We start from the raw sequence: 117,184 nt of genomic DNA on the forward strand, positions 1-117,184 counted from the left end.
GACTGTTCCCTTACCATCCTAGGTAAAAAAAAGATATGACTTACCTCAACCCCATCCCTAAACTTAACCGTCACTGGGGTTAATGGCATTTATGACTGGAGATTTAAGATGTCTAACAACATTTGCATATCTATGGATTTATTTTACGGGTTGAGTAGAGAGGCTGCACAGTTTGACAAGTTTGTACCAGCATTTCTAAAAAAGGAACTTCCGAATGCCTTTCTGTCCCCAGCACATTTCAAACCAAACTGACGCCTGTGGTAAAGCACTGCATTAAATGTCCAGTAACGTTAACGCCATTGTAACGACAGGAATTAGTTAATTACCCCATTACTGAAAAAATAGTGTTACCTAACGCCGTTCTTTTAAACGGCGTTCTTCCAAACACTGCTCGTAGTGACTATGAAAGGGAACGCTAATGACATTCTATTAACATGAAGGAAACTTGTGTTCTTGTAATGTTGCAAAGTAATGTTCCAATAATGTTGAGTTTAATGTAAAAATTAAGCAGAAAGAATATTTCAGGAACATCTTACTAACCTTAAAAAGACATTCACTAACATTAAGAAAACTGGATATTTTTAACATTCCCAAAACATATCTAGAAAACATTTTCGAACAATTTGTTGGCTGGGTATCTGTGATGAGGTTCAGGGTTTGGACGGAAGGAGACAGGGTCGGCGTGACTGGGACTTGTACGTTTATTGTAAAAACAGAAAACAATCAAAACCACGCTACAGCATAAAACTATGTCACATTAACACTAAACACTCTTTCCAAGTTGTTGATCACTCCACTGGCTGACGGCGTACAAGTCCTTGGTCCGTCTCTCTCTCGTCTCTCACTCCACAGCGGCTTATATTCTGTCTCTCCACACCAATTAGTGAAACAAGACACAGGTGCTCGCCTCCTTTCTCTCTCTCTCTCTCTCTCTCTCCCGCGGAAACATGCCCTCCTCGCCACAGTATACATCTATTGAGTTTTTTGTTTTTCATATTGCAAGTGACTCTTGGTGGTTGTTTCAAGTTATAATCAATTACTATTATTCTACAACTACGAACTTCTACAATGCAACTTAACATTTTTAAAATTCTGAGCTTAATTTCAAGTTTTCATTTCATTAAGTTTTCTTTCTACCGCTGTGTTTTTTAGGTGCTAAAGGTCAATCAAATGATCAGAATTGTCTGAGGATTGCTCTGATCGGGAAGACAGGAAATGGGAAGAGTGCAACAGGAAACACCATTCTGGGAAGAGATGAGTTTGTGAGTGAATTAAGTCTAGATTCAGTCACAACAGTTTGTGAAAAGAGAGTTGGTGAAGTTGATGGTCGATCAGTAACTGTTGTTGATACTCCAGGTCTCTTTGACACGACACTGACAAATGATCAAGCAGTAAAAGAAATAATGAAATGTATTTCCATGTTGTCACCTGGCCCTCATGTGTTTGTCATTGTGTTGAGTTTGGGAAGATTTACAAGAGAGGAGATGGACACAGTAGATCTGATAAAGAAGATCTTTAGTCCAACAGCTGCTCATTTCAGCATTGTTCTGTTCACTGGAGGAGATAAACTGAAAAATAAGTCAATAGAAGAATACGTCAGTGAAAGCAACTGTGCAGAACTGAAGAAACTGATCAGAGATTGTGGAAACAGATTCCTGGTTTTCAATAACAGTGAAAAACAAGGCAAAAAGAGTCAAGTGATTCGACTGTTAAACATGATAGAAGAGGTGAAAAACAGTAATGAGGGTCGATACTTCAGTAACAGCATGTTTGAGGAGGCAGAGATGTCCATTAAAAAGAAAATGGAGGAAATACTGGAAGAGAGAGAGAGAGAGATTCAGGCTCAGAGAGAAGAATTAAAAGCCAAATATGAGATGGAAATTAAGAGACTCGAGGAAGAGAAGCAAAAAGCTGATGAGGAGAAAATTAAAATGCAGAACCAAATGATAAAAGAGAGAAGAGAGAGAGAACTTGAGAGGGAGCAACTAGACAGAGAGAGAGAACAAATGAAAAAGATGTTAGATCTTCAAAGAGAGAAAACAGAACATGGCATGAAATCTAATGATACAGAAGAAATGAAGTTGATGCATGATGCCAGAACTAAAGCAGAGGAAATGTATCAGGAGCACATTTGGGCTCTCAAGGTTAAGCTGGAGGAAGAACGTGATGGATATGATTTACTGCAAGAACAGTATGTAATCCTTCAAGATGAATTAGAGCAGATAAGAGCGAAAAATCAGAGAGGAAATTGGTGTAACATCCTGTGATTATTTCAAGAGTCCCAAATAATTACTAATGGTTGAGATTACTCGTGAACACAAACCAGTGGCGGTTCTACATTGGATTACACCCTGGGCGAGACCCCCTTTGAGCGCAAAGATTACAGTAATCTACTTTAAAAAAATTCATCTATGCCCACCCCACCACTTATTTTCTTCCAGTTGCGCTCCATTTTATTCACCTTAAAATCTTCTTTGTTATGTTCTAATTTTTCTTTACCAAAAATAAGAAACAAAGCAAGAAATAAAGGTACTGTAAAGCCTTACATCTATCCTTTGGTTGATTGACTTACAGTGCATATTAATATGGTGTTTGCTTAAGATGCTGATATTCTCTGGTTGTATTTGTTTTTTTTTGTTCTCATGTTTGTCTCTGAGTTTAATGTGCCTTTACTGTTTTTTGTCACAATTGTCTTTAATTATATTTTTGTCAGAATGTTGAAAAAATATTGTGCAAAATTCTTCAGTAATTGAGTCTTCAAACCTCCTGCTGCTCTGAGCAGCAAATGACACATGCAAGGAGACCAATGTCTTTTGACACAACAGACAGCAATATTTTTATGTGATGTCATCAGATAAATCAAATAAAGTCAATACATCATCAATCCTTCTCCTAAAACATGTTTTTGTCTTCCTCTGATTTACTATTACTAATGGTAAGCCCAGGATATGCTCTTGTAGACAGTGGCTCGCGACCGCAAGCGTGATGCACTGCCAGTTATGAAACGCTTTATTCTGCATTTCTTTGTGAAGTTAAACGTGAGAGATCAGAACACCTGGAGCTTTTATTCCTCTCCGGATACAAAAAAACAAACATGAACAAAATTACCCAAAAATAAGAATGTTGACAATTAATTATGTTCAATCAACTTTGTTGGACAAAACTTTGATTTTGAAACTTTGAACAACTCACAAGATGGCCGAATTCATCCCTCTGCACAAAACCAGGTTGAACAAGCCCTTCACATCACTTCCTTTTTAGCTGAAACAAAGAGAATATATACATGTCGAGACAGTGTGTTAAAAATGATCCGTGACCAAAATATTTCAGAGGAAGGACTTTAAAGGGCACCTATTATGCCCCTTTTTACAATATGTAAAATTGGTCTCAGGTGTCCCCAGAATGTATTTGTGAAGTTTCAGCTCAAAATACCCCACAGTTATGACCATTTGAAATTGTCATTTTGGGGCCTGTTTTAAAAAGAGCTGTTTTAACCACTTAACTGTCACCGTCCCACAGGTGGGACGTTTGCCACTATATTTTTAAAACAATAATATCTTAGTAAATACCTTAAATAATATTGACAAACTATATATCATTTGAAAGCTTACAATCTCTAGTTTCCATATTTGGTGACTGATTTTCAAAATATATTACAGAGGAGCCATAATTTATCAATATAAAACAAGAATATTTTCATACTCATAAGGCGTGTTCAGACCTTTATTTAAAAATAGCAGTAAACATGAAAAATCATGAAAAAATGGTAGATACCTCAGTTTGTTTTCATGCCAAAAGTTCAAAAGATAGAATCCATTCAATTATTTTGGAAAAAAAGGTCTGAAAAGTTTGAAATATCAAGAAAAAAATAATAAATTCACCATTTGTGACGTGGCAGCTATAGCTATGACTTACATGCGTGTTCTTTGTATGTGTTTCTTAGAGGTTCAATTCATATCAAAATCTGCCAAACTTCCCATACTACTTCTGAATAGGATCTCTACTTCAGAAATTGTATGAAAATTGTGAAAATAATGGTTCATATCACTCAAAACAGGAATGGAAATGCAGACGCCCTTATATGGGCAGTAATGGAGTCTGATTGTGCCCTAGTGAAAAAGTTTGGTACTGCGTTCAAACAAAATCTTATTGAAAGCTCATTTTTTGAGATATCAACCTAAAATTTGAAACACAACTTGTTCAGATTTTTGGCTTTGATCTTTCTGCCGTTTTAGAGTAGCCCAGGTTTTGAAAATATATATTTTATGTAAAATATGAATAATTAATATTTTTACATTGTACATTTCCATAAACTTAAACTTCTATAACTTTTTTTCTGTTTCACTTTCTTAATTTATTTCACTTCTACAAAAATCTGCCAAATGTCTTCTTTAAAACAAGACCAATCATATGTCTATATTCCAAAGCATTCTTGAATTACAACCATTTAAGTTCGAAATGAGCATTTTCATGTCTATTCAAAAAAGGGGGGGTGACAGTTAACAGGTTAAAGGGGACATATCATGCAAAATCCACTTTTTTAGCCCTTAAATGCATTTTGTTGTATATTTGGAGTGTTTATAAGTACAGAAAAGATGAAATTATTCTCTTCAGGTGCTTCGTTTATATCTTTATATTCTGTTTTGGTCATATTTTTCAACCTGTTCAGATTTTTCTGTTGTCTATGACGTTTTTTGAACAAGTGCGTCGCCGTATTTGCAGCGGAACTGCCAAATAAAGACATCGACTACCGGCCCAACACTTCGAGCAATCCGCCATTATTATTTCTCGCTCCGATTTTGTAGTCCGAGCTCAATGATGCAGAAGTTACGAGAGGGCAAGTCAAAATGTTCGGGTTTTGGATGTACGTTAGTGACCTGAAGCACTTCAAGGGTTCCCACTTCAACAACCTCCGCCAGTAACGTTATACAGAAGGGTTTGCCGATTGACTTCGTCTGAATGAGGGTAAATTCCTTCTATCTTTGGAGACGACGAACAGAGCATTTCGATAAGCTGTAAATATCGTTAATAAAAATAAAGTACTTTACTTTCTTAAAACACATGGTGGTCATGGTTTAGCAGTAGAGCCAGACCGATATATCGGCAGACCGATATTATCGGCCGATATTAGGCATTTTCCAAACTATCGGTATCGGCAGTTATAATGGCAGATAAATGAATATTTCAAAAATAAAATAAAAACAGCGAAACACGCTTGAACCATGTCATGAGTGTTGGAGTTGTATAGTTTGTCCACCAGAGGGCACTCTACACCGTCCCTGTTGGCAACACTCGTTGAGTTGGTCACGATACATACATTGCTTAAATAACAATTAAAAGATCATCCCTATCAGTTCTCTTAACTCAAATAAGCATGACAAAATTTGTGACTATCATGTCCAGTTTAAATAAATAAATAAATAAAATATCGGCCGATATATCGGAATATCGGATTTTAAAACTCAAAAATATTTGTATCGGTATCGGCCTTCAAAATCCTTTATCGGTCGGGCTCTATTTAGCAGTACCTTTGTCTTTCTTTGTTTTGGTTTTAAAGTAACGTTACACGTCTGCAGTATTATTGTTCTTGAGTTTCATCAATGCTCATTTAGCTGCTGTGTTTTCTGATGCTTTTCTAAACGCATCATATTATCAATACAGATTGTTTGTGGTAAGATTAGACCGTAGTCATTTATCTTGTCAGTGTGCTTGTTTTAACAAGAGAAATAGTCGACTTTCACTAATAACACAAAACAGTTAACTTACATACCAATACATCCATATGAAGAAGAGGTTGTTCTGCAGGTTCGTCGTCGTCTTTTTCAACTCGCTCGCTCTGGCTCGAATATGTAAGGCTTGATGGACAAGTCTTCTGTTGTTGGCATTTTATTAACGTGTGAATAAAAATGTTCTTTGAAGGTATCGTATATAATCGTATATCTCTAATCAAACTACAATAATGGCCGAACGGGGGGAGTTGAACCGACCGTGAACTCATGGACCTGGAGAGCGGGCGGGGTGTGACGCATCTCCTTTTTATTTAAAGGGGCCGCTTTGAAACGGGTCGCTCACAGACGCACATCAGAAAAGGGGCCTGTGGAGCTATAATAATGAGGAATTCAGACCCAAGCATTGCAGTTATGTTTTATATAGACCACAACGGTATGATTTATATGTAAAAATGAATGATTTAAAAGCATGATATGTACCCTTTAATAATAAGAAGAATAATAATTTATTGTCATTGCAGTCATACAACAAAATTACATTAGGGCATGAGTCGACAGTGCAAATTCATGAGGTATAAGAGATCAATAAGAGCATATTAGGCGTACGAGGCGGAGAATCACTAGTAACCAGAAAAAGAGAGTACTTGTATGTGCTGCAGCGATGCAAAGTGCGGTCACAATTATTACAATGTTGGGTCAACAATAGCACAGAAATGGGGCAAATTGACATAAGGAAAGGGCATATGATGCAAAGGTTGTCACGATTAATACCGTTCCAAATTATCCTAGATCCTACTTAGATCCTCGAGATAATCCTGCGGTAACTAAAGAGCCTATCCTTTAGTCGTGCCTTTAAGAGTTAGGTGATCAGTCTCTACAAATTCGTATTCTATTATACAGATAATAAATTATAAATATAATAGATTTCCCCTTCGTAGTATAAGTCTACCTTTTTAGGTACTCTTGGACCGTGTCTGCTATACAACAATAACTCTGCTGTAAGCTGCCTCTTTGGCTAGGCTATTTAATCAATCAAGTCTCACAGTGAACATTATCACATCAAAAAGAGTTCTCACCCTCCTGTAGATTCTTCTAGTTGGGATCCTTCTGATCCAAGAAGAAGAAAGCAAAAGTACTCAAGAATCCAAGGTCCAGTCGAGATTGATAATAATAAATGTTAACAGAATTTATTAAAAGAATCAAAATAAAAAGATCACTAGTTACAGATTCAAGGTTAAGTACTAATTCTAACAGAGTAATATTAGCTAAGCATACGGCTTCTTGCATTCGATAACTGCTGGTGTATCGAACTGGAGGTAGCAAGGAAGAGCAACGTGTCTCATCCAGGTTTCTCTTTTATAGTATAAATCAAGCTGTCATCAGCGTGGTTGATAAGATACACTCCACCAGGCGCGTGACTGTCAGCTCCTCATCACGGGTTTGGCTTGCTGATCCCAGCAAACTCAGAAGATCCTTTATATTTATGAACAAACATCATATTCAATACTTCATCACATGATAAAGGGGAACACCCAGATAGACAACATTCTATTCATTCAACATAATTTTTTAGATAAGTGAGCAACAGGTTATTCATTAAGCATAGCATGCTAGATAGTTGTACCATTCACAAGTAGAGCTAGCTCATTAAACACAGACTTCTTATTGTGACCTTTTCTGCGCTTACGATGAGTTGAAGAGGTAACTGAGGCGAAGGTAATACCATCCTCAGGTGGGCACTTGGTGCCAGGGTTCGGTACACCCCCTGTTGGTATTTCCTGAGGCTCTTCAGTGTTTCTAAGAGTACCAGTCTTAACTTGAGGTCTCTTAGGTTTAGGTTTAGGTTTACCTGGAAGATCTCTTGTGGAGAATCTATCCAGCCCAACTAAAGGGGCAATGCAATATATGCTGGGTGTAATGCAATCAATTTCAATCTCACACAGGCGATGGCCAATTCTGTTCGGTTTACAGGTCATAATTCTCAGTGATCCAATTAGATCATGGCTCATTCCTGATAAGGAACACCATCGCCTTAAACTTCGGGTCACCTCTTTTCTGTACCATCCATCTGGTAATGGGTGCCACTCATCCGACAGACCTTCGCCAGTTTGTTCAGGTTTAGCTGGTTTACCGCGAAGACAAGCCCTTTCTCGGCCACATCCAGGGTCAAAGGTACCATCGTCCAAACCCCAGGAGCCTCAGAGACAAGGACCATCTGTCGGGAACATAAACACACCTAATTGCTAGTTTCGGATTTACTTTTTGGTTCGTTATCGGCTTTAGGCGATAGAATGCGGTTGCGTATCAACAATATTCAAGCCAGCCTGCATAGATTGAACCTCACGATCTCCAGCATACAGCATCACTCCTATAGCCAAATCATAATGCTTTCTTGAGCATTTCACAAATCACTATTTCAAATATCTTCCTTCGTTGAGATACAGTTACTCCTCCAAACTCAATCATTTCTTCATACAGTAATTCTATCATAACTATAGTCTAACTGCAATCTTTAAAAACTCATCATACATTGAGTAACTAGGTAGTTAGTTTGAACAACAACAAAAAAAACTTTTGTTTCTTAATCAATTAGGTCATTGGTTGAGAAAAACAAAACATTTATAGTTATTCCACACCTATAACATAATTTCTTTTTTTTTCAAAACATCTTTTGATCCATTACATGCATAAAAGATAGATTCAATCATCGTCATATTTTATAGTCATCATTATCATAAATGCAATTGCTGTTACAGTTATTTCATAGATAACCATTTTATTCCTTCCATTTCTACTCTCCTGGTGGCAATCATCGTGAGATAGAAAATCACCAAAAGGGTAGAAAATAATCCTATGTATTTAACATAGTGGACCTCAAGATAATACTGTAACATATTTCATGCCATAAGTATTATATTGAGGAGTTCCAGTCCTATTAGGCCTCTAGTTCCAAAAGTGGATTCTATCCTAGGGCCTCTTACAACCTGTCCAATAAAAATCTCTACCGGACTGAGCCTTCTCCATAAATTTAGTGAGGCTACATGCAATTGGAATTTGCCATAATCTAACCCTATTATCAAAAATGATCAGAAGTACATTATAGGTTATAATTTGAAATTTATTTACCGGTAAGTTGGCACAGGTTGGTCCAGTCAGATTGGAATTGTTTCCCCAATTTGGTTTGATCCGTGATGCCATCGCTCAGATTTCCAAAGAAAAGTTCTCTGATTAGTGAGTCAAGTCAGTCTGCTGGATCCCCAGAAGAATGAGTTGACTTTTCAACTTTTTATGGTCCTTAGGTCAGATATAGGCCATGCCCTCTCTATTTCATTATCATTCTCTGACTCTGAGTGGTCAGCTGACAAAGAGATTTTCCTATATTTGGCCTTATTAGCTATCTGCCTAAGTTGTCCACACTGCACTCCTACACTTATTAGTTTGAACACAATGCCTACTATCACTATTATTGCAATTGTTCCTGCAACGCAGTAGAGGACAATTTTGATTATTTCCCAGGTGTCTGTTATTATATTCCATACATTGTGGACTACGTTTTTAATTTTCTCACCTATATCTTCAAATGCTGTTTTGATTACCTTTCCAATCACTTTAATTAGAGTTAAGTCTGAAGGACTTCTGGTTTTTGACCAGAAATCTATTCTATGTATCCAATGACTTCCCAAACTCTCTCCTTCCAAATAATCATCGACCGGATGTAATAAATCTGTAAAATCACTTAAATAATTAATATAAGGGATTATAGCACATATTTTTCTTATTTGAGTCTCTCCTACTAGCTGTTTCAAGATTACAGGAATAATCTTTTGGTTTTCCTCTGACCATAGGGTGCCTTCCATAGCTTCATAATTGCATGACATGTGATTCCTATCAATGGTCCCATTCACGGTCATAGCTGCATAGGACTGAATTATGGGTGCACTGAAAGTAGCATGCTGCCAGTTGTTAAACAAGTCTCCTGTGCATAGATACCTTGTCTCTATGCTATCACTCCAAAACTCAACTTTTTTGTTGTCTTCCCTTTCACCCACCATCAATGCTTCTGTTCCTAAATCAAATTCTTTGACACACTTCATGTTGTATGCTATTCTTTCTCCCTTTAAGGATTTCACTATTTCTATGTTACCCCGTCTAGTACATGGTCCTCCATACCAGTCAGTAACATTCCATCTTTTCTCAAAGTTGCCTTTGGTAGGTCTAATATATATTTTACTCCGACTTCCCCATGAGTAACTATTTGGATCAGATACTTTTAAATAGTAACCACTTTCCCATTGACCTATCTTTTGTGATTTATAGGAGTTTATAATTTTATGGGAACCCAAATATTTCATATGTACTGGCCATATGAGGTTACCCTCTTTTCTTCCAGTATAAGGATCTCTTATACCCTGATGTCTTCCATGGTATCTTACATAGCCATTTGGTCTTTTAGCAACAGTATAATGCTGCAGAGCTTCACCTCCTTGAAGCATATATAACAACAATGCACTCCTGTATTGTTGATCCACCACCTCAGTGGTTAGATATTCTGCTATTCCGGACATATTCAAAAGCTCCTCGTGGATACCTGAATTTGGAAAATATTCTAGTGTATACGGATGTCTATAATTGCCATTCGCCCTTCTCTTTCCCTCTAATGTGGCTTTTATAGTCCACGTAGTTCTATCTGTTTCACCACCTGTTCCTTTAGTGAAATTATAATTACTCTTTATCCAGTTGTGCCACATAATAATAGTATCCCTTTCATATTTTTCCATAAGGGTTTGATCCCAAGGGCTATTAGCCTTTATAATACAATACCAGACTCTCTTATCTTTGTTTAATTTGTGAGCACACTGTTTTCTATGATCGATCGTTGATATGTCTTTGTTCCTAGGCCAAACCATTTTTCCTATCCATTGACAACCTGGAACTTTATCACACATAGGGGTGGCCATAGGTTTATAGTAGCAGTTTATCCAATTTGTGCTTTCTGCAGGAATTATAGGTTTCTTCACATGGATTGAATGAATTATAATTTTATCTTTGAATTCACTCATTCGTAGCCAACGGTCTACTGGTTTTATCTTTGTACTTTTCGCTGCGGCTATCAGTGGACTTGGTTTTGGCAATTCTATTTCCTCTATTACCTCTAATTTACCTTGTTTTTCTTCATTTAAAACTTTTAGTCTCTTTGTTGTTGTTTAATTTGTCTCACAATCCCATTCTAATGTTGAAGTTATTTTTCCATACGAAGATGTCCACCAGACTAAATCAAAGTTTTTTACACTAATGTTTCTAGCCTCATTGATTCTTATCTCCTGTCCTTTTAATAGCACATGCGTTTGGTTCAATACTTCTAGTTTATTCCACTTCCTTGTGATCCTTCCTTTATCAATTCTAGGGCAATAATCCCTGGCTGAATCTAAGAAACTACCTTCACTTGTGCAATTCCAATATTCTGGGTCTATGTCTGTTATCCAATTTCTTAACGCTTTAGCATTATTTTCGGAATTGTATAATACCCCTGCCAGAATCAGAGGTGAACCTTTAACCATTATCGTCTGATTATAGCAGTGCAACTTAGTTATTTTTTCCAACTTTTTGCAGTATAGATCTCTTCAGTTTCTTTTGTTCCGAACCCAGACAATATGACTATGAGAAGGATGAAAGCCATACTTATCCCAGCTATGACTTCCTGGCAGTTTCTCCTCCTCTTTTGGTGCAGTCTCCTGTATATGGTTTTTAGCCTCCGACCTCTCCCCCCTGTAGTCATGTTTGCTGTGGATGAGAGAACAAAGGTTTGCCTGTTCTAGCCCTAGAAATAGTTTTTGAGCAGCCAGTCCCGAACTCGTTCTTTTATAGGTTTTGCTATTGATTTCCAATCAATGTCAATGCCTTGTATGGCAAATCCTATGCCCAGGAAACCCCTGGTAGAGATGAACCACCAGGTTAGTAAGTACAGACGCTTTGTTTTCGTCATATTTGATTTTATACGAGGCTTCTCCTATCATAATAATTTGACTTTTTGACAATCTAGTTATGTCAGTTTCCCTAACTCCTAGTTCCCATGTTCTGGTTTCATGGTTATGTTGTTTAATTAGGAATTTCATTTTCTTGATCTCAGTAATTATCAGTTGTTCGGCTGTGCTGCTTTCATACTGTCCCTCTCTCTTTATAAAGATTATCTGCTTCGGATCGCTAAGATTATGCGAGACAATTCTTTCCCACGCATCTAAGCAAGTGATTTGTTCCAGAACCTGGCCTAATACGGATCCTTTCTCCAGTTGGTCCATACACGAGGGATAACCCAGTCCTGACAATTCACAATATCGATATAGCCACGCCTGTTCTTCTTGTTCCATTAATTGGATCGGGTTGCTAACCCACGAAGTCATGATTCTCCCCTGAGAAACACATCCCATGGCTAATGTCGATTTTCAGGTTAACCAGACTTGCTTTTTGCTAACTGTCTGGACCCATTTTTGCTCTTCTAGCTTATTACATCTGTTACACAGTTCCAGTTTAGAGTTTCTAAACACACAGGAACATTCCGATCCTAGTAAAATTAGTTTCTCTTTACATAATTTACAGGTTCGGCAGACACAACCGGTTTCCCCCTAGTTCAACAGAGTGATCCAGACTAACTGACCCAGACTGACTGATCCAGACTGACTGATCCAGACTAAGTGATCCAGACTAAGTGATCCAGACTAACTGACTGACCAACTCTATTGCACGCCCAATTCGTACTAATTTGTACAAGTGATAAAAGGTGGCTAATTCGTATGACCTCACTCAGACGAATTCGTACGATTTGTCTAAACCCACGTGACGGGTAGGTTTAGGGGCGGGGTCAGGTCATTCGTACGAATTAGCCACCTCATAAAATTATTTTTATTTACTTATCTAGCCGCTGTCGTATCCCCTTAACATGGCATCCCCTTTCCCCTCTTTCTTTTTCTATGTTTAGCCGCCTACAGCTTTTTTGCTTTCCCCATCTTTTTCGCTCGGCGCTCACGGCTCACTCATATCAAACCTAACCTTTATTTGGGTTAAGGGAATTATAGCATTGATGTAAAATGCTACATTTAAATCACTTGGCTGGGATATGTTGAAATTGGACTGGGAATAATTCCCTAAATCTTTTTAAAAGGGGGGGTTGACTGCGATTTCACTTTTTTTATTTTAAATAGTGTGTAATGTTGCTGTTGGTGCATGAACAGTATCTGCAAAGTTGCAGCGCTGAAAGTTCAGTGTCAGCAGAGATATCGTCTTTTAAAAATCAGGAAGTATATTGCCTACAAAAACGACTGGATTGGGACTACAGCTGGGTTATGGTACGTCACTAACCCACACATTTGCATCAACCCTCCCTCAGAATATGCAGGAAAAGGCATGCGCATATTTCTGAGGCTCGTCGACTCGTTGAGTGTGTTGTTCATGCAGCTGTCAGTCTTCTGTGTTCAATCTTCCCACGGACGCTGTACTTCCTCAACAATGGATACAATTTATCAGTGGTGTAGTGCAGGGTATACGCAGGTATACGGCGTATACCCACTTCCTTTTCAGTCGGCATTGCGTATACCCACTTCTAAATCCCCTCTGATGCGCATCATTTAGTTGCTAATCCAATTTTGTGAATAAAAAAAAAAACACCCAGTTAGAGTCGTACCCGTATAATATTAACTCTAATTTGTTGCTGCAATGATTCTCCCATCGCGACGATAACTGACCTTCTCATCTGATCTGCTTCAGCACTCACCTGCTCGTCAATATCAAAATGTTCGTGAGACCAATCAAAGAATGCAGTATTTTTGTTCATAGAAGCGCGAGCCGAGCGCGAATCCCAACGCGACGCTTCACTTCAGTTAACGATCATACAGTGCGAGATAAGAAGTAGCTCAAATTTACGGCTGTTTTTCAATAGACGTTTTAAATGACCGACAGAAATAATCAGTTTGATTAAAGGCAGTGGAAATTATAAGCTCAATTTAACAACACAAGCACCTTATTAAATATATTGCCATTATTATTGTATAAATATATTTGTATAACGTTTTTTCGAATGTGTTTGAGTTTTCACTGCTTGTATAACTCCGCTTGTCTGTGTTTGTGCCACTTAAGCCAGAGGGTGGCGACAAGTGACTGTCTTTTTGAGTGAGCAATGGGCTCTATGCACGGCGTTATTTCCGGTGAAGGATTAGGGATGCTCGATAACTTCCGCCGATCGTAGAGTCCAATGCAATACCGAGAATTTATATTGAATTTTATACTCCATGGTTATACTAATGAAACGTTAGTCACAAAAACAGATAAAACAGACACCCCTCGTTGTGTTTATGCTTCTTTTTAAAATTATATTAAATAAACATAACTATATATAAAATTACATCTAAACGTATGTACGTTTCGTTTCAAAGACGGGAGGACAGTAAATATTGAAGACTCTGCCATAATCCCGTTTTCTCCGGTTTTCCTCCGCTTTAATCTCCACAACCGGAAATGGATGAGCATCCTTACGTCAAATGCGGAACTTATGCGTGCATATAGCCCATTGAACCATTAATTAAATTAACAGATTAGTCCAAAAAACATTGATTAATTTAGGAAAGAAAAGTCGCTGAAACTGGAACTGATTCTCATGTTTAAGAATCTGATCAAATAGGCTACTTCATGCTTTTACAGCTATTGTAGTCAATTTTGTTGGCCATCAAAACACCTTAAAATGCTCATTTCGAGATCAGGAAAATCAAAATTTTCTCGGGGGGGCATGCCCCAGAACCCCCCTAACAATAGAATTTATGGGACCTGGCAGGCACCTGGGGATTTAGAAAACCATACGTGCGGGCCTGATACTACTGATTCTATGTGTTCTATTGTATTCATTATACTCTATTCTATAGTCTTGCATATTGAATACTAATGCAAGACTAGTAGTCTTACATGTCAGTGTTTATAAGACAGGGCGTTCATACTTTGCTGGGACGCTTAAAAAAATATTGGGGCCATAAATTAACAGTATACCCACTTCTCCAGGCACCACTACATCACTGCAATTTATGTTTGATTATGTTCCTGAAAGTGACGATCGTAATCTAGCTCTCTGTGTTTTAGTTTTTTCAAATGCCAGCGCTGGCTTTATAGCCACTACTAGTTATGCTATTTTGTGTCTACGACAAATGCGTACAAACATTATGGACCTGAATTTTCTATAAGCACTAATGTTTTAAAAGTATTTTTCATGTATATATGCTTTATGACGTTATTTTCGATTTGATCAAGAACGTAAACATGCCAACGCTGTTTGAGTATGACATTAGTAGCCAGTCAGTTGCTATTGTTGCCAGTCAGATGCTATTGTGTTAAACAAACGTGTATAAAGTTAAAAAATGTAGCAAATTATCATTCAGAAACGTTTATTAAGAGCCGTGTGTGGTGAAGTTCTGTTTGACTCGCTTCATCGCGGCTTTCTCTGTCTGATTCTGCCTCAAACTGATACATACAGTCGGCAACGCGTCATAGTTGGGGGGCGTGGTCGGCGTGGGGGAAAGCAGCGCGACCATCCTATGTATGTGAATGACAAAAATGTCATATTGCGAGTCATTTATGCCTGCCGACCGGCAACAGTACATTGAAAAATTAACTGTAATAGGTTATGATTGCCCTTATTTAATTAAAAACTGGGTCAATGACCCAACCAAATGGCCGGAGGTGTCGTTTCCAGACTATTGTAAGTTATCTGGTTGAATCTCCAGGTAAGACATCGCGGAAGCAACAGGGGCAACACAAGCCTATATTACTCAAACAACTTGCGTATAAGTTACTATAAGTCCATAAAACCATGTCATTTACCAATTGTACGTATGCTTCACTCCAAACTATTAATCCTTTTGTAAAACGGTGATCAGTTAGTAGATACGAAGTTGCAGAGGGACTTTGCTGACAGTTATCCGAATTCTCACAGACCGCAGTCTGATAACCTTCAGCTGATAACGCTAATAACATCCCTTATGAAAAACAACTTAAGGAATCTTGTAGTATTTTAGGACAAAATATTATAGTAACGTTAATCCTATAGGAATACTGTAGTATTTTGGGACATAGCCTAGAAGTATATAGAGGTATTAAAGAACATCACAGAAGTATTATACACTACTATAGAATACTAATAGCCATAGGATTACTACGATTTTCTTTTTCGTAAGGGATAAACGTCAGACAAATCTGGCCCACTGCCTAATACGAGTTAAACATCTACTACTATATCACACAGGGACCTTTACTCACACAGTAATCTAATAAGATATGATTAATTTTGCCATTTTGTCCTCCTATCCGGTTCTGTATGTATGTAAGAAAGGCTGTAGAACTTCAATTTATAATTTGTTAGTTTATTGGTGGTACAGAAAACTACACCGCAACTCTTCGGCATGATTGTCGCATGTATTTCAATGAGCGCCAAGGCAATGTTTTCCCCCACGGGCTAAATTCACACCACGTGACGGGGCGTTCCCGGGGGCGTTCCCAGACCAACCGACTGTATCTATACTGCAGTTCGACGCATATTTACCATAGACTGTAAAAAAATATGGACGTAGTGTCCGTGACGTCACCCATAGGTTTCTGAAGAGCGTTTTTGAGGCCTAAAGTGGGCGGGGCCGACCGTCGCCATCTTGGCAGTGCGTCACCTCTCGTCACTACCGGATAAATTAAAATGGGCAAAGATTTTAATGCTACTGCTCTACTCCCTCGCGCTGAATTGACAGCTGATTGAAAAAGTAAAGCCAATGGTTAAAGTTCATGTTTTGCCCTTCGAAATATTATAATAGTTAAGACGTAACTAAAAGTGAGACTATTTACTTTCCTTTTTTATCAACTTTTAATCTCACAAGGGGCATGTATACAAGTACATAACACAGATCACACACATTTCTCACAACATACAGTCAACTATCGCATCGTGATGCATTATTATTCTGCTAGTTAAAAATCTATTAATTACTTAAATATTGCTCTAAGCTTGTGCATGTGACAGTGATCATTCAAGGCAAGCACACATGTCAGTCGGCATCTCACGTTAAGTTCGTAAAGAGCTTTAATTCAGTCCATTTTACAATCTGATTTTGGCCGCCTCTCAGTTTCTCAGATGGGTCAAACCAAAGATATTACCTCAGAACTTCAAGTAAATGAACTAGAAATCCGCGCTCATTCAAGGGTGTGCATCTATTGCATGGACAGAGAGAAAGCACTGAAATCATCAGACATCCATTAGTGCACGCGAGGGAAACAGCTGGAAACACGGCGCTGGTCGATCTCTCCATACTCAACACGACGGAATCCAACGGCGTGCACGGGCGAAGGTATAATACATGTATTAAACTGTATGAAATAATCCCGGAAAAGCACAAACACAGCTGAGGGTGACGCTAACAGACAGCAGACAAACGACTAGCAGTGAAAGCGGCAGCAAGAATCCACATGTCACTCAAGTGTCCACGCCCTTAATTATGCAGAACTTTAAGGCTTAAATATAATTTAAACAGATGAGTTGTAAAAAAATTCACCCCCCTCACAGTTGTCATGAAGGGAAAAATGAGCTCTATAGACCAAAGCCACTTTTTGCTCCAGGCTGTAAACATGTTTTTTTCTGCTGTAAAGTTGGGCATTTTAACATGGGGGAGATACAGATTTGACTCGCTTCTGCAGCCTGCCTCAAGCGGCAACTCGATAAATTGCAGTTTAATTCACTTCCGTGTTGGCTTCAAGAGAGAGACGGGGAGGTTGCCGCTTGATATTTACATCTGGACCGGAGCTCGTGACATGCCTGTTTCGCCCATAAAGGTAATGGGCGTTAACCTTCCGGACAACGTGAGCGACAGTTTAGCCAATCACAACACACCGGCCCAAACGAACCAATCTGAGCCCACTACGTGTTTCTGTGGGAGTGGTTTCATAGACTCAGCAAGTCAACCGCTCGTTTAGGGGACAGAGGAGAGCGCGGCTGACAATAAACGTGAAGTTTATGAAAAATAAGACTTTTAAAAAAAGAAAAACCACGAATACATGTTATATTGCACCCCATAAATACAATCATGCAAAGAAAAAAAGCAGTCAACCCTAGCCTGACTACGTCAGACTTCCTACTTCCGCTAATTTCATTTCGCTCCTGTAGTCAGTCTGAGATAGCGGCCTATCTTTCAGTTTTCCACCGGCCTGAAAACAGCCGGCCAATCAGCGAACAGAGGGCAGGCTGAGAGCCGTACGTAGACGCTAAGCGCTGAGATTACATTGAAGGTTAGAGAAATCGAAAACCGAAACAACCGCAGAAATGGGGAAACAAGACACGGGATGCAATTCGCTCTGTTATGGAGGACATTCCGGGGTTTTTCAAACTGAAGTTGTTTACAGCCATGTTCACTCCGGTATTTCGCTCGTATCATCAGTGTTTACAGCTAGGACCGGCGCGTGCACTTCTGCCGCTCTAGGCAAAAAACTATTTTGCTGCCCCTCTATTTGCAACGTATACCAGCAAAAACCAGCATGCTTGGCCATTATGTAGCTTGCACAACGCACATACCTGTACACTTTTCATTCTCTCATCAACACAGATGCAGCCGTTTTTATTTTTGCAAATCATTATAACAAGGAAAAATATTAACACTTCAAGCTTAGGCATTTAGGCTAACGTTACCCAATTTTTTCAGGCTAATTGTAGTAATGACGGATCAGACCTGTTTGGCCATAACTATATGCATAACTATAAGGACATAACTTACCCCCATTCAACGTCAGTTCTCCGTCTTTTACGGCCATGACAAGAAAGTCGGTCTCCTCGGCTGTGAACGGTCCTGGTGCGCTCTTATTATCATAATAATAATCCACCATATTTCGTTTCGACATCCTGCTGCATTAGTCCCAGATATGTGATTCATGAACGATCTGTTCATTGCGTATGTCACGTGACAAATGAACGTAAGACTCGGAAGGTAAAGTGATTATTTATGTTTCCTGTAAATCATTTTTTACTGCAGATTTCTTAATTCAGAATATGATCAACATTGCGTAGGTGGATGTGATCGAGGAATTTGGCTGTTAAAATTATAACATTAAGCCACTTAAACAAAATGACTCGAATGACTCAGAAAATCAGTAAAATGAACTTCCCATTCATGACTCGCGAGAGCAGCGGCTCGGTCTCGCCCGATCGCGGCGCTGCGGGGCGGCGGAAGCTAAATCAATCATGACTCGTGAGAGCGGGGCATGCAGATGTTGCGGGGTGGCCGCAACTCAGTAATTCATATAAATAACCTAGTGTGTGAATTGTTTTTTCCCGGTTGGCACACATTTTGCAGCCCTTACAAAAGCGCCGCTCTCTGTTTGTTTACAGTGAAAGTTCGATCATAGATTTGAGTTCGATGCATAATATCTCGATGCGGCCGTGCCGGCGCATTACATACGTCATAAATAAACTTATCTGATTGGCTTACGGGTAACCAATGATTTTAAACTTCAGAGAAGCGCCCCCTTGCGAGAGAGAAAACACTTCTCTATTATGCCATTCCAGACTCTGCCGATGAAGCAAAGTGAAGTAGCAGAGTCTGGTATTACAAGGCTAAGTCAACCCCCCCTTTAACATTACTTTTTTCTCTGGTTACTTTAACTATGTCTCTGATGCATATTTGTTATAGTAGGAATCCAAGAGAAACTTAGATCAGAAGGTCTGATCACTTATTAGTGGTAATGGTCATCAAGTAGTTGAATGGTTTATTGATACCACCTGAAGTGTATATTGCACGATATTGTTATGCGCATCTAATCAGTAAAGCCGGTTCCTTGATTAGTAGTAAATCACCTTCACCTGCTTTCAGATGGAAGGTATGAGTGTTCAATTAACACTCAAGAGTGTTAAAATTAAGTGATTAATTTATTGATGATTGAGCATTATTGAAGACACCTGATGATCACAGGCAAAATCACTGAAGGAGAAAATCACAAATTGTAAGCCACCGTTATGGAGATCAGTGTCTGCTTTAAGTCAAGTCAAGTCACATTTATTTATATAGCGCTTTTTACAATACACATTGTATCAAAGCAGCTTCACAGTGATAACATGAAAGTAGCACAACACAGATCAACAACATTGCTAAACACTAAATAATCCCAACTATGCAAGCTCAAAGCAAGCCAAAAGCAAGGCGACAGTGGCAAGGAACCAAAACTCCATCAGATTGGATGGAGAAAAAACCTTGGGAGAACCCAGGCTCAGTCGGGGGCCAGTTCTCCTCTGGCTTACATTCATATTGTTTATATATAAATATTAAATATAAATATTGTTTATGAATCAAACGGCGCCATAACATATCGCAGGCGTTGAGTCGTCTCATCACAGGCGTTGGGGCATCCGAAATCCCCGTGAGAGGCTGGACACAAAACTGGACCTGACGAACGCCATTTTTCTCAGGACAAGCGTCCCGAGATAACAGCAGAAAGGCAGATGGGAAATAATTAGCATAGCTGATGTTCATAATGATTTCCGTTATAACTCACAAACTCTCCGCTTTAGTTGGGCTCTTGACCCTTATACTTTCACTTTAACTTTTCTTTGTCTGCTGTTATTGATTTATAGCAGGCAAATGAACAAAGAAAAGTATGATCTAATAGTGTTGGTTATGTTTTGACATAATCATGCTGTGATCTGAAAAATGAAACTTATTCAGATGATTTGGTTTAACTTGTTAGTAACTGTTTAGTGATTTTACTGCATATCCGTATTTTTCTTATAATCTAAAATAATTAATAAATATTATTCAGATCAAATCACTATCATCTTTATTTAGAAACAAACATCAATAATCAGCCTGTCTATCTCAATCGTGGTGACAATAATAATCCTTGTTGCCACCAATCACAACTCATTAATGGCTCCCATCATGCATTGCGGTATGAATAAATTATGATCTGAATTGTCTATGTAATTTACTTTTCCTACTTGAATATTCAGCTTGTCACCGTTGTTGAGAAGCATTGACTGAATCTTGAGGTTTGTGTGTGCCTTAAAGAAAGATATTTTTTTAAACAACTTTTGAGAAATCCATTATATTTTATTTAACATTCTGGACATTTATGCAGAATCTCAGTTATACACAAACCAATAGAATAAATCACAAAACATAAATTTCAAATGACGAATGTCATAATATGACCAACATCATTATTTAATTTTTTCTTTGTTCATCTGGCAGGAATAACTCAGATGCAACAGGCAATTAAAATATAAAATTAATAATATAAGGGTCAAGAGCCCAACTAAAGCAAACACTGATCTCCATAACGGTGGCTTACAATTTGTGATTTTCTCCTTGTGATTCTGCTTTAGGTGTCTTCAATAATGCTCAATCATCACTCATTTAATCACTTAATTATCTCATTAACTTAAACACTCTTGAGGCACCATGCGATTCATATGTTGATTATTGATGTCATGTCAAACATTTTCTTTATAACAGATAGTTTTCTTAAATTTCAGATTTGAAATATATTGTTTCAATATGTCAAGGTTCATAGGGAAAAGTACAACTGACTCATAGATTTTATCTAATACTTAAGCACGCCTATTTATAAGGTAATTTCAGCAGATACACTCAAATATTTCTGTCATATCAGTGAACCAGGTCACCATATGATGACTAAATATCACCAATAAATGACCAACATCAGCTGATATTTACTCCTGCTTTCAATGCTATAACGAATGTATGTTGATTACACAGTTAAAGCAGCCAGAGAAAAATTAATAGTACATAATAAAGGTCAAGAACCCAACTAAAGCAAACACTGATCTCAATGGTGATATCAAATTTCTGTAAAAGTTTTTTGCACTTTATTTAAATTAACATATTTTGCTTTAATTTAATGGTTTTTGTTTGGCACCGTGCTGCCAGTCATTTGACCCTTTTTTACGATTTCTTTACAATGACGGTATTTGATCGTAATAATGCAGGAAATACCTTTAAATAACAGTGTTTTTTTAGTTTATTTAAATGTGAATATTTTACTTTAATTTTATGGTTTTTGTTTGGCAGTCATTTGACCATTTTTTAATGATTTTTTTTTACAATGATGGTATTTGATCATAAAATACTTACTCAGGAAATACTCAGAAAATACTCAGGAAATACTTTTAAAAAACAGTGTTTTTCAGTTTATTTAATTTATGACGTTTTACTTTAATGTTACAGTAAAATACTGTGTGAAAAATACAATCAATTTCTGTAAAAAATGTGAATGACTGGAATTTGTCTTTAATGTAACAATACCTAAAATATCAGCTGCATTTTTATTTTGCAGAGATTATTTGTAATTTTACAGTGTTTTGAGTACAATTTAAAATGAAAGAAAATGATCATCAAAAAAATCAGTTATTTTCTGTGAATTTAGGATTTTTTTTACAGTGTATACTCAACAAATGCTAATAAAGGAGCATTAAAGGGATAGTTCACTTTGAAATTAATTTTTGATATGTTTTAGCTTACCTCAAGGGCATCCAAGATGTAGGTGTCTTTGTTTCCACAGTATTTTTTTATATTTTTAGGTCAAACTCTTCTTGTCTGTCAGTCTATGGTCTATGGTCACCACCTCAAAAAGCATGCACAGAGAAGTCCAAATTAAACATGATTTAATGACTCATAAATGTAAGTACACATTGATGGTCTAAGACACGAAACGAGCGGTTTGTGTGAGAAAACGAACAGAATTTATATTGTTTTACCTCTTGTAACCACAGCCACGTCAAACTGATCTGACGGCACGGGCGCTTCAGTCTGCACATGCGCCGGAAGTGATCTCTCGCGCGTGTACGTCACTCATTATTTACACAGAGATTTCAGAAGTGTTACCCTTCACTGCAGTGGTGTAGTCTACTTTTTTGTAGTGAGTATACTGTGATATACCAGCATGACAGGTTGCATGAAGCAGGGGCGTCATAGGATTTTGATCATTACTTAGGATTTGTTCTAAAAAAAAGGTAACACTTTAGTTTAGGATCTAATGCTCACTATTAACCAGTTTCATTACATGCAAAGGCAGGATTTTATAATCACTGTTGTCCCAAATGTGAGGTAGGTTAGTCATGGGGATTCAGGGTTTCCCTGAGAAAATTTTTATTTCTCTGATCTACATATGTGCATTTTAGGATGTTTTGAAGGCCAAAAAAATAAAAATAAATAATAATAATAGATAACAGCTTTAAAACCATGTCAGTGGGCAGCTGGGCAGCTGATTATTTCTCTCTCCTCATCAGCATCACCCTCTTTTTCTCTTTGTTTTTATCTTGCCCTGTCTCTTCCCCTCCTAAAGATGAGCTTTGACTGATATAGGCTTTTCATTTTTATCAGTCAGTGAAGACAGTAAACATGGGGTCAACTGATAGGTGGATTTTCCCTATGAATAATTTTTCTCGGACACGTTTATTCACTGAAAGCTACTAAAGCTAGGTAATTAAGTTTATTAAATGCATTCAAAACATATAGGCTACACATTGATCTTACAGGGCCATAGACAGGGCTTTATAATCAAAGAGGTCCTAAATTTGAGGTTGGGGCTTCAATTTTTTTTAAATTTCTCTGATGTGCATTTCAAGACGTTTGAAGACCAAAAAAAGAATAAGAAATAGCTTTAAAACCATGTCAGTGGGCAGTAGATTCTCTTCCCCGATGAGCTTTTTTAATGTAACTTACTAAAGGCTACAATTTTTATTATATTCTCAATATGTACACATTCGTTATTACTCTTGTGGCTAAAATGATGAAAAGGTCTTTGTTAATGTTTCTTGTCCCCTCGCAATGACAGTAAACTATTAAATTGCATGAGTCACGTTACAGGCCTATTTATTTCAGTTCAAAATGGCGAAATTAGACAAAACTATATTAGTTTGCCTGGTTATTTTTTTGTCATTCGTTTAACATTTATGACCTAAAAAATGTAAAATATGAAGTTTAGCCACTTACATCTTATCTTGCACTTGCCCGTAAACTGAAGCGTCGAGTTGCTCTGCTGAAATTCGCGCTCAGCGTCTGTGAATTTAAAGCCCGCCTACTTTGATTTGATTTGTCATGTCAAATATTCTGACATTGACGAGCAGTGACAGACCAATGAGGCTCAGATGAACACGAACACGAACACACACACACACACACACACACACACCCTGTCCTCTGTTTTTGACGTGCTCTCTGCTCGCGCGCTGAATCTGATAACAGAACTTACTTAGGGAACACGGAATTCTGTCGCCAACGTTTAGGGGTGCTGATGTCGTAGGAAATGTATTTCACAAAACGATGTTGTTACGAATCCTCACGCTTTTTAAAGTGGGCATACGGAGATCTTTGACATTTCCTAGTGGGTATACGCAAATCCTTGACATTTTCTAGTGGGTATACGGCGTATACCTGCGTATCACGTAGACTACACCACTGCTTCACTGTGAAGATCTAAACCTATTTAGATATATCAAAATCGTCTTCCATTGCGATATCCCGTATATCTAAATATGTTTAGATCTTCACAGTGAAGGGTAACACTTCCGAAATCTGTGTGTGTCTTAGGCCATCAATGTGTACTTACATTTACGAGTCATTAAATCATGTTTTATTTGGACTTCTCTGTGCTGCTCTTTGAGGAAGACCCCATAAACCTCCATTATATGACTGACAGACAACAACGGTTTGTTACGATCTCTTCTGAGTCGCAACAAAGTAAGGGAGTCACCACACGCAAGTTGTCATAATTCATGAGTTTATTTATCCATGAAAGACAAAAAACATTAATGATCAGTGTAAATGATAATCAGGGTGTCAGCAGATACGTAGGTGTACTTATGAACAACAGCAGTCCAGCCCATCTCAGTCCATGAAACGTTCAGCAACAACAGATATCCCACATGAAGTGGCGCAAGCGACGGTGGTGATCTCCCATACTCCAAAACCTCTCAACGAGTCCTCCTCATCCTCGTGACAGGAACCCCAAAGTACCCTCAAGCGAACAAATGAACACAAGTTCAATCGACTCTCTCTCGCTCTCATCTCAGTCCCAGTCTTTTATTGAGCAGCATGATGACCTTCAGGTGTATGACCACGCCCTTCAGTCAAATCACCTGTAACTCAGAAATGACGAGTTACTCACTGAAACCGTCACAGGTTTGACTGAAAAATGTCACAGTTGAAAATACTGTGGAAACAAAGACACCTAATCTTGGATGCCCTTGAGGTAAGATAAAACATATCAAAAATGTATTTCAAAGTGAACTATCCCTTTAAGGTTTGACTATTTCACAGATGGTTTCAATATATCAACAAGAAAAAAATCAATGGTAAAGAATAAAAGTTTTGAGTTCAGAGGTGTCAGTACTCTAGATTTCAAGTTCTCTGACCATTATTGAACCTCTCACTGTATTCCACACATCTTCTGCTTTGCTAGTTTCCATGAAACTTTGAGTAGAAGTCTTGTTCTCTCTTTCTCTGCAGGAGTCAATGAATATGTTAATGCGTTAATAACAGCTATTATCATGGATTCAGTAAAAGACTGCTTAGCTTCCTCTCGCGACTCCTCAGCTAAATGCCTTAATATTTCCAGCCATTCTGTTTGAGTAAACTCTACATGCTCCTGTTTGTACAGATTCACTTTCTCATCTAACTTCTCCTTCTGAATCTCCTGGATGTGTTTCTCTGTTTCCTTAAACATGTCATTGGTGAAGTGTGTTCCTCCATTCTCTTCCACCATCTTCTCTACTTTACTCATCAGATCTCTAAACTGAGGGAAACTGGAGGACTCATTATCTATACAGAAGAATCTATTTCCACAACTCTCTACAAGTTCTTTAAGACCTGGATTACCATTCTGCAGATACTGCTCAATGGTTTTCTTTTCCTTCTTTAACTGATCTTTGTGAGTAAAGAGGATTAAAGTGTATTTTCCCATCTCTTCTCCAAACACTACTTTAAGGTACTTTATTGTTTTTTTCTTCCTCAGTGAATCGACCTACTTTAATCACGATAATAAAAACGTGTGGTCCAGGAGATGCGTAAGTTATGCATTTCACTATTTCAGTAATAACCTCCTTGTCCCCGAGTTCAGTATCATAAAGTCCAGGAGTGTCGATCACTGAGATCTCTTTACCCATCCTCACTGTAGTTTCTGCCTGACACTGTTTCGTCTGAGAGTCCGAGCTGACAGAGGATTCAAGCACTTTTCTGCCGATGATGGTGTTTCCAGTGGCACTTTTCCCACATCCAGTTTTTCCCAGCAGAACCAGTCTGATCTTGTCTTTCCTCTCTGGGATCTGATGCTCATCTTCAGCTGTTGAACTTTCTCCTGAAACTACAACACAACAATCACATCAATGTGCAAAACCTTCTCTAACAGATCTTCACTTCTAAGATCAGTGATTTTTAAAATTTGCAGAGATTCTCCTGTGCCCTCAGGAGGAGGTGGCGTGTCAGTCCTTTCAGTGGTAGAACCAACCGGACCAGCTGGAGCTCCAGCTGGAATTCCCTGAAGGCTAGCAACACTGTCATTATTTCTGGGCAGTTGACGTGACAGCTTGACATTAGCTCTGTCCAAGACTACCATCTGTCACGACTACCTTCCCTCTGGAAACAGAGCCCAGTTCCACTCTCATCAGATACAGATGAGGCAATTTCCAGGGGACCAAAAAGGAATGTGGCCCACGCTCGAGGTGGGACACGGGCCTTCAACTAATATTGTAGTGGCCGAATCTAACAGGCCCAAGGGAACTATTGAGGAGGCTGCTGCCATGGGAGCGTTCTGGCAAATTCAGGTATTAATCAAATACTACCCCCAGGAACGTGATGTGTTGGCTGGGGTAGAGTGAGCTCTTGGTCAAGTTGATCCTGAACCCCAGACTTTCTAGATGGCTGAAAAGCAGAGATCTGTGTGCACACGAATCATCGAGGTAATTCAGGGCATAAACTCCCTTTCATCTCAGGAGGAAGAGAGCCACATCCTCGTATTTTGGAAAAGTGCATGGAGCTAGGGACAGTCCGAATTGTAGGCCTGTATATTGGTAAACCACCCCTTCAACCGTGAATCACAAGAGCAGCCTGTGATGGGGAACTATCTGGATTTGAAAGTATGTATCCTACAGATGCATCTGAATGGCTGTCTCGGAGCGTGGTAGCGTAATTCAAGGATGGGTTCAAGCCGCCATCCCTCTTTGGAACGAGGAAGTAGTGTCTGTAAAGCCTGACTCGCTGTGGGCTCTGGGGACCTTTTCTACCATGCCCTTTGCTAGCAGAACCTGTAATTTGGCTCAGAGGACATGAGCATTGGTGTCTGAGACCGAATGTGAGTCCCACCCCTGAAGTGGGGGGTCTGCAAGGGGAAACCCTTTTTATTGAATACAAAACCCAATTAACACGCCATTAATGGCTTCCCAAGTCTGGCTCCGGGCAGCGAGGGGTATGAGAGCCTTAGATGGAAGCTTAGTTGCAATACCTCTGACACTTGCAGCAGGATTTGTGAAGGTGTTTTATTTTAATCGATTTAACAGCAGAAGGATGTCTGGGTGTGCATCCCACTGATGTGGGGTGGACCCAGTACTGACAAGCAACTGGAACTGAAGATGGGGTTTGGAGGTAACCACGTTGTTGCCTTGAGGGTGGTTTGGCCTTGGTGGGACTTAGCCCCCTTCTCCCTGTAACCAAAGCATTAGTGATTGCTTGGGCTGCTCAAAATGGAAAGCTCTTACACATGCAGAAGCAATGCTTCACCTTGGGTTTCGTCTTGGTCTGGGGATGAGCAGGAGCATGTTTGTGCTTGATGTGCTGCTGAATCGACAACAGCCAGAAGCAGTCGAACTCACCGCATAGCTTGCAACGCCTTCCAAGCCGTGCAAAGCCATGCCGAAGCAAATAGGCCCAATAGAGACATGGAGTTAATGAGGACTGTCTTGTAAGTGACATGTTAAGCACCACTAAACTGGCCATTATACGGCTGATAACCTGGGCCGTTGTCTTAGTAGCACAGAGAGTGAGGTCGATTGCACTGTGCAGCTCTTTGAAAGCAGCAGGGTCTATTGAGCCATAACTTGTTTATTATCTGAAAGATGTGTGGTCTGTGCTACAAAACTTTCAAACCTCTCCAGCACCAGTGCTATACCATAAAAAATATTGTTGTGATTTAAATGGTAGAAGAAGGTAAAAATGCTACAGTGAAAAACTGTTAATTGGTTAACAGAAAGTTTCCTTACTATGTAAGGTTAGATCTACAGTAACTGTGATAGATCGAATCGTACATGACATTGAACAAGTCAAGAACAATTCATTGTATTCTTTTTTTTTTTTTTTTTTTTTTACAGTGTATATGCAAACATTTTACGTACAGCCTGTGGTCCAACTTATAATGAATTATTGAAATAATTTACATCACCAGAACAACTTACAATTGATTTCAGTCTCCTTGCTGTTGCTCCTCTTCATCTGTTGCATGATACATTTCCCACCGTTTTCTTCCATCATTCCTTCAATCTTCTGCAGTAGTTCTTGTCTCTGATCACCTGATTTACTCTTGTTATTGAAACAGTGAAAGTGTCCTCCACCTTCAGTCAGCAGTCGCTGGAGATCCTCATGATCTTGTAGATATTCATCAATGGTCTGATCCAGATCCTCCAGCTCATCTCCGTGTGTGAACAGAATCATGATGTACTTCTGAACTTCAGGACCTAATAAACCTTTAATATAATCCAGGATCTCCTCCTCGTTTTCCACAGGTTCCTCCAGAGGAACGGTGAGCAGAACTGCACTGAGACCTGATGAACATCGAGAGATCAGCTGATCCTTCATCTCCTCCAGCTTCTCTTTATTCAGATCTGGATCCAGTAGATCTGGACAATCAATCACACACACCTGCTTCTCTCCGGTCTGAGTTACTTCTTCATAAACTTCAGCTTCTTGGTTCTTAACTTTAAACTTTCTTTCTCCCAGTATAGTGTTTCCAGAAGAGCTTTTCCCAGAACCCTTCCTGCCCATCAGAAGAACCCGGATCACTGATTCATTTGGACCAGGAGACATCTCTGAAAGAGACAGAAAATATGGAGTCTGACTGTAAATATAACGTCAAGTGCATTGTCAGTGTATGTTTTTATGGCCCAAAATGACAGAAATTGGTGTGGATTTTGTAAAAAACTATTGAGCCCTTTTTGCAGTGAAAACCCACCAATAATCATGATTTACCTATGTAATTAGTGTGTCATAGAGTCAGTCACATCAGGCTTGTGCGACTTAAACCAGCGCTGCACAGACCGATCGGTTTATGAAATGAAAGTAATGCAAGTGCAATTACAAACAATAAGGAGTGTCTGCTCTCTATTCGCTCTCGCGGTACTTTGTTGTCATTCACTGATAAGTCTGTGCAGCGCTGGTTCAAGTTACAAGCCTAACCTTAGAATCCGACATCTCCCACTCGTTCCTGGTCACCAGAATTCTGATCAGCAACACCTGCACCAGTTCATCAAGGACTCACCATATAAACAGTCACTTCTCAGTTCAGTTTTGCCTGGTCTTATTGTTCCTATATAAACTATTACTGACTACCTACCTATCTTTGACTTACCTGTTACGATCCCATCTTTAATCCTCTTCTTTCTCCAGTCATCCTGTTCACATCTGCCACATGGACGTGGCCAGGGTGGAGCAGGACGTGGCGGAGCAGGCTGAGGGCATGGTCAGGGCGGAGCCGGTAGCACAGGGGCCCAGGGTGGATAATTTTTCTCAGGTGGCCATGGCGGAGTCCTATATTCCCCCCTCCCCCCCCCCCCGCCCGAAAATAGCACTGGTCCCACAATGGAACTTTGAGGGACCCCACAGGTAATAGAATTTTGATGACACAAAGCTTTTTAATAGAAAAGGTTATATTTTGAAGATAGACGTATCAAATCATATAATACGAGTTAATAGTAATCGTGTCAAATACTACACTGTAAAAAAAAATCCTAATTTCACAGAAAATAACTGATTTTTTGATGATCATTTTCTTTCATTTTTAAATTGTACTCAAAACACTGTAAAATTACAATTATTATCTGTAAAATAAAAATGCAGGTATTTTAGGTATTGTGACATTAATGACAAATTGCAGTCATTCTTTTTTTTTTTACAGAAATTGATTGTAGTCAAAACAGTTAAATGATTACATGACTGGCAGCGTTTTTTAAAGTAAAACGTCATAAATTAAATAAACTGAAAAACACTGTTCGCTTACGAGAGGTTCTCTCGTATTGCGTAAGCTAGCTTACGCTACGGGAAAGATTAATCTTTTCTGAGATATTGAAGCCAAAAAATTATCCTAATTTTTTGTATCCATTGTCAACGCAGTTCAGCAGCTGCAGACCATGAGCGGGCTAGCTGGCGAGCTCATTGGTTGCTCTGTGGGAACTGCTGCAGCCTATGAGCAAACTCACCTGAACTCGCGACCAATGAGAGGCAGACACGCTCTCATTGCATCATAGCCCGCCAGAAAGGCCGTGGCCCGCGTGTATGAAAGGGCGAATCAGAGGCTGTTATAACTGATTTTCATCTATTCAGCGAAGCTCTACGCATCTGCTGATCTCCGAGCGGAAGCCGCCGAGAAGGCATCTCTTAGCGAGCGTGGACAGAGTCTGAGGAAGCCGGCCGTCTTTGCCACCTTCAGCCATTCTGCGAGCAAACGCCATCCGGCGACGTATCCTTTACATTTGTATTTTGCTTGTAAAACTTCACAAAAGAGCAGCGAGCGGCTCATGCCGTGCCCCTCTCAGCACCGGAGACCGCCTTCTTCTGTGCTCTCTGCCTGGGACTGGAACACGCAGAGCTCTCTCTCGCCGACGGCAGATGTTACCGCTACAAAAAGGTTTCCGTTGTTGACCCTGCGTGCTCGACTCGAAGCGTTAAAGCCGCCGCCCCTCTCACCGCTCACGAGCTGCATTGCTGTCGCGCTGTATGGGGGACGAGCCGCTTACAGCTGTACCAACCGCGGCTAGCTTACTTTATGTTACAAGAAAGTTACCCCTCCCCCCGTGCATACGCTTCACCGGCAAATGGGTTTATAGTGTGTTAGTTCCGCAGAGCCTGGACCTGTTCGCTACTATCACGCCCTCTTATCTGCTCGCGCTATTAAGCTTGTGTCTTTACCCTGTGGCTCAGTGGTGGAACACAAAGCTTTTCGCGCCAGAGACACGTGTTGGATTCCAGCTCTCACAGATTTCTGTCATTCTTACATGACAGAAAGCGGCCGCACTCTCCCGCGTGAGTGTGTTTTTAGCCCGCCGAGGCCGGTCAAGCACCCATCTCTCTAACGTTTCTCATTCCTCGTTCGAGCGGCCGAAAATGTCTATATTGCAGCAACGAGCCTGTCATAACATGAACGCCTGCAAATAACGCAGACACACAAAGCTTGACGCTAATCTGTTCAAGTGTAGTAGGTGCCCACACCCCTGTGCTCACCCATACTAAAACACAGCATTCCCCTGTCTAACAGAGCCCACTCTCTTGCTGGCTATGCCGCTAGGGTGTTATCTGTAACAGATGTGCCCACGTCTGTGCTCACATCTTCTATCTGCCTGCTCTATTACATGGCCAGGGGGGTGGCGTTGGGTGCTCGAGCACCTGCCCTTTTGCCCCTTGGTGCCCAAAGTGCCCTTTTGTCAAGACAAAATTTCCTCTCCTTTTTTTTGTATTTAAAGGTACTTTTGAGGATGCCTGCCCAATCTAACTAGTAGTAAATAGGGATGGGTACCGAAACCCGGTATTAAACGGGCCCCGGCACTGAATTTTGAAAGACCGCTGTATCGATAAGCTCGGACGTTATCGGTTCTGCTGTCGGTACTGGAGAAATTAAGTAAATACACGCAAGTTGGGCTACTATTTATTATTCCGATAAAGACGTTATCTTGAACATGTTTATATCGCCAGCCATTTCTATATATAAACTATATTTTAATTAAACCATTTGTCTGTGATGCAAATTTGCAATTCGCAGTTCAGAAGAGAGAGAGAAGAGAGAGAGAGCGATCTCTCACGCAAAGCCACAGCACGCGCAACACGACAGCCCTGCTTAATGAGTGACAATGAGGACAGAACTAAACATTCAACGTGGTTACACTTTAGATCTGGGATATTATTCTAATATATTTTGTATTTCGGCTTCCAAAGATTATAAAAAGAAGATATTTGAGATAAAACCGTTAAAAAACGAGACGATCTGTCCAGCTTAACTTCCTTTACTTCACAGCACTGCGGAGCGCTGTCAGTTTTCCTAAACCCAAACGTAACCGTCAGAATCAGCACGATCGGCGTTTGTTGCAAAATGCTGTCTTCTACTGTTGCAAGATCAAGAAAATGGCTATTAAAAACACAAAAACCTGCGCAAGAGACGCTGTTCACAAGGCGGTGCGCGCTCCGAAACGGACTGCAACGAGACGAGAAAAGTAGCCTACACTTTGGGCTTTGTGCGTCCTTAACTATCAAATATACATAAAAAATGTCAAAATGACCAGCTCTGAGATTCACTTAAACACAGTTTATTCACTTAAACACAATTATGTCTTTAATGGACGTAAATAATAGGGAGAAAATGATGGTGCATCAGTTATCTGCACTCGGTCTTAAAGTCCCTATGAAATCAAAATTGACCATACTTACTTTGTTTGCCTAAATTGATTGTTTTGTGGTGAACAATTCATAGATGCAAGTCAATCCACACAAAAAAAATTTTTGGCTCCGTAATCTTTAATCAAAGTTTGAAAATGCCCCTCCCCTCTGCATTGGAGGACCTTGCCCGATGACGTAGGCTTTACGGTTTGGGTGTCTCCTTAACACCCATAACCACGCCCCTCCAACTGACAGCTGCTGTGTGATTGCGAGCGCCGAGCGAGCATTGATTGACAGCGTGTGTAAACTTGCGTCATCCTCTATTTCAGAATGAAACACCCATTTTTCTAGACCCAATCAAGTGCTAGTTAGAAAAAAAAGCCACGCCCAGTATTTTGCCTCATTTAGTATTCCGTTTCTCTCCGAAATACGTCACAACACTCGTTTGCAACTTCCGGTTCACTGGGACTTTAAAGGGGCAGCAGTCTTAATAGCCTAAACCTGCTGACGATTCAGCCATTAATGCAAATCAAACAACAAAAGGCAGAGAAAATCACTCACAGCTTTTGAATGAGTAACTTTAGATTTAATAAGCATTATTCTATCTATGATAAACTATACAGTGCTATTTTATATTTGATTACTAGGTTTCTTTTCAGACAGAAACAATTACCTGACAAAATATGTTAGTACACCTTCCTGAAATTAAAGCACTTTGTATATAATTTGTATCTTTGATTAATTGTATTCTTGTGTTTGTACTTGTTTTTTTCTTATGTGTCCTTTTTGTACAAAGGACAACATCTGTGAACATCTGTATTGTGAAAAGCGCTATATAAATAAATGTGACTATAAACAAAAAAAGCCTGCACACTGCTGCATAACAAAAATATTTTTTTCTTCGTTTTGCTTTTTCTATTTTACATTTCAAAATATAAAGTTTAATTATGTTCTTAATTCTTAAAATAAATAAATAATAAAAAACACCAAAAAGAACCAATAAGAATACCGTTAAAGTACCGGATCGATAAGCAGTATCGGTAAGAGTAGTAATACCGATAAAACCTTAACGATACCTACCCATCCCTAGTAGTAAAATGAATGAATAATAATTTTGCCGTAAATAAAATGACCCACATGATGACCTTTCACCTGACGAACTCATCCGGGACGATTCCTCACGCTGCACGCGCATTTTTTAATTTCGCGCGGCTACGCGCAATCGCGCATTCCCAAAGGATATCTTCAACTCTTGCGGCTGCTGGTAAGTGGTGTTTTATTCTCAGCGAAGTGATTTTGATGTTTGTTTACTTATTATTATTATTTTACTAGAACTACGTGAAGAGAGCATGCAGAGAGATGTTGTTTGTATTGCTGTGTGTAGGCTGTAGAAGTAACGTTAGCTTGCTGTTTGAGGGAGAAAAGTTTCACGGGCGTGGAGGGGTGTTATTTGACTAAAAACTATTATTTTTACTTTAAACTATTATTATTATTATTATTATTATTACAGTATATTTAAAAAATGTGGAGTGCCATAAAAATTATTACCACAACTCTGATAAGTGTATACGCTTATCACATAGGCTTACCAGTATCTTATGTTTTGTGAGCAGAAGCCTCTGTGAACATCTCCCCTAGTAACGTTACCATTATATACTGTTATTGTATTATTATACTATAGCAGCCTGGGCAGAATCTGTAGCTTTAGCAGGTCAGTGGACTAGTGACCCAGTGCAAAACACTGTCAGCAATCTTTACATCTTGTCATGGTCACATACAAATGGTTTAATCAGCTATATCTCTGTTTATTTTAATGTCTACAGTCTCAGATCAACTCAAGCAGTATCAGCAGCAGCAGTAACAACAACATAATTATTTCAGCATAGGCATCAACAGCAAAGGCAGCAAACTCACTTAAGGACTTTAGTAAGAATTTACCAGAACAGGTATCACATTAATGTTAAAAATCTTGAAAAGTATTAATTGCTGTTTCTGTTTGCCTTGTTTTTATTTTCATTCAAATGTAACTCTTGTATTTTTGTAAATCAGTTTTTGCCATGAAAATAGCCACAGATGCTGATATGCCATTAAATTAAACTATACTGTACTGTACGAAACATGGGCCAGGTTGATTTTGTCCTACACAGTTCACTATAACAGCTGTTCTTTATTATTATGTATAACAGAGAAGAAAAAGCCATCAGGCTGGGACAACTTAAGATGCTTCAGTTTCTAATCCCAGAGTTATATATAGAGCACATCAATTATTATTTAAAATTGTAAACTTTAAATTTGTCTTTTCTGTTCTGTTTCTTTTTCAAAACTACATCAATGCGTTTGCTGCTGTATCGATGCAGAATCATCTGTATTGATATATTACTGTATTGATATTTTGAGCACAGCCCTATTTAACGCCTTGTTGTGCCCCATTTTATACTTTGAGCACCTGCCCCTCCAGAGGTCTCTGCACGGCTCTGGTCAGGCGATTTCCTTTCTTGGAATAGAGCTAGACTCAGTGGCAATGACAGCTCGTTTTTCAGTACAGCGCGCGCCGTGTTCAGCGACTAGCTGCTTCTTTTCAGATGAAAGCCCTCGAGCCTCTGAAAACCTTTCAGAGAGTGCTATGTTACTTGGCCTCAGCCTCCGCAGTTCTCCAGCTTGGTCTACTGCGCATGCGCCCGCTTCAACTCTGGCTAAACACCCGTGCGACTCGACGGGCTTGGGCCACAGGCCACCAGTTGATCAATGTACCAGTTGATCAATGTACCATGGTTTCAGCGAGGCGTGACTATGGGGGCAGCTTCTCGCCAAAAAGTTGTTCCGACAGACACGTTCAACACGGGTTGGGGCGCGGTCTGCGAGGGCTCGCCGGCTTTTTTGGCCTCTGGTCCTTCACATAATTGTCTGGAGATGATAGCGGTCAATAACGCACTCGTGGTCAATAACGCGCACGTCCTGGTTCGCTCAGACAACAGATCTGTGGTATCCTACATAAACCGTCAAGGCGGAGTCAGATCCAAGAACCTCTTCCATCTGACAAAACGCATACTAACTTGGTCCAATGCCTTCTGCGCTCGCAAAGAGCGACGCATGTGCCCGGAGCACGCCAGAGCACCTTCTACTAGAAAGATCTATGTGTCAGAATGGTCTGTGTTTTCAAAATGGTGCACCAACAAAAAGCTGGACCCACAGACATGCGAGGTGTCGTCACTGCTCGTTTTTCTTCAGGAGCTGCTGGATAAGGGCTGGACCCCATCCTCGCTCAAGGTGGCGGCTGTCGCGGCGTTCGCTGAACCCCGACACGGCCAGTCACTGGGTAAAGACGAGCTGCTCATCCGCTTCCTCAGGGGAGCTAGGAGGAACCCCCCGCGCCCCCCGTCGGTTCCTATCTGGGATCTTTCTATAGTTCTCGAAGCTATGAATGCCCCTCCTTTCGAACTGCTTCATTCTGTGGTTTTTGAAATACCTTTCACTTAAGACCATTTTTCTGATTGCACTGTCGTCAGTTAAACGTGTGGGAGACCTTCACGCGCTCTCTGTCTTGAGTTTGGACCTAATGACTCTAAAATCGTTCTAAAACCTAGATATGGCTATGTCCCCAAAGTGATTGGTACCCCGTTCAGGGCTCAGGTTATCTCTCTATCGGCTCTGCCCGCATCTGATAGCGAATGTGATGCCAATCTCCTTTGCCCAGTTCGAGCACTGAGATTGTATACCACACGCGCTGCCTCGTTCAGACGCTCTGAGCAGCTTTTCGTTTCGTTTGGTGGGCGCACTAGGGTCTAGCCGCCTCGATACAGACACTGTCAAAAGACCTGCTATGCCCTCTGGGCTTCAGGGCTCATTCCACTAGAGGCATGGCCTCTTCGTGGGCATGGTCCAGCGCGATTTCCATTCACGACATATGTGTGGCAGCGGGATGGGCCTCCCCCTCCACCTTTGTCAGATTTTACAATCTGGAAGTGCCCGCCTTGCAGGCTAAACTACTAGCAGTCTAGTATACTTCAGCTCTCCTGGTTGAGCTGCACTGATGGGACACACCCACACAGACCGGCAATGCCACTCTGTCTTATCATCCCACTATGTGCTTGCGTACTACACAATCGGTCAATCAGTAATTCGTTTCTAATTATTGTAAAGATTCCGTTTGGGTCTGATCAGGGGGGAATTTGCATATCATAATTAATAATTGATAATTAATAATTATTCATACAGATTTGGATCAGACCGGTCTTACATATTAATTTATTAATTTTACCCATATGCATACATGTGCATCCCCGCAATCAACCACAAATTAATTGTTATTGATTGCAAGGACCACGTCTTACAAGACAGGCAAAATCAATTAGCTCAATTAAGTTATATAGCTTGTGAAAACAAATTCTGTGGCCACTAGAATCTGCCTTCCCTGCTCTATAACCAAATACCCTCTTAGGTATTTATAGTTCTGTAAAGCGTGTAGCTTTAAATTGACATTTCATTGACCCGTATTATGAGCAAGACAATCAGTCAAGGTAAGCATATTTTGTATTTAATAAAGTTACTACTTAAGCATTTACTACGTTACAAACAATGATACATGTATTTACAAACATTAAACACAAACTAAGACGACGCAGAGCGTTTAGACAATGGATACGCGTAAGTTGAGTGAGTTGGAGAGAGAGAGAGAGAGAGAGAGAGTGAGATAGAGTGAGTTGTAGAGCAAGTGAGAGAGAGCGGGTTACGTTCGCCACAACAGTCAGTTAGAGTTAACCTTTCTGAACACCACGAAAACACTTTCTTAATGCTTCTTAGAAGCTCTAAAAGAAGGTATACTTGCAGGGCACATTTGGTCTGTGTGAGTCGCGGGCTCGTTGCTCGGCCCGTTCGGGCCATGTGTCGGCTGGAGGCGCGCCTGTCCTGCGCGCGTGCGTCACGTGAAGCGCGGCCGCGGCGTGTTTGCGCGGCCCGTCCCGGCTCGTTCATGGCTGCTTTGTTCCGTGGGGAGTCACGTGGCGTTCGTCGGCATTTAGCGCGAGTGTTTGAAAGGCTTAAAGTCTTTGAGGTGACGTTACCCGAGGAAATAGTTCGGCAAAGTCCACTTCCTTTCCTGTGAGACGAACTTGGTAGTCCATTTGAGGAAAAGACGAGACTTTAAGACGAACAAAAGAAAAGATCCATGGTCGGATCAGATCTCCGTGAGGAGATCTCGAGAGCATTACATGTTTCTCTGAGGGGGTCAGAGGAAGAAGGGTGAGGCGGAGCCTGCGCACTCCTTTTATCCCCTTGGCGGAATCCATCCCTTTCCTGTTGGCTTGAGCCAATCGGGGAGATGGTCGTAGCCCGCGGGAACTTAGTTTATTGTCCTTTGTTCCTCAGCGCGCGCTTCTCGTGGAAGGGGGTGTGTTCAATGAGGGTTCTATAATAACAATTTGATCTTCATTGGCAGTAAAACGAATTAAAAATACACTTTACTTTACATCTCTATGCATATTCGAGTGTTTCATTCAATAAGCATTCTAGAGATATCAAGGAACATTATGTTATATCAAAGGAATATACACTTATGTTTAAAATGCATGACGAAGGTATTTTTAATTCCTATTTACGCTGTGACCCAACAACTGTGACATGGGGAAGACACATATACATAAAAAACCATTGAAAACATTTTGTTGAATGTCTTTAAACACCAAAAGTCCTTCTCTTTGTCCAGAGACATTCCACACATTCCGATGTGTGGGGGAAGGGCTTGTGTGTGCGTGTGTGTGTTTCAGAAAACCCCTGGGGGTGGGGGGGGGCTCGTGTGTGCGCCTAGCCAAAAGTCCTTACATCATGAAATGAAAATACCGTTTTTTGTTTCAAATAGAAAAAACAAATAACTGTTTTTGGTGTCAGAATCAAAAAACGAAAAACCAATTAAAAACTGCCCGTTTTTCGTTTTTTGGCAATCATTTTATCGTTATTCCTTTTTGAACAAAGAATGAGGAAGTGAGTCTTTGAACTTCTGTCAATTCGTTTTTCGTTTATAAACCAAAGTCACGTGGTCCATTCCTTTTTTGGAAGCGAATGTAACCGGAAACACTTTCAAAATAAAAGTAACTACAGTTAGCGAGATGATTGTAGACTAAAACTGAACTAATACAACTTTTTTTAGTACGACTGAAGTAGCACTGGGTGTGAATAGCACTTTAGTTAACTGAAATAAAAATTAATGATGAAATGCTGCATGTTGCTTTATTTAACTGACAGTAACTGTGTAGTTGCTGATGCAGTGATGTGTGAAGAGTTCAGATGCAAAAGCCTCTAAGTGCCATTTGAAATTTTCTTCTAGAATGATAATTTTTTTTATCAAACTTGTATATTTAAGCCCAGTAATTTCACTTAAATTGCAATGAAGATTACTATTAAGTGTAATTTAAGTGAAATTACTGAACTTAAATATACAAGCTTGATAAAAATGATCATTTTAGAAGAAAATTTCAAATGGCTTGTTTCTTATGTTTCTTAATAAGAGATTCTGGAAATATGTGAAATAACTGTATTTCTGTTAACCTTAATGAAGATTTCTATTTTTGCGCTTATTTAAATTAGGCCATTTTACATTCATTTTATGTTTTTTGTATGGCAGCCATTGCTGTTTTTTATGGGATTGTTTTTTACAGTTAGAGTGTTTGATCGTAATAATCCAGATAGTAGCTGTAAAATAACAGTCTTTTTCTGTAAAACAATTAAGAAAAATATCTGTAAAATGTTTTTTGCTCTTAATTTAAATTAGGATATTTTACTTTATTTTTACGCTATTTGTTTGGCACCCTTTGCTGCCAGTCATTTGACTCTTTTTTTAACTTTTTTTTTTACAGTGTAATTTTATTTTTTACAGTGTAAGCTAAGATCCAGCAGGACTAAGGCTACATTGCTACCAGAGTCATTCTTTAATAAAAGGTCATTAGATACCTTGAGAAGAGCTAATTCTGTTCTATGACCTGATCTAAAACCAGATTGAAATTGATCTAAAACCTGTTACACAAAAGTGTAACAATTGTATATTATATACGAGAATAGTCAATAAAATTAATAAAATAAACTCATTATAATAAAAAGTAATCAAGAGCCATAAAGCAACCAGAGTGACGGCACGCCGACAGGTAACCAGGCACATCTTAATCCATCTTGTTCCTATCTGAACTTCTCACCTGACTACCTACCTGTTCCCTTACCTGTTACGATCCCATCATCAGTTTCCAGCTGTCCTGTTTACATCTGTCTGCATTAACAAATATAAGAAACTGTTGTTAATCGGTAGGTAGGGAAGGCCCTGAGGAAGCTGAGAAGAGTGAAACTCCCCCAGAGGCTTATGATACATTTTTACAACTGTGCAATCCAAAGTGTGCTGACTTATGGGCTGTTGGTGTAGTTTTCTAGCTGCACCACAGCTGAACGACAGTTGATTCAGAAGGTGGTGAAAACTGCAGGCAAAATCATCGGGACTACCCTCCCGGAGATCTCATCTGTGTACACCACCCGCTGTCTGTGTTAAGCACAAAACATCATAAGAGACCGGTTCCATCCAGCACACGGCTTGTTCCGCCTGCTGCCTTCGGGCAGGAGGTACAGGGGCCTGATGTATAAACGTTGCGTACGCACAAAATGGTCATAGAAATATGCGTACGCATTTTTCCACGCTCATATCGGGATTTATAAGAAATAAACTTGGCATAAATAAGTGCGCTCCGTAAGGATGCTCTTGACCGTGCGTACGCACTCTTTTAGAAGATTATGGGTTTTGGCGACACCGATGGTGAGCTGGAGTCAAATGCCTTTTTGCTTACTATTAGACCGAGAATCTAAAGAAAATTATACATCTACAGAAATATAATCCAAGTATAATTTCACAAACCTATCATCACTTGAAGCAAACATCCATCCCTTCTTAAATGACCGCGCCAGCACGCGCGTTGGGCCGTTTGGTGAAACTGACGCACATATAGCCTATAATCTAACGGCAGATGGAGTAAAACCGTAAATCTTCATTATGAGTCCAAATCATAAATACAGTCCATATTCACAATAATAGTTTAAATAAATAAAATAATGGTTTAAACTATGCTTTACTTCTGATATAAACATTTAGATTAAATATGCTTAAACTACATGAAATCATTCTCATGAAATCATGAGAAGTTACAAAAAAAAATTGATTCAATAAATAGAAATAGACCTATTTGTTATGGATGCATTGCTTTTGAACACGTTTCTTCTGGCATGCTGTGTTTTAATATTTTAACTAGAGATAATTGCTAATCATGATAATAGCAGATTGTCTGAGAAAATTGTTTCGTGCAATTAATGCACAACCATGTCTATCTGTTTCCATTAAAATATAAACCAATTAAAAATACTATTTGGCCAGTGGAAAAGATTGAGAAAAACTTTCTCTGAAATGTATTTTACACTATTTGATTAATTCATTCGAAAACAAGACAAGGATAGGCTACTAAAAAAAATATGTTTGTAATAATGTGACGGCACATCCACATTTCATATTTTCCCAACGTCTTGTACCGTTAAACTTGGTATCACGTGGATATATAATCATATGCAAATGATATGCAGATTAGGATATGCATATTTAAACTAGGCGTTGTAATCTCCATATATGGTTATTTCGGGGAGGAGACGCACGTGCGCACAATCTCCCGCTGACTGGGATTTATAAAGTGAATTCTGCGCAGGTTCTGGCGTAAATCTGTGTTTCGTCAAAACAATGAGGTTTTTCTTTAAATTCTGTCATACTCAAAAATTCCTGTAGAGGGCAGTGTAGTGTGGTGACTGGGCAGGAACCATTGAGAGGGTTTGTTTCCAAGGGGGCACAATAAAGTGGTGCACCACAAGAGCACATGCAGGTGAAAAGTTTGGAGAAGATCTCTTGCTGGGCTTGCAACGAATTTCACCCACATTCAGTTAAAACTAATTCAAACTTGAAGACGCAACTGATTATCAACCTATTGCAGACCTATTGCAGACCTATTGCAGATCTATTGCTGATCTATTTCTGACCTATTGCTGACTACTGCTTCTGCAAATACCTCTGCAATCCCAGAAAATAAACAGTCAAGTCAATGAGTTGCTTTCTCTTGCGTCCTTCAATGTTTGAACGCCTTATCAAGTTTGGGCAGAGCTGAATAAAAAAGTGGGAAACTTGACAGTTGATAATCAGCGTGGCAATGAAGACAGAAGGATCAAAGGCCTAAACGTCTCAAAGTGTCGACGCAGTGAAAGAGAATCATCTGAAATCGTCTCGCAATGGCAGAGGAAGCTTTTGGAAAAGCAGTGAAGCAGCTGAAGCAAGAGAGGACCTTGGCTAAGAGTGCATTCACCAGGCAGGCAAACTTCCTCAGCAGAGGAGCAAAAAACTTGACGAAAAGTGAACTACAAGAGGAGTTCAAAAAACTCATTTCTGAGGCAAGGAGTGTCGGCGAGACAAATGATGAGTATAGAGCTGGTTTACTGGCAGACATTGAAGCGGACATGTCAGATGGTGAAGAAGCTGAACTTGATAAGCAACAGCAGGCTGATTTCGAGAAGACAATCCATGAATGTGAGGTAAGATTGGAAGAGGTCAGAAAAATTGTCCTGTTCAACTTATGGTCAAGATATGGTAAAGATGAGATGGGAACAGCAATCCAGGAAGCAGAGACAGCCTGTGATAGAGCTGCTGCAACACCCGTTGTCGCTGTAAACAGAGATGGTTTTGAGTTCCAGCTGGATGGCACAAAAAGAATGATCCAAGGTGTAATCACTACCCTAGCAGCTTGGGAGATGTGGATTCCAGAAGCAGAAAAATCCAGTCTGGAAACTAGAGTAAAGAATCTGAAAGGATGCAGTAGCAACCTTGAAGCACGAAAGGTGGAGTTCATCATCGCACAAAGAATAGCAGAAGAAGAAAGGGACAGAGCGAGGGTTCCCCAGATACCCATGCCAGTTCCACAACCACAACCAACGCTGAGAATAAAGCCAACCAGTCTACCCAAATTCAATGGATGTAAAAGGAATTTCCATCGATGGAGGAAAGACTGGGAAAGTCTACAAAAGCAGGGAGAACCAACTGGCTCAGCTGAAGTTAAAAAGATACAACTCTTTGACAGCATAGACGACAGGATGTGCAGAGAGCTCCGTTTGTCTACCTACAACACTGCTGAAGACATATTCCGAGTGCTTGAGAATAGATATGGAAACAAGTCCACAATTGCTTTGGAAATTATTGAAGATCTTGAGAAGATTCCTGTTTTAAGAGCAAATCAGCCAAGAAAAGTCATTGATTTAATTCAAAATATAGAGAAGGCCCTGGATGACCTCACAGAACTTGGAAACACGGGAGCCATTAACAACCCTCTGGTGATCAAATCAATAGAAAGTAAGTTACCTGACAACATGAAAAGAGATTGGCTTGTCTTCATGGTTAACCCAGCAAATGGCGTAACACCGGACAATCACTTTGAGAATCTTCTTAAATTTCTGAAAACACAAGAAGAAATTCTAGATAAGTTAGAGCAGTTGGGAGTTAGTGAAAAGCCAGAAAAGAAATATGCTTGTATGGAGAGAAGATATGCGTCCACACGTTCCACAAGGAAAGGCGGATGTGTTGTCTGTGGAGATGAAAAGCATGGAGAAAAGATCTTCTTTTGCAAGCGTTTCAAAGAACTGAAGCCTGTGGAAAAGTTGGCTGCTGTAGAAAAGCTGGGGGCATGCAAAAGGTGTTTAATCTGTCATGGTGAAGATGATGAATGCAAAGATACTTACCTGTGCAGGAACAGAGACTGTAAAAGAGATCATCACTTCTTTCTTTGTCTGAAGGGAGATTTCAAGAGAACTGACTCAGACAGAAGACAATCCCATGTGAGAAGGCATAAGCTTACGGAGGAGCAAAAGGAATTTGTATCTAAGCTCTCCCCAGAGATGGCAGAGAAATTCAAGAAAGCATTCACTAACATCACTGGGAAGACAAACTGTGGTGAGAAGAGTCAGCTTGGAGTGACTGATTCAAGTGCTATAAAAGAATTGCCAGTTATACTAATGCTGCTCGAGGTAACTGCTAATGCAGGAGAAAAGATTGGGACTCTGATCGACTTAGCATCAGATACAAACTACATCACCCACAAAGCCGCCAGGAGATTAAATCTTCGAAGTGAAAACATTTCTTTAATTATTCATGGAGTTGGAGGAATGAACATGAATGTTAAAACTAGAAGATACTTTCTTAAAGTGAGGATCAAGATGCCTATGGGCACGGAGAGAGCTCATGAGCTTATCTGCTATGGGTTGAATGAAATTGCCAACATCCACAAAGTCATCAAGCCTGAGCAACTCAAGAGGTTCTTCCCAGAAGTCAATTTAGAAGATCTGAGGAGACCGGAGAGTATTGAGCTACTGGTAAGCCACCGCGAGGGAAGACTTGCTCCACAAAGAGTGAAGGTGATTGGAGACCTTGTCTTATGGGAAAGCCCACTGGGAAAGACTGTTGGTGGAGCGCATCCAGATCTTTTTGAAGAGATGGATATAGCGATGCACAATTCAGAAACGCATTTTGCTCGGTCCATGAGGGCATCGGCAGTGAGGTATCAAGAGATCACAGAAGCACAAGAGTTCAAAGCTGAAACCAAAGTAGCTAGTAAAGAGTTTCTAAACTGGTGGAAATGGGACAACATTGGAGAAATGGGACAGCATTGGAGAAATGGGACAGCATTGGAGCAGCCTGCGAGCCCAAGTGTGGAGGATGCCGGTGTGGCAATTGCCAGCCAGGAGGTAAGGAGATGACTCTAAATGAAGAAAGAGAATTAGAAGTCATAAAGAAGGGCCTCACCTACGTCAAAGCAGATTCTCACAGTGAGAAGCCACATTGGGACACAAGATACCCGTGGATTCAAGATCCAAGTTCCCTTCCCAACAACAGGAGTGGAGTGGAAGCCACCTTCATGAGAACAGAGAAAAAACTCAAAAAAGAGCCAGAGTGGAAAATAGCATACACCGCACAAGTCCATGAGATGGTGGAGAGAAGGGCAGCGAAGAAACTCACTAAAGAGATCATTGCCAGCTGGAAAGGGCCAGTATGGTATGTCAGCCACTTGGTGGCACCAAATCCGCATTCTCTCACAACACCTGTGCGGCTGGTATGGAACAGCAGCCAGAAGTTTAAGGGGATCAGCATGAATGACCTTCTCCTGAAAGGGCCTGATGTCCTCAATCCCATCCGAGCAGTACTACTCAGGTTCAGAAGAGGCGTCCATGCTGCCCTTGGTGACATCAGGAAAATGTACAATTCTGTGTGGTTGAAAGATCTGGAGATGCACCTCCACAGATTTCTCTGGAGAGACACTGAAGAGGAAGAGATTGAAGAGTATGTGATTACCAGAGTCAACATTGGCGATCGACCAGCAGGGTGCATAGCACAATTGGCCATGAGAGAGACTGCCAAATTACCCATGTTCGCTCACCTGGAAGAGGAACGTAGGATTCTTGAAGAGGATGCCTATGTCGATGACATCCTAACTTCCCATAATGACTTGAAAAAGCTGGGCCAGAACATCGAAGGAGTTGAGGAGATCCTGAAGGCAGGTGGGTTCTTCCTCAAGCCCTGGGTCTGGTCAAGTCAAAGTGGGAGGCAGGAGATTGTACCAGGAGAACAAAGAGCGGAGTCAAGCACAGTACTTATTCTTCCAAACCAGATGAGGGAAGGAGATAATAAAGCTCTTGGAGTCGGATACCTTGTTGAAGAGGATAAACTGTATCTCATGACTTCAATCAATTTTTCAAAGAGGAAAAATAGAATGAGAGTTGGACAAAATCTCCTTGATAAAGAGGTGAGAGAGAAAACTCCAAACCCACTGACAAGAAGAGAACTGCTGAGCCAAGTAGCTAGCTTGTATGACCCAATAGGCCTTGTCACACCTGTCAAACAGAGGGGTGCCATTCTTGTCAGAAAGGCATTTCAGGAAGCTGGAGGCAAAACTTTGACCCGCGACACTTGGGACAAACCTTTGTCGGAAAAATTGAGGGAAGAAGCCATCCAATTCTTTGAGGAATACACACGTCTTGGACAAATCACTTTCCACAGAAGTCTCACACCAGTCAACTGGATTGGAAAACCTTGGGGAATAACATTCTCTGATGGAAGTGACAAGAGCTATGGAGCCGTAGTGTATTTCAGATGGGAGACTGAGCAAGGCATCCAAGTCAGATTGGTTGAGTCTAAGGCAAAACTCACACCATTGGACCAAAAGGGAGAACCAGTAAAAGCTGAAATCTGTGGCGCTGTCTATGCAGCACGACTGAGAAATTATGTTGAGAAGCACAGTCGAATAGATGTTGAACGATGGCTCCATCTGCTGGATAGTCAAACTGTGCTGGGAGCAATCCAGAGAGACAGCTATGGATATCAAACTTTTTTCGCAAATAGAGTTGGGGAGATCCAAAAATCCACATCAGTCGAAGACTGGTGGTGGATTCCGGGATACCTGAACAGTGCTGATGCTATAACAAGAGGGGCAGCCCCAGAAGACCTCCAGGAAGGTTCCATGTGGCAGGATGGACCAGTGTTTCTGCGACAACCTGTGGGAGAATGGCCACATAAGTCAGCCAAAGAAGTCGCCACGTATGCCAAAGAAGGCATAAATAAACTTCAGAGGAAAGCTTTCTCAGCAGCACTGACTAGAATGCAGGCCAAGAAAGACAAGAGGGATGTACAGCAAGCTAATCCAGATGAATCTAAGATTCAGATCCGAAGATTACCAAGCGGCTCTGCAGTAACTAATCTGATTGACATCAAGAAATTCAGCAATCTGACCAGGCTGATCCGGGTCATTGCCTGGGTTTGGAGAGCTGCAAGAAGATGGAAAGAGTTGTTGAAAAAGAATTCAGCCTCAGATAAACCAAAGTGGGAGGGAGCTTTTTCAACAAATTGGAGGTCCAGAGCCAAACAAGCTGTACTCACTGTCGGGGAGTGTAGAGATGCACTAAGAGACCTGTTCCTTGCAGCTCAAGAAGGTATAACCTTTCAAGACACCACTCTCAACAGACTCGCTGTTTATAAAGAGAAAGAGACTGGGCTTTTAGTTTGTGGAGGAAGGTTCCAGACTTTTGATGAGGACAAAACTGCTGTACCCATTCTACCCTATGATGCGTGGATATCCACTCTCCTAGCTCAAGAGGCTCATGGTGAAAATCATGAAGAAATAGCCGGCACACTTCTCCGGATGAGGAAAAAAGCCTGGATAGTGAAAGGTCGAAAGCTGGCTAAAAAGAGTGTTGATAGCTGTGTTGTGTGTAGAAAGGCTAGGGCCATAAAGTGCCAACAGATCATGAGTGACCTTCCATCTGAGCGGATAACACCAGCCAGACCATTTGAATATACAACGGTGGACTTGTTTGGACCGTATGAAGTCAAGGACGAGGTGAAGAAGAAAACAAAGCTCAAGGTGTGGGGAATTGTCTTCTGTTGCATGTCATCCAGAGCTATACACACAGATGTTGTCAGTGACCAGTCAACTGAAGGCTTCCTAATGGCTTACCAGAGATTCACAGCACTGAGAGGGCACCCAAAGAAACTGTGGTCAGATCCTGGAAAGAATTTTGTGGGTGCCAGACCTGCACTGAAAGAACTCTATCTCTTCCTGGATCAACTAAATAATTCTGAGCTTGAGAATGAAGCTTCCTTGCATGGAACAGAATGGAGCTGGAAAATCCACCCAGCAGACTCCCCTCACAGAAATGGAGCTGCAGAAGCAGCTGTTCACACAGTGAAGCGGGCTTTGCACAACCTGGGAGGAGAAGGACTCTTTACATGGAGTGAGTTTCAGACATTTATATATATGGCTGCTAACCTGGCCAATGAAAGGCCTGTAGATGCCAGAACTCAAAGCCGGGAAGACTGCATAGAATATGTCAGCCCAAATTCCCTTTTACTTGGATGAACTGGACCCAGAGGAGATTTTGGATGCTTTGACTTTGAAAACTACCCATACAAGAGGCTGAGAGCTATCCAAACAGAAGTTGACCGGTTCTGGAGGAAGTGGAGGCAGTTAGCTGGGCCCAATCTATTTGTGAGAAGTAAATGGCACACAACCCATAGGAACGTGACTGTTGGAGATGTTGTCTGGCTTGCTGACCAAAATGCCTGGAGGGGCCAGTACAAACTTGCTAGAGTCATCAGTGTCAGTATTGACAAAAAGGGCATCGTCAGAGATGTACATGTCAGAACTTTTCCCAGCTATCCAGTCCCAACTGTGAAGCCTGTCCAAAGAGATAAAGAAAGGGACCAAAATCCCTTCTACAATCCTTCATAGGGATGTAAGACGACTGATTGTTTTGCTTCCTTTAGAAGAACAAAATCAAGAACAAAAGTGAAAGTGTTGAAGGTGATTGGAGTGACCTCCTTAGGTTCATGAACCAGGAGGTCAAGTGGGAGGTGTTTCGTCAAAACAATGAGGTTTTTCTTTAAATTCTGTCATACTCAAAAATTCCTGTAGAGGGCAGTGTAGTGTGGTGACTGGGCAGGAACCATTGAGAGGGTTTGTTTCCAAGGGGGCACAATAAAGTGGTGCACCACAAGAGCACATGCAGGTGAAAAGTTTGGAGAAGATCTCTTGCTGGGCTTGCAACGAATTTCACCCACATTCAGTTAAAACTAATTCAAACTTGAAGACGCAACTGATTATCAACCTATTGCAGACCTATTGCAGACCTATTGCAGACCTATTGCAGACCTATTGCAGACCTATTGCAGATCTATTGCTGATCTATTTCTGACCTATTGCTGACTACTGCTTCTGCAAATACCTCTGCAATCCCAGAAAATAAACAGTCAAGTCAATGAGTTGCTTTCTCTTGCGTCCTTCAATGTTTGAACGCCTTATCAAGTTTGGGCAGAGCTGAATAAAAAAGTGGGAAACTTGACAATCTGAAAACTTTTGTGCGTACGCAAATTCTGCCTTATGTGCGTACGCACACTTTAAGGATGAAATCTACGCAAAGTTTTATACATGAGGCCCCTGGTCTCTTCCAGCTAGAACCACTAGCTAACTGCCTCTACCCTCAGGCAGTTCGACTGCTGAATGAGCACCATTCCGGACTACCTCCTTCTGTTACCTAATTTACACATCTAACATTACTTAACATTACCCAACAACTGCAATAACTGTGAACTGGACACTGCATTGTTGCAGCACACATAATTATACATTTTCAAAAAGTGATTTACCTAATATGCACCTTCTTTGTTTATTTGTGTCACTATGACCCTATCTGTGGTGCTAGTATGGACTTTATCATCCAACAGTTGGAAAAATTGTAACTGGACTGTGCAGCTCTATAAGTGATTCCACTTGATATTCCTTTGTCTTGGTAGCTGCACTATAAACATACTGTTTTTAATGGTGATCTTTTGCACTTTATGAAAACTACTGTCGATTGTTGCTCTGATGTAATTTAGTTGTACTGTACTTGCAATGACAATAAATGATAATAATAATAATAATAATAACTGTGTTTAATCGATCAGTGTTTGCTACTTATTTAACTCAGTCACTCGCCTGCTTGCATTACATGTGTCCTGCTCTTACCTGGAATAAACAACCTTTGTGGAAGTTACCGTGAGAGTAGCATAACCTGTGAATATAATTACTGGAACCACATATTGAAAACTATGTGCTAATATAAATATTCTGGTCAAATCATTGTGAGGACTTGCAAATATTTGCCCTTATATTTATTACATTAAGTATTATATATAGGGTACAACAGGGCTAAAGGTGCACCAGGGTAAAATGCGCCTTTGATTTTACTTTCCACTAGATGCCCAAAAACTTCCCGCTGCACTTTCATACACATCTGCTTTTCAGGATGCATGTGGAAATTCAGCTGATCCTTGACGCAAACGCGGGCAGCAGCACAAAATTGATTCTGCGCTACTTTAATCTAATGTTGAAGAATCAATGAAATGATTGGCTATATTTTGAACAGCTTGTTTAGATTTATGACTTTGATTTTGTTACAGTTTTAGAGTAAAACATGTTTTGAAAATATACACTCACCGGCCACTTTATTAGGTACACCTGTCCAACTGCTCGTTAACACTTCATTTCTAAGCAGCCAATCACATGGCGGCAACTCAGTGCATTTAGGCATGTAGACATGGTCAAGACAATCTCCTGCAGTTTAAACCGAGCATCAGTATGGGGAAGAAAGGTGATTTGAGTGACTTTGAACGTGGCATGATTGTTGGTGCCAGAAGGGCTGGTCTGAGTATTTCAGAAACTGCTAATCTACTGGGATTTTCACGCACAACCATCTCTAGGGTTTACAGAGAATGGTCCGAAAAAGAAAAAACATCCAGTGAGCGGCAGTTCTGTGGGCGGAAATGCCTTGTTGATGCCAGAGGTCAGAGGAGAATGGCCAGACTGGTTCGAGCTGATAGAAGGGCAACAGTGACTCAAATAACCACCCGTTACAACCAAGGTGGGCAGAAGAGCATCTCTGAACGCACAGTACGTCGAACTTTGAGGCAGATGGGCTACAGCAGCAGAAGACCACACCGGGTGCCACTCCTTTCAGCTAAGAACAGGAAACTGAGGCTACAATTTGCACAAGCTCATCGAAATTGGACAATAGAAGATTGGAAAAACGTTGCCTGGTCTGATGAGTCTCGATTTCTGCTGCGACATTCGGATGGTAGGGTCAGAATTTGGCGTCTACAACATGAAAGCATGGATCCATCCTGCCTTGTATCAACGGTTCAGGCTGGTGGTGGTGGTGTCATGGTGTGGGGAATATTTTCTTGGCACTCTTTGGGCCCCTTGGTACCAATTGAGCATCGTTGCAACGCCACAGCCTACCTGAGTATTGTTGCTGACCATGTCCATCCCTTTATGACCACAATGTACCCAACTTCTGATGGCTACTTTCAGCAGGATAATGCGCCATGTCATAAAGCTGGAATCATCTCAGACTGGTTCCTTGAACATGACAATGAGTTCGCTGTACTCAAATGGCCTCCACAGTCACCAGATCTCAATCCAATAGAGCATCTTTGGGATGTGGTGGAACGGGAGATTCGCATCATGGATGTGCAGCCGACAAATCTGCGGCAACTGTGTGATGCCATCATGTCAATATGGACCAAACTCCCTGAGGAATGCTTCCAGCACCTTGTTGAATCTATGCCACGAAGAATTGAGGCAGTTCTGAAGGCAAAAGGGGGTCCAACCCGTTACTAGCATGGGGTACCTAATAAAGTGGCCGGTGAGTGTATATTTTATACAAAACAGTTGGCAATATAGTGTAAGTCTTGTTGAAGATTTTCAGTTTAGTTCAAAGTAATTAAAGCAACAGTTATATAATAAAGGAAGAATGTGGAAAAGTATGCTATTTGGGACGAAAGGCACAATAATTAACATGATAATAAACAGCTGCTGACTTTTCCATTTGTTGACATGACATGGTTAGATTCAGATGTGAAATATCATATTTAAATATAAGATATTAATCATATAATATAATGAAATATACTTTATTGTTACTACTGTAGTTCATTCAATGCTTTTAGAATGCTTACTTTTTAAAATAATTTTTTTTCTGTATTTTTTTTAATTAACATATTTTAACAACAGTATATTTATTTAAATAAATCAAAATAAAATATTGCAAACTTTGTTAAATTTATTGTTTTGAACAACTATAAACTTAGACATTATTAAACAAATTATTTAGCTAAAATATTTGTATCAATACCGTGTGTCTTTTGCACACAGTAAAAGACCCTCCTCACCACCTTATACATTATAAGATTTTTTAAAAAAATAAACCCTTTTATGATTTATTTTCACACAAAATCTGTAGCGCCATCAATATTCAATAAAAATCATGCACTTTATGAGGAGCAAAGGTGTGCTTTGCCCATTAGACCCTATAGGTTTAACACTTGTCATCAAACCTTTATAATAATAATAATAATAATAATAATAATAATAATAATAATGCATGATTTGGAGAAATCAGTTGTAAATATTAAAGTATGAGCGTGGTTAATTTTCTTTAATAAATCTCTCTTACCAGGAAGAGTTTCAGGCCCCGTCGCCATCTTTATGTATCTGACGGCAGATCACACCGCAGGAAAATACTTCCTAAAACAACAACAAATATATTCAAAACATAAAACAACCTCGATATATGTTTGTTTATAATCGCAATATAATGTGTAATGACTTATTATCAATAAATCAACACGTCTGTATAAAACTCGTTGAAGGAAATGTAAACTCACCAGTAGTCGAGCTGATGTTCAAGATTGCTTCGATTTTCTTTCACTTTCGTTTGTACGTCATCCTCCCCATAGATGATCCTTCCCCCCCCCCCCCCCCCCAAAAAAAAAAGCTCGCAGTCTTCTTCTTCTTCTTCTTCTTCTTGTTTAATGGCGATAAACTCCTAAAGAGCATTATCGCCACCTAATGTGCTGGATGGCAAATTAACCTTGGGCGATAAGTCCGAATTAAAAAAAAAAAAAAAAAAAAAACTGTCTATCATCCCACATCCATCATCATTATTTATCATTCCTGCAATAGAGGTTTCATTGAGCGGCATCCGGCGCTGCGTGTTCAGCTCCTCCGTCCACACTCATCACCCATGGCAGGTATCTGAGAAACACATTAAAACACCTTTATCCGTCTCAAAACAGTTTTATTTCGACTAACAGATTATAAAAATAATAAAAAAAACAATTTAAAAAAGCATCTTTATTAATTAGAAATAAATGACAGCAACACTAGTAAATGTGGACTTTGTTATGATATTTAAAAATACATTTAGTATTATTATTACTATTATTATTACTCGCCACCTTTTTTTTTTTTAATTCAACAATTGCACAGTTTACAAGAACATTCCTCTCCATTATAAAAGAAAATACATTGTGCAGTTTCCAATATTGCAGGTATAACATAAAACATAAAGAGCATAACAGAAAACATAACAGACTTACATCACATTTAGCCAGGGGTAGTACAGATTTACAAAAAAATATGAAATTGTTTACACACATTCACAGTTTTTATTGCCTTTTGATTAAGAGAAAGCTTAATAGTGTTGACATATTGCTTGACCTCATTATTAAAAGCAATAAAAGATATGTGTAAATTTACATTTATGAATGTAGAATTTTGCTAAGAGAAAAATCAGATTAATAATAAAAGTTTCATTAGGATTAGACTAGTTCTGTTGAGGTCATAAATTCCAAAAAGGACATCCTTCCAAAATAATTTGAAATTTCTCTCAATTTTTTCTGCAATAAAATTACAAATTTCAGACCAGAGATTTTGGACAAAAGGGCATTGCCAAAACAAATGAGTTACTGTTTCAACACTTTTAGAACAGAAAGTGCACATTACATCAATGTCTTTTTTAAATTTTTTAACAATATGATCATTAGATGGGTAAAACTTATGAATTATTTTAAATGATATTTCTCTAATTTTGTTGGTCAGCAAATATCGGATGGGTAAGAGCCAGACCTTCCTCCAGTTAATGTTTTGCACAAATTTATTCCAGTATGGAATCACATATGGGACTGTAATAGAATCTGCTTTAAACAGGGATCTAATTATTTTATTGTTCTTACTATTGTTACAGGAAAAACAAATCTTACCAACTGAAGTGTCAGTCATTAGTGATAAGGTTAGTTGTTGTGTGCCCAATCTTGGTTGAGCTCTATATAACATGCAAACACCAGAAGAAATTGCTCCAAAGACTTTGGCATAATCTACAGGAGACAGGAATTTTGTATTCTTCTAGAAACTCTTTATAAGAGTAAAGAAATCCCTCCTTGTTAAACAATTGGTCAACAAAAATAATGTTATTATTAAACCAGTAATCAATAAATAAAGATTTGTGTTTAAACAGTATGTCTTTGTTGTTCCATATGTAATATTTGTTGGGTGAAAAATTGTGTTTGAAAATAAGAGACCATGAAAGGAAGGCCTGGCGGTGAAAGGCTGACATTTTTACCGGGACTTTATCAATATTATAATTACAGGTTAAGAAAAAGCTCAAACCACCCAGTTTTGACAGCAAATGACAAGGTATGACATTCCAAATAGAATTAGGGGTTTTAAAGAAGTTTTTCAACCAATTTACTTTAAAAGTATTATTAAGAGTACAGAAATCAATAAAGTTTAATCCACCCTTTTCATAGGGATTTGTTAGAACTGACTTCTTCACATGATGAGTTCTATTTTTCCATAAGAAATTAATAAGTAGCTTGTCAATCTCAGTAATATGTTTTTTGTCCACATGGAGAGATACTCGCCACCTACGTCACTACAAATAGAACGCCGCCATATTTGCGACCGACTCGGCCGGTACGCGATATTTTTTTCCCAGGATGGTAGGGGAAGCCTCATTAATATTCATTAGGGAACTCATTCCTGATTGGTCTTAACCCCAGTGACGGTTGGGTTTAGGGGCGGTACTAGAGGTAGGTCATCATCAGACCAATCAGGGATGACCTCCCTAATGAATATTGATGAGTCTTCCCCTACCATCCTAGGAAAAAAAATATCGCGCTTGGTACGGCCGCCCAAACCATGTATAAAGACTAGAGGTGTGTTCGACATCGCCTGCGGCTGGATGCAACCGATCAGCGAGAACAGCCGCGTGCAGGCGGGGAGGAGCTGCAAACGGAGACGTGAAGTCGGACAATTTCTGGTTCCCGTAGTGACGTGGTGTTTGCATGGTTATACCACAGCTGAAGTGAAATAAGTGCAACATTTGCCAAATAAACAGATATTTCAGATATTTCAGACACATTTTTATTCAATACTTTACTGCTTCATACAGCATCTGTTTGAACTAGAATAAAGTTCAAAATAAGCCTATAATCAATGACGTGGAATGACGTGGAAAAACGTTTTTTAATCAGTTTTATTTTGTTAAACATGACACAATATAACATTGCGACTACATGAAAAGAGTGTTTACTGTTATAAAATACTGATTGTGAGCTTTAGTGGAACTAAGGAGTGAGAATAAACACGAAACGCACGTGATCGTTGTCATGCGGTGAATCCGGCGAATCGTGGAACAGCTGTGACATCATCAGAGCTCGTGCAGCCGCTCTTGAGAAGCTGCGCTGGCTGAGTCCTCCCGCTACTCTCGTATCGCTCTCGCGGTACTTTGATGGCATACATCACACCCAGATAGCAAACTGACATTGAATCAACGTGGAAATATGACATTGAAACAAAGTTGATCTGACATTGTTTTGCTCATCGAATTAACGTTGAACCAACATCAGACGCGTCATTCTTTCAAAACTAACGGAAAATCAACTTGAAATCAACGCGTTGTTTCAACGTTATGAAAGCAAACCAATTTTCGATTTTCATTTAGCTTTGAAGAATGCCGCGTCTGACGTTGGTTCAACGTTAATTCGATGAGCAAATCAACGTTGTTTTAATGTCATGAGAGACGTCGTTTCCACGTTGATTCAATGTCAGTTTGCTGTCTGGGCAGTCATGTGGAGTCAGCGCTGCATCAAGTCGGACAAAATTTCTAACCGGCATGCACTGTTTCAAGTCAGCCGACGATCGGTCTGCGCAGAGCTGCATGAAGTCGAACAAGCCTTAGATGTGTCGTCCGCGCTGCTGGCCAATGGAGGTCGACGTCAGCACCTGGCGGCCATCTTGTCACAGCACAGCTCGCTCACTGGTAACATTGTTTTGATGGTGCATGTACTTTTTAAATCACCGTAACTTGCTCAATTTTCTACCGATTTTCAAACGGTCTGGTTTGTTATAAACGGCAGAGATGTAGTTATGATACTGCATACTTATGAATAATAAGTGTATAAATGCTTATGTTGGGGTTATTTAATATTTAACAATATTATTGATCTGTGTTGTACTACTTTCATGTTATCACTGTGAAGCTGCTTTGATACAATCTGTATTGTGAAAAGCGCTTTATAAATAAATGTGACTTGACTGATGTAGTATCTTTACACTGCAGAAAGTGGACAACTACATTCATAAAGTTTGAGTCAATGCTTTACTTGGTTTGTTGCCACATACACACACCAGGCCGCCAGCATATCACATGTCTGTCTCCCAGATCAAACACAACACTTATATTACAATGACACCTAGTGGTTACTCCAAGATACTACATCCCCTCCTTCTTAAGTTAAGCACCAATAATACTTACAATAAATTACTTACAAAATGAAACAATATAACCCACATTCTAGATTTTTTTTTAACTCTTCAACAACTATCTTAGTTATTGACTTAACTTATGTAACATAGTCTTTCAAGTAAGCAGGAGCACGTCTCTCTCTTGCCGACCTTCTCAGGTGTATAGGTTGGTTATGGTTAGTCTCTTTTTCTACTACAGTCACTTCTATCGACGGTCCTCCTTCAAGCGAAGCCCTCTCCTGTTCAGCAGATGCATTAGTCACATCAGCAGGTGCATTAGCCACATCCTCACTAGACAACGTAGAAGTGTCACCATCCTGTTCATTTTCAGTGGGTAGTGCAGTCTCAAGCATCTCGTCTGTACAGCGTTTTCTTATTTGGTCCACATGTCTTCTCACAGTTAGTCCATGCCCTAGCACAGTCTTGTATGACAGAGGTCCTGTACAACATTCCACTACTGCAGGAATCCATTTGGTTCCACCACCATAATTCCTCACGTACACTGAATCTCCCACTTCAAAACTTCTAAGTTTGCAGCTTTTGTCATGGCTTTCTTTTTGTTTCTGCTGTTTTTTTTTTTTTTTAGAATTTTGGACTTCATATCGGGAATGAGTAAGTCGAATGTGGATCTCAATTTCCGTGACATTAGCATTTGAGCAGGTGACAACCCTGATGTTGCATGAGGAGTGATTCTATAATTAAACAAGAATCTTGCAACTCTTGTCTCCACAGTGTCACCTTTCATCTTTTTCATCCCCTCCTTGAAAGTTTGAACAGCTCGCTCAGCTAGGCCGTTTGAAGAAGGATGGTAAGGAGCTGACGTTACATGATGAATGCCATTGTTTTTCATGAACATTTCAAACTCATTACTGGTAAAACATGTCCCGTTGTCTGACACTAACATTTTGGGTAATCCATGGGTACTGAAACACATTCTCAGTTTCTCAATTGTAATTCGGGATGTGGCATGTGTGACGGGATAAACTTCCATCCACTTAGAATGAGAATCTACCAGAATGAGGAACATTCTTTCTAAGAAGGGCCCTGCATAATCTACATGAAGTCTTTCCCAGGGTGAGCTCGGCCATTCCCACGGGTGCAGAGGAGCTTGAGCAGGTGCCTTTCGGAAACGCTGACATACTTCACAATTCTGGACCACCCTCTCTACATCCTGATCCATACCAGGCCACCACATATAGGATCGGGCCAATCCCTTCATTCTTGACATACCAGTATGAGTCTGATGTAATTGCTTTAATATAGCCGCTCGACCTTGTGAGGGAATTATGATTCTCGTTCCCCAAGTCACACATCCATCTTTGACACTCAAAGCATCTCTCCTTTGATGGTATGGTAACACTTGAGGCTCTACTTTCTCAGGCCAGCCCTTTAATATGTACTCATGTACCACGGAGAGTGTTATGTAGTGAGACGTCCATTTCCGAATTTGTGCTGCACTTACAGGTGAGTCATCCATTAAGTCCATCATCAGTACCTGATCATTAGTATCATCAGGTTCTCCCACGCCTGGCACTGGGAGTCTACTTAGAGCATCAGCATTTCGATGGTACTTCCCTGGCTTGTACACAATATTATACTGATATGCTTGTAACATTACAGCCCACCTTTGCACTCTGGGTGATCCCATTTGAGGAACTGCCTTCGTTTCATTGAACAAATGGATCAAGGGCTTATGATCAGTGCAAATAGTAAATGCCCGCCCATACAAGTACTTATGAAATCTTTGGATGCCAAAAATCACAGCTAAGCCTTCTTTGTCCAACTGTGAATAACGCTTCTCTGCAGACGTGAGTGTTCTTGACGAACCCAAGGGGTTTCTCCATACTCCTTTTCTACGCTGCGAGAGCACTGCACCCACCCCATAGGGAGAGGCGTCACAAGCCAGAACCAGTTCGGAATCTGAGGAATAATGAACTAGCACCTCGGCTGATTTTAGCAGGGATTTAGTCTTTGAAAGCTTCTTGTTGTGGCTTTTTCCACATCCACTGAACCTCTTTTCTCAGCAGCAGATGTAGAGGAGCTAGCAGCGTTGCCAGGTTGGGAAGGAACTTATTATAATAATTGAGCAAGCCCAGATATGCTTTGAGTTCTGCAACATTACTTGGTTCTGGTGCTTCTTCTATAGCTTTCACTTTAATTGCCATCGGATGTAAACCCTGGGCATCTACTCTGTGGCCTAAATATTCCACCTCATCTGCCAGGAACATGCATTTTCCCCGTTTCAATCGCAAACCAGCTTCTTTCAATCTCGCCAGCACTTCATCCAGTGTCTTCAAGTGACTTTCTTGATTTACGCCAGTCACCAATATATCATCAAGATAAACAACTACTCCTTGAATACCTTGCAACAATCCCTCCATTGTTCTCTGAAAGATAGCAGGAGCTGAAGCAACTCCAAAGGGTAAACGATTATATGTGAATAACCCTTTTTGTGTATTCACTGTCAAGTATTTCTTGGAGTTTTCATCCATGATGATTTGTTGGTATGCGTGACTCATGTCCAGTTTTGTGAACTGTTTTCCTCCATGCAACCGAGCAAAAAGATCCTCCACCCTTGGTATGGGATACTGTTCCAATATTGAGGCTCTGTTAACTGTGAGTTTGTAATCACCACATAATCTTACACTGCCATCTGGTTTCAGGATAGGAACAACAGGAGCTGCCCACTCTGAGTACTTCACAGGTGAGATGATTTTGTCCCGCAGCAGTCGATTAATCTCCTCCTCCACCTTTGTTTTCAGGGCAAATGGCACAGATCTAGGTCTAAAAAACCTGGGTGTGGCATCAGTCGGCACATGAAGAGTGGCAGTAGCACCCCTTAATGTCCCCAGCTCCTCCTTGAAAACTTCCGCATGCTGGAATAGCACCTGTTGCAACGTCATCTCCGACTGCACCAGCTTTATCTCACTCCATTGCATTTGAAGCTCTTCAAGCCAGGATCGGCCTAGTAAGCAAGGCCCTGTTCCCTTGACTATAACAAGTGGCATTATCTTTTCTTGCTGCTGGTATTTTACTTCTACATCAGCCACACCCACTATTCCCAATGGCTCTCCTGTATATGTTCTCAACTTGATTTTTGTAAGTCTCAGTTTGGGAGCTTCAGAATCTTTCCAGATGACCTTGTACATTTCCTCACTCATAAGACTGACACTACATCCAGTATCGATTTCAAAGTTTATCAGTCGGCCATTAACAATTAACTCAACGGTAAGGGGTTTTACTTTCTTCAGTGCATCAGTTTGTACACATGCCAACGTGAATGTTTCTTCAAATTCATCACTGTCATTATTGTCACTTACATTGAATGCTCGATGCGGCCGCAGCCCTTTTCCACTTCTTCCAGTTATTGTGGGTCCACTCTGTTTACTTTTGTTACGACAGGCCCTGGCGATATGACCTATTTTTTCACACACATAACATTTGTCCTTCTTAAATCTGCAATCATTTGCTTTATGGTTTGTCCCACAGCATCTGTAACATTCTCTTAATTCTTTTTGTTCACTCATTTCTCCCTTTTTCCAGCGATCAGGTTTCCTCTCTTTATACATGACGCTGTTACATGCCTGTACGCTGGATTTACTTTGTAAGTCGAGCACATTTTTACTTGCCGCTTCATTGGCTACTGCAATTTTAAAAGCAGTCTCAAACGTCAGATTTGCTTCTGAGAGCAGCCTTCTCTGAATCCGATCATCATCTATGCCAAAAACAAGTCGATCCCGCAGCATTTGATCCAAAGTTGCTCCATAATTACAATCTTGTGCCAAACGACGTAACTCTGCTACATATTCTGTCACAGTCTCTGTCGGCTTCTTCATCCTTGAATCAAATCTAAATCGCTGTACAATCTCACTTGGCTGAGGGTTGAAATGATTTTTTTAGCAGTGTTACCAGTTGCTGAAAAGTCTTTTCACTTGGCTTTGTTGGACTCAGAATATTTCGCATCACACTGTAAGTTTGTGGTCCCACAACACTTATGAGAATAGCTCTTTGCTTACCCTCATCTTCAATTCCATTAGCCACGAAAAATTGCTCCAGTACTTCAGAATACTCTTCCCATGTTTGAGCTTGTGCATCAAATGCCGCTAGTGAGCCAATAGTTCCTGTAGCCATGGTTAATCCTCCATATGTTGTCGTCCCAGGCTTCTTTTTTTTTTTCTGGTTGTCACAATCCAATCCTCGTCGCCAAAAATGTAGTATCTTTACACTGCATAAAGTAGACAACTACATTCATAAAGTTGAGTCAATGCTTTACTTGGTTTGTTTGCCCATACACACACCAGGCCGCCAGCATATCACATGTCTGTCTCCCAGATCAAACACAACACTTATATTACAATGACACCTAGTGGTTACTCCAAGATACTACAATAACAAAATATTGAAATAGAAGAAAACACAAACACAACTATAACAAACAAACACCCTAACAATTGCCTGATGATTGCATGATATTAAAATTATATCAAGACATGTGAGACTAAAAAAAAAAAAAAAAAAAAAAAAACTAATGAAGATAGTGCCATAAGGTGCCAATACTTGAATACTAGGCCATTAACTACTTATTATTAGTTTTAGTAAGTTGACATATGCTGGATGTTTTCCAAGCGAGCAGTAATTGTTAATTAGGCCTAAATTTACCATTGTCCGCTTCCTGGGTGACACCAGAGCTGGAGGTCCTGCTGATGAAAAAATAAAATAGATTGACTGATTTGAAATTATCTGTGCTTTTAGCATCAAGGTTGATGGAGCTGCCTTGAAACAAAGAAAATAATTATACAAAAAAAAAATTTAAATGCCGAAGGTTATCATTTTACAGCCCCGTTATACTCCCCAACAGCTTTGCTCACTGACGGTATACACTTTAGCGATCCTGGAAAGGGGATATTTCTTTTATTTAATTTATTTTATGTCACTGTTGTGTGACTCTAGGGGGCCCTCTGCTGGCCCTATGGAAGAATGCGTTGTTCGTTGTCCAGATCATGCTGATATTGATGAAGCGTGATAAGCTTGAGTAGTAGTGCAGAACCACTCTGATTATACTTATTAGGAGCAGGCCCGTCAAGATAGCTTACAAAAATGCTCTCAAAAATGTGGAGGAAGCACGCCACAACCCCACCAACACACCCCATCGATTAGAAGTCCTTCTGGTCTTATACAGGGGTCAGCATCTGTCTCTGGATCTCCATAAAACCATATTTTAACAGTAATGGAAATTCATTATTCACATGTGGAACAAAATAAGTTTTTGTTTTCTCATCTCTCCTCAACACCACCAGTGTGAGCATCCACTGCGTCAGTGCACACACACACCAGCTATAGGTGGAGAGGAGAGATCGACATAGATTGGGGTTATTAGGAGGATTATTGGCCAGGACACCTTGGATACCAGTGGTGGATCCCATGGCACTTCTGGTGAAGAGTAGGGGTGGTATCAGACAGTCAGGGCCTCAGTTTAACGGGGCGTTAGGACCCACACAGTCCACAGGGTGAGCGCCCCCTGCTGGCCTCACTAACACCTCTACCAGCAGAAACCTGCTTTCCCAGGAGTCTCCCATCTATTCATAATCACATTGTAGATTAAATCCAAAATATAGTTTTAAATGCTAAAACGGCGTGCCATAGTGACTCGTCAATTGAAGATAGGCTATCTATGACGTCATTACAGATATTTTAATGCAAATGAGATGATTATGATTGCTAGATAATTTTTTTCTGAATTGCCAAAACACATTTATTGAAACCATCGCTCACTTATTCAAAATGTTAAATATAAAACCAAATTGTCAAACCACATTCAGGGAATCTGTGACTCTTCTGGCAATCAAACAATGCTCTCAGATCATACACACATCAGCCAATAATATTAAAAACACCACAGATCATTCATTGGAAAAATGGACAACACAGAAGCAGTTACAGCAAAACATTTACTTTAATAAAGTAAATTAATTTAGAAATTATGTAAAAATTATAGTAGGTTACAGTAAAAACTTTAAATAAAAGCATGTAAGGAGAGTTGTGCAGATTTATTCTGCTTCATGTCGAGTCACACTGAGGACTTTTATTATGTACTGCAGGTGTCGTGCCAAGGTACTTACCCCTGAAAGGAAGTGTATCCCCGGTCGCGGGAGCGCGCACGCATTCAGCAGGAGGTGCGTCATTACTTTGTCCAAGATGAATTAAACTATAACACGTGAATTGTTTAAGTTATCGTTTTACTTACTTGTTGTTGTTGTTGTTGTTGTTTTTATCGACGAGGTTTAGCAAAGACAGATATCATGTGGCCCATCAAAAACAAATTATTTTGTGGGCAAACGATCTAGCTTCATCCCCCCCCCCCCCCCCCCCCCTAAAATCTACAGGTGGTGATGGCCTATCATCTAGTGTTTTATTTTATGAATACTGTACATCATGTCTAATAACAGCAGTGAATATGAACACATTTCCTGTTTCCTGACAAAAGTTACAGTAGGATACAGATTTTTTCAGACCGTATATTCGACCTGCCAAAATATGTATCCCCCCCTAAAATCTACAGATGATGGCCTATCATTAAGTGTTTTATTTTATGAATACTGTACATCATGTCTAATAACAGCAGTGAATATGAACACATTTCTTGTTTCCTGACAAAAGTTATAGTGGGATACAAATTTTTTCAGACCGTATTTTCGACCTGCCAAAATATGTATCCCCCCCCCCCCCCCTATCATTTAGTGTTTTATGTATGGTGGGGGTCTTATCTTGCTTTCTTGGCGCCACAGGAAGTGGAGATGTTGATAGGCCATCATCTGTGGAATATGGCGAGGGGGATACCTTTTATAGCAGGTCGGAAATACGGTCTGAAAAAATCTGTATCCCACTGTAACTTTTGTCAGGAAACAAGAAATGTGTTCTTATTCACTGCTGTTATTAGACATGATGTACAGTATTTATAAAATAAAACACTAGATGATAGGCCATCACCTGTATATTTTACGGGGGGGATACATATTTTGGCAGGTCGAAAATACGGTCTGAAAAAATCTGTATCCCACTATAACTTCAGGAAAAAAGAAATGTGTTCATATTCACTGCTGTTAGAACAATTCTATATCCACAGGCTGTTTGAACGATATGGTCGTCTTAGTTTTTCAGTAACTTTAGACATTCTCGTGAGAATTTTTCCATTCCGTGCATGAAGCTCGATCGTTTGCCCACAGAAGATAAGAATAAAATAATTTGTTTGTGATGGGCCACGTGATATCTGTCTTTGCTAAACCTCGACGATTAAAAAAAACAACAACAGTAAAACGATAACTTAAACAATTCACGTGTTATAATTTAATTCACCTTGGACAAAGCAATGACGCACCTCCTGCTGAATGCGAGCGCGCTCCCGCGACCGGGGATACACTTTCTATCGGGGGTAAGTACCTTGGCACGACACCTGTCTGTGTAACGGTCACCAGGTGGAGTGCCCTTGAGAGAGTTGTTGTGTGAAATGACAACAGACTAGAGTTGTAGTTGTGTTGAACTTTTATTTATTCTACTATTAACAATTTTACATTTGGGAGCAATTTAGCGAGAACACACACTGCATACCTTTTCATAATAATGGTTTACTAATACATATTGTATATTTTTTAAATAAACAGGGTACTATGTATTTAAACATTTTTTTTTAAATGTTTTTATAGTTTTTATTAAAGTGCATAAGTTTAAGTTTGGGCGTACATGTTTCAATGGAAAAATGTAAATGTAAAACTATTGCAATACTGGGAAATCTACTTTTGTTCCGTACAAATGGTGTTTGTTACGCTCTTGTTTAGTTACAGGGTAGGACAATAAAAATACACACTGTGATGAGATGATGAACTATAATGAACTGTCATATGCGCGGGTAGAAAAAAAATGGCGGAGAGATTAGAAATGTTGATTCTGTCTTGTATGATCTCTCTGATGATAGGAAGGCTGCTGCGTGAGGAAAGTTGGAATACATCTTTTTAAAAGGTATATTATTTTCCTGCTCCCTGACAAGATATATATATATATATATATATATATATATATATATATATATATATCACCTAATCCATATAAATGGTTTCCTCCTAGTCCTCTAAAGAGACACGATTGCTCTATGATTTTAACAGTTTAAAGTTAGACTTCTAAGTCTAATCACATTCAAGTAACAATCAGGATGCAATTGTTTGAATTTAAACGAAAATGTATCTGTTGTGTGCGCTATAGGTACTTGTCAGGAGATGGCGCTGTAGTCCACATGTTGTAAAAGGTGTAGAGTAAGAATGGATGTTTGCACATACTGCCTGGCAGTGTTGGATTGCTTGTGGGTTTTGAATAAACCTTGAAGAAGAATCTTTCTTGTCTTCTTGATTACCTGGACTTTACAGTATCTGTGATCAATTTCAAATAATATGATGTTGAAATCCTTGTGGGGATTTAAACGTATAGCATGCAGTGGACAACAGCCTTTTAAGTCTATAAACAAGTAAAAGTGCACAACATTAATTTTAGGTATGCTAGATGCAATGCTTAATAATAGTTGACAAATATTTTTAAATATTAAAATGATAAATACATAGATTTTTTTAAATATATTGCATTAAGTGGCCTATGTTTATAAAGTTATATATTTTAAGTCCACTAAAAAATTAATAATTTTTCTGTTCTTACACAAAGTACTTCAAAAATGTATTGTAAGAGCAACATGTGTTTTCTTTAAATGCACTAAAACTTCACTAAAAGTATGCTTGTGCTTAGCATATTTCTTAAAAATATAATGAATCATGTATTTATTACCAATGCTTCTACTAGTTAGAAATATATTAAAAGTATACTTGTGTTGAGCATTTTTCTTAAAAGTGTAAAAAAGCATATTTTTTAACCAATCTACTTAAAGTTTACTTTTTATGTTAAAAGTAAAAACATCTACGATGACATTAAATGTTTTTACTTAGTTATTCACGCACAGCTATACCACACCACGACAATCAGACTTTTAGGGAAAAAACTATTCTACTGGACGCACCGGTGGGGGAATTTTGTACAATTAGAAAACTTTATTGGCAAGTATATTTTAAATACACAATTAATCTCTTTCAGTGACAGGAGCTTCCCGTATAGAACACAGTACAGGCATATACATATCCTCAATCTGCTTCTTCATTTCGAAGAGCAAACTCGAATGTAGCGCCTCCTCTCCTACTTCCTGATCTCTCCTGATTATTTTCTCGACACAAGTGTAAAGAAGTATTTTCTCTCTTTCTCTAACCTCTTCTGGGACCTTATTATCCTGATGTTTCCATGATCCTCCTGTTAACATGGGATTGTTGTCTTTAAACTCTTGCCATGATTTAAAGGTCACCATCATGAGGATGTTCAGGTAACACATGTTATGATTCCTGATAACTTCTGAGTATAAAACAGCACACAGTGCTATGGCGTCTCCGAATTCCTGTATAGAAGACCACACTTTGTCATGATGCCCTGTAATGTAGTTCCAGAGAGTCTCAGAACAGTTTTTTTTGAAAAATGTTGATGTTTGCAATCTCGGATAAGAAAGTTTCCCTTTGTCTTCTTCTTTGATTGGATGGCAGCAGTACAGATCGTCTGCTCGCATCTTTACCGTAAATTTACCGACTGAGAAGTGGATATGCTGCCTGTCTGGACTTTTAAACCAGGTATTAATGAGAAAATAAATTAGTTTAGCATAGTGACTAAAATCTGCTATTTTGATGTCTGTTTTGGTGTCAATTGTTATAGGCCCGAAATTAGAATCAGAACCAGAACCCAGCACGTCCGAGTTAATGATCATTTTTAAGAGCTTGTACAATTTTTTATAGATGTTTCCATCCGGACGAAATTCATTGATTCCGTTGATCAAAAGCACCTCTTTCAACTTCTTGGCAATCAAGTAGAGATAGGCTTTCAGCTTGTTTTCATTCCCGTTGAAATTAGACTACATAAACATAAAAAACAAGAGTTACACAGAATATATTGACATTATCTATTTAATAAAAAAATAAAAATTGTATGACAGATATAACCTACGGTGTTCCCTCTCTCCACCAAACACGAGCCGGCTTCAGGCTCCTGAGCAGAGTTTTCATTGTTGTCACTAAAATGCAAAAATCAAAAAACAAAATGAAATACATTGTTCAAAACTACTGCATTGATTAACTTAGTTAAAATCTTAAAACCTTAATATTAATAGTTTAATTAAATGTAGTAACTCTTCTCATGCTGTGTGAGGAGCACGGGGAGTTTCCGCGAAATTGTCCATAAATTAATAAAACTCAAAATATCATTCTCAAATTTACACAAGAACACTCTCAGTGCCTGTTATTAGGAAAGTTTCAGATGAGAATAATTAAGACTTTTTCATATGTTTTTGAAAGAAAAACGCTGAATTTATTTTTGCAAAGATACTGTTAACACCAATTTTATGAAGTATTTCTAAACTGTTCAGCATTTTGAAATGTTTTAAAATTTAGTCCTGCGATCAAAGTTAAAAAATAAACGATTTTCAGCATCATTATAGGCCTACTAGTCTAATATAAATAATTAAGAATAAGGATAAAGAATTACTAAATAATTATAATTAATGTTTTTCTCTTAGCCTATTTTTAATGCTATTTATTTATTTTTGCATATTCATGTTTTTGTAGAAACCAACTGATACTTTTGTTGCCGCTGTCGATGTATGAATGGGTGAATGTGAGACGATGTGTAAAGCGCTTTAGGTGGTGGGTCTGGTGAAAGCGAAATGATTAGATATGTGTAACATGTTAAAGCTAAAAATGTGGCAAAATGGTCATTCAAATGTTATTTTTCTTAATTGCATTTACACTCCCAGTCAAGACACTTGCGATTGCCTTTTCATGAAATGTGCCGCAATGGATGTAGCAAAATTCAATGTTCACAAGGAATGCATTCCGAGCAGCAAACGCCACCTCCCGCCCTGTGTTGTTTCTCTCTCTCGGATTCATAGCTCGGAATGCGTATGTCGTTCCGGTAACATGGAAAGGTTTAGGGGAGGGGAGTGGGGAGTTAAGCGCGCACCATACACAAGCAAAAACTATTTTTTGGCGTATATAAACGGCACGAGAAATGACATTCTCAGTTCAGTATTCATCCGTCGCGTGTAATACGGACGCACTCTACAATCTACTCTACATACACCGTGTGTTGTGCTCAGTTTTGGGAAGAGAATACAAGATAAAGAGACTGAGAGAAAAAAGAGATGAGAGAGGATATGCATACTATGCCCAGAATTAATTCATACGAATTGGAAACTCGTAAAATATGTAAGATTTAGCAAAAATGTAAAAGAATAAAATAAAAATAATAAATAAATAGTGTCTCAAAATGTGGTGAAAGTTCCTTTGAGACATCCGTGCCCAGGGCACGTCATTGCCATAATCCCCCTTGAACACTGGTCTTTTTGCACTTTTGCACACGACACACACCCTAACACTACCCCAGGTTTACAGTGCATATGCCCGATAATAGAAAACTAATTAAAATTATTGTTATGAATTTACACTTTCATGAGATCGTGCTGCAGCTTCACACACAAACACCCAAAACTCTTTCACAGTATTTTGCCCCACTGCTGCCCTGCTCGGGTGAATGAGAAGAAAACTTCAGGAACATTTTTTTTTTAGGGGTAATGCACGTCAGTTTATAGTCAGAGACATTGATGAGATTAACTGTAAACTAACTATTAGCCTACTAAACTAAATAAACTTGTATTGGCTTTATATTTTATTATCTTTATGAGTTTTATTCTTTATTCTTATTTTAGACGCCGTAAGAATGAAGAATATATAAAGAACAAGAGAGATCATAGCGATCTATATTTAGCTCGATAGTCTAAAAACAATAGTAAATAATAAGTTGCAGTGGAATAGTAATACCGACACCATCTATAAAAAGGGGCTGCAGAGACTGTACTTTATGCGGACACTGAGACAGTTTAGAGTGGACAGAGATATGTTACTTTTTTATCACCCATCTGTGGAGAGCATGCTACTTTTCTGTTGCGTTGCATGGTATTTCTCTTTGTCAGTGACCAACAAAAATAGATTGAGCAAGATAGTTAACCTGGCCAGAAAGGTTGCGGGGCATAAACTAGACAGTATTACCTGTGAAAGAAGAGTGTTGAAGAAAGGTATAGCTATTAATAAAGATACGTCACATCCCTTACACCGGGCATACGAGCTGTTGCCATTAGGGAGAAGGTTTAGGTTACCTTATTTCCAGACAAATCGAGCCAGTAAATCATTTATTTCAACTAGCATCACTTTGATGAACAAGAAGTTACCTGTAGGACTGCACTTTACATAGCACTATTTAGCACTTTAAATAGCACTAATAGCACTTTAATTAGGTTTCTTGGAGTCTTCTGTCCTGATGCTGTGTATGTGTAGGGGTGTGGTGGGGATGAGGGAGGGGGTGGTTGGGGTGAGCGAATGTTGTATTCTGTCATGTAAAATTGTCTTTGTATATATGTATCAGGCGTACTGTAGGTGCAGAACAATTTCCCGCGAGGATAAATAAACTTAATCTTAAATCCGGTGAAATAAACGCATATCCACCGTCTGTTCGTGTCAATGTGTGCAGGATACCCATTTTCTAACGGGTTGAGCATTGTTTCAATTTGGTTTAGTTTATTTGGTATATCTTTCTTTTTCTTCTTCTTATTCTTTTACTTGTTTGTAGCTATTTTATTGATGTTTTCCGTTCTTCTTTTAATTGTTTGAAATAAAGATCTGTCCTTGATTCATTCATTCGTTCTTAAGAAAATAGTTTTGTATGACCTACCTGTTCATGTGATGTTGTTCTGTGCCCGTTAAGTCTCCTTTAAAATGACGGAAAGGTAATTGAGTTTAGTTATCTCTCCACACCTCGCACACGCCGCCGTTCAAAACCACTTATCTACTACTTGTTACTCTGCATCTCCTCCTCTGAAATAAACGCATATCCACCGTCTGTTCGTGTTAATATGTGCAGAGGGTTGTCAACTTGTGAGTTTTGCTTTGAGTGAGATTTGAGATTTTTTTTTTTTTTTTTTTGGGTGGGGGTGCGCAGTGGTGTAGTCTAGTTTTTTGTAGTGAGTATACTGAATGCGAGCGCTCTCCCGCGACCGGGGATACACTTTCTATCGGGGGTAAGTACCTTGGCACGACACCTGTCTGTGTGAGCAGTTTTGAGTTGTTGTGTGTAAACGCAGGGGCGCAACTGCCCAGTTTCAGAGGGGAATTCAGCGCAGGGGCGCAACTGCCCAGTTTCAGAGGGGAATACAGCGCAGGGGCGCAACTGCCCAGTTTCAGAGGGGAATACAGCAACAAACAGCAACCCCCCCCCCCCCCCCCCCCAAAAAAAAAAAAGGAAAAATAAATGTAATGTAAGTGTGCCGTGTAATAAGTGGAACAAATAAGAGCGATCAGATAAAATAAGTGCAAAATTGATACAATTAAACTATAGCTACTCCACCTTGATGAACCCCCCTAAGAAAACTATAAGCTCCATTGGAACAGCAATACCAGTGTTTCTCACAGGATTTTAGTTAAAACTGTGGTAGGTGGACCTGTGTTTCTCTAGGGGGGTTCGGGGGCATGCACCCCCGTAAGAAAATTTTGTGTTCTGTAATGTTAAATTCAGCAGTCTGGTGCACTTTGAGAGTTCAAAATAAAAAGCTCCAACCCATATTCAGGGTACAAATTAAACAAAGAAAAAATTTAACCTCTTTTAGTTAGTGTCTGTCTACATTACACTGCTACATAATAATAGTTATAATATTAATCCCATTATAGTAATAGCCAAAGGCTATTGTAAAACAAATGCACTGAATGCACTGAAACTTTCATAATTAGTTTTGCACTAATTTCTATACTTGAAAGATATAAGCGCATAATGACATGTTTCATGGGCCAGTGTGTTAGAAAAAAAACTAAAGCTGACTTTTTTTGACCAATGCATTACAACAGCACGGCGCCACCAATTAGGCAAAAAAAAAAAAAAAAAAATGGGCCGCCGATGTATGAGTTTTGTGGGCCGTTAAGACAAATAAATAAAAAAAGGATGAGAAGTATCAGCTGAAAAAGCCATAGACCGTAAAAGAAAAGCACGTCGGCCCAGCGGGAATTTCCCGGTAGTCCGATGGCCACCGAGATATAAATATGCCTGGATGTCACATTTTAAATACCTGTTGGATTTCAGCAATGCATGCAGTTATTTAGCTGCTGTCGCATCAATTGACATGCCATCTCATTTTCTCTCTTTCTTTTTCTATTTTTAGCCCCACAGCATTTTGTTTTATCCATCTTTTTCGACGATAACTAACTACTCGTACCTACTCGCTCAGCGCTCACGGCGCCCCCGCCCGCTCGCGACATTACCCGACCCCCTTCTCAATGAGGGCGCCTATACTCTAGCCTGGCTGTTAGTCCTCTAAAATTTTATATAACATTGAAGGAATGTAGAAATGATCTAGAAACGCACAACAGCAGCTACATATAGAAATACAATATAGCCTATATATATTTTTTAATTTTTAATTTGTTTTTGGCGCCCCCCATTGTGCTGCGCCCCTATGCGCCGCATATAGCGCATACCCACTTTTTGCGCCACTGGGTAAACGATGACAACAGACTAGAGTTGTAGTTGTGTTGAACTTTTATTTATTCTACTATTATGGTACAACAATTTTACATTTGGGAGCAATTTAGCGAGAACACACACTGCATACCTTTTCATAATAATGGTTTACTAATACATATTGTATATTTTTTAAATAAACAGGGTACTATGTATTTAAACAATTTTTTAAAAATGTTTTTATAGTTTTTATTAAAGTGCAGAAGTTTAAGTTTGGGCGTACATGTTTCAATGGAAAAATGTAAATGTAAAACTATTGCAATACTGGGAAATCTACTTTTGTTCCGTACAAATGGTGTTTGTTACGCTCTTGTTTAGTTACAGGGTAGGACAATAAAAATACACACTGTGATGAGATGATGAACTATAATGAACTGTCATATGCGCGGGTAGAAAAAAAAATGGCGGAGAGATTAGAAATGTTGATTCTGTCCTGTATGATCTCTCTGATGATAGGAAGGCTGCTGCGTGAGGAAAGTTGGAATACATCTTTTTAAAAGGTATATTATTTTCCTGCTCCCTGACAAGATATATATATATATATATATATATATATATATATATATATATATATATATATATATATATATATATATATATATCACCTAATCCATATAAATGGTTTCCTCCTAGTCCTCTAAAGAGACACGATTGCTCTATGATTTTAACAGTTTAAAGTTAGACTTCTAAGTCTAATCACATTCAAGTAACAATCAGGATGTAATTGTTTGAATTTAAACGAAAATGTATCTGTTGTGTGCGCTATAGGTACTTGTCAGGAGATGGCGCTGTAGTCCACATGTTGTAAAAGGTGTAGAGTAAGAATGGATGTTTGCACATACTGCCTGGCAGTGTTGGATAGCTTGTGGGTTTTGAATAAACCTTGAAGAAGAATCTTTCTTGTCTTCTTGATTACCTGGACTTTACAGTATCTGTGATCAATTTCAAATAATATGATGTTGAAATCCTTGTGGGGATTTAAACGTATAGCATGCAGTGGACAACAGCCTTTTAAGTCTATAAACAAGTAAAAGTGCACAACATTAATTTTAGGTATGCTAGATGCAATGCTTAATAATAGTTGACAAATATTTTTAAATATTAAAATGATAAATACATAGATTTTTTAAATATATTGCATTAAGTGGCCTATAAGTGTTTATAAAGTTATATATTTTAAGTCCACTAAAAAATTAATAATTTTTCTGTTCTTACACAAAGTACTTCAAAAATGTATTGTAAGAGCAACATGTGTTTTCTTTAAATGCACTAAAACTTCACTAAAAGTATGCTTGTGCTTAGCATATTTCTTAAAAATATAATGAATCATGTATTTATTACCAATGCTTCTACTAGTTAGAAATATATTAAAAGTATACTTGTGTTGAGCATTTTTCTTAAAAGTGTAAAAAAGCATATTTTTTAACCAATCTACTTAAAGTTTACTTTTTATGTTAAAAGTAAAAACATCTACGATGACATTAAATGTTTTTACTTAGTTATTCACGCACAGCTATACCACACCACGACAATCAGACTTTTAGGAAAAAAACTACACTGTAAAAAATGCCTGTGAAATCTACAGTTATTTACTGTAGATGTCACAGTAACAATACTGTAAAAGATTTTTACAGTAGAATATTGTAAAGTTTACAGTAAGACCTTAAAAATCACAGTAGTTCAAGCATTACAGTGGAAATCACAGTAGTCAAAGCATTACTGTAAAAAATCACAATACAGCCACTAAAGTACTGTAAATAGTAAAGTAAACTACTGTAATTTTCCTTTTTTTTATCAAATCTTTCTTTGTAACCCTTGTGTTGTAACTTTTACTCTGATGCACCTGCTGCATGAGCTTTCTATTCCATTATATAAATATATATATAACGAATTTAAATATCTTTTGTTTGTTTGTATTTGTGACTGTAAATGGGTGTTAACAGGGCATAAACATATTTAATCCTTATCTTAAACTTCTCCAAAGTCTCCCCTAACAATATAGGCTTCATAAATGCATAATTTTTTGAGATATCATATCATCCTCTGATTTGAAATGAAGCATGACCATTGGTTATAAGTTGCAATAGTATTCACACTTTTCTATTAATATTAACATATACATTTAATAAATATATTCTTAATGTTGGTTGTTTTTATCTTTTAGCTTAACGTTATATACTTTAATATTAATAACATTTGATTAATCATGAGTTTTGAATTTGAGCCAAAACTCTCAAGCTTTCTAAGTATGTTTTGATTAATGTATCTATTCAGAATGAAGAAACCTTTTTATTATGTGTAGGTTATGTCATGTGCATTACTTTCCAAAATTGGGGCTGCCTGGTTAACTCATAAATACGTAACATGGGATTTTTATTTTACAAAAATCAGTGTTATATATATATATATATATATATATATATATATATATATTTTCGAAAGCAGGAGAGATAAATGTGCAAGTTTCCAGAGCTGTTTCTGTGCTGCAAGGCGAAATCAAAACGCCGTCAGAGTGGGCGGGGTTTAGGCAGTCAAAGCTAGAGTCTGTTAGAAAAAAGCGCGAAAGAAGCATTTGAATTTCTGTTTCGTCGTCAGTGACAGAAAAGCTAAGTTAATAGTCGAATTTACGTTTTCGTAACAGCCTTTAACGTTAAGCTCCGTTAATAAGTCTAGTATTATTCAAATGTGCGTTTCTTTATACACGGCTTTGTCTTGTGGTTGTAACGTTATTAGTGGTGCTTGCTGAAAGCAAGGCAACACTATTACTATTGTGTTTTTTGAGCCGGCCAAAAAGTTTGACGCGCTACTCCTCCCGCAGTTTTTGTCACACACCCATGAATGAGGTCTCAAAACGTGCGGAATATTCGGGAATGGTGTGCTATGACTTTTCTAAGCGATCGGGGGTACGATGTTCGCCCGAAGGGCGAACAAATTTCCTAAAAATCCCATAGACTTAACATTGCGACAAACTTTGACGACTCATAGCTCCGAGCGAGAATTTCACAGAAGCCTGCGATTTACCACATTTGAAGAGGCTGACAGGCTCTGTAAGAACATACCTCACAATGGGGTAAAAGTTGCACCCCTGGGGGGCAGGAGCTGCCCAAATTTTCCCCCATTGACCCCCATGTTATTAGTGGTGCTTGCTGAAAGCAAGGCAACACTATTACTATTGTGTTTTTTGAGTCGGCCCAAAAGTTTGGCACGCTACTCCTCCCGCAGTTTTTGTCACACACCCATGAATGAGGTCTCAAATCGTGCGGAATATTCGGGAATGGTGTGCTATGACTTTTCTAAGCGATCGGGGGTACGATGTTCGCCCGAAGGGCGAACAAATTTCCCAAAAATCCCATAGACTTAACATTGCGACAAACTTTGACGACTCATAGCTCCGAGCGAGGATTTCACAGAAACCTGCGATTTACCACATTTGAAGAGGCTGACAGGCTCTGTAAGAACATACCTCACAATGGGGTAAAAGTTGCACCCCTGGGGGGCAGGAGCTGCCCAAACTTTCCCCCATTGACCCCAATGTTATTTAAAATTTCTAGTATAGCATTATACTATTCCAGGAAAAAGTTTGGCGCACTCCTACGTCTACAGTTTTTGTCACAGACCCATGAATGAGGCATCAAATCGTGCGGCCTATTGAAGAGAAGTGTCCTATCACTTTTATCAGAGATCGGGGGTACGGTGTTCGACCCAGGGGCGAACAAATTTCCAAAAAAATCCCATAGACTTAACATTGAGACAAACTTTGACAACTCATAGCTCCGAACAACGATTTCGGAAAAACGTGTAATTTGCCACATTTGAAGAGGCTGGCAGCCTCTGTAAGAACATACCTCACAATGGGGTAAAAGTTGCACCCCTGGGGGGCAGGAGCTGCCCAAAGTTTCCCCATTGACTTACTATGGTGAAGGATGTCCCATCAAATGCATGTGTTTTTCCTACTATGGTAAATTGCATAGGGATTTTGTATTGAACATAGCTCTGGATCATAGTGTCATAGAGACAAGGGGGCGGGCTCATTTTACTCAGACGACCAATCAGTCTCTCAGGATCATTGTGAAGCTATCAAGCCACGCCCTAGCAACCATATAGAGCACCTTAGCAACAACTCCCATAGACTTCCATTGAAAGAGATATCTCCGGATAGAAGTGTCAAAGAAACACAAGGGTGGTCTCGTTTGACTCGGGGTAGCAAACAGCCAATCATGAATCACCTCAACAATTTCTGGCCACACCCTAGCAACCATTATCGAGCACCTTAGCAACCAAATTTTAAAGAGGGATATCTTCCATTCTGAATGTCATACAGGCTTGGGAGTTGTATTATATCAATTATACTGACAAGCAGCCTTTGGAGATTCATGATTGGCAGCTGCCAAGCCACTCCCTAGCAACCAAAAAGAGTACCCTAGCAACCATTTTGCAAGGCCTACATCTCTTTATCAGAACATCGTATAGAGATGGGGGTTGGTTTATACATTCACATTGACTTTGGAGCTTCATGATTGGAAGCTGCCAAGCCACTCCCTAGCAACCAAACAGAGTACCCTAGCAACCATTTTGTAACAGCTATATCTCAGCATCAGAACATTGTATCACGATGGGGGTTGGCTCTTTTCACTCATGCTAGCAAACATGACTTGCTACATGCTACACATGCTAGCAGAGAATAGCTACATGCTAATATTGATTAGCTAAGTGCTAAATCATGCCAAGAAAATGCTACAAACTTCATAGTAACCATCTGTGACAACTACCAACCTCTTAGCAACAACCTAGCAACCACCCAGAACACGCTAGCAACACCCTAGCAACCACCCAGAATACCCTAACAACCGCCTAGCAACCACCCAGAACACCATAGCAACCAGCCATAACACCCTAGCAACCGGGTGGTGAGTTTTGCCACTGCAAGCACCACTTCACATTTTCCTCTGGAAATGTACATTCTAGTTTATTTTGTTTTCGTCTTTGTGTTGATTTCTTTCACTTTTTGCCTGAGAGGAATTCAGCGAAAACGTTTCCGTGAGAGCGCCGACGGAGACGTTTTTACAGCCTTTAAACGTTAGCTATTAGTATTAGTTAGCCAACAGTTTACCTAGTTATCGGTAGCTAGCTAGCCAGGAGAATATTTTTCCCCCACCCGTTGCCTCAGCCGGAGTTTCCATCTTGGGATCGCGGATCCTTCACCAACTGCTAATGGGGATTCGGGACTTCCAGAAAATCAGTAAGTTAAGTAACGTTAACTTTACGTACCATTTTACACCCCCCAACATAATGCAGGTTGACAAGCCTCCAATTGTTCAAGTAAATACAGGTTTGTTTGTGTCAGGTTTATGTTATTGGTGGTTGAGCATTTTTTCTTTAATAGACCTCACCTCACAATAAATAATAACGTTAAGTTATAACATGGTGCTAACGTCTATCTCAATTATTGGTTAAATGCTGGGTAACTTAACAGTTAAGTCACTGGTGTCCACTGTGTGAACAATATTTTAATTAAGAGAAAATTGATGTAACTTAGAGTGGTAATTGATAAAGTTATTGTGGTAAGTTACTTCGTTTTTTTATGAGTAAACATGCACAAACCTAAAGAGAAAAAAAAGGCTCATTGCTTTCTTATCAACAATTTTTATAAAGCTTTTTCTATCCTAGTTAGTTACCTTCTTTCGAGTGACTCTTTATCTTTGCTGGCATAGGAGACTAACGGTACCACTCCCTCAGATGTAGAGGCCCAGCTGTCTCCTCCCTATCACTCCAAGGATTATCATGCTTGGTAAGTTTCACATTCACTGTTAACAAATCCTTAATGTATAACTTTATGCACAAGCAAAGCAACGTTTCTGGAAAACACTCGTGAATGCAATGAGTTTGTGTCGTGCCATTCTCTGCACTAGTCAGCAGTCACTTCAAAAACTAAAGTTATGTGGAGTAAGTTACTCTCTTATTTTTAGTAGCCACCTATAATGTCGTGATTACTATTTCAGATTGCTTGCTATGCCTGCATCACTCATTGTTTTTCTATCACCAAACCAGTAACTGCTATTTAAAGGATTAGTTCACCTCAAAATGAAAGTTTCCGAATAATTTACAAGATATCCATGTTTTTATCCTTCCTCAATGAAAGAGAAATTACATTTTTGTAGGAAAACATTTCTAGATTTTTCTTTGAATAATGGGCTCCAGTAGTCCAACAATTGTAGATAAAAAGTATATAAAATATAATTTTTTTTTCAGAAAATGACTGATCATTTCGCTAGATAAGACAATAATCCTCAGCTGGGAACCTGTATAGTGCGTTGAAGTACTTCAAAGACCTTTGAAACTGCATTCATTTGGACTTTAAAACGTTGTTTACAATTGAAGCCTATTATCCAAAGAAAAATCAAGAAATGTTTTCCCTAAACTTAATTTCTCTTCCACTAAGGAAAGAAAGACATGGATATCTTGGATGGCATTAGGGTGAGTAAATTATTAGGAGATTTTCATTTTGAGGTGAACTAATCAATCCTTTAATCCACTGCTTCAAAGATATGTATGCTCCCTGCCCTGTTTTTACAATAATTTATGTGGAAAAAATCTTTTATTAAATGTATCGCTATGAAATATAATTTTTGTGATGACTCTTGTCTTTACTAAGGAGAGACTACAAAAAAATGGATGCTGTCGATCAAGGGGAGGGTCGTAACCCCACCTGGTGCTCACATGGTGGACTTCACCACTGCCTTGGCCGCTCTCTTCGCCTGTTACGTATTCAACCTACAGTATTAGGTGGAAGCCAGCACAACACTGGAGTTTAATCAGAGGTATTTTTATATTAAATAATTTGACTGCAATGTAAAAGCACATTGACAATTGAAAAGCTGTTCAAAATCATCTTCTCCCTTTAAAATGTTATGTAATAGGTAGGGCCCTATGAAATCCGTTTTATTTTTTCCCAAATTCCGTTTTATTTTTTCCCAAATTTTGTTTTTTCCGTTTTAATTTTAGGGAATTAGGTTTTTTTTTTACCCTTGACTGTTAATTTAGTTGTAAAAAATAGTATGCTTTTAAAGTTAATGATAAAAATGTATTAAAAAAATAAAAATAAATTAGGAATGACCTTTTTACTCAGTAGCCTTTTCAGGACAAATACTGCATGATGCAACATAACACTGCACTCTTCAAGTAACAACAAAATATGGTTATGAGCTTTAAACTGTCCAGTAATATAAATTATATTAGTTTATAAGTTTAAATAAAGTCACACTCTGTCTCTCATGGAGTTCGCTTCGCCTTTGTCCAGTCCGGCGCCTCAGACAGACGTGGTGTGCACGTCGTGTGTGTGTGTGTGTGTGTGTGAGAGACGCGTGAGTGAGAGAGAGACGGAGGGAGAGCGGGGAAATACAACTGAATGAATACGCTGCGTGTTTTAAATAGTGTTAAAAACCGAAACGCAGTATGTGGCGGCGAATTAAGTGTGGTAAACACTGCATAAATCACGTGCGAACTGCTCGGCACTGACGGCTTATAGCGTTGAGTTTCTTAACTTTTAGTCGACGAATGGAGAGCCGCTTCGCCATGCTTTCATTGATTTTGATTTCGTCATTGGAGCTGAAATGACGGGTTGGGGGGTTGAGTCGCCCAGATTTGCTTCCCCCGGTCTGCATTTTCACCAGACATACGTTCTTCTCCCACACAAAAACAGAATTTCAAACCAAATATGTAAAAATCCACGAAATTCCGCGTTAACACTAGATTCCGCGTTAATTGGCCAATTCCGCGATTCCGTCCGCGATTTCGTTATCGCGGAAATCATAGGGCCCTAAATAGGGCTGGGCGATATGTCTGAAAACTGTATCACGATATAAGTGTTTCATATTGGTTGATATCGACAATTATTTATATTTTTATGACCTATTTAAAATAAGGACCATGAGACAAATATATTACATTTAAACATTTTTATTTTAAACCTAAAGGATTAGTTCACCTCAAAATGTAAATTTCCTTATAATTAACTCACCCCAATGGCATCCAAGATATCCATCTCTTTCTTTCTTCAGTGGAAAAGAATTTAAAGGGGAACTCCGGCGTAAAATGAACCGTTGGTCTAATAACACATTTTTACCTAGTCAGCCGTTCTCTGATATTTGTTTTCATGATAATCGAATGTAAAGAGTTTTATCTCTAAAAACTGTTTAGATTATAACGCTAGTATATGGGGACATATAATAAGTTAGATCTATCGCTAGTTAATACCACTAACAAGACTCAAAATAGCCCCACACTAACACCAAACGGCATTCGTGGTTCGACTTGTCGAGACTGTTTTCCCAAGATGGCTCCTGCCTGTATACGCGAAGTGGACTGTCTTGATAAAATATCTTCTTATTATACTGTCTGTACACTTACAAAGTTCTCAATGCTTCGTTTTGGATGTAGGGACCCTCATTATGTTACTATGTTAGTATGGGGCTATTTTGAGCCTTGTTAGTGGTATTAACTAGCGATTTCTTTTTACTTAGTCAATGCCCCCATATACTAGCGTTATACACTAAACAGTTTTCAGAGATAAAACACTTTACATTCGATTATCATAAAAACAAATCTCAGAGAATGGCCGACTAGGTACCAATATGTTATTAGACCAAAGGTTCATTTTGCACTGGAGTTCTCCTTTAAGAACTAATCCTTTAAAGGGGAAATTAAGCAGTCAATCAAGTTTACATGATTTACTAGATGGATTTCCACTATAATCAACAATTATACAAGACACATGACAAATGTAAACATATAAAAGAAAAAACTTTATATCTTTCGCCGCCAGGGTGCCGCCATTGCGCAGTATTCTAACATGTGACGTATCGGGGTTGGTTGGCTTTAGTTAATTGGGCAGTGAATATCCCAACATCAAACTGTTTACGCCACAGTGTTTTAACCACGGACGACTAATGTTAGGTACAGTTATTAGCCAAAAAGACAATGTCTAATGTTATGTTGACAATCTGCACTGTGTTCACGTGTTCAAACATTGTTCACGATGTCTGCCATCATATTCCCGTCTCGTCAACACCATGTAAGTTACGTTGCTATGTAGAACAGCCGGTGGTGGTTTGGGGCGAAGAGCGGGTTTGCAATGCTAACAGGTGTCAGTATGGCTGTTGAATTGCGATGCCCACTGTGTCAGAGTCCATCTGCTTTCAAGAGGTTGATCTTGACCATGCGTGGTCAATTCTGCATCACTGGCACGCACGTTTACCATGCTATACCATCTATACTAGTTAAATCTCATAAATAACTACAAATAACTAATGTTAGGGTAATCTGTTATGTTTTGTTGCGTGTTTCTTAAAATATATATATATATATATATATATATATATATATCGGCCGATATATAGGAATATCGGATTTTAAAACCAACAAATATTTGTATCGGTATCGGCCTTCAAAATCCCTTATCAGTCGGGCTCTAGTTAAAATAACTGATCTGTCACGAGACGTCTGAATCGGTGTATAACAAATTGGTAACACTTTACAATATGGTTCCATTTATTAAACTCTAGTTAACTACATTAGTTAACATTAACTATTAATAAACTGCACTTCTACAGCATTTATTAAACTTTCTAAATGTTAATTTCACCATTTACTAGTAGCCTAAATTATTTAAATAAGTTGTATTTGTTAAAGGAACACTCCACTTTTGTTTTTTATTGGCTCTACAACTCTCCCAGAGTTAAACAGTTGAGTTTTACCGTTTTCGAAACCATTCAGTCGATTTAATGTGTTTTCTTCTTTAATTTCAGGGCTCCAAATAGGATTCTCTGTCTCCAAGGTCAAGGCATGCAAGAGGCCACAGACCTTTGCCAAGTGGCAGGGGAAGTTTATTTTCCTTTCTGTTTTAAATGTTCATGCAAATGTTAAATATATATTTTTTTAAAGTTCAATGTTTTATTTTATTTCAATATTGCCATAATGTTATTTATTGCTCTTTAGAATGGGGTAATCAGTTATTTGCACAACTTCAAAGTAGTTAAATTTTTTGACTGTATTGTATCAATTTGCATTATTGTTCCATTATAGCAACTAGTCATACGGAACTAGTGAATGAACTAGTAACAGTTTGCTCTGTAACTTTACAAATCTTGTAATGAAATAGGCTCGTTGTATCAATTTGTATTAGCCTATTGTTCCGTCATAGCAACCTGTCATACAGAACTATTGAATGAACTAATAAGAATTTGCTCTGTAACTTTAAAAAAACGTTTTGTAAAATTTTCTTCAGTCGTAAATTAAAGGAACACGACAACTTGTTGGGACTTTAGCATATTCACTGTATCCCCCAGAGTTAGATATATCTCGTGCATGCTGTAACTCTGTCTGACACACCCACCGCTAGCCTAGCTTAGCACAAAGACTGGGTCTAAATGGCACCAACTAGCATACTAATCCCAATAAGTGACAAAATAACGCAAACATTTTCCTATTTACATGTTGTGATTTGTATAGTCACAGAGTGTACAAAAAACAAGGTCATATGTGACAGCCATCTTTACCGTATAAATATTGGGAACTATATTCTCAGAAGGCGAAGCACTGCTACTTGGGCGGAGTGATAACCGCAGCACCCGAGACGCGTTATGGAGAGGAGCAGAGAGTTCGTTCAGAGTTGGAATAATAGAGTCAGCAATTACTAGATAGTGAAAGCATAGTTTACAATCATGGGTGTTCGCTGTATTGTAAAGAGCTGCGACAATAAATGGGAGACCAGGTAATGCCATGATGTTTCAAAGAATTCCGAACAAAAATGCATCCTGACTAATAAATATCACAGGTCAGCATTTTTGTTTGGAATTCTATGAAACATCATGGCATTACCTGGTCTCCCATTTATTGTCGCAGCTCTTTTAAAATACAGCGAACACCCATGATTGTAAACTATGCTTTCACTATCTAGTAATTGCTGACTCTATTAATCCAACTCTGAACGAACTCTCTGCTCCTCTCCACGGCGCGTCTCAGGTGCTGCGGTTATCACTAGCAGTGGTTCGCCTTCTGAGACTATAGTTCCCAATATGCGGTTAAATGATGGCTGTGTCTCATATGACCTTGTTATTTGTACATCCTGATTTATACAAATCACAACATAAATAGGAAAATGTTTGCGTTATTTTGTTACTTATTGGGATTAGTATGCTAGCTGGAGCCATTTACATCCAGTCTTTGTGCTAAGCTATAGGCTAGCGGTGGGTGTGTCAGACAGAGTTACAGCACGCATGGAGATGAAAAAGGTATGTAAGGATTTATCTAACTCTGGGGGATACGGTGAAAAAGCTAAAGTCCCAAAAAGTCGGAGTGTTCCTTTGAATATAGCAACAGTAGAATAAGCATGATAATAGACTTCACGCCATTAGACTATCTAAAGTTAACACTCCACTGGGTGTTGTGGCCACATTACTTGCATAGAACGTGCATTAACTTTGGATGGTATAATGGCATGTTGTCCAATGTCCATTATCCCTTTGTTGTACCTGTTTTGTCATTTCTGTTCACCAAATCTTTTTAAATAAATAACTGTTAACAATTTTCTTATTGTCTGCAGTTGATTGCAATGTTTTAGAAAAATGGGTGTTTCTTTTAATGATGGCTAATATTAAATGATAGTGATATAGTATTTAAATTGTACAGTGAGAAACTGAATTTACAGTGCTTAACCGTTATCTACTGTTTATAGTACTGTGTTGCATACAATACATAAAAAACAGTGCTTAATGTTTTTTGTATGTAAATTAAATTGAAATTTTCTTCTACAGTAAAACAATCAATGCTGTAAATACAACTAAAATCAAAATATTTCAATGTTTTTGATTTCACAGTGTTTACATAAAATACTGTGAAAAGTACACTACCCTTACTGTAAAACGTATTCACAGTAACTTACTGGCAATGATTAGCCAGTAAGTTACTGTAAATACAACTAAAATCACAGTATTTAAATGTTTTTGAATTCACAGTATAAACATAAAATACTGTAAATGGAAGTACAGTACCCTTACTGTAAAGAGAATTCACAGTAACTTACTGGCTAATCGTTGCCAGTAAGTTACTGTAAATTTTACAGTAAATTTTTTACAGTGTATTCATGGTCCATCATGGTACAAGTTTGTTTGATTAATGTGTTACATTACTCATTCAGCAATCGCTATCAATTGTGTCACCAATTAGCAATGTAGTATTTATTAGCTGGTTAAAGATAGGTAAAAGTTACCCAAGTTTTCATGATTAATAACAAACAACTCAGGTGATATTTTTATGTATTCATAGGCTACTACTCTATTCTGAATAAACCCAACTGTGAACTTATATTTCTGTATTTTTTATATTTTTATTCTTAGAATTTGCCTTGTTTGTTGTGTTAGAGTGATTCCTGTGTTTAAGCACTTGCCAATAAAGCTCTTTCTGATTCTGATATGTTTATAGTTTAATTCTTACATCTCCGAAATCTAATCCACCCACATGTGTTTGTGTGTGGGCGAGGTTTCCCTCAGTCAAATGTCATCTAAACCACAACCGTTGAGAAGCTTTCTTAGAACTGCAGAACAACGATACAACATACATCCATTTAACCCTTAACCTTATGGACATTTTTCACTTTTTCAGATTTTATATTATTTTGGCACAAGTGTGAATGTTTCTATTTCACCAGTTCCATTCAGGACCTTAAGTCCTAAACTTTTAATCCCAGGGCTATTTAACTATAAAATGATGCAATATCTGTAAACAGACTTTCATTCTGTTGGCAATGCTTCAACATTTTAATTTTTACTATTTTTACGCACTCGAATGTGTACTGGGAGAATGTGTACTGGGACTTGACACGGACTCTGACTTATAATCGGAAAAATATCCGAGTCGAGTCCGGGCAATAGAGGACACAATATTATTAAAAAAACGAAACGAAACTTGTTCTGAAAAAGCATCTGTTTACTACAAAAGAACGCTCGCAGATGAAAACCTAAACATATTTTATCAGATGCCTTTCGTTTAGACGGAAATCTTAAAAACACTCCATTGTCTAAAGGGTAAAACCCCAAAAGTCTGCTAGACACTACAGTGAAAATAAACATAAAATTTACATAAAAATGTATAATATGGATGTATAATTATTAATGAATTCTTTATATAGCTACGAACATTAAAATCAACAATAAAAATGCAAAAAAAAAAATAATGTATGATAATTAACATTAATATCACATTTAATTAACATTAATGTCATATAATAATTACAATATAAACATATTAAAATAAAAAATGGTAAGATGTATAATTATCATTAATATAATAAATTATGTAATAATTAATTCATACAGGCCTACAGAGAAAGAAACATAATGAAATTGTACTGTGTCCTAATACGATAGAAAATAGTCTATTTTGGCCTCTTTCAGCACCCATACCTTTTCAAGTACAAGTGCAAGTGGTAACGGCGTGACGTTTCCGAACAGCGTGAACCAGAACTAGGCGCTTAGCGAATCACAACACAAAAGCCAAGCTGACCAATCAGAGCGCGTCATGTATTTCTGAGGGAAAGGCTTCTTACAACCAGGAAATCATCAGCCCGGTTTACGAGAAGAGACACAACACAGACACAGCGGTGTGGAATAAAGGTAAATAATATGGAAAATAATGCGTTTGTTTAAATGAAGTAAACAAATGTTAGACTGCACCCCGTAAAATCAATAAAGCCTTCGAAAAAAGCTGATCAACCCTGCTGAAAACATTGTTTTATATTGCTATTTTGAACCAATAATAGGAAGCATTTAGTCACCTCACTCCAATAGCAGTAATCTGACTCCATTAACGTTTTTGTTGTACTTTAACATATGTCTCAGTATCTAGATGGTCCATTATAGAACACACGTTAGTCTGGTGAAAATAAGCACGTGTGTAACACAGGGCACAGATGTGTGTTAGAGGTGTAAGAGACACATCAGTCCTCAATCTGCATAATGACGATTCCTTCCTGATTCACAGCATTAACTCACTGAGATGATGAAGGCCATTGTCCCACATTTAATTCACATGCACACGTTTATACTGATAACTGTCGTACTAGGCCTGTATATAGTTCTAATAATAGTTCCAGTTTTCACCTCATGTATTATGCTGATGTCTGTAAATTGACACTTTAAGCTCATTTCACTGGTCTAAGACTAAAGGTATTTGTTTGTTACAAATATGTACATTTTTCTGACAATTACTAACATATATTTTTGAATTTTCAATTCATCATTTGTGTTCCTTTCTGTATTTCTAGGTATCTGCTATATTTTAATTAGAGGTCGGATTAGTTAATCCGAGTAATAAAATAAGTTTTGAATTAGCATCAGTTGCTTTACAATATACAGAAGAACATATTTAGTACAAAAACAAACTCAGTAACTGATTATAGATTTTTTTGAACATTATAGATTTTTGCAGATCATCTCCTCCCACACTGGCATTCATCATCAGTGAAGCTCCTCCCACAACATTCACAACACCAGTGAAGCTCCTCCCACATCGATCACGTCATCAGTGAAGCTGTAATTCTCCAATAAACACTGTAAATTCCCATCAGCTACAAGTGAAGACGAGCATGAAAGCATCAGGAAGAGCTGAAATCTGCAAAGACTGAGTTTATTAAAGAGGACCGTGAGAACATGAGTGATCCAGAACCCTGGAGAATGAAACACACTGAAGATCCTGAAGAACAAAGAGGTTGGTGTTTATTCTTCATTCACTCATGATGCTGGACAACATTCATGTTTGAAACATTCAAGCTTTTCATCACCTTTAGATAAACAGTTCAACTATGGAATTATACAAAATGTTCTTGTTTACTTTCAACAAATGGTCATTAAAGATCATAAATATTATTTTAGCACTTTTTTGTTTTATTTATATATGGTTCAACAATTCTTTGCAACGGTGTTGCCAATAACTTTTCAATATAGTTATTATTATAATTATTTTTACCAATAAACAGTTAATGCCAAACTATATCAAGTTAAAGAACTTTCCAATAAGGCTGACATGGTTGTAATTATAACTTAAGCAAACTCTAATTTATACAGGTGTTGGTCATATAATTAGAAAATAATCAAAATGTTGATTTATTTCAGTAATTGCATTCAAAGAGAGAAACTTGGATATTTTATTACATCCAAGCATCCCAGCAGTAATCCATCTAAAATAAAATGATCATGAAAAGGTTGTAAAATATTGTTGTGGGAAGCTTACGTAATCTGTATGTTTAAGGTTGCTAGCTTGAGATGTCATGCAATACATTATTATTAAGATAATATTGTTGAATTTTGTTTGTCCGTCTGTGCTGTTTAATTCCAACCACAGATCATAGATTCTACGACGGTGTATAGTAATGCCACATGTCAGCCAAGAGCGAAAAAATAAAACCAATAAACCAGAACTGGACCGTATCTGAGCTAGCCTGGCAAGCCAGACCCACATCAAGATGTTGGCGTGAAAGATTATGAGTATTTTCAGTTAACTTTAGTCAGATGCATTTACATTGTTACTATGCCTCAGATGTAATCAACTCTATCGGTGTCTGTAAAGGTGTGTACCACACAGATGAATGGCCCATAGAAACTGATTGGTGTGAATGACAAAGAAAAAGCATTGCTCAGATTAGCAGGTCCTAACTGGTTTCTATTGTTTGTAGCCTATAAGTCTTCATGTATAAAGTTCTGTCTCACAAACAGAACTTTGAGTAAATTAATTCTTCTTAATTCTAAATTAGTTTTTGATCCGAAAGGATCCCATCATGAATAGATCCAGCGGTATGGGTTTTTGTGCCTCTTCCCCAGCCACAGAGAGTGAGAAGAAGCAGCAGAGGGGGATTGCGCAATCTGGGGAGGTGCTGTCTCAGATGAATATTTTCGGGTGCTTTGCATTATGGGCTTGCATCACCGTGGTGGTAGAATCTCCTGAGCCCCTTTCCATCGAACACGGATGTTTGTTTGAGGGAACCCACCTGTCCAGGTTTTCTGGGGTCCGTGGAGGTCGTAGGAGAGGAGGTACTAGAGGTGAGTCCCGGCATCACTCTCGTCTTCGGTCTCTCTTCGACCCTGGGCTGGTGATGTCCAGCTTAGAGCTCCATCCGCTTCCGATTCCGCCCAGACCAGAGTCAACACATCGCCATCAGAGACGGTGGAGGAGGGGGAAGACCTCTAGCCTCCCCAAGTGCTCTGAGGCCGTGCCCCATCAGCTCGACGTTCTTCCGGAGGCCCAGCCAGAGATTGTTCACGTCACGTCTGCCCAGCCAGAGACTGTTCACATAAGCCAGAGAGAGATCAGGAGATGCCAATTATCGGGGCCGAGGGGTGGCACTAACCGAATATTTGGAGCGTCGGGCTCAGATCCTGGAGAGGCCTTTCAGACCTTTCGTGTCCATGGTTCCTGTTCCTGAGCTGGAGCCGGTGTCTGCTGTTCCTGAGCCGGAGACTGCTGTTCCTGAGCCGGAGACTGCTGTTCCCGAGCCGGTGTCTGCTGTTCCCGAGCCGGTGTCTGTTCTTCCCAAGCCGGTGTCTGCTGTTCCTGAGCCGTGTCTGCTGAGCCGGGGCTGGTGCCTCCTGTTCCTGAGCCGGTGCCTGCTGTTCCTAAACCGGTGTCTGCTGAGCTAGGGCTGGTGCCTGCTGTTCCTGAGCCGGAGACTGCTGTTCCTGAGCCGGAGACTGCTGTTCCCGAGCCGGAAACTGCTGTTCCCGAGCCGGTGTCTGCTGTTCCCGAGCCGGTGTCTGTTCTTCCCGAGCCTGTGTCTGCTGTTCCTGAGCCGGTGTCTGCTGTTCCCGAGCCGGTGTCTGTTCTTCCCGAGCCTGTGTCTGCTGTTCCTGAGCCGGTGTCTGCTGAGCCGGGGCCGGTGCCTCCTGTTCCTGAGCCGGTGCCTGCTGTTCCTGCGCCGGAGACTGCTGTTTCCGAGCCGGAGACTGCTGTTCCCGAGCCGGTGTCTGCTGTTCCTGAGCCGGTGTCTGCTGTTCCCGAGCCGGTGTCTGCTGTTCCTGAGCCGGTGTCTGTTCTTCCTGAGCCGGTGTCTGCTGTTCCCGAGCCGGTGTCTGCTGTTCCCGAGCCGGTGTCTGCTGTTCCCGAGCCGGTGTCTGTTCTTCCTGAGCCGGTGTCTGCTGTTCCCGAGCCAGTGTCTGTTCTTCCTGAGCTGGTGTCTGCTCTTCCCGAGCCGGTGTCTGCTGTTCCCGAGCCGGTGTCTGCTGTTCCCGAGCCGGTGTCTGCTGTTCCCGAGCCGGTGTCTGTTCTTCCCGAGCCGGTGTCTGCTCTTCCTGAGCCGGTGTCTGTTCTTCCTGAGCTGGTGTCTGCTCTTCCCCAGCTGGTGTCTGCTGTTCCCGAGCCGGTGTCTGCTGTTCCCGAGCCGGTGTCTGCTGTTCCCGAGCCGGTGTCTGTTCTTCCTGAGCCGGTGTCTGTTCTTCCTGAGCTGGTGTCTGCTCTTCCCCAGCTGGTGTCTGCTGTTCCCGAGCCGGTGTCTGCTGTTCCCGAGCCGGTGTCTGCTGTTCCCGAGCCGGTGTCTGCTCTTCCTGAGCTGGGGCCGGTGTCTGGTGTTCCTGAGCCGGTGTCTGCTCTTCCTGAGCTGGGGCCGGTGTCTCCTCTTCCTGAGCCGGTGTCTGCTGTTCCTGAGCCGCTGTCTGCTGTTCCTGAGCTGGTGTCTGCTCTTCCTGAGCCGTTGTCTGCTCTTCCTGAGCCGGGGCCGGAGACTGCTGTTCCTGAGCCGGTGTCTGCTCTTCCTGAGCCGTTGTCTGCTCTTCCTGAGCTGGGGCCGGTGTCTGCTCTTCCTGAGCCGGTGTCTGCTCTTCCTGAGCTGGGGCCGGTGTCTGGTGTTCCTGAGCCGGTGTCTGTTCTTCCTGAGCTGGGGCCGGTGTCTGCTCTTCCTGAGCTGGGGCCGGTGTCTCCTCTTCCTGAGCCGATGTCTGCTGTTCCTGAGCCGCTGTCTGCTCTTCCTGAGCCGGTGTCTGCTGTTCCTGAGCCGGAGTCTGCTGTTCCTGAGGTGGTGTCTGCTCTTCCTGAGCCGTTGTCTGCTCTTCCTGAGCCGTTGTCTGCTCTTCCCGAGCCGGTGTCTGCTGTTCCCGAGCCGGTGTCTGCTCTTCCTGAGCCGGTGTCTGCTCTTCCTGAGCCGGTGTCTGCTGTTCCTGAGCCGATGTCTGCTGTTCCTGAGCCGGTGTCTGCTGTTCCCGAGCCGGTGTCTGCTGTTCCCGAGCCGGTGTCTGCTGTTCCCGAGCCGGTGTCTGCTCTTCCTGAGCCGGTGTCTGCTCTTCCTGAGCCGGTGTCTGCTGTTCCTGAGCCGATGTCTGCTGTTCCCGAGCCGGTGTCTGCTGTTCCCGAGCCGGTGTCTGCTGTTCCCGAGCCGGTGTCTGCTGTTCCTGAGCCGATGTCTGCTGTTCCTGAGCCGGTGTCTGCTGTTCCTGAGCCGGTGTCTGCTGTTCCTGAGCCGGAGTCTGTTCTTCCTGAGCCGGTGTCTGTTCTTCCCGAGCCGGTGTCTGCTGTTCCTGAGCCGATGTCTGCTGTTCCTGAGCCGGTGTCTGCTGTTCCTGAGCCGGTGTCTGCTGTTCCTGAGCCGATGTCTGCTGTTCCTGAGCCGGTGTCTGCTGTTCCTGAGCCGGAGTCTGTTCTTCCTGAGCCGGTGTCTGTTCTTCCCGAGCCGGTGTCTGCTCTTCCTGAGCCGGTGTCTCCTCTTCCTGAGCCGGTGTCTGCTGTTCCCGAGCCGGTGTCTGCTGTTCCTGAGCCGGTGTCTCCTCTTCCTGAGCCGGTGTCTGCTCTTCCTGAGCCGGTGTCTGCTCTTCTTGAGCCGGTGCCTCCTCTTCCTGAGCCGGTGTCTCCTCTTTCTGAGCCGTTGTCTGCTCTTCCTGAGCCGGTGTCTGCTCTTCCTGAGCCGATGTCTGCTCTTCCTGAGCCGGTGTCTGCTGTTCCTGAGCCGGTGTCTGCTGTTCCTGAGCCGGTGTCTGCTGTTCCTGAGCCGGTGTCTGCTGTTCCTGAGCCGGTGTCTGCTGTTCCTGAGCCGGTGTCTCCTCTACCTGAGCCGGTGTCTGCTCTTCTTGAGCCGGTGCCTCCTCTACCTGAGCCGCTGTCTCCTCTTCCTGAGCCGGTGTCTGCTCTTCCTGAGCCGGTGTCTGCTGTTCCTGAGCCGGTGTCTCCTCTTCCTGTGCCGGTGTCTCCTCTTCCTGAGCCGGTGTCTGTTCCGGTGCCTGAGCCTGTTTCTGGTCATGAGTCGGGGTCTGTTCCCGAACTTTTTCTGCTACCGTGGCCGCCTGACTGTATAAACTTTTACGTGTATAAATACCCTGCCTTTTTAGTTTTTGTCATGGGATCCTTGTTAAATGTTACCAGCACTACGGAGATCTGTTCCTATCTGGATATATGTTTTGGACTGCCCTTACCTGGATTTTGGCCTTTTTCCTGCCTGGATTTACACTCACGGATTACCCAATAAAACTGCTCTTGGTTCTTACCTGTTTGTGTGTGCTTGTCGTGACAAATACTCTTTGTTTAATTTTTTGATTTGCTTAAAATGGAATCAAACTTTTTTTCTTTCATTTCAGACCTGATGGAAGTGAAGGAGGAGAGAGAAGAACGGAGTGAAGTGAAGGAGGAGAGAAAAGAACTGAGAGAAGTGAAGGAGGAGAGAGAAGAACTGAGTGAAGTGAAGGAGGAGAGAGAAGAACTGATGGAAGTGAAGGAGGAGAGAGAAGAACTGAGAGAAGTGAAGGAGGAGAGAGAAGAACTGAGTGAAGTGAAGGAGGAGAGAGAAGAACTGATGGAAGTGAAGGAGGAGAGAGAAGAACTGAGAGAAGTGAAGGAGGAGAGAGAAGAACTGAGAGAAGTGAAGGAGGAGAGAGAAGAACTGAGAGAAGTGAAAGAGGAGAGAAAAGAACTGAGAGAAGTGGAGAAACATCATGTCCAACCTGGAGGAAAACCCTTGAGTTACTCAAAGACTAAACAGTCATTTTTAAAGAAAAGAGCAGATAAATCTTTCACCTGCACTCAGTGTGGGAAGAGTTTAACAACCAAACAACATCTTGAGATTCACTTGAGGATCCACACCGGAGAGAAGCCGTTCTCATGTGATCAATGCGGGAAGTGTTTCAGTCAATCATCATCCCTTAATGTTCACATGAGGATCCACACCGGAGAGAAGCCGTTCTCATGTGATCAGTGTGGGAAGAGATTCACACAATCAGTACACCTTAAAGAACACATGAAGATCCACATTGGACAAAAGTCATTCACTTGTCATCAATGTGGCAAAACATTTCTTACTGCATCAGACCTGAAGACACACCTGAGAGTTCATACGAAGGAGAAGCCGTATTCATGTTCTGTGTGTGGAAAGAGTTTTTCACTGCTGCGATATTTACATGGGCATCAGAAAATACACACTGGTGTGAAAGAGTACATGTGCATTGAGTGTGAGAAGACTTTTATTTCAGCAAACTGTTTAAAACTGCATCAGAGGATCCACACTGGAGAACAACCTTACAAGTGTTCACACTGCGACAAGAGATTCAGTAATTCAGCAAATCAGAAAACACATGAGAGGATCCACACTGGAGAAAAACCTTACAAGTGTTCACACTGCGACAAGAGATTCAGTCAGTCACAACATCTGAAAACACATGAGAGGATCCACACTGGAGAGAAGCCGCACACATGTGATCAGTGCGGAAAGAGTTTCTCCATTAAAAGTCGCCTGAAGATACACGTGAGGATCCACACAGTGGAGAAACCCTGTTTGCAGTATTTAGTTTGATCAAACCCTTCATCTGTGTTCTTGTAATTCCTCATCTCTCGCTGCTGTGATCATGATGTACTCATTGCTGCACTGTAAACAGAATACTGTGAAATTTACAGTAACTTGCTGGCAGCATTTAACACGTCAGTTGCTGTAGGTCATTTCACAGTATGTTTACTGTAAATTTAATCTCAGTAACTAAATACTGTAAACATTTTTATATTTTGAATTACTGTAATATGCATTACTGCATTCATAAAATGAAGACACTGTTCTTGACATTTGACAACTTTTCACATTCATTTTTCAAAATGTATAGAATAAAAAAAAACATAGCATACATGAAAGATAAGAACTGCCCACAATTGTTTTTTGTTGTTTTATACCAAAATGCTGCAGACACATTTATTGGCTGTAGTGGTTAACCTGCAATTTACACTTTATTTGTTTAAAAACAGCAGGATATTAAACTGTAGAATTTGGTTCCCGAGCGTTGTTTTTCTCCCAGAACTCTTAAACTGGAGCTGGGGCCCGTTTCAATAAGGAGGTTCAACCAACTCTGAGTTAAAGCTTGAACTCAGAGTTGACTTACCCTGAGATGGGAAACTCTGAGTTTTCGGTTACAGAACAGCTGAAATGAGTTAGTTCAATCAACTCTGAGTTGACCGACTCTGAGTTAAGCGCTTGCACCACAACTATAAAAAGCCATTATCAATGGAGCACAGATATTATGAGTCACCATGGCAACAGCGCCAGACAAAAAGAGGTGTTTATTAATTACCAAGTAATCTAAATATTGTAATTTAATTAAAGGGATTACTCTTAATTCTTCTGTAATTTAAAATAAAATATGATGCAATTACATTAAATAGGCTACTACATAAACCAATTAAGTATAAAACAATAGTGGATTTAACATACATTTTTAAAAGGTATATTTTTTATGTAACCTTCTCCCTCTACACACTTTGATCAATTCAAGAATAATTCATGCAATTGTATATTGTGAATTTGAAAGAATTAAAAGTGCAGTTTCTTGTCTCTCCTCTTTGTATTAATCAAGTGGTTGAGGTTGACATTTAGCAATTAGTAATATGTAGACCAATACTTTCTAGAGATAGTAGCCTGATTATTACATTAATCTAACTACACCGTTGAAGATGTCAGTTAATAATTCATAACTATTTTAGAGTAACTTACTGTTATAATAGTAAACTTACTGTTATTCAACCTAAAGTAGGCTACTATTACTTTGATAAAAATTTTACCTAAGTTAAAGTAAAAATACCAGTCTAAAAATCCACTCAAGTAAAAAGTAGTTAATTTAAAACATGAGTAAAAGTTGCTGAGTAACTTGTGGGGGTGGGGTGGGGGACTCAACCATGTGGGGAGAGTTGAGAAACATCTCAGAAAATATCACGGTTTATGGTATTAAACAATTATTAAATATATAAACTGCATTCTTAAATTACGGTTATTATTATCATCATTTAAAATGACAGTTAAATAAATTAAACATTTGTTCAATAAAACATATCAACTAACTTCAATTATTGATTATGAATAAGATTAACATCTTATTTTTTATCATTAATAACTTATTAAATTATGTTTGAAAAATAAGTGAGTTCTATTAAATGTTTTTTATTCCAATTTTTTTAATGATTTAATAGAAATATATTATCAAAAACGGTGGTAATCAAATAAAAGTTTAGCAAACGTTTTAAATCCTTTTATTTTTTGGAAAAGTGCTACAAAACAGATTTAGTCAATTAAACCATGGACAAACAATATATATTCCTTAAAGAATGTGTAAATACATTTTAGTATTATTGTTGGTGTTTAACAGCACTTCCTCTTTAAAAAAGGGGAGGAGACCGCAAGAAACTCTGAGTTTACTGAAGAAAACCTGCTCCCGACCAGGTTAGGTTCACGGAGTAAGTTACCATGGTAACTGACTCTGAGTATAAGTTACCTCTCTTTCAGAAATGGGCTTGACCTACTCTGCTGTCTCAGGTTTAACTTACCTCCCTTTCTGAAATGGAAAACCCAGAGTTTCCCTCATTTCAGGGTTAACATACTCAGAGTTTTCACTTAACCTCCTTTCTGAAACAGGCCCCTGAACTGGTTAACTTCCTAGGCTGGAGTCTTCTAGCAGTGGAAGAATTTAAATGGTAATGTAAAAGTTTATAAGCAAGATAGATGGGTTGATGACAATATATATATATACAAGTTTGATTGGCTAAATCAAATGATCCAATCAACATGCAATCATACAATTTCCACTTCTCTATATTCACACTTAAAACATGGGTTTCCACACTTTTTTTTTAAAGGGAGCCAAATTTGATTTTTGGACACGGCGGGGGGCCAGATAATGTTGTTGTCATTCCCAAAAGGGCAAAAGATGCAGGTTAATACAGGTGCATCAGAATCATTAGGCAAGGCAAGGCAAGTTTATTTATATAGCACATTTCATACACAATGGCAATTCAAAGTGCTTTACATAGAAGAAATTAAAATAATCCAAAAAAGAAATCAGAATAATTAAAACAGTTTAGAATAAAAAAATAAGAAATAATGAAAAATAAAAAATTATGATAAAAATAAAATACAGTAAAGTAAAACCATTTAGAATAAAATGAAGTGCAGTAACAGTCGGACGAACAGTGGCACAGTGCTCATTCAGTAAATGCACAGCTAAACAGATGTGTTTTGAGTCTGGATTTGAATGTGACTACTGTAGGAGCACACCTGATCAGAAAGGTTATTTATTTCAGTAATTCCATAAAAAAGTGAAACTTGGATATTATATTCATTCATTACACACAGACTGATGTTTCATTTAATTGAGATGATTATAACCTGCAACTAATGAAAACCCCCTAATTCTGTACCTCCAAAAATGAGAATATTACTGAATACCAATACAAAAAAAAATACAGTCAATACTTAGTTGGGGCTCCTTTTGCCTGAATTACTGCAGGAATGTGGTGTTGTCACTTAAATGACCATTTTTATTAGGGCCCGAGCACTAACAGTGCGAGGACCCTATTGAAACTGTTAGGGTTATTTTTTTTTTTTTCTTTTTTCTGCAAAGTAAGTGCCATTTTCGGGGCCGCAACATGCTCAAAAACTCACCAAATTTGGCACGCATGTCAGGACTGGTGAAAAATTTCGTATTTTGTGGGTTTCACAGATGGGCGGGGCAAAATGGCACGCTAGCGCCACCTAGAAAATTGGAAAAAATTAGCCCCTCGTCCACGTTCAACCTACATGCACGAAATTTGGTGGGGACGTGTATCATGTCAAGACGCACAAAAAAGCCTCAAGAACCCATACCCTAAACTCGACAGGAGGTCCGCCATTTTGAATTTTGCGGCCATTTTTGGACGATTTACAGACTCCGTACTTTAACGAACTCCTCCTAGGGATTTAGTCAGATCGACTTAAAATTTCTGCTGTGCCTTCTAAAGGCATTGACGATGTAAAGTTGTGCTATCTGCGCGTTTTCGTCGATGGGCGTGTCCGTGGCGTCGAAGATTCGCCATGAAAAAGGAAGTTGTAGTAACTTGGCTGTAAATGCCCAGATCTGCACGAAATTTTACACATTTGACAAGAGTCCCGCCCTGAACAAATCTACATGCCGACATTCACCCACAGTCATAGCGCCACCTGCTGGCAACAGGAAGTGACCTTTAACGAAGCAGCCCCCGCCGCTTGTTTGACCGACATGTACGAAATTTCTGTGGTACATCTACCATGACCAGACGCACAAAAAAGCCTCAAGAACCCATACCCTAAACTCGACAGGAAGTCCGCCATTTTGAATTCGGCGACCGATTTGGGACGATTTACACACTCCGTACTTTAACGAACTCCTCCTAGGGATTTAGTCGGATCAACTTCAAATTTCTGTTGTACCTTCTAAAGGCATTGACGATGTAAAGTTGTGCTATCTGCGCGTTTTCGTCGATGGGCGTGTCCGTGGCGTCGAAGATTCGCCATGAAACAGGAAGTTGTAGTAACTTGGCTGTAAATGCCCAGATCTGCACGAAATTTTACACATTTGACAAGAGTCCCGCCCTGATCAAATCTACATGCCGACATTCACCCACATTCATAGCGCCACCTAGTGGCAAGAAGAAGTGACATTTAACGAAGCAGCCCCCGTCGCATGTTTGACCGACATGTACGAAATTTCTGTGGTACATCTACCATGTCCAGACGCACAGAAAAGTCTCTTGGAGCGATGCCCTAAACTCAACAGGAAGTCAGCCATTTCTAATTTTACCGCCATTTTTGGATGATTTACTCACTCCGTACTTTAACGAACTCCTCCTAGGGCTTTAGTCGGATCGACATCACATTTCTGATGTGCCTTCTAAAGGCATTGACGATGTAAAGTTGTGCTATCTGTGCGTTTTCGTCGATGGGCGTGTCCGTGGCGTCGAAGATTCGCCATGAAACAGGAAGTTGTAGTAACTTGGCTGTAAATGCCCAGATCTGCACGAAATTTAACACATTTGACAAGAGTCCCGCGTTGAACAAATCTACATGCCGACATTCACCCACAGTCATAGTGCCACCTGCTGGCAACAGGAAGTGACCTTTAACGAAGCAGCGTAGCAAATGCACAGCCGCACTGGCTGAGCTGCAGAATATGCAACGCAGCCGCCTCACACCCCGACGCGCTACAGGTGTGAGGGCCCGCCCATCGCTGCTTGCAGCTTTAATTTCATTTTATTCTTCATGGAAGATCAAAGCACGTGCGATTGTTTACCACGCTCTACTAGTGCGCATGCGTCTGTGACGTCGCCAACACATCCAGCTATACGCTACAGGTTTAGCGCGGACTTCTTGTAATTTCAGTGGAGAGGAATCAAGCAGAACTTGTGCATGAACGGCTGCTACATGTTTCAGAAAGGTATGTTTCTTGTACGTGCACGTTAGATGTCTCTACAAAGATGTATTTCAAATAAGTTGTTACTGCTTATGCTAATGCTACTGTTTATGTTAAAACACGCAAATACAAATTAGTTTATACAATATTTTAAACTCAACCTTACAATCCTCGAAGGAATTATTTTATTGATTATCTCTCTCTCTCTCTCATGGGATGATAAATATAGTATCAAAATGATTCACGTGGAAGCATAACTCAGGCGCGTCGTTAGACATGGCATTCAGGCCTTCAATCTTTGGCCCGGATCTAAAAAAAAAAAATATTGATCATTATTATTAAATTTTAATAATTTTGTTTTTATTTAAATAAAAAAATACCGGGTATTTTAATCTATCTTTCGGAATAATGTATTAAAAACGATTAAAATGTTCAAGCAGATCAAATTTACTATTGTTACACAGCACGCTTGAGTTTAGATTGCGCACCAGAGGAGAGAGAGAGAGAGAGTGCCTGAAAGAGCAATCGGTAAAGGGCTTGACTGTGATTAGCCGCTTTCCGACCGGAGGGACTTTTGCAGTTACTAGAACCTAACGTTCCTATAACCCTTTTTTTCTCGTGTTCCGACCGGACTAAATTGGGGATTTTTTTAGTTACACAGACCTATAACTCTTTCAGTCTAGAGCGAGGACTTTTTTTTAGTTCCCTAGGTCTACATCATTGCTAATTGAATGATCTTTGAACAGCTGAAGACGAAAAAAATACTTGTTTTATATAAGAAAAGTTTATTTAAACAAAAAAGAAATATACTTGGTTACACAATCAAAAAAGTTTAGCAAAATAACAAAAGGGTATATTATTATGACTCTTCAGCTAATCCCGTCCGTCCCAGGGCAGTCCTGGAGAACTGGATGTACATCTTTAAATGTATGACTGTAACAGGTTATGGGAATGTTTCAGGATGATTTCTAAGGTTACAGCGGTATACAAATACAACAAGCTTCTTATGATTCTTAAGGTTTTGTTTACTGATGAAACTGTTCCCACACTGACCACATGTGTATGGTCTCTCTCCGGTGTGGATCCTCGTGTGTCTCTTAAAGTTTCCTTTATCCGTGAAGCTCCTCCCGAATTGATCACATGAGTAAGGTTTCTCTCTGGTTCTTCCATCGGGTCTAAAAGAAACATTAAACCATGAGACATTTCAAACGAAAGAAAAATGTGAAATAAAAAGTGAAGTAATTAAACCAATCAAATCTGGTTTGAGGATGGTTCCAAACATGGAAAGTTGAAAGTTGAGATTCACTGCACTAGCATTTGCATACAGTCAAACAATTTTCTTACATTAAAGGGATAGTTCACCCCAAAATGAATATTCTGTCAGTAATTACTCTACCTCACGTTGTTCAACCCCGTAATGCTACGTTCACAGCAAATTCGCGTCTAGCGAGTCTAGTTTGACGCTTGACCACTTTGTGTTACTTCGCGTGTCAAGAGTGAAACTGACGCGCGTAAATCAAATGTTTGAAGCGGAATTGGTTAACGTATATATTAGTGCACTATATATTAAAGAGACAGAAGGTCCGCCCAGTAATGGTGCAATCCATTGTAACCTGGGATGTGAGGGGAGAGGAGAATTCCAGGGTACTCCATACGTTTTTAACGCTGATCTTAGCTGAAAGTAAACTAAATACGAGGACCCAGGAAGATAAAAGCGTGTGCTTAAATCTTGAATGGAGCAGAGACCTTGAGTATCGTATACACCAGGTGTGCCCAATCCTGCTCCTGCCGATCGACTGTCCTACAAAGTTTATCTCCAACCCTAACCAAACACATCTGAAGCAACCAATTGGGGTCTTCAGGGCCACTTGGAAATTAAAGGAAGGTGTGTTTGATTAGGGTTGGAGATGAACTTTGCAGGACGGTCGATCGGCAGGAGCAGGGTTGGGCACCCCTGGTATGCACTCTTGAACAAAATCTTGAGACCGGGGGAAACATTGCAAGTATTCGCATTTTGTGCTGGTGTATCATAACCGTGTTGTAAGGACTGCTTCAAAATGCCAAAAGAAGAAACAAGAGACAAAAATAGAGAGTAGAGAAATTTATTGAAACAGGCTGTTTATCATCTGATCAAAAGTTTAAGACCATAACCCAAAAATAAACCTACAACTGAACTAAAAGTGTCAAAGAAGGACTCACTTCAAACACTCGATTCGGCATGCTTGATGCGACTGTTCCCAGGAGGCTGCTGGGAACATTGCTCCTTGTGGTGAAGATGGCTTCACGAAGGGCATCCACGGTCTGGAACTGACGTCCGATTTTGTAAACTTCCCTTGCCATCCATCCCCAAATGTTCTCAATGGGATTTAGATCAGGAGAACACACAGGATGGTCCAAAGGAGCAACGTTATTGTCCTGGAAGAAGTCCTTAGTCAGGCGGGTGTTGTGAATTGCAGCGTCGTCCTTTTGAAAGACCCATTCATTACCGCACAGATGAGGGCCTTCATTCAGGAGCGATGCCCGCTGCAACATGTCCACATAGCCAGTCGGCGTTTGGACAACCTGAAGCTCCATTTTCCCATTGAAGGAAAAAGCACTCCAGATCATGATGGAGCCTCCTCCACTGTGCCGCGTAGAAAACATCTCCGGTGGGATCTCATTGTCATGCCAGTAATGTTGGAAGGCATCAGAACCGTCCAGGTTAAAAAATTTTCTCGTCAGACAATAAAACTTTCTTCCACCTTTCAATGTCCCATGTTTGGTGCTCCCTTGCAAATTCCAAACGGGCAAGTTTGTGGTGTGGGAGGAGACGTGGCCTTTGAAGGCGCTTTTTGTTCTTGATGCCCCTCTCTCGCAGATGATGTCTTATGGTTATTGGGATACAGTCAGCATCAGTAAGGGCCATAATTTGGGTCTAGGATCGACCTGTGTCTTCACGGGCAACCCGTCGGATCCTGCGGCTCAGCGCAGGTGAAATTTTTTGGGGTCTACCACCCATAACTCTTTTAAGAAAGTCTTACTGCGTCCAACCTTGGCAGCGATGGCGCGCTGCGAGAGGCCTTGCTTGTGCAGCTCAACAATCCTGCCACGTTCAAAGAGAGAAAGCCTTTTTGCCTTTGCCATCAGGAGATCATGACAGTGTGACTGCCTGAAGATCAATGACACGAAAGCCATATTTTTGTGCAGATTTTACCTTTTTATGCCTATGGTGTTAAACTTTTGATCAGCTGATGAACAGCCTGAGAGTTTAAATGCCTACTCTCTATTTTTTTGTCTCTTTTGGCATTTTGAAGCAGTACTTACAACCCAGTTATGATACACCAGTGCAAAATGCGAATCCTTGCAATCTTTACCCCGATCTTAAGATTTTGTTCAGGAGTGTATATCACCTAATGCAGGGGTGCCCAATCCTGCTCCTGCTGATCGACTGTCCTGCACAGTTCATCTCCAACCCTGATTAAACACACCTGAAGCAACCAATTCTTGTCTTTAGGATCACTTGGAAATTAAAGGTAGGTGTGTTTGATTGGGGTTGGAGATGAACTGTGCAGGACAGTCGATCGGCAGGGGCAGGATTGGGCACACCTGACCTAATGTATTCACCCCAAGGGATGACCAAGATGGCTGATTAAATGGTTTGTTGCCACATAATAATCTCTGGTTATGCAATAGTGGTGTGTTCAGACAGAATTTAGGTGGGTTCTGCTTTCTTCCACACTTGTATAGAGTTAGCAATGATGGGCCCAAAACTCTCTTTTATTGTTTTGTTTGTTACACTAGAGAATAGGAAGTCTTGCAATTTGTGTGGTAATAGTTTAGCAGATTCAACCAATCTCCATGTAGTGGTAGACTGTGGGTCCCATGTGCTGAGAGCTCTGATCTGAAATGACCAATAATAAAGTTCAACGTTCGGTACTGCCAGACCACCCAGCAGTTTGGGTCGTTGCAGTGTATTCAAACGAACCCAGGGCCGTCTAGCATCCCAAATAAACCTGGACATCTTAGAGTGAATGTCTTTAAAGTAATTGACTGAACTCTCTTGTTGGTGTGAACAGAAGTTAATAGATACCAATCAACCAACAAAATCTATTGTCGCTCCACGTGGCTGTTAGCACACTAAATTAGAAGAGATTTTGTTTCTCAGCACATAAAGATGAACTGCTTACCGTGATCTCAGACTGTGGTGATCTGGTTTCTCCACTGCATGGATCTTCACGTGTCGCTTCAGGTCACTTTTAAAAGAGAAACTCTTTCCACACTGATCACACGTGTGCGGCTTCTCTCCAGTGTGAATCCTCTCATGTCTTTTCACAGTTGATGATTCACTGAATCTCTTGTCACAGTGTGAACACTTGTAAGGTTTTTCTCCAGTGTGGTTCATCTCATGTGTTTTCAGATGTGATGAGTGACTGAATCTCTTGTCACAGTGTGAACACTTGTAAGGTTTTTCTCCAGTGTGGATCCTCTCGTGTGTTTTCAGATTTGTGGACAGACTGAATCTCTTGTCGCAGTGTGAACACTTGTAAGGTTTCTCTTTAGTGTGGATCCTCTCATGTGTTTTCACAGATGATGAAACACTGAATGTCTGGTCACAGTGTGAACACTTGTAGGGTTTTTCTCCAGTGTGGATCCTCTCATGTGTTTTCAAATATGATGAGAGACTGAATCTCTTGTCACAGTGTGAACACTTGTAAGGTTTTTCTCCAGTGTGGAGCCTCTCATGTGTTTTCAGATTTGATGATCGACTGAATCTCTTGTCGCAGTGTGAACACTCGTAAGGTTTTTCTCCAGTGTGAATTCTCTGATGCAGTTTTAATTTAGTCTCTGAAAAAAAAGTCTTCTCACAATCAAAGCACATGTACTCTCTCACACCAGTGTGAATTTTCTGATGTGACAGTAAATTACACCGCAGTGAAAAACTCTTTCCACATATGGAACATGAATGCGGCTTCTCCTTCGTATGAACTATCAGGTGTGACTTCAGGTGTGATGACCTAAGAAATGTTTTTCCACACTGATCACATGAGAACGGCTTCACTCCGGTGTGGATCCTCATGTGAATATCCAAATTACCTTTACTTGAAAATATTTTTTCACAGTGATCACACATGAACGGTTTCTCTCCGGTGTGGATTTTCATGTGTACGTTAAGATGTGTTACCTGCGTGAAACTCTTCCCACACTGATCACATGTGTGCGGCTTTTCTCCAGTGTGGATCCTCTTGTGAGTATCAAGCTCAATTTTGGATATGAAATATTTTCCACACTGATCGCATTCATGTGGTTTCTCTCCAGTGTGGATTTTCATGTGCCTAGTGTGACTTGGTTTTTGTGTGAAACTCTTCCCGCACTGATCACATGAGAACGGCTTCTCTCCAGTGTGAACTCTCATGTGAATCTGAAGACTTTGTGCGTTTTTGAAACTCTTCCCACACTGATCACATGAGAACGGCTTCTCTCCAGTGTGAACTCTCATGTGAATCTGAAGACTTTTTTTGTTTGTGAAACTCTTCCCACACTGATCACATGTGAACGGCTTCTCTCCGGTGTGGATCCTCATGTGAAGTTTAAAATTGTGTTTGATTGTGAAACTCTTCCCACATTGATCACATGTGAACGGCTTCTCTCCGGTGTGGATCCTCATGTGAACATTAAGGGATGATGATTGACTGAAACTCTTCCCACATTGGTCACATGAGAACGGCTTCTCTCCGGTGTGGATCCTCATGTGAATCTTCAGGTCACTTTTATTTGTGCAACTCTTCCCACACTGAGTGCAGGTTGTAGATTTCTTGGCTCTTGTTTTCTTTAAAAATTTCTTTTTATTCTTGGAGCGACTCAAAGGTTTTTCTCCAGGTTGGACATGATGTTCCTCCTCCACTTCACTCAGTTCTACACTCTTCTCGTTCTCTTTCATCAGCTCTGAAATGGAAGAAATTAATTTTATTTTAAGGACATCAAATGTCATTGGCAAATCGGTGCTCGTTCACGACAGTGACAAAGACACAATCACGGCTTTACGACTTTCCCCCATTCATGTCAATTACCCCAGACTAAACTTACCCCATGCTTTAAGATGATTATTGCGTGTGTTATTCGAAACGTTTTTAGACGCGTCTTTGTGTTCATCTCCAAGCGATTTTCAATGGTGATGCGCTTTGTAAACGTGCAAATTCACTCCCTGACAGTAGATGGCGCAACTTTACACTTCTCACTCTCGTTTGACACAAAAGAAGAAGAGAGCCACTATTTACGTGCTTGCCAAAACCATTCACACGCTTTTTGCTAATAACAGATTTTCATACGAATTAGCCACCTAAAATTCGAACGAATTGCCATGAGATCGGGATGGAGCGCCTCCCGCTGTAACCTTACACTGTTGGACAGTCTTCAGAAAAACAGAAAGTTGCAATGCCACATTGTGGAATATTTGCGTTGTTTTATTATTCTCTGTACTTGGACGAAACACAAACACTCCTGATGTGAATGTAGGACACTGGAAACTCAATAGATTGTATATAGTTACATTTTGATTTATTATTATCAGTTATAGGTCGAATTTATGTGTTTTTTCAAATGTGACGAGTTCACTTCCGGCCAGTATTCCCGCTCTGTTTGCGCACACATGGCGGATGTCAACAAAGACACATGTAAGTGGACGAAGCAAAAAGAAAAAGCTTGAACCAAAGGGTTTCCGTGAAGTGTCTCTGAACCACGATCTCCAAGAACTGATGGAGCTGATTTATTTGGTAGGTAGCCATATAATAAGCCTACCCTATCTCACGACCAATTCGTACGAATTCGTACGAATGATTAAAAAGTGACTAATTCGTACTAATTCATACCACCTCACTCGTATGAATTCGTACGATTTGTCTAAACCCACGTGATGGTTGGGTTTAGGGGCGGGGTCAGGGGTAGGTTATTCGTACAAATTCATACGAATTGGCCAATTCGTAAAATATGTACGATTTTGCACAAATCATACTAATTCGTATGAGTGAGGTCGTATGAATTGTTACGAATTAGCCACCATGTAAAAATTCGTACGAATTCCCGTGAGATCGGGTTGAATAAGCAGGATAATGTATAGCGAGGCGGTTATAGCGAATACAACCCCTTCAGGTTAACAACCGACTTGCATATACATTATCCCATACATATGTCGCTATCAGCTGGCACATAAGCACTATTAGGATACAACTTGTGAAATATGGATCATTTGTTGGTAGATGACGTGATGCGTTTTGTCTAGCAAAAATTTGTTTGCAAAAGTTTGCTTGAATGTTGTTCGATTCAGTGCGAAGATTCATGGAAACCCCTTAAAATGTCTCAAATCAATTCGATCGCAAAACAGCATGTGACGTCATTACGTACAGGTTTTTATTTGCTTTAAAGCCGTCGGATGGAAACACACTTTCACCAGCTTTATTCGCATGAGTTTTTTTTTTACCGAACTTCAGATAATTCGATTGTAAAGTGGTTGGAAACACGGCTAGAGTCCTACATGCTTCACTCACCCCTTGTAAAAACAGAGCATTTCTTAAAACGAATATCTTTAAACACAAACTGCAGTTTTGTCCGCATTCATCAACCCTGTTGCCAATGTTATTATAAGGAAAAACAATCTCTTTAACCCTCTGGACTCTAAGGGTATTTTGGGGCCTGAAGAAGTTTTGTTATGCTCTGACATTGGTGCTTTTTCAGTTGCTTAAATACAGTACATCTTACTGGCTAAAGTCTGATTACACTGTATTCAACACACACTGGGCTACCGTAATATGTGAGCAACATGTACATTAAACTTTGTAGTTTTGAGAAAATAATGTTGAACAATGAGGAATGAGGGAACTATAGAGAATGAATGTGAGGAGACTTAATGATTGAATTTATTGTTTGTAGCGTATTCACAAAATTAAGTTTAAGCGAGTAAATGTAATCCGTTACTTTCCACCTCTGTTAAAAACATCTAAAACTTTTGAATGCTATAGCATAGGTCTAAAGTTTTTATTTTTTTATTTTTTTTATTTTATTTTTTTTTAAGTTTTTTATTTTTTTTAAAAAAAAATCTGTAATTTTACTTTTACTTATAAACAATTTGTTGGAAGAATTGTACTTCGCTACAAGGGGGGGGGGGTTATACAAATTAAATTAAATATAAATTAAAATTAAAATTAAATTAAAGAGAATTAAAAATAAAAAGATCAAAGTTTTCATTTACAGTTTCATAGACCAGTTTCATGATCAGTTATTGAATTTAGTTGGTTAGACATGTTTTTTAAATGTGAAATATTTGTACAATTTAAAATAAATGTTTTCTAATTAAATATATATTTAAAGTGTAATTTATTCCTTTGATCAAAGCTGAATTTTCAGCATCATTACTCCAGTCTTCAGTGTCACATGACCCTTCAGAAATCACTCTAATATGATGATGAAGAAACATTTATGATTATAATCAATGTGGAAATCAGTTGTGTAAATTATGTTTTCTGGATTTTTTGATGATTGGAAAGTAAAAAAAAAAAAACCTTTATTGTAAAAGGAAATATTTTATGTCTTCACTGTCACTTTTGATCAATATAAGGCGTCTTTGATGAATAAAAGTATTAATTTCTTTACAAAAAAAAACGTTTGAACGGTATGTATAATGTTACAAAAGCTTTCTATTTCAGATAAATGCTGTTGTTTTTAACTTTCTATTAATCAAAGAATCCTGAGAAACAATACACAACGGTTTTCAACATTGATAATAATCATAAATGTTTCTTGAACAGAAATTATTCATAGAGTGATTTCTGAAGGATCATGTGACACTGAAGACTGGAGAAAGGATTTACATCACAGAAATAAATGGCATTTTAAAAATATCTACAAATAGAAAACAATCATTTTAAATTGAACTAATATTTCACTATATCTACGAAATTGTATCCACAGTACAATTATCACATTAATGATGATGATAGCTGAGACAGGAGAAACTACATCTCTTTAGTTTCATACAGATTACATTGCAGGAGAATATTTGGTTTAATTTCCGAAAATACATTGTTATAGAAAATTTCAATGTTTTTAATATTCTTTTCTTTGTACTTTTATTTTCCTTTTCGTTCCACATTATGAGGTTTGTTCCTTTTTCAATTAAAACGTGTTTCTCCCCTTTTACTCTGTATTTACATAGCAGGAACTCTCTCACACACACAGCCAAAGATATGCTAAAGGCTTTTGTTTATAGACAAGGGAACCACCGCATTATAAAGCCTTTTGATCTCATCAACTTTTGATCTCACAGGAGTAAGGGCAGTAAAAACACCATGGGGCGAGGGGCAGGTCATTGACTTTTGCTCTCACAGGAGTAAGGGCAGTAAAACACCATGGGGCAGGGGGAAAGGTGTATAAAAGCTGTCTGTTCTATACACTGTAAAAATGAATATGCTTTATCTAATCAATAAAATTGTGGCAACAGATTACAAGCAATATTATTTATTAATTGAACAAATTAGAATTGAGTAATAGCTAATCAAATTAATATTCTAATTAATTCTAATTTGTACAATTTAATTAATAATATTGCTTGTAATATGTTGCCACAATTTTATTGATTAGATAAAGCATATTATTTTTTTCAGTGTATGTCATTTAGGTCTGTGTTCCTATCGCGAGGTAGCTGTCGCGGTATTTTTGTGAACAAGCCTCCTTTAAAAGAATAAACATCTTTTGAAGTACAATTTGAATCTAATGTCTCTTACTATGATGCTGTTTGTTAAACTGTTTTTGCCACAACAACATCAACTAAATTGTCCAACATTTTTGTAACATGGCTGCAAAAATGGTTAACTTATAAATATAAAATAAAACAGCTATAATAATTTCGTTTGACCTGATTTGACAATCATTATGAGAGTTTCTCCAACCTCCCTATACTGATCATTTGTTGATAACGAAATAATAATAACAATAATAATACTGTACCCATTTCAAAAAAGGTGATGAAGAGCTGGAATGTTTCTAACATGAATGTTGTCCAGCATCATGAATGAATGAAGAATAAACACCAACCTCTTTGTTCTTCATGATCTTCAGTGTGTTTCATTCTCCAGGGTTCTGGATCACTCATGTTCTCACTGTCCTCTTTAATAAACTCAGTCTTTGCAGATTTCAGCTCTTCCTGATGCTCTGATGATCGTCTTCACTTGTAGACTGAAGGAGGAATTTACAGCATTTTTTTTCTAAACTCCAGTGGGAGGAGCTTCACTGATGATGGAATTGCTGTGGGAGGAGTTTAGCTGATCTGACCAAATCAAAAATAAATCAGTTACTGATTTCGTTTTAATAGGTTTAGATGTTTAATTTCAGTGTCTGAATGATATTAAATTGACAAAAGTGAATCTGTATACATTTTGTATAGAAAACCCAGTAAATGCAATTGTAATGTTTCAAATAACTTTTGTGAATACAAAATGTCTGAATATCGGTGAAATAATGTTGGATCATCCTTCAGCGTAACATATAAGTATGTAAAAATAAAACAACATAATTATTCTGACTTTTTTTTCTGAAGAGATCATAGTAAACTTCTTTATTTTTTAAATGATTAAAAAGTGGTTTGAAGGATAGTGGCAAAAGACTAAAAAATTATATTTTGTATTTTTTATATATATATATGAAGAGTTCAGATGCAAAAGCCTCTAAATGCCATTTGAAATTTTCTTCTTTAATGATGATTTTTATCAAACTTGTATATTTAAGTTCAGTAATTTCACTTAAATAACAATTAATAGGTAATTATCATTGCCATTTAAGTGAAATTACTGAACTTAAATATACAAGCTTGATAAAAATCATCATTAAAGAAGAAAATTTCAAATGGCACTTAGAGGCTTTTGCATCTGAACTCTTCATATATATATATATATATATATATATATATATATAAATAATATTTTGTATTTATTTAAATTAGTATTTTGGGGCTGCACTATGATCCTAATATACAGTGTTTGAATATATCATCAAATGATTATTGTTCTAAATATGCCTGAAAAAAAAAGAATATATATATATATTCTTTTCTTTTTTTTTCTCAGGCATATCAAAATATTTCTATTTCTAATTATAACATTATTCTGTTTCTTCATTAAAATAATGGCAGATATCTAGAAACGTAGTAAAGAATTGTAAGAAAAACATTTAAAAGCATAAAAGAATGTATAGTAGCCAACAAATCCCCTCAGTCAAATGAGCTTTAAGTGATAATTTACAGGAGATCTGAAGACATCAGCATAATAAATGAGGTGAAAACAGGAACTATTGTCATGAAATAAAGAGTGTTTTCAGCAGATCTGTTAATATTGATGATCCTCAGACTATCAACACTCATTCAACAAGTCATTCAGGATCATCAGCAGATAATCTCACTTTATTCTGAGTGTTTGCTGTTAGAAACAAATGATCTGAGTCAGGTTAAAAGCCTATAAAACTGCTCAATTCTGTCATTTCTCACAACATGACATGGATAAAACATCAAAAATATTAATAAACTAATGACACTCAGGTTATAACTATAATATGTCCATAATATATAGGACTGATAGCACATGTACATCTCAGAGACCTCTTTTTGATGTGTGTGTTTTCATCTAGAAGACGTATTTTTTAGAGTATCTGCTCATCTGCGATGTGTCTATTCCTGTCAGATGTTAAAAAAACATTAAGAATATGTCTTTAAGATGTTTATGATTTAGAATGTATGTAAAACTGACTTTTTAAAGAGGTTTATTCGATAAACATATTTTAAAAAGTCAGATCAAGATGTCTCTCCTCTGGAAAGCTTCTGCTGCATGTGTACATCTGATAAACCTTAAAGGATCACTCCACCGTTTTTTCATATTATACTATGTTCGGTAACTAAGATGAGTTGATACACACCTCTCTCGGCTCAATCGCTCTGGCGCGCGGCGACTCGTTGATAGCAGTTAGCTTAGCTTAACCCAGTTCATTCATTAGGATCCAAACAGAGATGAAGTTAGTTTAAGCGACCAAACACCTTCACGTTTTCCCTATTTCAGACATCCCCATAGACAGTAAAAGAAAAGACATCCCAAGAGTCCCAAGAATTCATTTCCGGGAGGTAAATCTCGCTGACAGGATTGTGGGGGTGGGGGAGGGCTAGCTTTCGCGTTCGCGCGGCACACTCTCAAGGTCTCTCCCTCTCTACAGTGCACGCCCGCGCGCGCAGTATGTTGTATCTCGCTCTAAATTCCGGGAGATTTTAACTAATTTGCGGGCATCAGGGACACGCTATTAATATGCGGGAGACTCCCGACAATGGCCATAAAACTTACAAATAAATAGCAGCAGCAACATGTCCAGTTTCAAACTTCATTAATATTTAGGCTATCTTAACATATCAATTTTATATTTATAATTTATAGATTTTAACTTTCTCAACGTTCATACTCATTACAGTGTTTTATAATCGGCACTATTAAAATTTTAACAGTATAATCTGCAAAAAATTTATGTCAACAAAGAAATATAAAGGTAAAAATGAAAAAACGACAGCTTTTCTGTTTGAAACAGTCTATTAGTGCGTGGCTCACAGTTTCTATACTTCTCCATATAATTGTTTTCCTTGCTAAATAATACCATCCTTCCTAAACCTTTATTAATATTGTGTCTTTTAAAAACTGTCTGCCAAATGCATACATGTAATCTGTGATTAAAAACTCTCCCTAGCAGTTTTAAATGCAGAGATGGCAATAAATTACTCTATTTTCAGTAGCACATTTCACTCATTTCCCAGATAGCAAACTGACATTGAATCAACGTGGAAACATGACATCGAAACAACGTTGATCTGACATTGTTTTGCTCATCGAATTAACGTTGAACCAACGTCAGACGCGTCATTCTTTCAAAACTAACGGAAAATCAACTTGAAATCAACGCGTTGTTTCAACGTTATGAAAGCAAACCAATTTTCGATTTTCATTTAGCTTTGAAGAATGCCGCGTCTGACGTTGGTTCAACGTTAATTCGATTAGCAAAATCAACGTTGTTTCAATGTCATGAGAGACGTTTCCACGTTGATTCAATATCAGTTTGCTATCTGGGTTGTTATTATGTTACAGTACATTTGGCTTTTCTTTTCATTTAGAGTCGTTTTTAAGGAGTATAATAGTAAACATTGATTAATGGTAACTAAAAAACTGCAAATATTTTTTTTCCAGTGGTGAGGACGCTAAAGGGTTAATAAGGGTTTAACAAAGGGTTAAACAAATACTTAATTCCCTTTACATTACAAAACTTTGTTTGTGTGTACAATTTATTACATGTTTTGTTATGAAAGTGATTAACGTAAAGCACATACACAATGACAACATCGTCTTTTGATCAATAGCTACTATAAAAGACTACCCCTGCAAACATGCCCCTGCGGGGCCGACGCTGGCTTTTTGTGGGCACAGTGGGCTAGGGCCAGCCCACGCCAAACCTAAACAGGCCCAGTGCGGGTTGCCCAGACGAGGCCCACAGCTTTGGGCTCACTGCGGGCTATCAGTGAGCAGCCCACACTAGCGGGCTGCCCACATTAAGCCCATGATGGCCCACTGTGGGCCATCCCATTCGGGCCCAGAGCAGGTTTTGCACCTTTGGGCCCATGCGGGTTTAGTTTAGGTAGCCCACATTTAGATTTGCCCACATGCCCACAATGTCGTCAGTACGTCCTCTAATCAAAATAACTTGGTAATTTTAATTCTGTTAAAAAAAAAAAAAAAAATATATATATATATATATATATATATTGAATTAATTTAGAGAATAAGAAAGCACTAATAATATATATATATATATATATATATATATATATATAAAGAGAATAAGAAAGCACTAATAACTTGGTAATTTTAATTCTCTTAAAAAAATTTTTTAAACAATTTAAATATATATATATATATATATATATTTAAATTGTTTAAAAATGTTTTATTTTTTTAAGATACATATATATATATATATATATATATATATATATATATATATATATATATATATATATATATATATATAAAAGAATAAGAAAGCACTCTTTACATAAAGATGGTAATGAAATTACGGGCCTGTTGAAATTACGGACCATTTTTTCATTCCACACCACACTTTATGTTACATATTTATATTACACGTTGCTCTTTATATTACATGTAGGCCTTTATATAATACAGATGTCATGAAATTGCTTTACAATAAAAGTAAAAGAAAAAAGCATAATTGTCAACTGAATGGGTCATAGAACTACACAATGAGTTTAAATTCATTATATAAAATTAAAGATATTTTAAATTGTTAAATGTTATAATTCTAGATGTTTATTTAAATGCTGCGTGCCTTTTGACGTGTTCTATGGTTTCAATATGGGCGTACGTGCGCGAGTCGCATTCAAATCTGATTCAAAGACAGGAGCGCGCGCGAGCAGATGGAAACCATGGAAACGAGGAAACCCAACTGACAAACAGCAAACTAGCGTCTCTCACTGTTGTTTTCTCTACTTTCAGGTAAGTCTAGTTACCAAAATCACACAAATAATACATACAAACCTTCCTGATATATGTCTTACGTGTAATTGATACACTTCTGTTGAATATTTACTTTATAGAAATAGTTTTGTGTCTTCGATAAAGTCCGTTAGCATCTGACTGAACCGTTTTCAGAAGAGCTAACGTTAAGTTGTTTACGTTACAATTGAGCTCTTGTTTTACATAAGTGTGGGTTTTTAACCACATTTTTGTGTTGATAACAGTTTTTGATAGTTTTGTTTTGCTGATAATTTGTCAATGGGTGATTGGAAGTTAGCTAAGTTAATTTATTTAACCTTGAAAGAATTCATTGTAACGTACTTAATGACGTCATTTACAAATATTGGTAATAAGTGATTTCAGAAGGAACAGGAAAAAAACACAACAAAGGGGAATTATTGTTTAATCATGATAATTATTTCATATGCATTATTGCACAATATATTACCTTAAGATTTGTTATGTATATTCTTTAGCTATGCTCTAGCTTGCTTCCTTGTATTAAACCCTTTGTTCTATTGTAAATTCAATGTAATATTGTTGGCTCTGTGACACATTGCATGTTATTTTCTTAAAAGATCATCATAGATGTCCTGCTGCACCCCCTGGGGTCCAAGACAATCTCCACGGCTATGACCTCGACTATAGTAAGCAAAACTTCATACATACTGTTTAATTGTTGTGGGTCTGTAGGATTTATGATTTTGAATGAAGTCTCTCACTTTAAATTCATTAACTACAGTTTTTTTCAGTGACATTGTACTTGAGAAGCTAAATAATAGGTGGCAAATATAATGTTATAATAGTCATAGTTATAATAATTCAGGATAATAGTCATGGGTATATATATATATATATATATATATATATATATATACCATATATATATATATATTATTTTTTTATTTTATTTTTTCTCTGGGTGTGTTTTTAATTATGTTGGCCAATGAGACACCATACTGTCCAACTCAAAGCTATTTTTTTTATGTATGTTTGACTGATAAATACTGAAATTCTTTTTACTTTCAAATGCTGAATTCAGGGGGTTATGGCTGTGCTCTTGTTACCAGATGAGATATCATTTGATCCTGTGATTCTTCAGGACAAGATCTTGATGCCATCCACACCCAGTACATGACGAAGGTGAGTTTCACAATAGCTATATCACCATCACAAACCAAGAGGCCAAACACAACAGGCCTTCATCCATATGAACTCACCCATATGTAGGAATAGGTTCCGAAACCCGGTATTAAACATTAAACGGGCCCTGGGGCCAAATTAAGGAAGACTGCAGTATCGATAAGCTCAGATGTTATCAGTTCTGCTGACGGTACTGAAGAAATTACACACACACTATTTATTATAGACATTATCTTGTGTCATTGTCATGTGTTTTTCAGGCTGGTTGTTTGTCATTTTGTAAGAGTAGAGAGAGGCTGTACCTCAGTGAAGACTTATTTTACATTAGATAATTCAATTTCCGTACCTGATAAGTTAGATTTTCCGAAAAAACTTCATGCACTGCTTATTTCAATTGTATTTTTCTTCTATTGAATTTATCAATACTTGTAATTTGTTATAATTTTCAATGCAGATTCACTCAATAATCTCTTGAAATTTGTTTTTATATCGCAATATATATAGCAGCAGATAAACAAAATATTTTATTTAAGGTTTTTAGTATTGTGCAGCTCTAATATTGAGCATTTAACCTGATTGAACCTGGAATTGTTATAATAACCTGGAATAATTTGTGATACCAGATGTATGATTATGTATGATAGATTTTGAACTGTATTTTTTATTTTATTTTTTTTGCAGGTTTTCTGGGATCCACAGTGGAAGGCATCAAGGCGTGAGATGTTGGCTGGACAGATGTACCTGTACACCACACCGACCTCTGCTTTTACATGGATGGCGGATTACTATCATGTTCTGTAAAGGTTTCATTATAGCAAAACAGAGCACCTGTGACAGTGGAATCTGTAGGTGTAACGTAGTCAGTTAAAAGTAGTCAGGTGTAAAGTAGTCACAGAGAGAACTTTTTTTTTTTTTAAGTTTCAAACTTTTTTCTCTTTCACAAAAAACACTGCAGTTACAGCTTTTCAAATTCTTCATTGGAGGTGTACAAATAATTTTCTTTTTTTCAAATCACAAAAAGGGCTGTGCAAAAATTAATTGCAATTAATCGCATCCAAAATAAAAGTCTGTGTTTACATAATATATTTGTGTGTGCTGTATATAATTATTTTGTATATATAAATACCTATGCATGCATGTATATATTTAAGAATTATTTGCACTTCAATTCTGTGTGTATATATATATATATATATATATATATGAATACATAATCTATATTATATAAATATAAATATTTTATATATGAATAACACATTTTCTTAAATATACATGCATGTGTGTGTATTTATATATACAATATAGGGCTGTGTAACGATTAATTGCATCAACAATAAAAGTTTGTGTTTACATGATATATGTCTGTATAATTATTTTGTATATATAAATACACACATATGCATGTATATATTTAAGAAAAATGTGTTATTGATATATCAAAGATTTATATTTATGTATAATATTAATTTTGTATAAACATATATACAGTACAAACATGCAAATATTTCTTAAATATATACATGCATGTGTGTGTATTTATATATACAAAATAATTATACACACTACACAAACGTATATAATTTATGTGAACACAAACTTTTATTTTGGATGCGATTAATCGTTTCACAGCCCTAATACAAAATAATTATATACAGCACACACAAATATATTATGTAAACACAGACTTTTATTTTGAATGCGATTAATCGCAATTAACTTTTGCACAGCCCTGTAAGAAATGTATGCTGACATTTAAGGCACGGCCACACGGGGTTTGAGCATATGTGACTGTGAATGAAAAGTGAAGTGTGACCACATGAGAATAGCCAAACAGTATAGATGATTCACAAAATTATACACCAAGAAATGTGCATAATTGGCCAAAATGTTACTGTTTATCAACAAAAATATGACCCTATGAGTTTGGTAATTTTTAGAATAGGATTTGTGCACCTGCAATGAAGAATTTAACTGATGTTTTGTGTAACTGATGTGTTGTGTTTGTGAGAGAGAGAAAGCAAAGAAAAAGAGGTTTGCAACTCATAAAACATTTTCTCGAAGACTAAAAATCTACAAATTGCACTGTTATAGGGACTCTGTTTAGCTTCAATATTACTAGATATAATACAGTGTCAATCTTATTAACTACTATTTATTTTGTATAAAATCATATACAGTATACAGGTAAAAAATTTGGAAACATTTTGGAAGAAGTCTATTCTGCTTATCAAGCTTGCATTTATTTGCATTTATTTAAAAAAAAAAACAGTAATATTGTGAAATTTTATCATAATGTAAAACAGCTGTTTTCTATGTTTCTGTTTTTTATGTGAATATATAATAGTGTAATTATATTATATATAATAACCTGAATTTAATGTTTTATGTTTTGTAATTAATAAATACATTGATTTGAAATCCCTTTGACTTCTGTACATTTGTGAAAATACAGAAATTAGTTATGTGGTGACTGCATTCAGATGTATAGAATAATTGTTTTTCCCAAAGACTTATAGTTATATTAGCCAAAAAGTATTTATAGTGAAACAGATTAATTGTGAACTAGATCTATTGTTGTAGATGCCCTGTGTGTGCGGTGCGGGCCCTGTGTGGGGTAAGTGAGGGCTTCCTTGGGGCTAAGTGAGGGCTGCCCATGCAGGGCCAACGTTTTGTGGGCCCAGTGTGCGGGCCCTGTGTGGGTTTAGTGAGGGCTAAGTGAGGGCTGCCCATGCAGGCCCAACGTTTTGCCAATGAGCAAATTCTCATGGGCCCTGCGCTAGCAGCCTGCAGGGGGCCCTTAGGCTAGCCCTAAGTGGGCCCGGACAGGGCCAGTGCAGGCTTGTTTGCAGGGACTCCTGTCAGATGATTAGATTGTTGTAAAAAGTCAGTTCAAGATGTCAGTCCTCTGGAAAGCTTCTGCTGTACATTTGATAAACCTTAAAGGAAAACTCCACCGTTTTTTCATATTATATTATTTTATAATAGTATAACTAAGACGAGTTGATACACACCTCGGCTCAATCGCTCTGACGCGCGGCGACTCGTTGATAGCAGTTAGCTTAGCTTAGCCCAGTTCATTCATTAGGATCCAAACAGAGATGTTAGCAGCGACCAAACACCTTCACGTTTTCCCTATTTAAATACAATGACAATGGCCATAAAACTTACAAATAAAGAGCAGCAGCATTATTCAACAGTTTTAAACTTAATTAGGCTAATATTTAGGCTATCTTATAAATTTTATTATATATATTTATCATTTATTTATAGATTTGAACTTTCTCAACGTTCATTACTCATTACAGTGTTTATAATCGGCTCTATTAAAATTTTAATAATATAATCTGCAAAAATTGATAGAAAAATAAATAAAAATGGATGATGCTGTAGAATCAAAATGGTAATTTACTACAAATGTTGCAACTTCTCATCCCCGAAAATTTCAACGACTGATTAAACAGTTTTCTGTGACGGTTGTAAACCCTTTATTGTCACGTGGTCACAAGTACCAGCAAAATTGGTCATCAACTTGTCCATACAAACATATATACGAAACCACAAGGGGGTAGACAGGACAGGACAGCATATCTGTATATATGTGTAAGAGTTCGTTTGTGTGTGTGTAGGCCTGGAGACTCGCTATGCCTGGCACCATAATCTAGGCGCCTCAGTCCGCAGGATTGTCATAGCGAAACACAGCAAGTTACCATGGAGAAAACCTTGATCAGGTGCCAGACAGAGACAACAATCACCAGGTGTCTGGGGAGTCAGGGAAGAAACGCAAGAGCGGCTCACTGCAGTGCTCTTCCGGGGGAGTTGTTGTTCCAAGGCCAGTGCTGGTTGAGGGCGGCCGAAAACAGATAAGATTGGGATTGTTGGGCAAGAAGCCGCATTCAATTTACACAGCTATTCTCATTTTGGTCTCCACGATCCATTTGCCTTTGCAAAGCTGTGAGCTTCTCCATGATGTTAAACAAATGTCGTGTTTTAGGTGTACGGGATAAAAAATATACTTTAGGTTGCCGTTAAACAAAATCTTAACAGTAATCTTCTAAAAGATAAATAGAAGATACGAATGTGTTAAAACTATAAAGATTTAATTTAAACTAATGTCTTATAGCCACCATATGTTGAAACTTGTTTGCTCTTTATGTTCTCTTAGCAAAACAGGAGTGACAATGATGTGATGCAGAAACCCTTGTAAGATTTTTGTGTAAGGCAGAGACCTCATACTGAACACACACACTAACACACACACAGAAGACCAAAGGACACTGGCCTGCCATGCACTGACTTTTGAAAGAGAAAACAATCTGGGATCTTTAAACTCATTGCAATTGTGTTCCTCATTCATGTATTATGTTTTCTTCAGTACTCTGAAACGGTAAGATGATTTTATTTTTCGTCACTCCATTCGTAAAGCTGTATGAAAATGATATGGTTTTATTTTTTGTCATGCATTCATAAAACCGGCCTAAAAAAGTAAGATTTTATTTTTTGACACCCGTTCATAACCCGTATATTTTATTGTCCAGTTTGATGACCTGTTGTCCCATATGAGCCCGTTCTATAGGATGCTTTTGCAAAAGCGTAAATATCCAACGCACATGGCACCCTTTAACGTGAAATGAGACGCATATATATTTGGGCAGAAGGCGCCCCCTAGTGGTCTAACCCTTACCCTACACCATACCTAAACTTAACCATTAACCGAAGCGTCTCATTAGACGTTAAAGGGTGCCATGTGCGTTGGATATTTACGCTTTTGCAAAAGCGTCCTATATGGCGCTTTGGGATGAGAATGCGTTGCCCATATCGGAGAGAGGATAACCCTCGCTCTCCCCCATATAATCGGTCATTTATTTTTGTTTTGATGATATGGAGCCAGCCTCCAAAAGTGATTAACCTGTCCTGTGATTTTATTTTCTCACAAAACACTGTCCAGACACAAACTATATTCTTGCACTATGCATGTTGGTTGTCTGTCTTTACATTAGAATAATAATGTTTCATATAACCTAGATTAGATTTGGATTAAATAGCATTTAATACTAAATGAATATGTCTCATAAATTGAAATCAAGTTTTTATGTGATACAATATTTGCTTTGTTGTGCATTAGAACCATGACCATTTAGTCAAATTACAAAATAGTTTATTGAGGCCAAACACCATTCACGTTTGGTGTGAACGCAGCATTAAAAGAGGCCAACATTAAACCATATTGCTAGGGGTGCTAATTGCTAATTCGGGTGAAGAAATGCGGATGTCTTTTATAGTTTCCCTTTTTAAATGATTGTCTTTGAATTGTTCCGAAACTAATGCAAAACGAAACCATTCTTTGGTTAACAAAACTTTCAAAACAGTGATTTTTTTCCCCCTAGAAATATCTTTATTTTGTTGTAGTTTAGATATTGTGGTGAGATCTGGTATTTACCTCATTGCCTGAATAACCCCTAGTAAGGGAGTCTTGTGCTGTCAGCTCAGGTT

General features: G+C 39.0%; 4 protein-coding genes, 2 long non-coding RNA genes and 1 pseudogene across 7 annotated transcripts in view; 4 read left to right on the plus strand and 3 right to left on the minus strand.

Annotated features, from left to right (window-relative positions):
- The window catches only part of LOC148981826 (GTPase IMAP family member 8-like), a 10,009-nt gene extending 7,703 nt beyond the window's left edge, over positions 1-2,306 (plus strand). The window contains exon 2 of the mRNA XM_089129100.1: positions 1,153-2,306. Coding sequence (XP_088985226.1) covers positions 1,153-2,267 — 1,115 coding nt within the window. The 3' untranslated portion in view covers positions 2,268-2,306. The remainder of the gene's footprint in view (positions 1-1,152) is intronic.
- Positions 2,307-24,939: 22,633 nt separating this feature from the next.
- On the minus strand, positions 24,940-28,816 carry LOC148981827 (GTPase IMAP family member 8-like; annotated as a pseudogene).
- A 35,889-nt stretch (positions 28,817-64,705) lies between these two features.
- LOC120484910 (uncharacterized) lies at positions 64,706-71,079 on the minus strand. Its single transcript, XM_089127411.1, has 4 exons — positions 71,051-71,079; positions 68,797-68,937; positions 65,668-65,734; positions 64,706-65,575 (listed from the first exon to the last, which is right to left on the minus strand). The coding sequence occupies exons 1-4, from the start codon at positions 71,077-71,079 to the stop codon at positions 64,706-64,708; spliced, it is 1,107 nt and encodes a 368-aa protein (XP_088983537.1).
- A 4,181-nt stretch (positions 71,080-75,260) lies between these two features.
- On the plus strand, positions 75,261-80,685 carry LOC120475997 (uncharacterized). The gene is made up of 4 exons (XR_016155315.1): positions 75,261-75,517; positions 75,990-76,066; positions 76,931-77,096; positions 80,082-80,685. It is a non-coding gene; the product is annotated as an uncharacterized LOC120475997 (long non-coding RNA).
- Positions 80,686-83,839: 3,154 nt separating this feature from the next.
- LOC120462742 (uncharacterized) lies at positions 83,840-91,587 on the plus strand. Of its 2 annotated transcripts, none has more exons than XM_089129157.1 (3): positions 83,840-83,945; positions 84,750-85,038; positions 89,880-91,587. In XM_089129157.1, the coding sequence occupies exons 2-3, from the start codon at positions 84,981-84,983 to the stop codon at positions 91,085-91,087; spliced, it is 1,266 nt and encodes a 421-aa protein (XP_088985283.1). In that variant the 5' UTR covers positions 83,840-83,945; positions 84,750-84,980; the 3' UTR covers positions 91,088-91,587. The 2 variants fall into 2 exon arrangements, with proteins under 2 accessions (XP_088985283.1, XP_088985284.1); XM_089129158.1 differs by having other exon boundaries at positions 83,843-83,945; positions 84,760-85,038.
- A 5,104-nt stretch (positions 91,588-96,691) lies between these two features.
- LOC148981828 (uncharacterized) lies at positions 96,692-108,170 on the minus strand. Its single transcript, XM_089129050.1, has 4 exons — positions 107,904-108,170; positions 106,035-106,266; positions 100,139-101,894; positions 96,692-97,147 (listed from the first exon to the last, which is right to left on the minus strand). Exons 2-4 carry the CDS (start codon positions 106,090-106,092, stop codon positions 96,916-96,918), a joined length of 2,046 nt encoding a protein of 681 aa, XP_088985176.1. The 5' UTR covers positions 106,093-106,266; positions 107,904-108,170; the 3' UTR covers positions 96,692-96,915.
- Positions 108,171-110,465: 2,295 nt separating this feature from the next.
- On the plus strand, positions 110,466-114,112 carry LOC148981829 (uncharacterized). The gene is made up of 4 exons (XR_016155311.1): positions 110,466-110,530; positions 111,130-111,198; positions 111,594-111,694; positions 112,376-114,112. It is a non-coding gene; the product is annotated as an uncharacterized LOC148981829 (long non-coding RNA).
- Positions 114,113-117,184: the final 3,072 nt, after the last annotated feature.

This window comes from Pimephales promelas, chromosome 3 (assembly GCF_988280905.1).
Source record: "Pimephales promelas chromosome 3, fPimPro1.hap1.1, whole genome shotgun sequence".
Taxonomy (NCBI): domain Eukaryota; kingdom Metazoa; phylum Chordata; class Actinopteri; order Cypriniformes; family Leuciscidae; genus Pimephales; species Pimephales promelas.

What these genes read in the sequence shown, in the direction of transcription:
- LOC148981828 (XM_089129050.1), bottom strand. Translation starts at nt 106,092, where the DNA reads ATGAGTGATCCAGAACCCTGGAGAATGAAACACACTGAAGATCATGAA. An exon ending in AGATCATGAAGAACAAAGAG is followed by an intron (nt 101,895 to 106,034) that starts GTTGGTGTTTAT and finishes CTTCCATTTCAG; the next exon opens with AGCTGATGAAAGAGAACGAG. An exon ending in CACCACAGTCTGAGATCACG is followed by an intron (nt 97,148 to 100,138) that starts GTAAGCAGTTCA and finishes TGTTTCTTTTAG; the next exon opens with ACCCGATGGAAGAACCAGAG.
- LOC120462742 (XM_089129157.1), top strand. Translation starts at nt 84,981, where the DNA reads ATGAGTGATCCAGAACCCTGGAGAATGAAACACACTGAAGATCCTGAA. An exon ending in AGATCCTGAAGAACAAAGAG is followed by an intron (nt 85,039 to 89,879) that starts GTTGGTGTTTAT and finishes CTTTCATTTCAG; the next exon opens with ACCTGATGGAAGTGAAGGAG.
- LOC120484910 (XM_089127411.1), bottom strand. Translation starts at nt 71,079, where the DNA reads ATGTGGACTACAGCGCCATCTCCTGACAA. An exon ending in CAGACAGGTGTCGTGCCAAG is followed by an intron (nt 65,735 to 68,796) that starts GTACTTACCCCC and finishes TTTGCATTTTAG; the next exon opens with TGACAACAATGAAAACTCTG. An exon ending in TGGTGGAGAGAGGGAACACC is followed by an intron (nt 65,576 to 65,667) that starts GTAGGTTATATC and finishes ATGTTTATGTAG; the next exon opens with TCTAATTTCAACGGGAATGA.